This window comes from Magnolia sinica, chromosome 9, assembly GCF_029962835.1.
Source record: "Magnolia sinica isolate HGM2019 chromosome 9, MsV1, whole genome shotgun sequence".
Lineage (NCBI taxonomy): Eukaryota > Viridiplantae > Streptophyta > Magnoliopsida > Magnoliales > Magnoliaceae > Magnolia > Magnolia sinica.
The window spans coordinates 91511950-91640537 of NC_080581.1; the positions used below are offsets into that span (position 1 = coordinate 91511950).

The 128588-nt window shown below is 39.5% G+C and overlaps 2 protein-coding genes and 2 long non-coding RNA genes across 14 annotated transcripts; 2 read left to right on the plus strand and 2 right to left on the minus strand.

The window, feature by feature from the left end:
• Nucleotides 1-12492: 12492 nt before the first annotated feature.
• On the plus strand, nucleotides 12493-28874 carry LOC131256085 (uncharacterized). 3 transcript variants are annotated; one of them, XR_009176577.1, is made up of 10 exons: nucleotides 12494-12650; nucleotides 13141-13256; nucleotides 13542-13599; nucleotides 14053-14202; nucleotides 24764-24974; nucleotides 25631-25676; nucleotides 26421-26541; nucleotides 26716-26788; nucleotides 27288-27596; nucleotides 28838-28874. XR_009176577.1 is itself a non-coding variant. In XM_058257140.1 (9 exons), the coding sequence occupies exons 1-9, from the start codon at nucleotides 12563-12565 to the stop codon at nucleotides 27529-27531; spliced, it is 1104 nt and encodes a 367-aa protein (XP_058113123.1). In that variant the 5' UTR covers nucleotides 12493-12562; the 3' UTR covers nucleotides 27532-27719. The 3 variants fall into 3 exon arrangements, 2 of the variants coding, with proteins under 2 accessions (XP_058113123.1, XP_058113122.1); XM_058257140.1 differs by lacking the exon at nucleotides 28838-28874 and having other exon boundaries at nucleotides 12493-12650; nucleotides 26421-26545; nucleotides 26723-26788; nucleotides 27288-27719; XM_058257139.1 differs by lacking the exon at nucleotides 28838-28874 and having other exon boundaries at nucleotides 27288-27719.
• A 2306-nt stretch (nucleotides 28875-31180) lies between these two features.
• LOC131256086 (AUGMIN subunit 8-like) lies at nucleotides 31181-37082 on the minus strand. 2 transcript variants are annotated; one of them, XM_058257141.1, is made up of 6 exons: nucleotides 35629-37082; nucleotides 33420-33539; nucleotides 32584-32700; nucleotides 32299-32388; nucleotides 31644-31751; nucleotides 31181-31404 (listed from the first exon to the last, which is right to left on the minus strand). In XM_058257141.1, exons 1-6 carry the CDS (start codon nucleotides 36937-36939, stop codon nucleotides 31330-31332), a joined length of 1821 nt encoding a protein of 606 aa, XP_058113124.1. In that variant the 5' UTR covers nucleotides 36940-37082; the 3' UTR covers nucleotides 31181-31329. The 2 variants fall into 2 exon arrangements, 1 of the variants encoding a protein (XP_058113124.1); XR_009176578.1 differs by lacking the exon at nucleotides 31181-31404 and having other exon boundaries at nucleotides 31702-31751; nucleotides 32584-32642; nucleotides 35629-37081.
• Nucleotides 37083-40701: 3619 nt separating this feature from the next.
• LOC131256087 (uncharacterized) lies at nucleotides 40702-75640 on the minus strand. Of its 8 annotated transcripts, XR_009176580.1 has the most exons (10): nucleotides 75520-75640; nucleotides 75310-75400; nucleotides 48867-48946; nucleotides 48545-48787; nucleotides 48295-48435; nucleotides 43964-44035; nucleotides 43560-43755; nucleotides 42731-42853; nucleotides 42511-42632; nucleotides 40702-40901 (listed from the first exon to the last, which is right to left on the minus strand). It is a non-coding gene; the product is annotated as an uncharacterized LOC131256087 (long non-coding RNA). The 8 variants fall into 8 exon arrangements; XR_009176584.1 differs by lacking the exons at nucleotides 48295-48435; nucleotides 48545-48787 and having other exon boundaries at nucleotides 40712-40901; nucleotides 75310-75380; XR_009176585.1 differs by lacking the exons at nucleotides 48545-48787; nucleotides 48867-48946; nucleotides 75310-75400; nucleotides 75520-75640 and adding an exon at nucleotides 43226-43469 and having other exon boundaries at nucleotides 40706-40901; nucleotides 48295-48458.
• Nucleotides 43764-44186, plus strand: LOC131256089 (uncharacterized). Its single transcript, XR_009176587.1, has 2 exons — nucleotides 43764-43881; nucleotides 43967-44186. It is a non-coding gene; the product is annotated as an uncharacterized LOC131256089 (long non-coding RNA).
• Nucleotides 75641-128588: the final 52948 nt, after the last annotated feature.

The window sequence follows — 128588 nt, forward strand, 5'->3', positions numbered from 1 at the left end:
CATATAAATGCAGAAACACAATAATCCAAATTGTCATATGCCGCAAATATAATGCAATATGCGGTGCGAATGGAGTGACTATGCTAGAGTGTGAAGTCGGGATGATAGTACGTAGTATCGCAGGCTATGGGGCCCATCACAAGGGGCTTCTATCCAAACTAGTCTCATACCTAATTTGGATAGTCAGTCTCAATGTGGTAAACTCCTGATCTCGGGTTAGTTGCGCGCCCCAACCAAAATTCTTGTCATTACAAATATACACGTAACAAATAGTTGCGCACCACCAGCCCGAGTGGATAGTGAATGAATGAATGAATGAGTATGCAACTCCTACTCAATAAGTTCACGTATCAGTACAGTTCATCTCTGTGATCATCACCAGAGTTTAGTACACTCCAAATGGCACTGCCGCTCCCCTAGCCGCACAGTCCAAGTGAGCGTAAGAAACCTCATTATCCGCCTGGCCAATAGTCTGTCAATACCTATTCGGCACGTCGATAGCGGACTCATTCACGAGTTGGTCAAACTCAGCTTAGCAATTCCCCCTGCTCTCGGGCGGGTAAGGCCATACCCGCTCCCAACCGACCACGACACAGTGGGAGACGCGGCCTCCTGGTATTCAGCACTTGGGCGCTCATGTATCCACTCGGTCTCGACGTTGAGGCGTCTTCTGGTACCAAGAGGATTTAGGAATTTTCACCCAGCGCCATCTATGACAGCCCGATGCTAGAACAAATTTTCGGTGTCCCGTCTGACCATCCGCGATATGCCTGCGGAGGCTACGACCCTAATGTCGTTAAGGCGTACAGTAATCATAATGCAAGATGCATGAGTCATACAATCTAGTCATGCATCAATCCTGTGCATACCGTGCGCTCATGTGAGATAACCTCCGCTTATCAAGGAGTCTCATAACAATACGCTCAATGACATATGCAATGATCAACCACATCTCATAACAAACATGCAGATGATGCGTATGGGCATGTATCATGATGCTATGCTGTCACATACTCATAATCGGTATCAATAACTGACATCGACAATCGACCTCGACAATGTGGACATTTAACCAACATTTCCCTCGAGGAATGGCCCTTATAGATCCTAACATATATTGGACCCATGACCTCACACAAGGGCCAAATATACAACACCATGGGTTTCGCTAAAGAGCTTAATACACATCACAATGAACCTTTCACATGGGCCTAACATACATCACAATGGGCTCCATCGCTTGACCCTCAAATGCATCACAATGGGCCTCATCACATAGACCTCATATTCATTACATTAGCTTAAAACACAGGCCGAATATATATCACAATGGGCCTCAACTACAAGTCGCATATACACCATATAGGTCTCGACAATCGGCCTCGACAATCGAAATCGACACTCGGAGTCGGCCTCGATACTTGACCTCGATAATTGGGATGAATCGATAATTAGAATCGGCAAATCGATCACGTCAATCGAAATCGGTAATCGGCCACGACAAACTGAATCAATCGATAATCAGAGTCGATAAATCGGTCACGTCAATCGGAATCAGCGATCGGCCACGACAATTGGGATCGATCGATAATCAGAATCTGCAAATCGGTCATGATAATCGGATCGATCGATAATCAAAATCAACAAATCGGTCACGACAATCAGAGTCAGTAATCGGTCACAACAATCGAAATCGAGCGATAATTAGAATCGGCAAATTGGTCACGTCAATCGGAATCAGCAATCGGCCATGACAATCGGGATCGGTCGATAATCATAATCGGTAAATCGGTCACGGCAATCAGAATCGATTGATAATCAGAATTGGCAAATCGGTCACGACAATCGGACTCGGTAATCAGTCACGATAATTGGAATCGATCGATAATCAGAATCGGTAAATCGGTCACGTAAATCGGAGTCGGCAATCGGTCACGACAATCGGAATCAATTAATAATCAGAATAGCAAATCGGTCACAACAATTAGAATCGATCGATAATCAAAATCGGTAAATCGATCACGTCAATCGGAGTCGGCAATGGGTCTTGACAATCGAAATCGATCGATAATTAGAATCGGTAAATCGGTCACGTCAATCGGAGTCGGTAATCGGTCATGACAATCGAAATCGATCGATAATCAGAATCGGCAAATCGGTCACGGCAATCGAAGTTGGTAATCGGTCACGACAATCGGAACCGATCGATAATCAGAATCAGCAAATCGATCACGTCAATCGGAGTCGGCAATCGGTCACGACAATTGGAATCGGTAAATCGGTCACGTTAATCGGAGTCGGCAATCAATCACGACAATCGGAATCGATCGATAATCAGAATCGGTAAATCGGTCACGGTAATCAGAGTCGGTAATCGGTCATGACAATTGAAATCGATCGATAATCAGAATTGACAAATCGGTCACGTCAATTGGAGTCGGCAATCGGTCACGACAATCGGGATCGGTAAGAATGGGCCTAACAAGGCCTAATGCAAGGTCACAATGTGGACATTCAACCATCATTGCCCATCAATGTGGCTATTTTATCGACATTGCTCCTAAGGAGTGGCCCACGTAGAGTCAAACATATAGTGGGCCCATGGCCTCACACAAGGGCCTAATATACATCACAAAGGGTCACATCCATGGGCCTCTCATACATCAGGTGGGCCGCATCAATGGGCCACAGCAACGGGCCTCGTATATATCAAATGAGCCACAATACATGGGCCGAAAATACATCTCAATGGGCCTCTTCACATGGGTCGGAGATACATCGCAATGGGCCTCGCCCATGGGCCTCGAATACATCACAATGGGCCACAACTCATGGGTCTCAATTACATCACGATGGGCCTTACCAAATGGGCCATAGATACATCAAGGTGGGCCGCATATACGGACCGCACCAATGGGCCGCACCATCTACAAGTGGGCCGCATCAATGGGGCCACAAATACATCCGGGTGGGCCCCATGGATGGGTCATAAATACATCAGGGTAGGGCCCACCATATTCTCCATCCAATCTGGTCATAAGGTCACGGAGGCCTGGATTAAGAGGGAAAACAAGTTTCATATTAATCCAAATCTCCTGTAACCCCAAAAAAGGGTTTTCAATGGTGCACGTTCAATCTCCACTGTTTTCTGCAAGGTGGTCCACCTGATAGATCCGACTCATTTTTCTTCTCAAGCCTTATGACAAGCTTGCCAATTGGATGGATGGTTTGGATATAACACATATATCATGGTCTACCGTCCATGGACAGTGTAGATAAAACATATACATCATTGTGGGACCCACGGATCTTGCTAACGCGGTAAAGCAATGTGGGTCTCAGGTGGATGGTGTGTATGAACACACACAGCAAAGGTGGGTCCCATCGTTAATGGGCGGTATGGATCAGGACATCCATCAAAGGTGGGTCCCACGTGGACGGCCCTGGTGAAACCCATACATTGCAGTGGGGCCCACACTCTCATGATCTGAAAACGGACGGACGGTGTGGATTGAACCCATACATCACAACTGAGGTCCACGAGTCCAAAATGGACGGACAACGTGGATGATACACGTCATGGTGCGTAATACACAGCACCGTCCAGATGGACGGTGCAGAACATAAACAGCAAGGTGGGTCCCACGTGGGCCCACCATATATGCATATGATATATATATATATATATATAATATAATATTATATTATTATATTATATATTGTTTCTTCTTTTTTTGTGTTTGAAAAGGGAATCCAGCATCCTGGACAAGGACGCTGGACAGATGGCTGGATAGAATACATTCATATGGGTGGGCCCACCCCACACGTGTGGGTGGGTCCCATGAATGCCATAACATAATCTCTTCAATTGGCTGGACGGTATGGATTTAATACATTCATCATGCGTGGGTCCACGGGCGGCCTGGATAAAACTTATATCATGGTGGTCCCATGATTTTGACGGTGTGGATCACCACAAAGCACGGCAGGCCCCACACGTCCTATGCTGTTTTGAACGGCAGGGATAAATACATGCATCAAGGTGGCACCACGTGGGTGGGCCACCAGAAGTTGAATCAAGCTGATATTTTTGCCTTCCTTGGTGCAGTCGAGCAGCCTTTGCTGCTGGACGCTCCAAAGCTTGGATGGCCAGAGTGTTATTTGTCCATCAAGGTGGGGTCCACGTACACGTGGCCCACTAGCCACACATATCAAGGTGGGGTCCATCTCGTGGACGGCATGGATCAAGTGGGCCATACAATCATCATGATCATCAAGAACAAAAGAAAGAAAGAGAGATGTCGGATGGTAGAGGGACCCCGCCACTATGGACCTCTCTTTAAATAATGCATACATCAAGATGGGTCTCACCATATGTGGGCCCTCAAATCATCAAAAATCAACAAATAAGATCACCCACCTTTGGATCTCCTCTTCCTTCTTTCGCCAATGCATGTTAAAGCTCTAAGGAAGAATTTCAACGGTCGAGATGGACTTTGAATGGTGGAGATGAGAGTTAGGAAGGTGGGCCACACTAGCTTCTTCCCTTGGAAGCCATGGACGTGGGTTGCTTGGAGAGAGATGGAGTTTGAAAAAAATGAGAGGGAGAGAAATGAGAGAGAAAGAGGTGTAAGAGAAGTGATGGGAGAGAGGATGGTGAGGTGATGGGAAAGTTGACTTTTGAGATTGCTTTTGTACTTGGGAATGGGGAGAGTAATTGGTTGAGTGATGGATTCTCTCGGGATTTGTAACGCGCGGCGTTTTTCTCGAACTGAACGCGGGCACACATCTCCTAGCCAGGGTACCGCATCAGCATGCAAGATGCGGCATCGGAACCGCGGCGACGGCGCGGTCGCACTGGTACAAGTCTCAGGTCGCGCCGACTCTGATATACAGGACACGACTCAGGATCGCGGGCAAATGCCGACAACAGATCGCGAGTCGTCGGAATTCAACCTGAGGACCGCGGAAGCCTACGAAATGGTGCGGTCTAGGACACAAGCCTTACAACACTACCCAAGTATCAATGTTCTTTATGTTATTATATGTGCTGATGTTCAGATTTCATAGTTTACATTATTAATACCTATATACTATATAGCATGCACTCGTAAAATAGGTTGAGGTATCATCATTGGCCTTGGCCCGTCCTATCCTAAACATCGTGCATAGATTTCAAGCCTTACCCCAACCCTTCGATCGAGCTTAGTGGGCCGTGGCCTTTTATGGTTGGGCAACTTGGCCCATTGCTACCCCTACTTTCTAAGGCCATAATATTTTCTTCTTCTTATTCATCTTCTTTTTCAGTGAGAAATTTGTCATGTAGGGGTGACTCTTTCAGTACTACGCTAGACACAATACGTATGCACGGTGATATACACACGTGTCATAGGCTCATTTAAATTAAGCTGATTACATTGTAGAATACCCTGTAATGATGGTCTAAAAATTTGATTGGTGCACACCTAGTGTCTTGAAATAAGACTATTAGATATTTTTCATTCATCAATCGGACAGTAGGCATGTTAACAAAATAAGTTATTTATTTTTTATTTTCTGTTAGACGCACATCTGAGATCTGTATTTTAGACATTTTGGCTTGAATTGCTTGTATTTACTTTTGTAATTTCTAATTTCTAATTGCCTACGTATCATCTATCACACTTTGCCAGAGTATCTAGCCTTTTCTCCCTCCGAAATGGGGCACAGATTGTGTACTACCCCCATCAGGACAAGCTACATACGGACGGTTCGGTCAGGGATTCTGTTCAGCTCACCATGATGTATATTTTTATCCGCCGTCCATCCATTTTGACAGATCATTTTGGGCATTGAGTCCAAAAAGGATGCATATTGAAGGCTCAAATGGACCACATCACAAAAGGCAATGGAGATTGAAAGCTTACCATTGAAAACTTCTTGGAGACAAAGTTCCGGATCAAGCTAATATATATGTTTTCCCTTGATACAAGTCTATGTGAGCTTATGAATAGGTTGGATGGTAAATAAACATCATGGTGGGTCCTTGTGAGTTTTTAACGATAGGAATTCAATCCCCTCCTTTCTTATGGTGTGGTCCACTTGAACCTTCAATATGGCTCCTTTTTCAGATCATGCCTAAAATGATATGTTAAAACGGATGAACAGCGTGTATAAAGCATATACATCATGATGAGCCACACGAATCTTTGACAGGTAGGGCTGTACACGAACTGAGTTAGCTCGATAAGCTGGCTCTACTCAACTCGAAAAGCTTGATTTGACTCGGTTCGAAACTGAGTTCAAGTTGAGTCGAGTTGATTTTTTGAGCTCAAAAAAATTTTGAACTGCGTTCAAGCTTGCCCAAGCTCGACTCAACTTAGATAGAACCCAACTCGAATCAAACTCGGATCAAACCAGTTGGTAACTCGGTTACTTTGATATTGATGTTGCTCACCAAGTGTTTGATGAAATGACTCAACGAAGTGTGGCTGGTGGCAAGGAAGGTACATTTATGAAACAAATACCTTTTTTTTTTCTTGATTTTTATGTTGCTTACAGGGTGTTTGATGAAATACCGGTAAAACCCCGCTTTTGTTTTACATTAAGTGAGATTTTGAAGGTGTAGGCCATGTGTTTGTGAAAATGCTACACTAATGAACTTGGCTCGAACTAGCTGGAGCTGCTGATCGAACTGAGCCGATCTGGCTAGTCAGGCTTGAGGACTGAGCCGAGCCGAGTTCGAGCTGGGGTCAACAAGTGGCTGAGCCGAGTCGAGTTGTGCCAAGCTCCACTCGGTTTGACTGGTGTACACCTCTACTCGCATGTCGATAGTTAAATAATTACTTCATATTCATGGGCGCTCTCCCGGTATGATACTTTTATAGATGGTATCGAACTCCACGATAAGGGGTCATGAAGCCTGGTAAATGAGCGTAACCTACGTCAACAATGAAGTATTTTGCTATATAATTGCACGAATTATTCTTTCAATCTTTCAGCAACACAATTTTACGCAGCAAATGATGGTGAATATTCATTACCAGGTGGCACAATTAGAGGATTATCATTTCGCGTCAGAGCGTTATGTAAGACCCCTACATTCGACGCTGAACCTTCCTATCCGGCTAACACGTATAATATTGACATATCAAACAAATAAGCAACAAGTACATTCTGAGACAATATACCCTTTTGGTTGTAGAAGCTTGCGTGTCGTATTGCTTGTATATGTGTAGGAATATGTGTCCTGTTAATTGCACCAACACAATCCTATATGGGGGGAGTTTTCAAGCCCATAAGATTAGTATGAATGATGCAAATTTTAACTTTTAACTTCACGAAGGAACCCTTGGTCGATAATGGTACCTTAAAGTATGTGGCCCAATATGGATTTGATTACATCTCATTCGGGGTTTCTGCGTCGACCTGCTTAACATATTCAGAGTATGGGGAGACTATTACGTCTAGAACTCGGTGAAAGTGACGGCTTATAATTTCACTTGAACGACAGAACCTGTGTCCTATCACGCGATTACACACATTATGTCCGAGTGTATGTAGGAACACGACTAGTTGTTCCTCCAAACTAACATTTCGTGTATTGCGTAGGGTCGTCCGCTCATGTACTACTTGACATAGATGGAAAAATGCATCCTGCTTCATCTTGAGTTGAGTAATACAGTCCCTGTCACCTGTGCAAATAATAGAATTGATAAATCTTGCCCGCGCATCATTCCCTTGATGAGCCGATTCTTTCAACATGTAGTGCCGACAGTATTCCCCAACAGCTGCAACGCGTGCTAACATTGTAAGAACAACGATGGACCCGGCCATCTCTTCCTCATCCTGGACTTCCATCATCTATACATCACCTATGTATACAAGTAGAAGTATAAGACTTTAAAGCCGCTTTTATGCTTATTAAGGAGTATCTATGCCTAACTAGCGCATGCAGTGCATTCAATAAAGTATTCCTCTATTATATTATACTTTTATTATTCATATAAATAAAAGCCAAATGCAAATAATCTACCCTAGCCAACTGGTCAATCCATGTCGACCAGGGCCCCACCCGCTGCTAACCCTACTTGTAAGGGTTAGAATATTGCACGGTGCATTTCACGTGAACAAGAAAACAACTTGGGAAGTTAGGAGAGATGCTTGGGGGTAGATTGGGTACCACCTCCATCGTAATTTTATGTTTTTCCATGCTGTCAACCTACATTGACTGATTATTTAAGAGTATGATATAAAAAGAGCTAGGTGTGGATGGACAGGGAAGATGTGGTAGAGAAATAACTCTATCCGGCCAGGTTCAAATAAAATGAAAGCTATACTCATTACACATAACATACATAAGATAGATTGCAAAGCATATTATTGCGTATATGGTAAATGTAAACATGGAACATGCATTGACTGTTTGACACAGAAAGAAGCAAAGCACATCATGTATTCTATAGAAACATGTTATAATATTATGAACAACGTGTACTACATACATAGAAAAGTTTTGCAATGATACAATCATAAATTTTTGAAAAAAAATACATATTTTCTAAAATGGACATGCAATGTTTCTTTGAATGCATACTTCTTATAGTTTCGTATGCTAACTTTTAAAAAAAGATTAGAATCTTTGTAAATGATATAAGTGGTGGGACCGGGTCCAAGAACCCATGAGACAGAAGATCTTGACAGATCTGCCCTCAACAACACTGTAGCTTATATCTGTCAAACAAAATAGAAGTTTCCTGGATCGCAAACAATCGATGTGATATGCTTCCTCAAGATACCCTTATAGAAACCATATATGAATTAGATAGAATAGAAAGCAACAGAACCATACATCTCATCAGGTACGATGAATAGTGTGCGTGTTTATTTGACCTTAATAGACATCTCATCAGGTACGATGAATAGTGTGTGTGCATATGGAATATCTCCAACGATTAGAATGTGGAGGAACCTTTACTTTCCAACGGAAAAGAGCTCGATTGGTACAAGAAAGAAGGAAAAGGATAACTAGTGGCATTTGATTTAACATCGTTATAAAAAAGCAATTAAAATGAGGAATCATTACTAGTTTTGATTAGGCTTGACATATAACATAGCAACAGCTGGGACTAAACATAATGTCTTGTGATCTCAACATCTATCTGTGGTAGGATGTTATTTCCATATTAGATTATGTAGCACAATCATGGAAACCCACATCTTAAATATCACATAGAGAAGATTTCTTCCAACAAGGAACTAGATATTCCAACCTCCATACATAATTTTGCTTCACGTGGTTCCTCTAAGAAATTGACATATTTAGAACATACCTAGAAAGGACCTTCCAATATATGGAAGATCAGAATTCCGGTGGAGATTGTCTTTGAGGAATCTGCATAACCACAAAAATTAAAATATAAAAAAGAGAGAATAGGACATCTGGATCATTTGATCTAATTACCTGCATAACATCTTATTTGTAACAACATGCACCCATATTCCCTACTAATGTAGAGCTGACCTCAGTTTTTCAGCTGCTGGATATAACCATATATGAATTAGATAGAATAGAAAGCAACAGAACCATACATCTATAGGGCTCACAGTTGGTTAGTAATGCAAATAACCATTACAGAATAGTACACACACACATACACACTCACACACATACACACACACATTTCCAACAGCTGTAATACAAATATTCATTAGAAAAACTCTCACATATAAGGCTTGTTTTTAAGGCATACTCAGCAATCTACCACAAAAAATGGTAGTAGACCACCTAAAGGTTATAAAACAAAAACACTGTTTCATATCCCACAACGAGCACATCTATCATCTCCTACTTCCTATATGGTTGCACTAGCAATCTCTATGTTCTTGAGAATGCCTAGGAACATAACCCTAAACCTCAAATGAACAAGTAGCAGGAGCAACAGTTCTAGCCATTTTGGGTCTCTTTGTTGGAAAACAAGGAGACCCAAGAAACCCATTGGGCGAGAGGTGCTTAAAACAATGAGCTTGGACAGATTTCTAATACCAACAGAACTAGTTTTCATTCTCTTTTATCAGCCGTGAGTTATTTACTAATTTTCAATCTTCTCATTTACCAGCTATTGCATGTTGCTCATTGTCATGACATCTGTAAATAGAGCATTCATCGTCCTATTAACAATGCTTCTGGTAACCAAAGATTTTACAAAATAATCTTCACCATGTTGGGAGACCTTGCTACTTGTTGATACATCTCCATTAAATTCTAAATATTTTTAATTCAAATCATTCACATTTCTTGATGCAAATTAGGACGTTCAATTAAAAGGCCCTTGTCGCCATGATCATCAACAAAATGAATAGACAAAATAAGTGGTGTTTTTCGGATGGCCAGCAAGGGACCCACCAAAAAGGAAAGCGGTCGAATGAATGAGGGAAAAATGTTGGAAGTCGGCAATCATCTTAGTTTCAATACTATAACTGAAAACAAAATTAGTAATAATCTCATGCGGAGAGAAAATAACAATCGACAGTAGTAACAAAATACTTCATCAAATCCCAGCCACACATTGATCGAAAAGAAAAGAAACCGAGTTCTTAAAAAAAAACAGAATAGTAGAAAATGTCCATTTCCAAATTCTCATTATAACATGCCACTGATTTAAGGATTATGATGATGCCAAAACCCATAAAAGAAAAGTAAGAAGAACTTCAATATCACAAAACAAATCCAGCCAATTAACCACAGAGGCCCATGTGCTTTGATGAGTGCACCATAAGCTGCTACAGTCACTACGCACCTAATAAACTGGATCCATTGATTATTGTTACAACCACTTCTCACCTGAGGGGTGTTGGCTTCAAAACCACCATCATGAGAAATTGCACTTTCGCCATCCCATTTTAACCATCGAATCTACAACACTCTGTTAATCCGATGGTAAAAAAAGGATCCTAACATGGCAAATCAACTGCCAAGCTCTACATGCAGTAACGTTCAACCTGATGGTTGATAACCCCTGTTTCGATACCTCCAATAAGCTACCCTAACACTCAAATCCCCGTACCGGCAAAGTCCCATGAATCTCCAGGGAACCGGCACGGGGGTAACGATTGTGTCGTAGGGAGATCTACAAGTATAAGGAGAACCCAAAGATTTGGCAAAAATCATTGAATCAACACAGAAGGACGCACATACCTGGACTAGCTAATCACTCTGAATATGCAGCCGAACCCCTTACCTACTCCAGTACACAGACACACCCGCAAGAAGGAGATGTAGCCCAGGTCTATATAGGCGAGCATCCGCACATACCTGGAGACGATGCAACACCTGTAGACGACGGGACCAGACAAACTGCTTCTTCATCAGGTACGGATGGCGCCAACTGCGAGACCTAAACGACAGGATATGAGAATCGCCTCAAATCCATCGGCTGGATTGCAGGGATGGGCTCGAGGTTTGGGATGGAACGCAGTTCTCATCCCAGTCTCTCACCATTAAAACCCTCTTTTAACCCATGGGTTTTGACGGTTCGGCTATATCAGTCTATCTAAACGCGCCCGTGGGATTACTCGATGGGATCGCGTAATCCCGTCCCACCTACAACCACCCAATCCGTCCGTCCAAACAGGCCCTAAGGGTTTTAAAGAAAAATTAAATTATATCCGAAGCTCAAGTGGACCATACCATAGAAAACAGTGAGAATAATGACTTCTACCATTGAAACCTTACTGACCCCACAATGATGTTTATTTGTCATCCAACCTGTTTATAAGATAATACTAATGAAGGGAAAAAACAAATATCAGCTTGTCCAAAACTTCGTGGCCTCCAAGAATTTTTGGAAGTAGACAATCAATTCACACTGCTTCTCGTGGTGTGGTCCACCTGAGATTTTAATAGGCTTTATTTTTGGACTCAAACCCTAATATTATCTGGTACAATAGCTGGACCGAGTAGATAAAACACATAAATTACAGTGGCCCTACAGAGTTTACTTAGTACGCTTAGCATACTGAGTTGCTCATTACTCAACCCGCTGCTGATTGAATGGCGTGCGACACAACCAACCTCCGTGGTGGTGTGTTTACGTCACCAAGTTTTGTAGCCCATCATGATGTATGTGTTATATCCGCATCGTTCATCCATTTGACCAAAAATAAAGTAGATACAAATTTCGAATGGACCGACAGTGATTCCCACCATTGAAACCTTCCGCTGCCCCACTACGAAGTTTATTTGCCATCCAACTTCTGTGACCAAAGATTTCAATGGTAGATGTTCAATCCCTCATACATTCTATTGTGTGGTCCACTTGAGTGTCTTATCTGTCTCATTTTTTTCATTTAAACCCTTAAAACATAAAACAATCTCCCAAAATGGACGGACGGTTTGGATATAACACATACGTAATGATTTATGGGGTCCACAGAACTGGGTGACGTCGACACACCGCGGATGTCAGTGGTGCATGGCATACCACGCGATTCGCCTCCTTGAAATGTGCTGTGATGGCATTCTTGCAAACTAGTTGGCGCCAAGCTCAGTAGCAAAACCCTAACGAAGTGAGAGAGAGAGAGGATGTCGGGCGGTAGGTGGAGTTCCGATGGGATTGAATCTTCTCCAACATCTCATCTCGACACAAACAGTCCTTCACACAATTTCTTTGGTAATTTTAATATGCAGATATTCCCATCTTCATTCGCCAATCCCTATTCATCTACGGAAATCTGAGATGAGACGACGGAATTTGTTCTTTCTCTTTATCCATGAAATTGCTTACTGGTGTTTGAATATTCATACGAGAATGTCTACTCCATATATTCATACCTCAATTGCCTCTTTTTTTTTTCCCACTTTCTTTGACCTGATGATATATAAAATCTATAAGAGAAATTATACTAGTTTGAACAAATACAAAGTGTTTTTTTTTTAGTATATATATTTTATTTTGTATTTCCATCTCATCTCATAGCTTTCTACTCCATCGGTTTGGGCCTTTGACTAATTGAAAATCAAGTTGATGCATGTATTGTAGGATTTATTATTATTATTATTATTATTATTATTATTATTATTATTATTATTTTAAAGTATTTTGATTTGTTGGTAATACGGATGGTACATTGAATTTCTGATTCCCATTTCTCGTAATGCAGTTTGGAGGGAATTTGTATGGGGAGGCTTTGCCGGGGCTTTTGGGGAAGGCATAATGCACCCAATTGACACCATCAAGACCCGAATCCAGAGTCAAGCTGTGATTAGTGGATGCCAGGTATTGGGGTAGTGTCAGCTGGCATGCAGTGATACACAAGTTTAGTTGCTTTTGTCTTTTTTTTTTTGCTTTTTAATAAATTCATCATTCAACACACACACACAATGCTCTAAGATTGAGTTTGAAGGGAGAAAGTAAACCAAGCATGGAGTATCCATCGATTATTAGTTGAAGTCCCTACTCAACATCTCTGTGTTTAAATTATTTATTTCAAACTGCATTTCATCTTGATGTGTTATTGTGCCAACCTCAAGTGTAAATGAGATTGCTCCGTTATCTTATCAGAACCAGAAGAGCATACTTCAGATGGTCCGGACAATCTGGGTTGCTGATGGGCTAAGAGGTACTTCCTCTTTCTTTTGTTTCTTCCAGCAGATTTTTTATTGCACTCGTAAGTTATTTGAAGATGCGTTTTTCACATGCACTTGAAAACACGCTCTAGAAACATCAGTGATTAAGAAAAGTAAAAGGTCCAGATGCATTAGACGTGTTTCAAGCAATATAGGAAAACCCAGGATTGTCTCCCAAGCATCTCTAGTTCTGAGCATCCTTTTCCTTACATATTACCTATTCATAGACCTCACCTTTTTAGTTGCGTTTGAATCTTAACTGTCAACAGAATAAATGACATTCATACATGGACGTGATTGATCTCCTGGAAACATAATATGGATATTAAACCATTAGACCCAAATAGCACCTGGACTCAAACAGCTTTGTGCAGATGTGGCCATTTGGCATTCAAAGCATTAACTTACTCCATTATCTTGTTTTCTGAACTATATGGTTTTTGCAGGCTTTTATAGAGGAGTTGCACCAGGAGTAATTGGATCACTTGCAACAGGAGCGACATACTTTGGTGTGATTGAGTCTACAAAAAAGTGGGTCGAGGAGATGCATCCTAATCTTGGAGGTCATTGGGCTCACTTCATTGCTGGAGGAATAGGTTAGTGATCATCATTTTTTATCCTTGTGATTACTCAAATCATCATATACTAAACAAGTTCATGCGACCATGACTCCATTTTGATACTTTTTGGTCTCTGTGTATGCAGATACATCTTTAATGATCTAATAAAAAAGTTAGTACATTTTTTTTTTCTTTTTGCCTTGTCCAGTAGTGGGGCTGATGTTTTTTGGTATGTAAGGGGCTGTTGTTTTTTGTGCAGGGTTGCTTGGCCGTTTTGTGATTTTGTATTCTTTGTCACTTGCCGCTTTCTTAATAAAATTTCCCTAACTTCACAAAAAGAAGAAGAAGAAGAAAAGAAGATGTATGTATCTGATTATCATCTTGACCTTTCTCTGAACAATTTGGGTTTGGCTTTAAAATGGTAGACCAATCAGGTGTCTCTTTTACTGAGGCTTTTGCAACCAGCCAGGGCAGAGGCTCACATGTACGTGTGAATTAAATTATTGGTCATGGTCAAGCACTAATGCTTCATATCCATTGGAATTGCCTTACCATGCAGAAGTCAGCCTTTTAGCAGTAACAAAATAGATTGTCAATGATATGTCAAGGAAACCATAGATAATTTGCCGGCCCAGTATATTGATTGAAAGATTCCACTTCACGTGGAATATTTGCAGGTGGTTATAATCCAGTTTTCTACCATCACTAGGCTAGATCTAATGAACAGGGCGAGTGTTGTCAGCCAATTTAAGATGGAGTAAAGCAACACCATTTAAATGTATCAAGTCAATTGATGTCAGTGGGTTGGTCCTTTTAAATCAGCAGGCAGAACATTGTGGAGCATGCTCCCCATGCATTGATGGGGTATCTATTAAGGAACGGAATCATGTAACTTTTCACGACCTTTCTTGTTCATTGACTTGGGTAAAGGAGATGGAGCCTTTTCCTGTTGGGGACTAGTGCGGGGAGAGTTTGATGGATTTTGAACTTTAGATTTAGATAGATTTTGGAAATCAAGAATCCAAAGATTTTGGAATAGCATGGCCTGGTAGAAGTGCCCACCTTTGAGGTCTTGAAAATAAAAGTTGGAAGGCAGCTTCACGCGTAATATGAGATAATCTAGTTTTGACGAGGTGGAGATGACGAAGGGTAGGTGTGTCTGTGGTCCTATATGGGTTGCCAGTCTATTCATGTGGAAATTTTGGTTACCAAGGTCGGCATTGGACTATCTATAGATGGCTTCAATGTGCCCTTAAATATAGAGGTGATTCCAAAAGTGCAATTCATTGGACTTCCTTGGAGGCTATCATTTATAGTCAATGATATCAAGGCTTCAGCAACATTCTTTATTTTAATCTAGTGCGAATGGAGGTGAACCTACCTGCTGATTCCTTAGCCAAAATGCTCTAATTTAGTTTATGGTTGCCAAATTCCAAGAAGCCATTTAGAATGGAAAAGCCACCATATGATACTTAAATGTTTGTTGTCGTATATATTGTCTAAGTTGAAATCTCAAAGGACAAATGATGCAGGACAATTAACCACTTGCTCTAAAAGCTTGAACTGATAGAGCATGGAGAATCAATCCCTTTATCTCATAGCCTAGGTCCCACATCCCATGGGTTAGGAGCTCGGCTGAACCCCCCTCGTGGGCCCCACTTCACATAGATTCTGCTTCACATGGGCCGCCCACCCCGAGTGTGCCCCTGCATCGTACCATATCACTCGAGCTTGGTGTGAAAATGCCCCTACATTAATCACCTTCGGTGAGGAGTCTCAAACATGAGACCTCCCGTTCTGATACCACTTTGATGCAGGACAATTAACCACTTGCTCTAAAAGCTCAAACTGATAGAGCACGACGACTCAATCCCTTTATCTCATAGCCCAGGCCCTCCATCCCATGGGTTAGGAGCTTGGCCGAACCCCCCTCGTGGGCCCCACTTCACATGGATTTTGCTTCACATGAGCCACCCGCCTCACACGAGCCACTTGCCTCACACTGGCCGCCCACCCTGAGTGCGCCTCTGCATCCCACAGGCCACCCCACTCGAGCCCGGTGTGAAAATGCCCCTGCATTAACAAATATGTCGAAGATGGGAAGGTTAAGTTTCTCTTAAATATTTATTGAAAAATATGCATTTTTCTTTATTAATTAAAGTGGATTTTTTTTAAATTTTTATTTTTTATTTTTTTTATATTATTTTTTTAATATATTGATGAATGTTGGCCAATGGTATTGATTGGCTATAAATTTTATATATTTATTTTGTATTGATCTTTTTCGACCACACATGGTTTAAGCCCTTACAAAATTAAAACTTATTGTGTATAGTTTTTATTTTGCAATATTTTGATTCCTAAATGTGTAAACATGTGTCTTTTGACATCTCCTAAAGTTTCACAGATTTGTTTGATTTGTTGACCAAGCATATAGAAGTAAGCATTTTTAAAAATTTGGTGAGCAGCCTTAATTTAGAGAGATTTGAGTGTGCAAAATATAGCACAAACAAAAGGGTACTGTTCAGTCCCCAAGTATAGGGTTGTGAAGTAGTAATAAACCCGGTGAGACCGAGGTCGAATCCCAAGGGACTGAAACCTGTACATAATCTGAAATTAAGTAGAACTAGAACTAGACTAAGATGAAATCCAAATCAGGTAAAAGGAAGGGAATAATTGTGAATATATTAATTAAAAACTAATAAAAATAAAGGTGGGAACTAGGGTGCCAAGGATCCAGTTGTAGCAATTGGGAAGTTACCTAGCAATGATTCAAGGACACAACTGGAATCAGAGTCCTATCCTATCTAGTTGGTAAGAAGAGATTTGTCAGGTCTCTGAACTTCTCATGGATCTAATTATCAACAGATAAGATTGGTGAAGATTTGGAAGTGATTCCGTTACCTAACCATGCCTAGGAGACTATGGCAAACAACAACAATTTACCAATCTCACAACCAATCATAAGAGAATTGTGAAAGTTAGAAAGGATTCCGTCACCCAACCATGCCCAGGAGACAATGGTGAACAACAGGGCCTCCTAAGTTCACAATCTCATAATGAAAAGAACATACTCAAAGCTATTGCAGATCCATTGTAATTTAAGTCACAACAAACCATTAAAAACTAAAAGCATACCTTTATAGTCAAACTAGAATCCATAAGAGTTCAATAACATAAATCAAAGCAAAGCTAACACCCCAAACACGCTACAAGCTTCACCTCTTAGCCATAGCTAAGAGGTTTAACCCATCAGAGACATGATTAAGCTAAAATCTCTTAGGAAACATAAAAATAAATAAAAATTAAGAAGGGAAGGAGGAACTCTTGAAGATGCCATCCACTCTCTCTCTCTCTCTCTCTCTCTCTCTCTCTCTCTCTCTCCTCCTCTGCTTCTTTCCACGTCCAGGGGATTGCCTACACGGCTGTTCGATCTCCCTTTCACACGTTCACGGCTTTGCTTGGATCCCACGTCCAAGATTGGATGTACCCCCTGGCGTTCTCTCTCCTCTCTCCTTTTATAGACTCGAGGAGAGTCGATGGAGAAGCTCCTACGGAAGGCTGTGCGCAACACAACAGCGTGCGCATGAAGAAATGCAAAACCTCTTGCGTTTTGATCCTATTTTTGGCATACAGGAGATTTGATCGGGAGATTTGTCTCGTTCAGGCTCCTTAATGATGGTCGGCCGCCCCATAGGAAGATTTTGAACGGATGAGATTGTTGGTCCGATCCTAGCCAAGGTCGCCGAACAGCCCACACCTTCCGGACGTCTGAACGTGCGTAATTTCACAAGAAGCTGCACTAGATGCTCGGTGGGCCCCACAATGATGTTTTCTGAAAAATCCACCCCGTTCATTAGATTCCTGACGAAATTTCAGTTGGAAAGGAGTGGTTTTGGTCGAGTTTTGGTGCGGTCGAGTTTTAGTGCGGTCCACTGTATCAAACCAATTAGCCGTTCATCCTGCGTTTTTCGACGATCCACGTGAATACACGTGTATGGGGCCAAAAGGCCACCTAGGCGAGGGTTTTGCCCCCCTATGGATGCAATGGACGGTCTTGATCATCCAAATGGATGATGGGTGGGCCCTATTGCCCAAAAATGGTCGAACGCTATCCGTCTGCTAATGTAAAAGGAAGGAGCTTTGAGAAGAGTCGGGTCAATTCTCTGTTGACCGGATTCTTAGTTTGGTGGGTAGCGAGAGTGACCTCTCACGCCGTATGTGGGGTCCGTTGTGATGTATACGAGAAATCCGTTTAAGGGGTTGAGACCAAAATTGAAGCATATCCAGATATTAAGTGGGCTGCAGATCAAGGATTTAGTGGCTGATTTGTCAGTTGGGCCATTTCCAAAGGGATCAGATGGCTCAAATTTGACGTGTACGGTTCATTTATCGTCTTCAGGCCATGTATGAAGTTTCGAGCCAAACGGATGATGGGAACCTTGTGATCTTGAATTCTGGACGATTTTCAGGTCCCTTGAGCTTTAGTTTCTCGATTTTCTCCGATCTCTGGCGTGTAAATCCGTTGATCTTGGTCCCCTGGTGTCCGTCTCTTACCTTGGTAACTCATGAGCGTTAAATCCATACTTCTAGCATCCTATTTCAATCTAAGCTCGTAAATACACCCTGCATCACAAACACGATTAAATCGGGCTGTTAAACAGTACCATGTATGTAAATCCAGGCAATAACTGGGGTTTGATATGCAATATTTGACCCTCAACACAACCTCCAACCAACATCTTGCTAGTCCCGAGCAAAGTATGCGAAAAATAAGTTGAGAATTACAGGACAACTTCTATAAACTCGAGTGATTTTTGAAAAACAATCCAGATACTAGAATTCTAAGATTCATGAATGTTGGGCATTACTTTGTCTTGGACTCAAGCGCATGGTAAACTTCACAATTAAGTTCAAGTATTAATCCATCAATCAGAAAAAATTCTAAACATTGAGTTCCATGGGTGTATAGTGTAATCTCGGCTTATAATCATTAAGAGATCCAATCGTCAATTTCCATGATAACATTGACGATAAAAAAAAAAACATTCAGGACAATCAAAACCTAAACCAGAACTTGCCTTACAGTTCTTCTTTTTCATTCTTCCAGTTTTTGATTTTTCCATCGAGGGGGAGGGGAATTGAATCCGCACCTATAGGGAGCAAACCTATGGTGAAGATTGTACACCCAACCCTTTCTTGATGACAACTGTTTTTTTTTTTTTTAAAGCTGGGTATTCTTTTTCCGTTCTTTTCTCTCTCTTTTTTTTTTTCAAAAACTTCTTTTTTTCTTATTCTATATTCTTCTTATTGAACATGATGGACAAATTCCCCAGGTTGGTTCCTTCCATGCTTAATGATCACCAGGTTACAATTCAATATCGAACTGAAACCCTAATGTGCAAGCGAGATGTGTCCTGTGAAATCATGACTCAATCAATGTTTAAAACTTCTAATCATGGATTAACAATTCAAACTTAACTGCGAAATCTAATAGATACTGAATCCAAGAGTCATAAATTACCAACATTACGTATCTTGAAATTCTAAGTGCCCTAGATGGCCGTCAAAATCACTTCGAATTCACAAAAAATTCCAGAAAAATTTAAAATTTTTCACATTTTTTGCTTAAGACCAAGAATACACTGATTAGGTAACCTAATCTCCCACCCCCAACCTAAAATCTACATTGTCCTCAATGTAAAAGATATGAGCATGCAATGCACATGGGACAACGAAAGTGAAGGAAAAGTGATGGGAAGATAGTACCTAGATGAAGGAATCGAGAGGCTTTTCCATAGAGATCTCAGCATGAGAGCAGCTCGGCATAAGAGTGAAACTAACAAAATCGAACTATCCTAAAACAATGTAGGAAGCAACTAACCTAATGGCATAAAACCGTCTAACCTATAACAGCGTAAAGCAAACTACCCTAGTCCTATGAAAGTAGAGAAAAATTACTCAATCATGCGCAAGGTTCCTCTTCTGGCCAGTATCTTGATAAGTTGCTTAGTAAGTTCCTCAACAGGATCATCCAAAAGCCCTTTTTGCAATAGGCTTGGATGCCCTGGAGCATGACTTTTTAGAGAAACTTATGTACCTCATTAAAAATTTTTCGTTGAATCACTTGAGGTGTCCAAAGTATATACGATTCACCTGTGACAGAAGAGGTTTCAGTGTTATTATCCCATGATGAATCAGAGACTACAAGTAAATAAAGTTCAGAAAATTTCGCTAGTAAGTGATGTAGTCTCAACTCTTAACACATTCCGAAGTGTCAGACTTCGGTTCCATTGTCAGCTCTTCCTCCTTTAATGGTACATAGTGAGGACCTGGGGAGGGAGGGACTTCAGAGTAAGGGTTCTCTCGGTCCATGACAACTACCGAGATGTTGTCTTGCAAGGCATTCACTATGTCTCTTATTATAGGATCGTTTGAATCTGCAAAGTGTGCCAAGCAATCATCCAAAGAGTTGGTGAATTCAGCTGAGAGTGACTCATTCTTCACATTGAAATTTGTGATGTGCTGCCCAAGGAGTCCATTGTCTTTAAAAGTAAACGGAGGTATGCTTTCTTGCTCCAGCCCTACATAGACAGATTGAGGGTCAGTAGACGAAACATTGATGTGCGGACTCTGTTCATTGATACTACTCAGAAGAGGCAGTGAATCGTCAAAATTCAATAGTTCAGATGGTGGCCTCAACTGGGTGGTTTCAGATTCCAGAGTCGTATCGAGCAACTCATCCATCTCCCGAATCATATCATCATGCAATTCAGGGGAGTGGTCCAAACATGTCTCACAAGAGATAGAACGGTTGGTTGTAAGGAGCTCATCCACTTTTAAATCAGATATGTCAGGTGAGTGGAGTAGCTCATTATGACCGCTCACTTCGTGTACTTCTTGATCATTGACCTGGACCAAACTTGAGATTAATTCCAAGGGAACTGGGGCTGCACATTCATGATCGTCATCCCAATACTCATTATATTCTAGTTCAGTGCAGTGCACATTTGGGATGGGATCACTTTCCTCACATTCTATTTCCAGATTGGGTTGAGGTTCACATAAACTAACCTCTTCCTCATCATTGAAATCTAGTGTATCCTGTGAGTGAAGTATATCATCATCATTATATTTGAAAGACACTCATGTATCTCCACCATTCTTTTGAACAGTCATCGAGATCGACTCATCGGGAAATTGAACCGTATGCTCATTAATGAAATCCAACTCCTCATTCCAAATTTCAGATTTCTTCAAAAGCGAGTGAGGATCACTTTTCTCGCATTGTATTTCTGGATTGAGTTGTAGTTGGGATGAGCGAGCTTCCTCTATCCTATCGAGGCGCGAATTGAGTGCTTTCATTGCTTTTCTAATTTTCGCAAGACACTCCATGTTATGCTGAAATGAATTCTCTTGGATCGTTTCTGGTTGGTTCTCAAAGGTAGGGTATTCAAGAGAATAATCATTACAACATGTTGTTGGTGCATCTTCCCAATTTTGATGTTTCCACTGGTTATAGTCATACTGATCATACATGGGAGAATATGATGGTTGATAATAATCCTCATTCCCATAATTATGATCGTATACAGACCTATTAACTGATGAAGTATAACGTTCTAGTCGGTTCTCAATGTCGGTTCTTGATGGAGAAAAATCTTGAGGTATACGTTGAATTCCAAAACCCTTAGGCATTCCCCAAAACTGCTTATCCATCTCAGCATAGACATGTACCCAAGCTTCCATGGTGAACCCTAATTCTGATTCTAATCTTAGAAGAAAATAAAGGCAAAGTCCTACAGCAATACAGAAAGTGAGAAGAGAAGTTAGAAAGATGTTACCAAATTAGAAGTTCCTATGTTAAGATCCTGAAAAAGAATACAAAAGAAGTTAGTTTCTAGAAAATAGGACTTAATCTAAAGAATAGAGAAACTAAAAAAATTATGACGAAGTTACCACTTTAGAAGATCTATCAAAATCCTACAAAGCAGGAAAACAGTTTAGTTTCTAAAAATCAAATAGAACGAAAAACCTAAAACTAAAGTTAGTAAAAATCTTAAACTAATTCTAAAACCAATTAATTTTAGAAAATCGTAGCTGTCAGTCCCCGGCAACGGCGCCAAAAACTTGTTCACTCCCCAAGTATAGGGTTGTGAAGTAGTAATAAACTCGGTGAGACCGAGGTCGAATCCCAAGGGACCGAAACCTATACATAATCTGAAATTAAGTAGAACTAGAACTAGACTAAGATGAAATCTAAATTAGGTAAAAGGAAGGGAATAATTGTGAATAGATTAATTAAAAACTAATAAAAATAAAGGTGGGAACTAGGGTGCCAAGGATCCAGTTGTAGCAATTGGGAAATTACCTAGCAATGATTCAAGGACACGACTGGAATCAGAGTCCTATCCTATCTAGTTGGTAAGAAGATATTTATCAGGTCTCTGAACTTCTCATGGATCTAATCATCAACAGATAAAATTGGTGAAGATTTGGAAGTGATTCCGTCACCTAACCATGCCCAGGAGACTATGGCAAACAACAACAATTTACCAATCTCACAGCCAATTGTAGGAGAATTGTGAAAGTTAGGAAGGGTTCCGTCACCCAACCATGCCCAGGAGACAATGGTGAACAACAGGGCCTCCTAAGTTCACAATCTCATAATGAAAAGAACATACTCAAAGCTATTGCAGACCTATTGTAATTTAAGTCACAACAAACCATTAAAAACTAAAAGCATACCTTTATAGTCAAACTAGAATCCATAAGAGTTCAATAACATAAATCAAGTCAAAGCTAACACCCCAATCGCGCTACAAGCTTCACCTCTTAGCCATAGCTAAGAGGTTTAACCCATCAGAGACATGATTAAGCTAAAATCTCTTAGGAAACATAAAAATAAATAAAAATTAAGAAGGGAAGGAGGAACTCTTGAAGATGCCATCCACTCTCTCTCTCTCTCTCTCTCTCTCTCTCTCTCTCTCCTTCTCTGCTTCTTTCCACGTCCAGGGGATTGCCTCCACGACTGCCCGATCTCCCTTTCACACGTTCACGGCTTTGCTTGGATTCCATGTCTAAGATTGGATGTCCCCCTTGGCGTTCTCTCCTCTCTCCTTTTATAGACTCGAGGAGAGTCGGTGGAGAAGCTCCTACGGAAGGCTCTGCGCAGCACAACCGCGTGCGCATGAAGAAACGCAAAACCTCTTGCGTTTTGATCCTATATTTGGCATACAGGAGATCTGATCGGGAGATCTGTCCCGTTCAGGCTCCTTGATGATGGTCGGCCACCCCATAGGAAGATTTTGAACGGATGAGATCGTTGGTCCGATCCTAGCCAAGGTCACCGAATAGCCCGCACCGTCTGGATGTCCGAACGTGCGTAATTTCACAAGAAGCTACGCTAGATGCTCGGTGGGCCCCACAATGATGTTTTCTGGAAAATCCACCCCGTTCATTAGATTTCTGACAAAATTTCAGTTGAAAAGGAGTGATTTTGGTCGAGTTTTGGCACGGTCCACTGTATCAAACTAATTCACCGTTCATCCTGCGTTTTTCGACGATCCACGCGAATACACGTGTATGGGGCCAAAAGGCCACCTAGGCGAGGGTTTTGCCCCCCCTATGGACGCAATGGACGGTCCTGATCGTCCAAATGGATGATGGGTGGGCCCCATTGCCCAAAAATGGTCGAACGCTGTCCGTCCGCTGACGTAAAAGGAAGGAGCTTGGAGAAGAGTCGGGTCAACTCTCTGTCGAACGGATTCTTAGTTCGGTGTGTAGCGAGAATGCACTCTCACGCCGTATGTGGGGTTCGCTGTGATGTATACGAGAAATACGCTCTGTCCATCCGTTTTGACACCCAGTTTAAGGGGTTGAGGCCAAAATATATCCAGATATTAAGTGGGCCGCAGATCAAGGATTTAGTGGCTGATTTGTCAGTTGGGCCATTTCCAAAGGGATCCGATGGTTCAAATTTGACGTTTACGGTTCATTTATGGTCCTCAGGCCATGTATGAAGTTTCGAGCTGAACGGATGATGGGAACCTTGTGATCTTGCATTCTGGACGATTTTCAAGCTCCTTGAGCTTCAGTTTCTCGATTTTCTCCGATCCCTGTCGTGTAAATCCGTTGATCTTGGTCCCCTGGGGTCCGTCCCTTGCCTTGGTGACTCATGAGCGTTAAATCCATGCTTTTAACATCCTATTTCAATCCAAGCTCGTAAATACACCCTGCATCACAAACACGATTAAATCGGGCTGTTAAACAGTACCATGTACGTAAATCCAGGCAATAACTAGGGTCTGATATGCAATATTTGACCCTCAACAGGTACATCAGAAAATTTCCTTGTATATACATGGCTGCATCAGAAAATTTCCGTATATATCCTTTTTATTCTCCAATTAATTGGGACGAGGCTTAGATGATGATAAATTGTTTTTTATTGGCAACAAAAAATTTACGAAAAAGAGAAGAACTTGACAGATCACCTTGCAGCTTATTTGTGGAGTAGTTCTAGCACTCTTTAGTCTTAGTGAAGTAAATTGACTACTCGATTCCTGCTGACGTGCCTTTTCTGCATATTTTCCAGGTGATACCCTTGGATCATTTGTGTATGTACCATGTGAAGTGATGAAACAACGCATGCAGGTCCAAGGTACCAGAAAATCTTGGAGTTCAATTGTTCTGAAGGAAAATGTCAAGAAGAAATCAGGAGCACAGATGTATTGTTACTATTCTGGGATGTTTCAGGCAGGCCATTCAATTTGGAAGCAACATGGTCTAAAGGGATTGTATGCGGGGTATGTTTCAAAGTTCACTATTCAAGTCTAGTTTTCAAATGCTGGATGCATTATTTAGTTTGGGCTGTCAGTGGGCTCTGCTTGGACTGCCCAAACCCATCCCACTTATTTTCCAGGTCTGAAATTTAGGCCCAGCCCTGGCCCTGGTCCATGTTACCAATGAGTTAGCCTGCATTGGTGCTCGTTGCAAGCCCAAATAGAAAATGTTGTAAAACATGGGCCTGAGCCCTGATTGTCCATTCGTCAGGCCTAATCTGATCCTAGCCTGGCCCTCTGGCCTAAAAGTGAGCCTGAGCATGGCGCATGGCATGCCGAGCTGGAAGCCCCAGAACCCAGTTTGGCCCATTGATTCCCTGCATCTACTAACTAATGATCGTGGTACATTAAATGAAAGTGTTAATATTTTCCTAGGGCTGATTATCACTTACCTTTAGTTTTGCGGGGGAGTGTAGTGGAACCTCAGGTATCAATTGTCAAGTTGTCACATTGTAGACTTGTAGTGCTTGTTGTCTCTGTATAATTGTGTATATGTGTATGAGTTGTGCTTCCCTGGCCTACATTTACGGATAAAAAGGTGGTATAAACATGGTTAGAACTAGAACTTTATACATGTAATATCCTTTCCAGTACTGATGTCCTTTTGGATGCTTTGACAGATATTGGTCTACACTGGCAAGAGATGTGCCATTTGCCGGTCTAATGGTATTCCCCAGTGCAATTAATATTGATTTTAGTTTTTCTGTTTTTAGATATGCATTTAGTTCTAGATGGTGTACAAGTTACAGATCATGTCTGTTTAATTCATTATCATATGATCTTTTTTTCCTCTCACATTGAAATCACTTGGAACCCCCGCAGCTGTGTCACTGATTTAGGAGCACTGAGGTTTGCTTAGCCAACACGCAGCTGTGTCACTGATTTAGGACTGAGGTTTGCTTAGCCAACACGCTTGTGGAACCCTGCCCATCCACACACAGGCTATGCATGTCAACATGGCTCACATTCGTGAGATCTGAGAAAAAAATTAATTAACAGTTAAATTAGTGTTCTAGCTCGCCCAATTGTTCTGTATGCTATGGGTCACCTGAGGAGTTAAATGGCCTGGTTTTAAGACCAGAAGATCTAAACACTGTAGCCCATCCAATGGGAAGCTCAGATCAGACGTGTGTGCCATATTAGCATGTGTTTCTGCATGTGGATGGACAGTGTTGGCACAGACATGTTAGGTGAGCAAACCTCTAGGAGCACCAGTTATCATCATCACCATTATAATTTGATTTAAAATTTAATATCAAGATTTAATCAAATTTCCTTTGCTACTGCAGCAAACCTCTGCAATATTTCGTCTTGTCGAAAACAAGAACCACTCCCATTTAAGGTTTCAGTCTGAGTTTATGCTTTCATTGATGAGATCTTGATTCAAATGTGATATTCCCCTATCTATAGGTAACCTTTTATGAAGCCCTCAAGGATATGACAGAGTATGGGAAACGAAGATGGCTGCTCAATCCAGATAATCATGTTAATAGTTCTCTTGAGGGCCTGCTATTAGGAGGAGTTGCTGGGGGTATGTGTTTTGCTCTTTCTTCTTGATTGCATTTCGTGCTTCTCTATGATCCGATCATGTTTGAACCGTTTGGTTGGTACCAACTACTTGCCTACTTGTGTTTACTCTGTAAAGGGGAATTATGGGAAGATGGTGCATGAAATGACTGGCTACTCACTATGTTCATTTTCACAGGCTTTAGTGCATATCTCACAACTCCTTTGGATGTCATCAAGACTAGGCTTCAAGTACAAGGGTCAAGCATTAGGTATCATTTTCACGTCTCTTTGACCATCTTTCCTCTTTGCAGTTACTATGTTGAGATTTTTAGGCACTCTTCTACTTACATTTCCACCCATGAAATCTCAGAATTTCTCGGCCCTCTGGATTTTAGATTAGGTTACCTTTGACTTCTTTTTGCTGCACGTGCTCTCCTTTTCTCACTTCTTATGGCTTCTTGTTACTACCTCCTCTGGTAGCTAAGCTGTGAGAGTTCACATTCTATTTACTATTTTCTGGGCATGAAAAAATGACCATTACTTGTTGAAGAACAGTACAACACGGCCTTTTCTAAAATGATGTGGTACTTTTGTCGAACAACTGAAAGTAGCACTTCCACAGAACTGCATATATAAATGTGAAAATTTCCCTACTTTCAACATATGCAAAGATAATGTTCTTTTGTTGCCTTTAAAAAAATAGTGTTCTTTCTGGAAACTACGTGGAATTGTTGAATAGCCTCTAAATGCATTGTTTGCTTCCATTAGGTACAAGGGGTGGCTTGATGCCATCCAAAGGATTTGGACAGTGGAAGGCACAAAGGGTATGTTCAAAGGCAGTGTCCCCAGAATCATTTGGTATGTTCCGGCCTCTGCTTTCACATTTATGGCAGTGGAATTCCTCAGAGACCATTTCAATGAAAGGCTAGATCGCGATGTTCATGAAGTCGCAAGCTTGTCTATAGACACAGGGTCTCCCATACAAGAAGCGGCTCGAAAGACCTCTTTCTAATCATTCATTTGCCATCTGTATTATATCATTCTCTTCCCTTTCATATTTTAGTAGAACATGAAAGCCTTCATGGCATTTTGTTTCAGTCTCTCAGTTTGAAAAAGAAAAGTCTTTAATATCAGGTGTAAAGAATATAGTAGATAATCCCTGATTCCCACCAAAGCAATAGTAAGCAGAATTGAAGGGTAGATTGTTGAATGTCTCAAAATTTTGGGGGGAAATCACCTTCGGATACCAGGAGTCAAATACTTTGACCTTTTTGCTCAAATTATGTATTTTGTTTTGCAATTTGGCTCTGTGTTTTGAACCCTCAATATCTAAAAGAAAGGAGGGAAATTGTTGACAGTCTTTGGATGACACCAATAGGCTATTAGTTCAGGTCTTTTCTTCTTATTTTATCTTTAAAAGAAAGTGAAGAAAAACTAGGAAGATGCACAAAAGGAAAACAGAATGGTGACTTTATTTTAAACTACTCATAATAGATGGTAAACTTTTAGCAACTAGTGCAAATATGAGAACCCAAGTGCAGTTGCCTGTCGGGATGTGTATAAGTTGAGGGCAGTGAAAAGGCATTGAAGTGGGCTACTGTGTAAATTTGGAAGTTTTTGAGTGTCTACCCATTATTTTCTATGGTATGGCCCACTTGATGAGTGGATACTCTGATTGTTGGCGGTTTTTTTTTTAAAATTATTATTTTTATTTAATGGGTAGGAAACCATGCATATGCCACAGTGGACAGCTAGTAGTGGGTTTGAGACGCAACCTTCCTAATATTATTTACATAGATTTATCCATGATGTGCTGACGAATGAATTTTTAGATGCAACGTTTTCAGAGGGTGGAAGGCAACAACTAGAACTGTTGTTGATCTAGAGAAACAATTGCCATACTTTTTTGCAGCTTGATTCTATTGCTTCGGAGCTGAAGGTATTAATAACCACATGCACAAATCAAAGCATGTGATGTGGGCGGTGAGGAGTTGAGCATTGGGTCCATGATGAATTGAGGCTTCCGTGGACTGTAACCATTTATTTTGTTAGCTACACTAGTTTGTAAGCGGCTTATTGTTAGTTATTCAGCTGAATGGTAAAAAGTTGTCAGTCCAATGTTTGGCAACCTGAGAATCCAACAAATTAGGCAAGAAATCTTTCTGATCAAAGCCAGAACGAAACACTTTTAAAATGAAAAAAGGTTTGATAAGGGTTTCCAATGGGGAAAGGGTTACAAAAGAAATGTCTTAGTGCTGAAATTTAGCTAGTTTGTATGTGAACTTCTTAGAATCTCTACTGCAACCGTGCTGACCAGCTTAGTACATGGTTTGGATATTGTGGAAGTGTACCATAGCCCACCTCTTAAAATATTCCAAAGGACCAGCTTAGTACATGGTTTGGATATTGTGGAAGTGTACCATAGCCCACCTCTTAAAATATTCCAAAGGTATAATCTTTTTGGATTCTCATTCATGAATAAGACTGATAAGAGGCGCAGTAAGATAAAAGATTCATACACCTCCATATCTAAGAGTTGAAACACAAAATTAAATGGACCCATCCTAAGAATTTAAAGATCCATGCACTTGGAAATAATCCATGCATCCAAAATGACCCCTTGTAGCTTCTCTGTTTATTCCAAGATATCGAAACTCATTCAAGATAAGAATATTCAGTGAATTCTTCCCACGATATAAAAAAAATCTGTAATTGTCAATGAAGTTGTTTCTTTCTTTTCTTTTTCTTTTTCTTCTTCTTTATTATTATTATTATTATTATTATTTTTTTTTTAATTTGTAAATCTAAAAAAATATTTTATACACAGGCTGCCAATTTAGCATTGGATAAAAAAGTAGGGTGAGACACCCATCCCTAAGGAAATAATCCATGCATCCAAAATGAACCCTAGCAGCTTCTTTGTATATTCCAAGATATTGAAACTCATGCAAGATCGGAATATTTAGAGGATGCTTCCCACGAGGTTAAATTTTTTTGTAATTGTCAACAAAGTTGTTTCTCTGCTTTTCTTTTAATTTTTAAATCTAAAAAAAATATTTTATACGTAGGTTATTTTATACGTAGGTTGCCAATTTAGTATTGGATAAAAAAAAAACAGAGGGCCAGACACCCATTTTTTTCAGTAAATGGTTCAAATCATTCACCGATATGAGCGTTCTATATTGGATAAATTGGTAACTATTTATTTTAGAACCATTCTCTTTAGCATAGAGGAAAAATCAGAAATCTGGAGAGTGCCTCCCTTGGGTAGTGGCAATCATGCATGCCAAGCCATTCCTTCCTAAACAACCGCACCAGTCCATCCTAATCATCCATTTAGTAGGAAGATAAAAAGGAAAGCCATTCCATCCTAGTCATCTTTCTTTTTTTTTTTTTTTTTTTTTGTGTGTGTGTGACTTCATGGTGGATGAAAATCATGCTTAAGATTGTCTCGTCCGTGACTTTTGGGCTATGCTACATAGATCTATAATCCATGCAACATGCATAATGGTGGATGAGAAGCAAGGCTGTCAGCAAAAGATGTGGGAAATGTTTGCCCACACATGCTCTGATTGGTCCACATATGCATCTGCTCTCTCCTCTTAAATTTCTTATGGAATTTTGCATTTGTCGATAGGAAATATACAACTCTTAAGCCAATACAACCACCTTAGCCCCTCTAATGATGGAGACAGAGAGAGGAATTGTATAATACCCGACGGAGGACTTGGAGGGGTTTCCAATTCTGACAAGTTTACTATTTTAGACCAATGTTCTGTGGCAACCATGCATGGATAGACCCCACGCTTCAATCTCTTCTTGATAGGAAAGAACACAGCAATGGTCCACATTCAAATGTCACAATAAAATCTTGCATAAACTGTGGAAAGAGTCACCATTGTCTTGGATCCTAAATTATTATTATTATTATTATTTTTGTGTGTGAGGTCGACATGAATTGAGGAAATTGCTCTAGCTACTCCCGAGTGGTGGTCACTGACATGCACCCAATGGGAAACATGCAACAGAATACAAGTCAAACACGAAGTAAAAATAAAAATAAAAATACACACACACACACACACACACACACACACACACACACATACACACATAAAGCTACCATCACCAGTAATCATTCACTGCAACATCAGTACCTGATTAGAAAAATAAAAAATAAAAAATCGTAACAGAATCTCCTTATTAATCAATGTTTCAAGATAAACTTTGGCAGGATGTGATGATTGATATATGTGGCATACAAGTAACTCAAATTAACCTGTCCAACTTGTCAGCACCAACTTAGATGCATCATAATCCAAAAATTACCTTGATTTGATTACCAGATGGACAAGTATCAGAAGGTTAAAATTGAAAAAATAAAAATAAAATAAAAAATCCAACGGTTCAACAAATAAATTTCCACAAATCAAGGTTAAGATTGTTGAACCAATCTGATTTTCAGATTATAACCTCTACGTACAGTGGACCCCACAAATTGAATGGCATAATGAGATAATGCACGTCGCGTTTACAGATCTCTATCTTTAAGTGCCTGTTTATCATGCATCAAACACTACCAAAGTATGAAATAACTTCCCATGTCCCAAACAGGGATGAAACTATTCTTCCTAGTGATTCTTTAAGTTCCAGAATTAGTAGGAAAAAAAAATAGATGTGCTCTTCTTTATTATGATTATAAAAGAATGCTATCTTACAATATGGAGAAGAATATTTTCTACCCTGAGAAGAAGAAGATGTGCTCCATGTGCACAGAAGGGTAGCTTAGCTATCGTAAAATACTCAGAACTTATACTTCCTTTGGTTCTGTAGAGCTACTACGTTTGAGTTGAATCAATTGTCCTCGCAAGCTGCACTCTTCCACCTAAAGATCAAACCATAGTAATAGAAGCATTATAGCTGACGAATTATTAGTGAAAAGAGATTGGTGAATGTTATTTTTTACTGATTGACGGTGTGTTAACTTGGACGAAATGTGTCCTTATTACATAAATTATTGTAGTGTTTACAAGTAAAAAACCATACTGAGAGGTCATACCTAATCAATTTTTAAGGTGTGATTTATAGCTCATACAAGTAAAGACACGCACGAGGAAGACATACCTGCATTATATGCACCTTGGACAATAGATCTCCGCATTCTTCAATGAGCGCTCTTTCCCTGGCAACTACCCCGGCAAGTTCTGAAATTACATGATCCACTCCTTCTGCCTGTGTTCATAGAAACTCTTAGTTTGAAATAGATATCCAAGCCAACCCAAAATAGCTGGGACAAGGCTACGGCGATGGGTTCAAAATAGATCCCCAACTGCCCAAATAGAAAAAGGTACCCTTCTGCCTATACATTCACAATTACCCTTAAGCCAAAATATATACCCAAGCCAAATATATACCCAAGCCAACCTCATAATAGGATGGTGATGAGTCAAAATTGATAATCTGCTCAAACAGACAGTCATACGGTAGATTATGCATTCCTTTTTCAACTAGAATTATAGAAATTAGAGAACTTTCCCTGCCGTGAAGCTAATGAACAAATACATTAATGATAGACTAGCCAAATCATCTGCTCAAGCTATTAAATTTTCAATGCTTTACATTTGTCCAAAAAGACTTTGCACTGTATATTATTTTCTACGGAATTTGCACTTACTTTGCTTCCACATGTATTCCTTTACACAAACTTATACTTACAAATTTGATTAAAAAAAAGAGTAACAAATAAAATAAAATAAAATAGAGCCTGCATTTGTCTTACCTTTGGCAAGAAGCTTTGAACAAAGGGAAAAATTGCTTCCAACACATTTGTTGCTGAGTTAAAAGCATCATTGAGCTCTGTAGTATCAGCCTGTGAAATAAAAATATCCCAGGTTATTGTCATTATAATTGGCAACAAAATGCGAATCTTAAGATTATTCGGGAACATCATTTATACAGTTTATAGTCGGTACTATTTTCAATTTCCTCATGATTTGGAAACATTGGAGTTGCAAGCATCCAGGCAACCTACAAAACAACAGAATGCGATAGACAACTATCTTACCCTCACATTCCCAACAACTGGAAGTTGGAGCGAAGCATCCTGCAAAGCTTTGATTGCACCTGAAACAGAATTTGAATAATCTCCTTCCAGTACTGCCCATTCATCTAAATATGGCAACTGCACATAGCACCAACATCTCTACGTTAGGAACATAAGAGGCCCTAATGATACAGAAGAATGCAGAAGCATGGAGTTCGTCTATTATAAAACAAACCCATATTTTCAGTTTCACATTTGCATAATATCCAGCCATTCAACAATAGAATAAAGTAGGGCAAAAGACCATGTAATTTAACATGGAAACCAAAAATTTCAACATTTTAATAGTTTTTTTTTTTTTCCTTTCGCCAGGGATCTCATAACTTGCAAATACAAACCAAAAACAAGTATGCGATTGAACATGTGAAAATGCCCTTGCATTGCTAGCAATTTTCTACTCCACCTTTGAGTTATCTCCAAAGCCCAAACACTTGGAAGAGAACCCTGTATACCAACTATCTTAAGTTAAAAACATAGACACCATCTATTGGGAGACTCAAAAGATAGGAACTTATTTTCATCTACCATCTGGGACAAAGCTATGTTGATGGTAAACTTATTTTCATGTTTTATTTGACGAGACAAATGTTTAGTAGCTCATTACAACAAACTTCTAGATGTAGAAACATGAGTATAAACTCTGCAAATATAATGGATAGAACTAATGGCAGAAGAATAGGTATCACCAAATGTGGATGTTTAGATAATGTTTCCACTAGAAACTAAGGATATTTATTAAATATAACACTGAACTAAAGCAAAATGGCATCCCAAAAAAAAAGGAAAAAAGCCCTTACTTGTGCATCAAGAATAGTAGACAATCTTTCCATCTTTTTCAACTGCTCAAGTTCAATTCGCTTCGTCATCACAGACTTGCGCATTTCTGATATTTTAGCCACGATACTACAAAGAGATCTCTGGCATAAACATGAGCCAACCTTAGATTAATATGTATACAAATAGAGAGAAAACTAGAGAAACATGGATCAACAAGCAAAGAACAGAACACAATTGATGGTTCTTTTAAGCACTTCATACATAAAAACTTTGGAGAATGATTTCCCAAACTCATCACTAAAGAATGAGAAAAAATGTTCTCCACTGCAAATTTGATTGCATCCAAGTATAGCTAACTCTACCAAGCGCCAAAAATATAAAATAACTGATTTGAACTGCATCCCCAAATTAGGCCGAAGGAGGACCAAATTAGTGGACTGACACTCAATTCAGATTCACCAACAGTCTGATTTCTAGGATCTGAACACTCAGACAAGAGCCTGATTACTATATGTCCTTGAGATAGCATTATTATTGTCTCTATATGTTTTTGGCAATAGCAATTCAAAATATGAAAGATGCATAAAATTGAAACGTCTACACTAGCAAAATGATGGGGAGGAGATCGAAAGCATGTGGTTAGCATCTTGGCCACATGACACTATGGTAAGATGATGTTGATGTTTGGTCAACAGAGAATTGGCATCTTTCAGAGGGTCCGTTTGCTCCAAAAGATAGGAGGCCCTTTTGCTTCTACTTTCCTAAGGCGATTAATGAAAAGTGGCTAGATTCCTTTATTTCTTCTACTCTCCCAAGTCAAAGGGAAGATAGGGACTTCATGGTTGGCTGATCCTCTGATGATGTGGTTATGATAATGTCGTTGGTTGCTCCAAGTTGTGTCGTCACCTTCAGTGGGTTCATTTGGGTAAGAAGAGTAGAGTAAACAGTGGCTATAGAAGCCCTCTCTTTCCACTATTGTAAGTTCTTAATGTTGTGATCTACCACACCTTCTACTCTTCCGAGTCACTTAATGAGCTGAAGTCCATCAAGGGAAGATGGGGGTTTCCTCGAATCTTTTGGTGATGTGGTGGTTATGAGTGGTCAATGCAGAGGGTGTTGGCACCTTTCAGTGAATTCATTTGGCAGTAGAGTAAACAAAGTGTCCAGAACCCTTTCTTTCTTCTACTCTCATAAATCCCTCAACGATGTGATCTTATCACACTTTCAAGCGAAAATAGATAGTGGTTTCCAGGATGGTTGATCTTTGTGTTGACAAGTGATCATGAGATAAGGAGGCTATGAGTGGAAAATTTAGTGGATAAGAGTAACTCAATAGGGTTATGGTGATGTGGGAAGGGTTTTTTTGAGTAGGATTAGGCTATGTGGGACATGGACCCTCCCAATCTTATTATGCTAGGATCAAACATGGGCCATTCATGCAAAATTGAGAGTCCACTCTCTATAATGAAAGAGGAAAATAGAAAGCATAAATTAACATGTAAAAACATATGGAAAAACAACTAATCAACAAGGACGAGAATCATGAGTCCAAAAAATCACTATCGGCAACTCTAAATTTTTTAAAGCATTCTTTATACTACTATTAATCATATAATGCCATTCATAGATGATGTAATAACATCGTTCATCGCTGAGAACACTACAGAGGTGGTCCACAAAGAGGCCGAGTTTTGAAGCTTTGAATGAGGGTCGTAATATTCGACCCAGGTGGACAGAGAGTGACCTTATTCGTGGCCTCCATGGGCATCTCAACCAGACATACTGAGTACAACTACAAACCCCTTAATCCCTTGACCAGCTGGCCTCACTTTATCTTGGCCCATGCCATCAAAATGCTTGCGTAGCAATGGAGTTGCTGTCACATGGATTTTTAACAAGCTACCGAATAACATTGCCTGTCATAAAGCTCTGATCAACCACTCCACTTTTCGTAGAAAAAGGAGTGCCTACAGTTGTTCATGAACATGTTATTGCAGTTCGATTAAGCCACGAAACTGTAAGCCTGGTTCATAGGTTTCCCAATCACCCTTCAAAATCAATCTTTACAAGACATCTTAGGGTTTTCGGGTATGAAGGGCTCAACGAGACTCAAAAGCATGCAATGTAATCACAACCTAATTGGCGGAACTGTTTTGAAACACCACATGTAAAAAACTTCTACTCCTAGGAGCAATCTAATGGTTTATTAACAGAGATAAGCAGACAAACCTCAGCTTCAAATTGTTGCGCATTCATGGTGGCCTCTGCTTTTGCATTTGCTAATCTCCATTGCAGACAACGGTTGTGAAGCATACGCAGTGAATGAACATCTTCTTGATGGCTCGATGCTTTTCTTCCCTTCCTTGTCTCTATCCCTGGCTTCATATTGGATGGATTGGGTGGCAGACAAACTGTGCCTGGCTTTGTGGAGCCCGAATGCGATTTGGTGAAAACAGATGATTTACAGATAGACTTTGTGGGACTAAAGGATTGCTGGCAACTTGACAAGGCTGAATTAAGAGAGCGATAGCAAGGGGAGGCGGAGACCCTGCACAAATCTCCACTTCCAACAACCTCACTGGAATTCCCCTCTCCCAGCAATCTTGCCGACATGGTCGGTAACAGATCTGCCTCCGGCATGGAGGAGCGGAAATCAGAGATGGGCCGGATCTTGCTGGTTTGGGCTGGAATAGGAGGGCTATCACACACGCCTCCCTGGCCGCTGATCGTGCACATTTCTGAAGAAGAATCACTTGAAACTAAATTGTCAGCAGAGACATCTAGGGTTCCAACATCGTTGTCGGATGATTCAGCAGAGATGGGATTTCCATGAATTGAACTCATCTCCTGGATTGCGTTTCTTTTAGCCCCCATTCCGCTGGATTGGACCAGCTTTGCAGCTGCTGTGCTCGCTGCAGATGCAACCCGAGAGCTGGTTGACTTAGGAAGGTTTTGGCTCGTGAACATGGATCTGGGTGTAGGCCTGTCGAAGAATACTGTGGGCGTGTCTGTCCTCTTCCTGCTTCCGGCTGGGAACTTGGTGGCGATGGATCTCAGATGGGTGCTATTGGGGGGTGGCTTTGAGGAATCTAACAGAAGGGGATCGCCATTCTCCTTGAGGAGCAGCTTTGCAGACCGCCTGGGCAAGGCTTTGCTTGGATGAAATGCTGCTGAAGGGGTGTCGAAGACGGTGTTGGAATTGGAAGAGCACAAGGGTTCAGATTCAGAGTCGCTGTGGATTGGAGAAGAAGGAGAAGGGTGCCGCCTGTGCACGGACTGGGATCGCTGCTGCTGCTGCCCTCTGATATCGAGGGGATGATGAGGATGCTTAGGAAGGGGAGGAGGGCATTTGGAGGAGGAGGAAGAAAAAGAAGAAGAAGAAGGGAGATGGAGATCGCCGGAAGAAGAAGAGGAGACGACGGGGGACATGAAGCGAGAGCTGACCTCCCTCACCCTCGGTCTACGGGAGGAGGTGGATCTTGCTGCTGCTTCCATAGGTTTATCGGTGGTGGTGGTGGGTTCTTGGGAGGCTAGTTGCATGATTTTCCAGAGAAATTGGGAGAGAATGAGATGAGAAATGAGGGTAGAAGTGGGGGATTGGATTGGATTGGATTGGAATGGGTAGGTGGAATTCCTATGTTGATTGGAGACGGAGTTTCTATGGGAGATTGGATGAGAGAGAGAGAGAGAGAGAGAGAGAGAGAGATTTCTTTCTTGACGGGGGATGGGGGAGTTTTTATGAGAGAGAGAGAGAGAAACTAGCCGTTTGGAAGAGCTGAGAGCCGTTTAAAAAAAAAGGGTTTTAACCTTGGATAAGTGATTTGGTGGGTCCAGAGGGCCAAGGTCGTCTCACATCATGTGGGATGTCTAACATTCACTCCCTTCAAACCCTGCATTCTTCAATGATATTCCTGTAACCAAAAAACATTAGCCACGTCTATTATTCGAGTGGGCCACACCACATGAAGCCATGGTTGATTTACCATTAAAAACTTTCTTCAGCTTGCAATCGTTCTAGATATTTTTTTTTTTTGTGGAAGAAGGTCCCTTGTCTTTGTTACCTTATCAACAGGTTGGATGGCAAATAAACATTCCGCTGCCCCTCAAGAAGATTTTAATGGTGGGTATTCAATCACCATGGTTTCCGGTGGTGTGGTCCACCTTAGATTTAAATCTGGTTCATTTTTGGATTCATATCATAAAATGAGCTGGAGAAACGGATGGATATAAGACAAATACACCACGGTAGGCCACACAGTCGAGGGATCCACCCAAGCCACTTCCTGCTTTATATCTACTTTATATGTGCGGTGGACAGAGTGGATTTTACAGCAGATTCCGTGGATCCCAGTCCGGTCCGTGGATTTCTGACTGCAGGCGTATTATATCCATTGGTTTTTCAGATGATTTTAAGATCCAAATCTTAAGTAGACCACGGCATTGAAACAGTGGTGATTAAACGGCCACCATTAAAAATATCTTGAGACCCACTAAAATGTTTATTTTCCATCCAACCCTGTTGATAGAGACTTCCATGAAAACACCACACAAATATCAGCTTGATCCAAAACTTTTGTAGTCTCATGAAAGTTTTTAATGGTCAATTGCCACTATTTCCTATGGTGTGGTCCACTTTATTTTTAAGGTCATATCATAAAATGATCTGGCTAAGCAGATGGACAGCATGAATGTAAGACACGCACATCGCTGTGACGCCACAGTCAAAGGATCCACTAACCTCAATCCACCAAAGCGGTTAGGGCCAGAGCCATCTCTGTCCAAGCCCGGCTCACATTATTCAATATAATCTTAATCTTGAGCCTATCCCAAGTCTAATACAAAACAAAACTCTAATACCAACCTGATCCACCTAAGCAACACTCACGCTCAGACTCGAAATATGATCAACAAGCTAAAAAGGCAGTCCGTTTGCTTTCTTAGATGTATGTCGGTTAGAGATATTAAAATATTTTGTATATTACAAAATTGCTCATGTAAAGGTCGCCCGAACTGGTGCTGGGCTGATGGCTTATTGTACGAAATTCAACCCAATTAAATTTCGAAATGGGCTTAGATTTTAAGCTCCGGCCCAAGCGTTAGGCATGATACTCCAACCCTCCAAATTATTATTATTTCGTTCAAAACCATGCTTGTATCGGCAGATGAAGCTGGTGTTTTCGAATTACCGGTATATAACAACGTTTGACAAAAATCAAGGTAGCCTTGGGTTTTAATAAGTGGGGACCACCGTGATGGATGGGATAAATCCGCCCCATCCCGCTGATTTAAAAGGTTCCTTTAATACATTATAATAGGCTGGAATCACCATATGATTCTTCATGCAAAAATCAGTGGTAGTTACAAATTTATTGGACCTCACTTGTATCTTGCTATTTATCAATAGCAAGAGTTATGGTCCACACATTAGATAACTATTACTATTTATCAATAGTAATAGTTGTTTTTTTTAATTATTTTATTTATAAATGGTCTGGTCAACTGCATAATTAGATGGGGCAGATTTTCAATAGGTTATCCTGGCCAACCTATTTGGAAGGGTGGGATGTTGCATTACAGTAATAGGTTGAAAGTTATCGAATGTGTCGACCATAACTCTTGGTCCAACCAGTTGGACCTGTTAAAAACGCTTTAATCCCACCCTTGATTTCTTATGGGGCCTTCCAGGATGTGTGAGTGAGATCCACTCTGACAATTAGACATGTAATCTCATCACATTAGTCCCAAGTGCAAAAAATTAGGTTGACATGTGATTTAGGTGGGCTACACCAAAGGAGATAGTTGGAATAAAGACATCCCTTGACTTTTATAGGGCCCACCATGATGATTATATAAAAACCACTCCAACCATTAGATTCCAAACCAAAATTACATATATGAGTCAGGTGGGCCACACAAAAGGAAACAGTCTAGAGGATGTGCATTGCCTCGTACACTATTTCAAATTGTATGGTCCACTGAATCATGGATGGCTCCGATTTGTGTGCCCTAAGTCTAACATAGGTGATGCACCTGAATCAAAAGTCACACCAATTGGATAGGATTGTCCATCCTTAAAGATACAGTCCACCAAAGTTGTGCCCCACTTCGTATTGTATCTTCCAACAGAAGGTCATTGGTCGTTGACTCTAAGCCAATGATACGAGCTTAGGTGGGTTGGGTATTGTTTGGTATGTATGCACTATTCTCTAATTTAAAGAACTGAGGTACTCCACTCACATGTAAGAGAGCGTGTTTATGCACCACGCATGATGCGTGTGCAATCTAATCCATGTATTTGATGGGCCCAACCATCATAAATGCCTAATTTGTCTCCAACTCAAATCAAAACCTAGATCTAAAGATCTCATGGGTACCTGAAAGGTTTTGTATTGGTCAGGGGGCTCTTTCTCAAATTACTGTTTCCCCGTTTCATGTCTAACTTTAAGGTAACCTAATTGTAATTTAGAGTTTTATTTCTTCTATGTGAATGCTAAGGCAAATAAAATTACAATTTCATCATCATTTGTACTTTATTAAACTTGTCATTGCAATTCAAATGACCTAAATCCTCTACGTTCCACTTAGCTAATTCCCTTTCTACTATACACGTTCAACTAGCGCACCCTAGGGTTGATAATCCATAGCTCAAAAACCACAATACATACCTAATAGGTACTAAAACACGTTCAGATCTGAGATGAACCATGTAAATGGTCGTATTTTCCTTGAACCCAACTTGAAAACTAGATATGAAGACGAGGGTACCTAATGGGTACCCAAACTCAATGAGGCTGGGTCTAGGTCTTCATTATGTTGATATCTCTACTGATAAATTTTATAAATTTCCCTCTGACGAAACTAAACCCAGTTTATGTTCAACTCTTTAAAGTTACTTCAGATTTCCAAGGAACATGTAAAAAGAAATGTCACTACTGTTGTAGTACATTTCTTAACCAAGACCATAAAAATAAGATAACTAGCATCAATGCAAATTGCACCCAAAAAAAACACACCAGCAATATACCGTGCCCTAGATTTTATTTGAAAAATCAGCCGAAGTTTCAAACCTGTCAACTGATTTTCTAATATCATGGCATACCTACCAAATGGACCACATTTATCTCAGGGACGAAACTTCTATATGGTGAGGTGCACCTGAATTGATGGCTTGGATATTGCACCTTCCCACCATGCTGGCAAATGTGGAGACATGTGCATTAGCTAACTTGTATACATGTGTGGGGTCCTTACTCATGCCTTAGTGGTAGACTCACAAGAGCTTTAACACGAGGTTGGCTTGGGCTAGGATATTTGAAAATTTGATTTTGCAAGCCCAAGCTCAGCCCATTGACAACCTTAGACTTAGCAATGATTCTTGATGGAATATTGGCATAAGTAGTTGCTGACGAGTGACCGGATCAAGAGAGTTTTTGGGAATGCAAGCATGGCATGAGTGATCTTTTGGAACATGTGTGCAACCATTGCAGAAGATTCCTGGGTGTCTAGGATATTTAGACATAGTCACAAATATAGATACAAACTTCTTTGGGCTCCTGGATTATGTCCATGCATGGTCAGCCTTGTAGTGATGTACGATGCAGGCCATTTTGTCATGGATAGTTTTGTATATGCTATGTGGCCGGTGCAAATTGGATTCAGTTAATTGAAGGTTTTAACTAATAAAATCGAACAATGCTCCCATTTTATCCAAAAATAAAAATAAAAATAATAATCCAAGATGGAAGAAAATGAACTAAAACTATAACACACTTGCCACAATTGAACATGTGGCTGAAATCTCACCAATAGTCAGATGGATTTGTCTGTGAAGATGCCCTGGCCAATAAATAGTTAGACAGTCAGCGTCTTTTACCAGCGGTTGTGTTGGGTGCTGCTTCATGTAAGATTTACCGGCAGTTTATACACTTTTACCAGTGCTTTTCCGAGCCCCGAGAAGTTCCTGAAAAGTGCCGGCAAAGGTTTGCCGAAGCACTGGTATATGTGTGGGCCACTGTTTATATTTGATTGAAACTTCCATTTTTTTTTAAAAAAAATTTAATTTAATTTTAGTTTTACATATTTAAAACTTAAAAGATTATTATGGTACATCCTATGGGCCTGAAAAGTTGGTACACTCGAACCAGCATCGTCACAATTGTCAACTCCTGAAACTGCACCTGCAGAAAATATGTTAGCTTTGTATGTCCTTTGTGTCGCGTCCACTGTCAAAACTAACGATGGAAGGCAGTTGCTGTTGAGTCCATTGTCAAAACTAACGATGGAAGGCAGTTGCTGGCCATGCAGCCTTTTGTCTACTCATTAATTGCAGAAGTCAAGCATGGCAATGCCTCATGACCCATAATGGTCGTAAAATGGGCCTGTAATGAGGATTTGTGGGTTCGTCAAAGGAAAGATCCATCAAACCTGAGCTCGGCCATAGCCCATTTATTAGACAGCCCTATAAATGAATATTAAAATAATATTTACAATAATAAGTTAAATGGTTCCAAATACAAAAAAATAAAAAAAATAAAAAAAGAAAAGAAAAAATGAGAGAGAAATCCATCGATCCAGCTCCCATTCATCCCTGCCTAAAACTTGCGAAACAAAATAGCAAAAAGAAATTAATTACATCCCAGATAACCAATATGTGTGTGTGTGTGTGTGCAATTGAGATCAAGAACCATGCTGGTTACATTCAAGAAGTGGGTATAGAATGTGAAGCAAAGCAGCAACAAATTTGTGTGTGCGAGCAGGGTAGAGTCTCTTTCAAAATGCAAGAGAGTATAAATAGGTAGGTAGGCAGACAGAGAGCGAGAATCCGAAGCAGGGGTTCAAAGTGGGAGCAACACCTATTTAGAAGGATCCTGCAACTCAGTCTAACATGTTAAATGATCCCCAATACATGCCAAACATGGCACTACATCCACAACAATTTGCTTGCCAACAGTGAGAGAGGCAATTTAAATTATTGAGCTAGAGAACTTGACTAACAGTCAAGAAACATAAATGCGAGTCCTATGACACAGCTGACTGATCCCCAACTTGCTCAGTCAACTCTTCTATCCAACCTATGTCTGGAAATATGGAGGAAAGGATTAGAAACGGTACCTCTTAAGATTCTTATTTCTCAAGGCAATCATGCCTGCAGAGGCCCAGGAAAGTGCGTCTTTGAGACTTGATGCTATATCATCGTCGATGCTGAGCTTTGTCTTCAAATCATTTGGTAGTGCCTGCGCAGATAATCTATTGTATCAAGTTCAATTTATGATAGCAAATTGAAGCGGGAAACTAAATATTTAGCATAAGATGCTTTCAAAAGACAACCTACCATAACATCATTTACAAGCTTCTCAAGCTGAATCTGTTCAATATAAGTACGGGGAACATAAGAGCCCTCCAGACCCAATTCCTCTGCAATGAATTTTACGACTAGATGGTCTCTTCCTTACACCTTTCACCAAATCAGCAATTTTTAAATTATAGAACTTTGTAAAGACCATGTCATTAGATCTGGCAATAAAATTTACAGTACTAAATAGCTATACAACGTCAAGATACAAACATATACTGCAACTGTACAGAAGATTTATTTTCATGAAAAAGAAGCATGGTAAAAAGACCCAGTATTGATTTTGTTGAAAGTCTAACAAGTGGCTTATGGATTTCAGATGCCTAGTAAAACCACTTGGTGCTGATTCTGTTGGAAGAATAACAACTGGGTTGTGAATCCTGATGCCTAAATTCAGGTTTGCCTTTTATTTAACTAGTAACAGCAGGCACTAATTGCTGCATTTCAGTTTTGGCTTTTGATTTTCATTATCACCTTGATGAAAAAGTGTAGCAATCAGGTAACTTTGATATTGAGATCAATCCCACTGCCCTTTTAAAAACTTGCTCAGCCATGTAGCCCACAGATAGAATAGTCAGGATTGTTCTCTATCCATGAGATTTTTGGGGCATAGTCTATCCAAACTTAACAAACCAATGGCCTGGATTACCGAATCACGGGCCCCACTTGTTAGAAGTGAAAAACCAAGTAGCCCCAGCAAACTCATGGGAGGAGGGTCCTATACAGAATCCAAACAGGATAAAACTTAGTGATAGGAAGATACAGTTTGTACACATGAAAATTGACAAAGCACCCATCTGTTACATACCTTATTCACCAATTCAGAAAAAAAGAAAGAAGCCCCTCATCTAATTAAATGATTCTCCATCTGGGAGAACTAAGGGGCTTTTCATTCATATGAAGTTTAGACGATGTGGCAGCCAAAGCGGACTGTTCCAGGCAGTAGGCCATCAAAAGGTGCTTGTATGAGATCACTCCTCATCAAATTGAGAAACTCTTCTTTCCTACAATCAATCCCCACACAAACAGCTTAAATCCACATGAAAACAGCTACCACAGGCACCTGTTTACTAATGTACCAAAGCAACAGAGGCATGCAGAATGAGAACTCATACCTGATCACTTACAAGGTACTTTTTTGATATAGTGTAGACATATCATGCTCTTATACAAATAAAATTCTCCCAATTTCACTTAAGTTCTTTCACTTACAAGGTACTTTAGTTCTTCTTGTTCCTAATAAATGCCAATGATGGGGTCCCGTTTGTTATGTTGCTAATTTGCCTATATGATCATCAGTTAGTCAATTAAATGACAATAATAAAAGATAAATGTAGTTAAATTGGAAATGACCAAGCAATGTGAATACACAGATCGGTTAGGGTTACACATGGTTATAAACAATACAAAGCTATGTATCTTTAAAAGAGAGAGAGAGAGAGCAAAAAAAACTGAGCTACAATGAACAAGAGCCTGTGACATCCAGCCCCTTGAATAGGTTGGCCCAACCATGAGGATCGCCTAATTCACTAGGAAAATTCATTCCATTGCTTACCATCTGAAAGGAGTACTGGCTCCACACCAGACTGCATTTTTTCATAACATGCATTGTCAATCATTCTACGACCATCACATATTTCACTTCATTCCACATTAATAATTGGTTATATATGTGCAGTTTTCACCACCCATAACCAGTGTTCAAATTGTCGACGAAATGTCGATATTATCGGCGATAATATCGGTGTCGCTAGTCTAGCGATACCGAAACCCCAATTTTTCGTTTCTCCCTATTATCGGCGAAAAATCGGAGATATTGTCGATAATTTTGGATTATCGCCGAGAATATCGACCGTAGCCACCAACCACGCAGCCAACAGCCCATTTTTTCGATAAATAGGTAAAAATAAGGGGGAAAAAAAAATAAAAAAATCGCTTTGATTTCGCTGTTTTTGTAAATGCGTGAGAGTGATAGCGAACCTGGTTAATCGAAACTCACAGCTCCGAAGAATGCCTTCTGTCGATCTTCGAACATTGCAAAGAGGTAAGAAAAACCACAAAATCCCCTTTCTCTTTTCCATTTGAAGCTTGAAATTTCGGCGAAAAATCAGCGATTTTAGGAATTTCCTCGCGATTTGGGAATAATATAGGGTTTCGAAACCCTCGCTCAAAAACCCCCTTTCTTCGGCAAGAATCCCTCGCGAACGACATTTCAGGGTTTTCTTCGTCTTTTTTTTTTTTTTTTTCTTTATTTCGGGCTTGATATGAGGACGCGGGTTGGCTGGTGTACCTTACACCAGCAGTATCCCTGCTGTATTCACGTCAGCAAGTTAAGTGGGTCTGATGACGTGGTATGTGTTATCCAGACCGTTAATCCATTTGGCGAGCTCGTCGTAAAGAGGTAGAAGAAAAATAAGACAGATCTAACTATCAAGTGGACCACACTGCAAAAAGCAGTGGGAAATTGAACGTCTACCATTAAAACACGTTTTTGGGTCACGGAAGTTTTGGATCAATATGAAATTTGTTTTTCCTCTTCATTCATGTCTTTGTGACATTATGAACAGATTGGATGGATAATAAACGTTACGGTGGTCCCTATGAAGGTTTCAACGGTGTACATCAATCTTCCCGCAGTTTTGTGTGGTGGGGTCCACTAAAGCTTTGGATCTGCCTCATTCTCTACGTAATGCCTTAAAATAATATCTCCAAATGAATGGACGTTGTGGATACAACATGTACATCTTAGTAGGGTCCACGGAACTTGATGACGTGTAGCGAGTGTCCCTACGGCAGTATCTAATCCGCGTCCGGTTTTTACGCAGAAAGCACGTTGCGTACTGAGTTATACGCTCTAACCGAATAGAGTAAACTCTAGTAGGCCCACCGTGAATGCATCTAGTCCATCCACGCTGTCCATCCATTTTTTCATATTATTTTAGGGGTTGAGACCAAAATTTAAGCATACCCAAAGATCAAGTGGACCATACCATTGGAAACAGTTGGAATAATAACTTCCACCATCGAAACATTTCTTGGGCCCACAGTGATGTTTATTTGTCATCCAACCTGTTCATGAGATCACACAGACATGGATGAAGGGAAAACACAAATACAAGCTTGATCCAAAACTTCCGTGGCCCCTAAGAAATTTTCAACAGTAGATGTTCAATTCACACTATTTCCCATTATGTGTTCCACTTGAGGTTTGGATATAGTTCATTTCTAGGCTCAAGCCCAAAATTTATCTATTAAAATGGTTGGACGGAGTGGATAAAATACATAAATTATGGTGGACCCACAGAGTTTACATAGCACGCTTAACCTATTGAGTTACTCGGTATGCAATCGGCTCTTCCTTTTAACATAAGTGGTGTGTGGATGTCACCAAGTTCTGTGGACCCCACCATGATGTATGTGTTATATCCACATGGTCCATCCAATTAGCGAGACCATTTTAGGTAGTGAACCCAAAAATGAGGTAGATCCAAAGCTAGGGTGGACCACACTGGCAAGGCAATGGGGACAATGATTCCTACCGTTGAAACCTTCCTAGGCGCCATGGCCCACAGTGGTGCTTATTTGATATCCAAGTCGTTCATAAGATCACACGGGGATGGATGAAAGTAAGATACAAAAATGAAGTGGATCCAAAACTTTTGTGGCCCCTAATAATTTTTCAATGGTAGGCATGTTCAATTCACATTGCTTCCTGTGGTGTGGTCCATTAAAGCATTGGATATGCTTCATCTTTGGGATCAAGCCTTAAAATTATCTTGTAAAATGGATGGATGGGGTGGATAAAATACATAAATCACAATGGGCTCCACACAGTAATAAGCATACTGATTTATAGGGTGCGCGCGTGTCACTTGTTTGTATCCGTGGATTGATGGGTCAATGTTATGTGGGGCCATCATAATGATAAATATTTTATCAATGTTGTCCATTTATTTTGATAGATAATTTTAAGGCATGAGTCTAAAATGAGACAGATCTGCATGACTGCATCTCAGGTGGACCACACTAAAGGAAACAGTGGCGATTAAATGCTCACCATTAAAAACTTCATAGGCCATTGTAATGGTTTTTTTTTTTCTTGCCATCCAACCTCATGATTAGGTTACACAGATCTTGATGAAGCGAAAACACTGTTTAGATTATGTTAAACTTTGCCATATGTACCATTTTCAAATGTTAGGTATCAAGCGTCATACACAGCCAAAGTATCAAATACCACACTGATTGGATAATCTAATCCATCCTTGATTTGGCATCTTTGAGTTCATTTACTTTTACATGTCTTAATTATTGTATACCAGCTGCATTTGTATTATATAAACTAATTTTGGTTACTATTTAAGTGATTTCTTACGACAACGCATACTTTTTGGCCCCCATTAAATGAAAATTTCTAATTTAATGCATTCTTTTTGCAAAATTTTCATTCCTAAATATGTAAATATGTGTATTTAGGCATGTTCTGAAGTTTCACTGAAAAATTCCATTATTTTCCCCATATTTCCCCCTTTTTCCCTGCATTTCCGATTATCGGCGATATTATCAGCGATAACGATATTATATCTTTATCTCCGGCCAGCGAAACTTGTAGCGATACCGACAACTCGAACACTGCCCATAACAACAAAAAAGCATCCAAGACAGTTAAAGCCTGGTAAGTTTGATGTGGGTAAAATCCTCTGACAGGTTATTTTCATTTATGTTGATAAAAATAGTCATGGAATTGGTGAAAATGGAAGCAAGAAATACTGTCTACAGAAACTGTTTGCAAAATGAACACCACAATCACATAGGATGAAATAGCTACGATGTTTGGCACATCAGTGATGTGATGTAAAACATTGCATAGATCATCCCCAAAAAAAATTCTAAAATTTGATTTTCTCCAATTGATTGTGAGTTGTGACATATCCTTCCATCTAATCATACAGTTGCCAGGAATAAAATAAGAGAGCTAAGGAAAAAAAAACTCAAAAGCGAGTTTAGAAGGAATTATGTATAAAAATGCAAAAACCTTTGGTTTTTTTTTTTTTGGACTGCTAACAATTCCAAAAACAGATGCATCGAATCAGCAAAATAATTTCACAAAAAATATAAATCTGAATTTTTCATATGACCTAAAATCTGCCCAATTTGTTCACCTCCTCATATTCACATTCCACAGGGAGCACTGCAGCACTGCAACTTAACAGTGGGCCGCATATTGGATGGCATATAAAACACAATGGAATAATCTAAATAAATCCAAGACATAACAACCACCAAACTAAGATAGAAGCAACAGAAAAAATTATAGAAACAAAAAAAAAAAAAAATCACTTCATTTCAAACAGATCCAAAAAAAAAAAAACTCAGCAAAACAACAAGAAGGTTAACTTCATTAACAATCATATTAAAGTCAATTAAAATAAAACCTCATTACCAGTTAAGAAACTCATTTTGTCCAAGACATAACAACCACCAAACTAAGGTAAAGATAGGCATGCCTCAGGGAATGGCTATTGATGAAAATTTCTCTGCACCATTTGCTCAAGCATTTCCCAATTGTCTTTTTTTACTGTTAGCCGTCTTGCTAGTCTCCAAGCACTCTACAGATGCCTGATATACATTAACCAATGTGATGTGGTCTCCCTCTAGGCTGGAAAAAACGCTTCCTCCCAGCTCTTGCTTGATCTCAAGGGAAAGTGGTTATCACCATTAAAAACTATCTAGTTGTAGTAAACTCAAAAGCTATAACAGCTTCAGAAAATGGAAGAAAAGGACACGACTCACCCTGAAGCCCTTCTCCCTCCTCCTTTACCAGGGCTTGGTACCGGCAATCCAAGAAGTTGCAATGGCAGAGTTAAAAAATGGCTTACGCTCCATTTGGTTTGAGAAAAAAATATATTCATAAAGATTGATGTGATGACCAAATGGAGCCTAAGACTACACTGCAAATATGAAGCAAGAGAGACGAATTTACTAAAAGGTATGACAGGAACTCTTACACTACAAATATGATGACCAAGTGACCACCTGTAGAAAGAAAAGAAACGGAATGATTTTACAAAGTGTGTTGGTGCCAAAAGGATGGAGAACATAAATAAATACTCACCAATCACATTCCATTCCACAACTCGTCTTCAGCAAAACCTCTGAAGCAATAAAATCAGGGGCACCGACAGTAGAGTATGCCTGCACATTTCAAACAATGACAATTATAGGAGAAATTTTCCAGAAGAAATCCTATTGAAGCTCCTCATGGACAATTCAAATCGAATTACCATTAAAAGTCAAGTAATAGCCCAATTGTGATTTCCTTCCTTGGCATTCATATTTACGGTTCCTCTGCTCTGAATGGCAATTATGTTACTTCCAAGTTGGACTCAAAAGCAACACGCTGCAATTTCAATGCAACTTCATCATTATGAATGACCTGGAAGCACCCATTAACTTTTTTATTAAACTGAATGTTCTGTTTTTTTTTTTTTTGAAATGCATGGATGTTCACTACTTAATTCACTCCAACATTGACCAATGAGTATCCGTGTTTTTCTTTCCTGTTATAGATGGTCCCAGCAGCTATCTATGAGAAAGCAAATGAAATGTAAAATTACAACACCCTAGTAATGCAACTTATCAAAATAGATATAGTATGCACGAACTATTAGTGGTATGTAACACCCTTCAGCCATAGCAGCATCTATTTGAAATGCAAAATTTAATTTAAAATGTACTAAGCATGATTCACTTAACATATGATATCCGAAGTAGTATATTTCAATAGAATCCGATCAACCAGCCAAAAAGTGTATAATGGGGCTGGCTATCAATAGATTCTAACCACAGAAAGAAAATTTACGGTTCTTTTTGCTTTGGCTGTTTGTTCGTGCTTTTTTGGCGCTCTTAATAAATTATTGTGTTAGTTTTCAAAAAAAAAAAATCAATAGGTTCTAACCAGGTTACTCAAGTCACCTAGCAACACCCTAATGAACTGCCAATCAAAAAACAAGCAACATACATTAATGTACACCATTAAAGCTAAGTTAGAAGACCCCAAAGACGACCATTAAAGCTAGTAGCTTTTTCATCTACAGCTCTCACTTTCTCTGAAAAGATAACCATTAAAGCTAGTAGCTTTTTCGATCATTTCCGATCATTGTCAAGGTATTCAAAATCGGTTATGTAACGGCCGTTACAGAAAAATGTGCCGTAATGGTCCAGTAACAACATTTTTCAAAAAATAAAAAACAGCCGTAATGGCCGATACAAGGGTTGTAACGGCCGTTATGGCCCATATCATAACGGTAACGGTGGTGGCCGTTACAGCCACCGTTACCGTTTTGGAACACCTTGATCAGTGTACATGTTGAACCACTTTCCATGTTCCCAGCATGCTATCGCCGGACGCATTACCCTCAACACAATCCTCAACCTGACAAAGGCACCAGATAGTGGGTCCTGAGAACCTTCCACTCTCCAGAATTCCCTGTCAGACCAACTAATCAAGTGGAATCTCCCATGGAGGTTCAACCAGCTAGGACTTTCAACCACTGCAGATTGGGTGTTTTCCATGATGCAGCTGAGAGATTCACTCCCTCCCAAGTCGCAGAAGGACACACCCTAGCTGCTCGACAGATTGTCCCACTGGAAAATGGCCCTCACCCAGGGGAATCAGTCGACCTTTTGAATGAAATTGCAACGACTCTTGAGCCACATCCAAGGGACTCTAGACAGACCCTACATAGTGCACCGGTTGGCAATATACGACCGACCCACCCTTGTTTTTTCTCCGCCTCGCAGAAGGACACACCCCAGCTGCTAGACAGATTGTCCCACTGGAAAATGTCCCTCACCCAAGGGATGAGTCTCACCCAGGGGAATCAGTCGACCTTTCGAATGAAATTGCGACGACTCTTAAGCCACATCCAAGGGACTCTAGACAGACCCTCTATGGTGCACCGGTTGGCAATATACGACCGACCCACCCTCATTTTTTCTCCGCCCCCTCCTGTCAGCACCGCACCTCAATGCTTTACATCAGCCCCCCTTCTAGATCAAACCAACGAACACCCTATTCAACCTCAATCTCTACCAGCCCCATCTTTTGTCCAAGGTACTACGCCTAGCTCTCCTACCTTGACACCTCGACAAGAGGCCTTGTCCATCAGGGGTGCCATGGTTCATCCAGATTCCTCTCATGCCTTATCAGAAAATGTCGTTGCCCAAATATTTACCACTAGAGATAACCGCAGCCACACCCCTGCCAAATGGAGCTGGCTAGATGATGCTTTCTCTTGCTGTTGGGACCTTCATCCTCCTCAGTCTGTCTCAATCCCAGATTTATTGGTGTCTGATCTGGCCCCTGACCTCTCCTCTCCAACTACTATCATCTGTCCAGCAAGGGTAGGCTTAGATCCATGGGATGTGGGAACTCAGGAATGAGATAGCAACCTGTCCCCTTCCTTTGCTGATTTGAGGCCTCGCTCTCAGGATATTCTAGTGTATTGTCGATTGAGAAGGAAACTTTACTCAGGAGGAGCCTCCGCCAAGCGAGACCTAAGAAAAGGGCTCCTATTGAAGGACGGGAAACTGAGATACCTGAAAAGCTTGGTGAGGAAAAAGAAGGTAGCTATTCTCATTCTCCGAGAACCGATGATTAGACAATCTGGAAAGCTATATGTGGCAGCCAAGTTGGGATTTCAATTCACAGTTGAAGAAGTATCAGCAGAAGGCAAGATCTGGATTTTATTCAATTAGTCATTCCACATTTCGACTATCGCAACCTCCAAACAATGTTTCACTCTCTAGGTCTCAGATGAAACTAACTCTCAACTGTGCATCATCTCTGCGGTGTATGCTTCATGCAACAAATATGATAGAGCCCTGCTATGGGACGAAATTCGCAACATTTCCAGATTATCCTTGGGATCGTGGCTGGTATGTGGGGACTTCAACACCACCATTAACGCAGAAGAGAGAATTCATAGCTCGATAGCAGATAGTAGAAGCATGGAAGACTTCCGCAATGCCATCCATGACTCTGGTTTGATTGATGCAGGTTTCTCTGACTCTATGTTCACTTGGTGAAACAACAGAGCAGGCAGCAGCCGTCAAGGTGTCCTGTATTGGTATCGGTTGGCGTAACGGTGACCTCCAAAACCGATACGGATATGGGGGAGTAACAGCGATACGGGGGCGTAATGGCCCGTAACGGCGTAAATTTTTTTTTGCCAAAAAAAATGAAAAAATATGGATTAAATCCGGAATATTCTAAGCATTCCAAATATGCATTCATTTATAAATTGGAACATGTTTATGGTGGTGTAACGGTCCACTCTTTGGTGAGAAGCTGTATCGGATTGTCTGATTAATTTTTGAACCAGGTAACCTGAATTTGACTACAAAATTTATGTATTTAATTTTCTAAATATCTAATTTATATACTTAACAATTTAATATCTTTCTCCTAATAGTTCTTTAAAAAAATAAAATTAAATTCAGGTAAATGGCGTTGCCAATTTCGGGCTGACTTGGAGGACCAATCTATGCCCCAAATTAGCCTCAAATTCATGCAATTTATTGTCATTATCCCACTTATGTATTGGTGGACATTTATTGGATAGTGCATCATGAAAAAAATCAAAAGGCCCTATTTTAAAAAATAAAAGTACACAAAATAACAATTAAAACCATTCAAATAATTTGATTTTGGCATTGTGAGTTAGCAATTGTAGTTTATAATTTAATTGGTAAATTTTAAGTTAATATATGTCTCGTGTACAATTTTTTAGGGGCCCAAATTAGGCGGGACTCGAATTGTGAAGTGTAGCACACATGTCAAAGTTTTTTGGGCCCCACCCATGATGAATGTGTTATATCTAAACCGTCCATTCATTTGACGAGATCGTCTTAAGGCTTGACACGAAAAATAATACAGATCTAATTATCAAGTGGACCACACTGCAAAAAGCAACGGGGGATTGAAAGTCTACCATTGAAAACTTTTTTGGGATCATAGAACTTTTAGATCAATATGAAATTTGTTTTTCCTCTTCATTCAGGTCTTTTTGACCTTATGAACAGATCTGATGGAAAATAAATGTTACGGTGGGCCTACGAATTGTTTAACGGTGAAAATCATCATCTCCGCTGCTATTTTTGGTGTGGTCCAGACGATCTTTGGATACGATTCATTTTTTAGGTAATGCTCTAAAATAATATTTAAAAATAGATGAACGGTGTAGATATAATAAATACATCACTGTGGAGCCCATATAACTTTGATCTCCTTTGAACCGTTCGTACAACTCGGAGCTCGAGGAGTGTCAGCGCTCGTCTCAGCGTGACACGTACCTACAGCAGCTTACGCCTTCAAACAAAAAAGGAGAGAGAGGAAAACCGAAAAGAAAAAAGAGAGAACGATGAGAAAAGAAAAAAGAAGGAAAGAGGGAAAGAACAGAGAGAGAGAGAGAGAGAGAGAGAGAGAGAGAGAGAGAGAGAGAGAGAGAGAAGAAGAAGAAGAAGGAGGAGGAGGAGGAGGAGGAGGAGGCTACAGCCGCAGCCGCAGCAGGGCCGCAGCAGGCCGAGAAGAGGAAGAAGAAGAAGAAGAAAGAGAAGAAGAAGAGGAAAAGAAAGGAAAAAGGCAAGGTTATTTTATTTTATTTTATTTCCAAGGCCCATAACAGCCGTTACGGGTCAGTAACGGCCGTTACGTGTACAAAAACGGGACTCGGCCGATACGGCCCCGTATCGCGTAACGGGTACCACCGTTACCGTTACGGCCGATACGTAACCGTTTTGGGACACCCTGGCAGCCGTCGCTGGGCTAGACTGGACAAAATGTTGCTCAACATGAACTGGATCCAATCCCTCCCCCGTAGTAAAGCCAACCACTTGCCCCGGTTACACTTAGACCACTCCCCACTCTCCTCTGTTTCGAGGAAGAAACAGCTAAAGCTCCAAGATCTTTTAAATTTCACCGTATGTGGACTTCTCCCGACTTTCTCGACGTTGTTAGGGCCCAATGGGAGCTCCCCACGCAGGCTACTCCTATGCTGAACCTGCTTATAAAAATGCAGAATCTAAAGTCAGCGTTGAAGACTTGTAATGCAGGGGCATTTTCATACTGGGCTCGAGTGGGGTCACCTGTGGGATGCAGAGGCACACTCGGGGTGGGTGACCCATGTGATTTGGGGCCCACGGGGGAGGTCTCGTGTTCGAGACTCCTCACCGGGGGTGATTAATGTGCATTTCACACCGGGCTCGAGTGGTGTAGCCCGTGGGATGCGAGGACACACTTGGGGTGGGTGGCCCATGTGATTTGGGGCCTAAGAAGGGTTCGACCGAGGTCCTAAACCCATGAGATGTGGGGCCTGGGCTATGAGATAAAAGAATTAATTTGTCATACTCTAACAGTTCGATTTTTTAGAGCAAGTGGTTAATTGTCCTGCATCAAATTGGTATCAGAGCGAGACGTCTCGTGTTCGAGACTCCTCGCCGGGGGTGATTAATGCAGGGGCATTTTCACATTGGGCTCGAGTGGGGTCACCTGTGGGATGTAGGGACACACTCGGGGTGGGTGACCCATGTGATAAAGGGATTAATTTTCCATACTCTAACAGTTCGAGCTTTTAGAGCAAGTGGTTAATTGTCCTGCATCAACTTGGAATTCAGCAGTGTTTGGCAATGTTTTCCATAATGTTCAGAGGGCTGAAGATGTAGTCATCAAGGCTGAACATACCCTTCTCAGCTTTAGGTTGGAGGAGGACAAAGAGAGGCTAAACATAGTAGTAGCTGAGCTGAAGAACGCCCATCTTCAGGAAGAAATTTTCTGGAAGCAGAAATCCAGAGTTTCATGGTTGCAGGAGGGAGATTGCAACACTCAGTTCTTTCACGACTCGGTTATGATCAAGAGGAGAACCTCAACCATCAGGTCGATTAAACTCCAATCGGGGGATTCCCTCCATTCTCCTGAAGACATGGAAGAGGAAGCAGTCAAATTTTTCAAAGACGTCTTCACATCGGAGCCCATCCAAGATAATGACAGTCTACTGGATTGCATTCCTAGCCTTATCTCGACTTCTATGAATTTAGATGTTGCTAGACCTTCGACCTTGGAAGAAGTCAAGGCAGCCGCAGTCTTCGCGATCCCGGCCGATAGTGCTCTTGTGCCGGATGGATTTTCTAGGGCTTTCTTTTCCTCCTGCTAGGAAATTATCAGGTCTTTAGAGCAGTTTGTGAATTCTTTGAGGGTGGAATCATTCCGAGGGCTTTCCGATGTACTCTAATATACCTCGTTCCAAAGAAGAAAAATCTGGAATCCTTTAGGGACTTCAGGTCGATCAGTTTGTGTAACTGCATCCACAAAATCTTCTCAAAAATCGTAGCAAATAGGCTATCTTGGATCCTCCCCAATATCATCTCGGAAGAACAAGGTGCCTTCGTGAGAGAGAGATCGATAGCAGAAAGTGTGTCCATTGCCAGTGAGACGGCTTTTGAAATTGACAGGAAGGTCCATGGAGGCAACATCATCCTCAAGCTAGACATGGAGAAGGCATATGACCGCTTGGAATGGAGTTTCATTTCCTGGGCTCTTTTAAGGTTTGGTTTTGATCCGAAATGGATTCTTATGGCTCAACAATGTTGGCAAGCCTGCTGGTTCTCGATCCTTTTTAATGGAAGACCGTATGGCTTCTTTAAATCTTCACGCGGATTACGTTAAGGAGATTTGCTAGCCCCGTCAATCTTTGTTATTGCAACAGAGGTCCTCAGTAGAGGCCTAAAGCACCTATTTCTTTTTGGATCATGTCAGCCCTACAAACTTCCCAGGAATTGCCCCGTCATATCTCACCTTTTGTTTGCTAACAATATTATAATCTTTCCGAATAGCAGGGTCTCTTCAATTCACTCAGTGCTATCATTCATCAAATCCTATGAAGCTATCGCGGGCCAAAAAACTAATGCATCTAAAAGCTACTTCCTGATGCCTACGAAATCCTCTGCGGCCAGAGCTCATCGAATTGGCCAAATTACAGGCTTTCAACATGCATCATTTCCATTTATCTACTTGGGCATACCAATATCCCAGGGCAAAATCCGCACTCCTCAGCTCCAACCCCTTATCCAGAAAATTGAAAATAGAGTCACGGGCTGGAAGGGGAAGCTTCTTAACCAGGTAGGGAAGCTAGTCCTCATTAATCACGTTCTATCCAGCTTCCCCCTTCACCTGCTTTCTGCTATTAACATTCCAAATAAAGCTTGTCATCAGAGTAATAAACTTGCGTTTGGTGGCGACGCATTGGATTGTTGTGTTGTGGGCGGCTCAAGTGAGGTGCCAGAGATGAGTTGCGTCTGTGTGGCTCATTTAGGATCCGGATGAGGCCGGTCCATCAGGCAGTTCCAGTCAGCCATCAGGTGGTACATGTACACAAAACAATAGGCCACCAAACGCAAGTGACCCAAGTTCGGCTACAGCAACACATCTGAACATAGCTGATGAATGCCGGTATGGGTAAGTGTCAGCATTTGTAGGGCTGGTGTGACGTGGGCCTAGACAATGGGGAAAAGCGATACCAGGTTGATTCACCAGCTCTAGTGGGCCTATATCAGCTAATAGCAGTGATTAAATCAGCACCATTGGAAGGAATATTGGGGCCCATAGTGATGTCTATTTGGCATCCCACCTAGGTACAAGATCACGTTGTCCTGGATGAAAGGAAACCACAAATTTCAGCTTGTTCCCCAGCTAGTGGCCCACTAAACAGTGGGGTCCACATTGACATATGGGTTTTATCTACATCGTCTGGTAAAGGACCTCACCATAATGAAACAGCAGGGATTGAACGAGTACCATTGTAAATGGTTGAGGCCCACTGTTGCAGCTCATGTGGGGGGCTCCACCGTGATGTCATTTGCTATCCAACCTGTACATGAGGTCACGCACTAACCTGGTGAGTAGGGAATACACATATGAATTTGGATTGTTATAAAAAGAAACCTGATTGTTTGAATTGTTTATAGAACAGAAGATGGTCCTACAAAATTAACGATGTGGATCACTAATAACCAACCTCAAATATTATGAATAGATGGATCAACTTAACATATCCATTGGGATGGGTCATGGAAAGAGGTTTCAATCATATGATGAGTTTACATCACTACCATCAACACGAATCATATGACACATTTGGATCACTGAATGGGCCGAATCATTTACGAAATTCAAATTTATTGAAATGGCCCAAGCACGTTAAAGGTTTGGATCATTTGTATAGCTGAAGAGGGTCTTACATAATTTAGGACATGGATCAACTTAACATATTCATTAACATGGATCATGAAAAGCAGCTTCAATCATATGATGAGTTTAGATCTTGTAAAACAGCTTTAATCGTATGATGTGTCACGCCCCAAACTCGGGAACCAGGGTCATAAAATTTCCGGCCACCGAATCCGGAGTTTACATCACTACCATCAACACGAATCATATGACACATTTGGATCGCTGAATAGGCCGAATCATATACGAAGTTCAAATTCGTTGAAATGGCCCAAGCACGTCAAAGGTTTGGATCATTTGTATAGCTGAAGAGGGTCTTACATAATTTAGGACATGGATCAACTTAACATATCCATTAACATGGATCATGAAAAGCAGCTTCAATCATATGATGAGTTTAGATCTTATAAAACAGCTTTAATTGTATGATATGTCACGCCCCAAACTCGGGAACCGGGCTCATAAAATTTTCAGCCATCGAATCCGGTGCCGACAGCCTCCGTAGTACCCCATTCTCGGCTCCCAGCTCCCATGCGCCAGGTTCCGATCCTGGGATCCTACATGGAGGATTTTTAGGGTGATTTTTTTTTTTTTGTAAAGGAGCATAATCATTAGTGTACTCAAGTCACCAAAACATCATCACATATCCACTAATATAATATTTGAATACAATGCTGAAAGGGAAATACATCATATAACAAAATTCTAAAAGATCGGGCACATGCTCCTGCCTCAATGCTACTGCGGTGTAGCATAACCTGCACGTAATGAACGTGCATAAGCTTACTACGAAGCTTAGAGAGTGTGTGTATGTGTGCGCAATGCATGTGCCAAGCATACAAATGTCAGAATAAGCGCAAATGATGGAAGGCTAAACTGGCAAGTCCATAAATGATGTTAGCCATACCAAGGCTATGCAATGCAAAGCCTATATGGCTGAATGTCATATGCTAGAGACGCAATGCAAGCATGTCAATCCTCAATTAGTCCACATATCAGTACGATTCGTCACTGGAAATATCACCGGGGTCTAGTACACTCCAACACTGGCTGCCGCCCCATCGCATCCATGACTAAGTGAGTGGAAGAGACCTCACTATCTGCCTTGCCAGTGGTATGTCAATGCCCACTCGGCTCGTTGATAGCGGACCCATTTACGAGCTGGTCAAACTCAACCTAGCTTATGCTAATGCCCACCCGGCTCGTCGATAGCGGACCCATTTACGAGCTGGTCAAACTCAACCTAGTTTAAAGCCCTCTACCCTCGGACGGATAAGGTCACACCCCTTGTCAACCGACCAGGACACTGGTATTCGACATTCGGGCACTCATGTTATCCACTCGGTCTCGACGTTGAAGCATCCTATTGGTACCACAAGGGAGTAGAGAATGATTTGATGATGATAATGTGAAGAAGAGAGGAAAATATTGAGAGAGAAGAAGAAGAAGGAGAGTTTGGGAGAGATGTTGTGTTAGGCTTACTTGCCCTAACACATAATATTTTATTATAATAAAGCATATAGTACACCGCAGGAGAAGAGGGAAGTGCGCACATACACTTACACTAAAAGGGGCCACTAACCACCACTAACCACATACACAATACACTAGCATTTTCTATACTCCCCCTCAAGTTCGAGCATAGATGTTGATCATACCCAACTTGTCACGAACACGATGAAGAGCATCTCGACTCAAGGACTTTGTAAGAACATCAGCAAGTTGATCGCCAGATCGAACAAAATGAGTGACGATTTCCTTAGAAGCGACTTTCTCCCGAAAAAAGTGATAGTCGACCTCAATACGGGGGGGGGGGGGGGGGTTTCATGGGGTGCTTCTTCATGTGGACCGTTCAAATTTTGGAATCACATCACATATGATAAGTTCTCAAAAAATTCGCACGAGTTCCATGCAAACTGGTGCGCAGCTAAGCATTCGACATATAAGGGCACGCTCACCTACACACATGGGCATCTAATGCGAACGGTCCATGTGGTGCGGAATCCCAAGAAAGCCAAAGGGAAAAATTTTCACCCTTATATAAATTTTTGGTGGGCCATAGCAAAGAGAAACGCAAATCAATGGGAGGAAACTATTTTCATTTTTCATGGCCCACCAAAGTTTTGGATCAAAGTAAAATTTGGGCCCGGGAGTTTCATGAGGTGCTGCTTCACGTGGACCGTTCTAATTTTGGAGTCACAACACTTACGATGAGTTCTCAAAAAAGTTTGCATGAGTTCCGTGCAGATTGGTGCACAGATGAGCATTCATCATATTGAGTCCATGTGATGCGAAATCCCATGAAAACTCAAGGGAAAAATTTTCACCATGATCTAAAATTCTAGTGGGCCATAGCAAAGAGAAATGGAAATCGAGGGAGGAAACTGTTTTCATTTTTCATTGCCCAGAAAAGTTTTGAATCAAAGTAAAAATTTGGCCCATCGGGTATCATGAGGTTCTGCTTCACGTGGACCATTTAGATTTTGGAGTCACATCACGCATGATGAGTTCTCAAAAAAGTTCGCATGAGTTCCGTGCGAACTTGTTCGTAGCTGAGCATTCGGTATATAGAGTCATACTCACCTACACACGTGCGCACCTTTGCACACATGTCATGGGCATCTAATCCGAACGGTCCATGCGATGCGGTATCCGCTGAAACTCCTAGGGAAAAACTTTCACCTGATCGTAAATTCTGTTGGGCCATAACAAAGAGAAATGTAAATTAAGGGAGGAAACGGTTTTCACTTTTCATGGCGCACCATAGTTTTGGATCAAAGTAAAAATTGGGCCTAGGGAGTTTCATAAGGTGGTGGACCGTTCAGATTTTTGAGTCACATCACGTATAATGAATTCTCAAGCAGCTGAGCATTCAGCATATAAAGTCATGCTCACCTACGCACGTTTGCACCTTTTCACACGTGTCATGGGCGTCTCATCTGAACTGTCCATGTGATGCGGAATCCCATAAAACCTGTAGGGAAAAATTTGCACCGCGATCTAAAATGCTGGTGGGCCATAACAAAGAGAAATGTAAATCAAGGGAGGAAACTGTTTTCATTTTTCATGGTGCACCATAGTTTTGGATCAAAGTAAAAATTGGGCCCAGGGAGTTTCATGAGGTGGTGCTTCACGTGGACCGTTCAAATTTTGGAGTCACATCACCTATGATGAGTTCTTAAAAAAGTTCGCACATGCGAACTGGTGCCTAACTGAGCATTCAACATATAGAGTCATGCTCACCTACGCACGTTTGCACCTTTTCACACGTGTCATGGGCGTCTCATTCGAACCGTCCATGTGATGTGGAATCCCATGAAACCCCTGGGGAAAAGTTTCCACCTCGATCTAAAATTCTGGTGGGCCATAGCAAAGAGAAATGCAAATCAAGGGAGGAAACTGTTTTCATTTATCATTGCCCACCAAAGTTTTAGATCAAAGTATAAATTGGGCCCGGGGGGTTTCATGCGGTGCTTCTTCATGTGGACTGTACAAATTTTTGAGTCACATCACGTAAGATGAGTTCTCAAAAAAGTTCGCACGAGTTCCGTGCTAACCGGTGCCTAGCTGAGCATTCGGCATATATAGTCATCTTCACGTGCGCACCTTTGCACACGTGGCATGGGCGTCTAATCCGAACAGTCCATGTGATGCGAAAACCCATGAAACCCCAAATGAAAAAATTTGACCCTGATGTAATATTCTGATGGGCCATAGTAAAGGGAAATGAAAATTGAGGGAGGAAACTACTTCCATTTTTCATTGGCCACCAAAAGTTTTGGATCAAAGTAAAAATTGGGCTCATGGGGTTTCATGAGGTGCTGCTTCAAGTGGACCGTTCGGATTTTGGAGTTACATCACGTATGATGAGTTTTCAAATAAGTTCTCACGACTTCCATCCAAACTGGTTCGCAGCTGTGCATTCGACATATAGAGTGATGCTCACCAACGCACGTGTGCACCTTTTTTTTTTTGGGGGGGGGGGAGGAGGTGGTTAGCTTGTTAGTACATGTCCATGTCAGTACACACACTCCATGTTAGCCATCGATACAAAGACCTCAAGTGTTGAAACGAGGTATCTCCACTCAGTCTGCCAATTGAGCTATGGATTTGGGTGTTCACGTGTGCACCTTTGCGCACGTGTCATTAACGTCTAATCCGAACGGTCCATGTGATGCGGTATCCCATGAAACCCCAAGGGAAAATTTTCACCTTGATCTTAAATTCTGATGGGCCATAACAAAGAGAAATGCAAATCAAGTGAGGAATCTGTTTTCATTTTTCATGTCCCACCATAGTTTTGGATCAAAGTAAAAATTGGGCCCAAGGTGTTTCGTGAGGTGCTGCTTCACGTGGACCGTTCAGATTTTCTAGTCACATCAGGTATGATGAGTTCTAAAAAAAGCTCACACATGCGAACTGGTGCGCAACTGAGCATTCAACATATAGAGTCATGCTCACTTATGCGCCTACACCCATGCACACCTTTTCACACATGTAATGGGAGTCTCATTGGAACTGTCCATGTGATGCGGAAACCCATGAAACGCCAAGGGAAAAATTTCCACCCAGATCTAAAATTCTGGTTGCCATAGCAAAGAGAAATGCAAATCAAGGGACGAAACTGTTTTCATTTTTCATTGCCCACGAAAGTTTTGGATCAAAGTAAATTGGGCCTGGGGGGTTTCATGGGGTGCTTCTTCACGTGGACCGTTCAAATTTTGGAATCACATCACGTATAATAAGTTCTAATAAAAATTCGCACGAGTTTTGTGCAAACTAGTTCACAGCTGAGCACTCGACATATAGAGTCATGCTCACCTACACACATGTGCACCTTTGCACATGTGTCATGGGCATCGAATCTGAACGGTCCATGTGATGCGGAATCCCAAGAAAGTCAAATAGAAAAATTGTCACCCTGATATAAAATTCTAGTGGGCCATAGTAAAGAGAAATGCAAATCAATGGGAGGAAAATATTTTCATTTTTCATCGCCCACCAAAGTTTTGGATCAAAGTAAAATTTGGGCCCGAGGGTTTCATGAGGTGTTGCTTCATGTGGACCGTTCTGATTTTGTAGTCACAACATGTACGATGAGTTCTCAAAAAAGTTTGCATGAGTTCCGTGCGGATTGGTGCACAGATGAGCATTCAACATATTGAGTCATGCTCACCAGTGCACACCTTTGTACACTTATCATGGGCTTCTAATCCGAACAGTCCATGTGATGCGAAATCCCATGAAACCTCAAGAGAAAAATTTTCACCGTGATAAAAAATTCTAGTGGGCCATAACAAAGAGAAATGGAAATCGAGGGAGGAAACTGTTTTCATTTTTCATCGCCCACCAAGGTTTTGGATCAAAGTAAAAATTTGGCCCATTGGGTTTAATGAGGTGCTGCTTCACATGGATCGTTCAGATTTTGGAGTCACATCATGTATGACGAATACTCAAAAAAGTTCGCACGAATTCCGTGCGAACTTGTTCGTTGCTGAGCATTCGGCATATAGAGTCATGCTCACCTACGCATGTGCACACCTTTGCACACGTGTCATGGGCATTTAATCCGAACGGTCATGGGCATTTACCTGATCTTAAATTCTGGTGGGCCAAAACAAAGAGAAATGTAAATCAAGGGAGGAAACTGTTTTCATTTTTCATGGTGCACATTAGTTTTGGATCAAAGTAAAAATTCGGCCCAGGGAGTTTCATGAGGTGGTGCTTCACGTGGACCGTTCATATTTTTGAGTCACATCGCGTAGGAGTTCTCAAAAAAGTTCGCACATGCAAACTGGTGCCCAGCTGAGCATTCGGCATATAGAGTCATGCTCACCTACGCACGTTCGCACCTTTTTATACGTGTCATGGGCGTCTCATCTGAACCATCCATGTGATGCGGAATCCCATGAAACCACTAGGGAAAAATTTCCACATCGATCAAAAATTCTAGTGGGCCATAGCAAAGAGAAATGCAAATCAAGGGAGGAAACTGTTTTCATTTTTCATGGCGCACCATAGTTTTGGATCAAAGTAAAAATTGGGCCTAGGGAGTTTCATGAGGTGCTGCTTCACGTGGACCGTTTAAATTTTGGAGTCACATCACGTATGATGAGTTCTCAAAAAAGTTTGCACATACGAATGTGCATTCGGCATATAGAGTCATGCTCACCTATACACGTTCGCACCTTTTCACACGTCATGGGCGTCTCATCCGAACCGTCCATGTGATGCGGAATCCCATGAAACCCCTAGGGAAAAATTTCCACCTCGATCTAAAATTTTGGTGGGCCATGGCAAAGAGAAATGCAAATCAAAGGAGGAAATTGTTTTCATTTTTCATGGCACACCATAGTTTTGGATCAAAGAAAAAATTGGGCCTAGGAAGTTTCATGAGGTGGTGCTTCACATGGACCGTTTAAATTTTGGAGTCACATCACGTATGATGAGTTCTCAAAAAAGTTCGCACATGCGAACTGGTGCGCATTCAGCATATAGAGTCATGCTCACCTATGCACGTTCGCACCTTTTCATACGTGTCATGGGCATCTCATCCGAACCGTCCATGTGATGCGGAATCCCATGAAACCCCTAGGGAAAAATTTCCACCTCAATTTAAAATTCTGGTGGGCCATAGCAAAGAGACGCAAATCAAGGGAGGAAACTGTTTTCATTTATCATTGCCCCCCAAAGTTTTGGATCAAAGTATAAATTGGGCCCAGGGGGTTTCATGCGGTGCTTCTTCATGTAGACCGTACAAATTTTTGAGTCACATCACGTATGATGAGTTTTCAAAAAAGTTCGCACAAGTTCAGTGCGAACTGGTGCCTAGCTGAGCATTCAACATATAGAGTCATGCTCACATGCGCACCTTTGCACACGTGGTAGCATGGGCATCTAATCCGAATCGTCCATGTGATGCGAAAACCCATGAAACCACAAGGGAAAATTTTTAACCCTGATCTAATATTCTGGTGGGCCATAGCAAAGAGAAATGCAAATCAAGGGAGGAAACTACTTTCATTTTTCATTGGCCACCAAAGTTTTGGATCAAAGTAAAAATTGGGCTCATGGGGTTTCATGAGGTGCTGCTTCAAGTGGACCGTTCAGATTTTGGCGTCACATCACGTATGATGAGTTTTCAAAAAAGTTTGCACGAATTTTGTGCGAACTGGTTCGCAGCTGTGCATTCAGCATATAGAGTCATGCTCACCAATGCACGTGCGCACCTTTGTGCACATGTCATTAGCGTCTCATCCGAACGGTCCATGTGATGCGGTATCCCATGAAATCCCAAGGGAAAAATTTTCACCCTAATCTTAAATTCTGGTGGGCCATAACAAAGAGAAATGCAAATCAAGGGAAGAAACTGTTTTCATTTTTCATGTCCCACCATAGTTTTGGATCAAAGTAAAAATTGGGCCCAGGGTGTTTCATGAGGTGGTGCTTCACATGGACTGTTTAGATTTTCGAGTCACATCAAGGATGATGAGTTCTCAAAAATGTTCGCACCTGCGAACTAGTGCGCAGTTAAGAGCATTCGACATTTAGAGTCATGCTCACCTGCGCACCTACGTACGAGCGCGTGCCTATGTACTTGCGCGCACCTTTTCACATGTGTCATGGGTGTCTCATCCGAACCGTCCATGTGATGTGGAATCCCATGAGACACCAAGGGAAAAATTTACATCTTGTTTTTAAATTTTAGTAGGCCATAGCAAAGAGAAATGCAAATCAAGGTAGGAAACTGTTTCCATTTATCATTGCCCACCAAAGTTTTGGATTAAAGTATAAATTAGGCCCGAGGGGTTTCATGGGGTGCTGCATCACGTGGACCGTTTAGATTTTCGAGTCACATCACGTATCATGAGTTTTCAAAAAAGTTCGCACGAGTTCCGTGTGAACTGGTGCACCGCTGAGCATTCGGCATGCTCAACTACGCACATGCGCACCTTTGCACATGTGTCAAGCATCTAATCCGAACAATTCATGTGATGCGAAATCCCAAGAAATTTAAAGGGACAAATTTTCACCTTGATATAAAATTCTGGTGGGCCAAAGCAAAGAGAAATGTAAATCATGGGAGGAAACTGTTTTTATTTTTCATGACCCACCAAAGTTTTGAATCGAAGTAAAAATTGGGCCTAGGGGTTTCATGCGGTGCTGGTTAACGTGGACCGTTCATATTTTTGAGTCACATCATGTATGATGAGTTCTCAAAAAAGTTCACACGAGTTCCGTGCGAACTGGTGTGCAGCTAAGCATTCGGCATATAGAGTCATGCTCACCCACACATATGCACGTGCGAACCTTTACCCGTATAATGGGCGTGTAATCTGAACAGTCAATGTGATGTGGAAACCCATGAAACCCCAAGGGAAAGATTTTCACACTGATTAAAAATTTTGGTGGGCCATAGCAAAGAGAAATGCAAATCAAGGGAGGAAATTGTTTTCATTTTTCATGGCCCACCAAAGTTTTAGATCAAAGTAAAAATTGGGCCCAGGGGATTTCATGAAGTGCTGCTTCATGTGCACCGTTTAGATTTTGGTGTCACATCACGTATGATGAGATCTCGAAGAGGTTCGCATGAGTTCCGTGCGAATTGGTTCGCAGCTGAGCATTGGGCATATAGAGTCATGCTCACCTACGCACGTGCACACTTTTGCACACGTGTCATGGGTGTTAAATTAGAACGGTTCATGTGATGTGGAAACCCACAAAACCCCAAAGGAAAAATTTTCACCTTGATGTAAAATTTTGGTGGGCCATAACAAAGAGAAATGCAAATTAAGGGCGGAAATTGTTTTCATTTTTCATGGCCCACCAAAGTTTTAGATCAAAGTAAAAATTGGGCCCATGGTGTTTCATGCAGTGCTGCTTATGTGGACTTTTCAGATTTTGGAGTCACATCATGTATGATGACTTGTCAAAAAAGTTCGCAGGAGTTCCATGCGAACTAATGTACAGCTGAGCATTCGGCATATAGAGTCATGCTCACCTACGCACATGTTCACCTTTGCACACATGTCATGAGCGTCTAATCTGAACCGTCCATGTTATGCGGAATCCCATGAAACCTGAAGGGAAAAATTTTCACTTTGATCTAAAATTTTGGTGGGCCATAGGAAACTGTTTTCATTTTTCATTGCCCACCAAAGTTTTGGATCAAAGTTAAAATTGGGCCTATGGGATTTCATGTGGTGCTGCTTCACGTGGACCGTTTAGATTTTGGAGTCACATCACGTATGATGAGTTCTTAAAAACTCTGGGCCCAATTTTTACTTTGATTCAAAACTCTGGTAAGCAATGCAAAATGAAAATAGTTTCCTCCGTTGATTTGCATTTCTCTTTCCTATGGCCCACCAGAATTTTATATCAAGGTGAAAAATTTTCCTTTTGGCTTTCTTGGGATTTCGCATCACATGGACCATAAGGATTAGACGCCCACAACACATGTGCAAAGGTGAGCATGACTCTATATGTCGAATGCTCAGCTATGCACCAGTTTGGACGGAACTCGTGCAAACTTTTTTGAAAACTCATTATACGTGATGTGACTCCAAAATTTGAACGGTCCACGTGAAGTAGCACCTAGGCCCAATTTTTACTTTGAACCAAAACTTTGGTGGGAAATGAAAAATGAAAATAGTTTCCTCTCTTGATTTGCATTTCTCTTTGATATGGCTCACTAGAATTTTAGATAAGGGTGAATTTTTTTTCCTTGGGGATTCATGGGATTCCACATCACATGGACCATTCGGATTAGACGCCCATGACACGTGTGCAAAGGTGCGCTCGTGCATTGGTGAGCATGACTCAATATGCCGAATGCCCAGCTGCGCACTAGTTCGCACGGAACTCCTGCGAACGTTTTTAACAAAACATCATACGTGATGTCACTCCAGAATCTGAATGGTCCTCGTGAAGCAGCAACTCATGAAACCCCCTTGGGCCATTTTTACTTTGATCAAAAACTTTGGGGGGCCATGAAAAATGAAAACAGTTTCCTCCTTGATTTGCATTTCTCTTTGCTGTGGCCCACCAGAATTTTACATCAGGGTGAAAATTTTTCACTTTGGGTTTCGTGGGATTCCGCAACAATGGACCGTTCGGATTAGACGCCCATGACACGTGTCCTCCAAAGGTGCGCAGGTGAGCATGACTCCATATGCTAAATTCTCAGCTGCGTAGCACCTCATGAAACCCCCTGGGCCTAAACAGTCCTACGTGATGTCACTCCAGAATCTGAACGGTCCTCGAGAAGCAGCAACTCATGAAACCCGTTGGGGCCATTTTTACTTTGATCGAAAACTTTGGTGGGCCATGAAAAATGAAAACAGTTTCCTCCCTGATTTGTAGTTCTCTTTGCTATGGCCCACCAGAATTTTACGTCAGGGTGAAAATTTTTCACTTTGGGTTTCATGGGATTCCGCAACAATGGACCGTTTGGATTAGACGCCCATGACACGTGTCCAAAGGTGTGCAAGTGCGTTGGTGCGCAGGTGAGCATGACTCCATATGCCGAATTCTCAGCTGCGTAGCACCTCATGAAACCCCATGGGCCTAAACAGTTTGAACAAAACTTGTGCGAACTTTTTTGAGAATTCATCATTCGTGATGTAACCTCAAAATCTGAACGGTCCACGTGAAGCAGCACCTCATGACAATGGATTGTTCGGATTAGATGCCCATGACACGTGTCTAAAGGTGCGCAAGTGCGTTGGTGCACAGGTGAGCATGACTCTATATGCCGAATTCTCAGCTATGCAGCACCTCATGAAACCCCTTGGGCCTAAACAGTTTGAACAAAACTCGTGTGAACTTTCTTGAGAACTCATCATACGTGATGTAACCTCAAAATCTAAACGGTCCACGTGAAACAGCACCTCATGAAACCCCCTGGTCCTAATTTTTTATTTTGATCCAAAACTTTGGTGGGCTATGAAAAATGAAAACAGTTTCCTCCCTTGTTTTGCATTTTCTCTTTGCTATGGCCCATCAGAATTTTAGATCAGGGTGAAAATCTTTCCCTTGGGGTTTCGTAGGTTCTGCATCACATGGACCATAAGGATTAGACGCCAACAACACATGTGCAAAGGTGCGCAGGTGAGCATGACTCTATATGTCAAATGCTCAGCTACGCACTAGTTCGGACGGAACTCGTGCGAACAATTTTGAGAACTCATTATACGTGATATGACTCCACAATCTGAACGGTCCACGTGAAGCAACACCTCATGAAACCCCCCAGGGTCCAATTTTTACTTAGATCCAAAACATTGGTGGGCCATGAAAAATGAAAATGGTTTCCTCTCTTGATTTGTATTTCACTTTGCTATGGCCCACCAGAATTTTATATCAGGGTGAAAATTTTTCCCATGGGCTTTTCATAGGATTCCACATTACATGGACCGTTCAGATTAGACGCCCATGACGCATGTGTAAAGGTGCGTGCATAGGTGACATGACTCCATATGCTGAATACTCAGATGTGCACCAGTTCGCACAGAACTCAGGCGAACTTTTTTGAGGAAAACATCATACGTGATGTGACTCCAGAATCTGAATAGTCCATGTGAAGCATCACCTCAGGAAACTAGCTGGGCCCAATTTTTACTTTGATCCAAAACTTTCGCGGGCCATGAAAAATTAAAATAGTTTCCTCTCTTGATTTGCATTTCTCTTTGCTATAGGCCACCAGAATTTTAGATCAGTGTGAAAAATTTTCCCTTGGGGATTCAAGGGATTTCACATCACATGGACCGTTCGAATTAAACGCCCATGACACGTGTGCAAAGGTGCGCTCGTACGTAGGTGAGCATGACTCAATACGCCGAATGCTCAGCTGCGCACTAGTTGGCACAGAACTTGTGCAATCTTTTTTGAGAAAACATCAAACGTGATGTGACTTTAGAATTTGAATAGTCCTCGTGAAGTAGCGACTCATAAAACCCCTTGGGCCCAATTTTTACTTTGATTCAAAACTTTGGTGGGCCATGAAAAATGAAAACAGTTTCCTCACCTAATTTGCATTTCTCTTTGCTATGGGCCACCACAATTTTAGATCAAGGTGAAAATATTTTCCTTGGGGATTCATGGGATTCCGCATCACATGGTCCGTTCGGATTAGACACCCATGACACATGTGTAAAGGTGCGCTCGTGCGTAGGTGAGCATGACTCAATATGCCGAATGCTCAGCTGCGCACCAGTTCAGATGGAACTCGTGCGAACTTTTTTGAGAAAACATCATACGTGGTGTGACTCCAGAATCTGAACGGTCCTCGTTAAGCAGCGACTCATAAAACCCCTTGGGCCCAATTTTTTCTTTAATCCAAAACTTTGGTGGGCCATGAAAAATGAAAACAATTTCCTCCCCTGATTTGCATTATTTTTGTTATGGCCCACTAGAATTTTAGATCAGGGTGAAATTTTTTCCCATGGGATTTCATGGGATTCCGCCTCACATGGACCATTCGGATAAGATGCCCAAGACATGTGTACAAAGGTGCGCAAGTGCGTAGGTGCACAGGCAAGCAAGACTCTATATGCCGAATGCTCAACTGTGCACCAGTTCACACGGAACTCGTGCGAACTTTTTTAAGAACTCGTCATCATACATGATGTGACTCCAAAATCTAAACGGTACACGTAAAGCAGCACCTAATGAAACCCCCTGGGCCCAATTTTTACTTTGATTCAAAACTCTGGTAAGCAATGCAAAATGAAAACAATTTCCTCTCTTGATTTGCATTTCTCTTTACTATGACCCACCAGAATTTTATGTCAAGGTGAAAATTTTTCCCTTTGGCTTTCTTGGGATTTCGCACCACATGGACCGCAAGGATTAGACGCCCACAACACATGTGCAAAGGTGCGCAGGTGAGCATGACTCTATATGTCGAATGCTCAGCTACGACCAGTTCGGATGGAACTTGTGCGAACTTTTTTGAAAACTCATTATATGTGATGTGGCTCCAAAATTTGAACGGTCCACGTGAAGCAACACCTGGGCCCAATTTTTACTTTGAACCAAAACTTTGGCAGGCCATGAAAAATGAAAATAGTTTCCTCCCTTGATTTGCATTTCTCTTTGCTATGGGCCACCAGAATTTTAGATAAGGGTGAAATTTTTTTCCTCGGGGATTCATGGGATTCCGCATCACATGGACCGTTCGGATTAGACGCCCATGACACGTGTGCAAAGGTGCGCTCATGTGTAGGTGAGCATGACTCAATATGCAGAATGCCCAGCTGCGCACTAGTTCACACGGAACTCGTGCGAACGTTTTTGACAAAACATCATACGTGATGTCACTCCAGAATCTAAACGGTCCTCGTGACGCAGCAACTCATGAAACCCCCTAGGGCCATTTTTACTTTGATTGAAAACTTTGGTGGGCCATGTAAAATGAAAACAATTTCCTCCCTGATTTGCATTTCTCTTTGTTGTGGCCCACCAGAATTTTACATCAGGGTGAAAATTTTTCACTTTGAGTTTCGTGGGATTCCACATCACATGGACTGTCCGGATTAGATGCCCAGGACACGTGTCCAAAGGTGCGCAAGTGCATTGGTGCGCAGGTGAGCATGACTTTATATGCCAAATTCTCAGCTGCGCAGCACCTCAAGAAACCCCCTAGGCCTAAACAGTTCGAACAAAACTCGTGCGAACTTTTTTCAGAACTCATCATACGTGATGTAACCTCAAAAATCTAAACGGTCCACGTGAAGCAGCACGTCACGTGAGAACGTTTTTGACCAGCTGCTCATGCCTAGGTGAGCATGACTCTATGCCGAATGCCCAGCTGCGCACTAGTTCACATGGAACTCGTGCGAACGTTTTTGACAAAACATTATACGTGATGTCACTCCAGAATCTAAATGGTCCTCGTGACGCAGCAACTCATGAAACCCCCTGGGGCCACGTGAAGCAGCACGTCACGTGAGAACGTTTTTGACCAGCTGCTCATGCCTAGGTGAGCATGACTCTATGCCGAATGCCCAGCTGCGCACTAGTTCACATGGAACTCGTGCGAACGTTTTTGACAAAACATTATACGTGATGTCACTCCAGAATCTAAATGGTCCTCGTGACGCAGCAACTCATGAAACCCCCTGGGGCCATTTTTACTTTGATCGAAAACTTTGGTGGGCCATGAAAAATGAAAACAGTTTCCTCCCTGATTTGCATTTCTCTTTGCTGTGGCCCACCAGAATTTTACATCAGGGTGAAAATTTTTCACTTTGAGTTTCGTGGGATTCCACATCACATGGACCGTTCGGATTAGACGCCCAGGACACGTGTCCAAAGGTGCGCAAGTGCGTTGGTGCGCAGGTGAGCATGACTTTATATGCCGAATTCTCCGCTACGTAGCACCTCAAGAAACCCCCTAGGCCTAAACAGTTCGAACAAAACTCGTGCGAACTTTTTTGAGAACTCATCATACGTGATGTAACCTCAAAAATCTAAACGGTCCACGTGAAGCAGCACGTCACGTGCGAACGTTTTTGACCAGCTGCTCATGCGTAGGTGAGCATGACTCAATATGCCGAATGCCCAGCTACGCACTAGTTCACACAGAACTCATGCGAACGTTTTTGACAAAACATCATACGTGATGTCACTCCAGAATCTAAACGGTCCTCGTGACGCAGCAACTCACGAAACCCCCTGGGGCCATTTTTACTTTGATTGAAAACTTTGGTGGGCCATGAAAAATGAAAACAGTTTCCTCCTTGATTTGCATTTCTCTTTGCTGTGGCCCACCAGAATTTTACATCAGGGTGAAAGTTTTTCACTTTGAGTTTCGTGGGATTCCACATCACATGGACCGTTCGGATTAGACGCCCAGGACACGTGTCCAAAGGTGCGCAAGTGCGTTGGTGCGCAGGTGAGCATGACTTTATATGCGGAATTCTCAGCTGCGCAGCACCTCAAGAAACCCCCTAGGCCTAAACAGTTCGAACAAAACTCGTGCGAACTTTTTTAAGAACTCATCATACATGATGTAACCTCAAAAATCTAAACGGTCCACGTGAAGCAGCACGTCATGAAACCCCCTAGTCCCAATTTTTTATTTTGATCCAAAACTTTGGTGGGCTATGAAAAATGAAAACAGTTTCCTCCCTTGTTTTGCATTTCTCTTTGTTATGACCCACCAAAATTTTAGATCACGGTGAAAATCTTTCCCTTGGGGTTTCATAGGCATTTGCATCACATGGCACATAAGGATTAGATGCCCACAACACATGTGCAAAGGTGCGCAGGTGAGCATGACTTCATATGTTGAATGCTTAGCCACGCACCAGTTTGGACGGAACTCGTGCGACCAATTTTGAGAACTCATTATACGTGATATGACTCCACAATCTGAACGGTCCACGTGAAGCAACACCTCATGAAACCCCCCAGGGTCCAATTTTTACTTAGATCCAAAACATTGGTGGGCCATGAAAAATAAAAACAGTTTCCTCTCTTGATTTGTATTTCACTTTGCTATGGCCCACCAGAATTTTATATCAGGGTGAAAATTTTTCCCTGGGCTTTTCATAGGATTGCACATTACATGGACCGTTGGGATTAGACGCCCATGACGTGTGTGTAAAGGTGCGTACGTGCATAGGTGACATGACTCCATATGCCGAATACTCAGATGTGCACCAGTTCGCACGGAACTCGAGCGAACTTTTTTGAGGAAAACATCATACGTGATGTAACTCCAGAATCTGAACAGTCCATGTGAAGCATCACCTCAAGAAACTAGCTGGGCCCAATTTTTTACTTTGATCCAAAACTTTCGTGGGCCATGAAAAATTAAAACAATTTCCTCTCTTGATTTGCATTTCTCTTTGCTATGGGCCACCAGAATTTTAGATTAGTGTGAAAAATTAACCGCTGGGGATTTAAGGGATTCCACATCCCATGGACTGTTCGGATTAGATGCCCATGACACGTGTGCAAAGGTGCGCTCGTACGTAGGTGAGCATGACTCAATACGCCGAATGCTCAGCTGTGCACTAGTTGGCACAGAACTCATGCAATCTTTTTTGAGAAAACATCATACGTGATGTGACTTTAGAATCTGAATGGTCCTCGTGAAGTAGCGACTCATAAAACCCCCTGGGCCCAATTTTTACTTTGATTCAAAACTTTGGTGGGCCATGAAAAATGAAAACAGTTTCCTCCCCTAATTTGCATTTCTCTTTGCTATGGCCCACCAGAATTTTAGATCAAGGTGAAAATTTTTCCCTTGGGGATTCATGGGATTCTACATCACATGGTCCATTCGGATTAGACGCCCATGACACGTGTGCAAAGGTGCGCTCGTGCGTAGGTGAGCATGACTCAATATGCCGAATGCTTAGCTGTGCACTAGTTTGGATGGAACTCGTGCAAACTTTTTTGAGAAAACATTATATGTGGTGTGACTCTAGAATCTGAACGGTCCTTGTGAAGCAGTGACTTATAAAACCCCTTGGGCCCAATTTTTACTTTGATCCAAAACTTTGGTGGGCTATGAAAAATGAAAACAGTTTCCTCCCCTGATTTGCATTCTCTTTGTTATGGGCCACTAGAATTTTAGATTTGGGTGAAATTTTTTCCCTAGGGGTTTCATGGGATTCCACATCACATGGACCATTTGGATTAGATGCCCATGACATGTGTACAAAGGTGCACAAGTGCGTAGGCAAACATGACTCTATATGTCAAATGCTCAGCTGCGCACCAATTTGCGCGGAACTCGTGCGAACTTTTTTAAGAACTCGTCATCATGCATGATGAGACTCCAAAATCTGAACGGTCAACATGAAACAACACCTCATGAAACCCCCCGGTCCCAATTTTTACTTTGATCTAAAAATCTGGTATGCAATGCAAAATGAAGACATTTTCCTCCCTTGATTTGCATTTCTTTTTGCTATGGCCCACCAGAATTTTAGATCATGGTGACAATTCTACCCTTGGGGATTAATGGGATTCCGCATCATATGGACAACTCAGATTAGACACCCATGACACGTGTGCAAAGGTGCGTACGTGTGCAGGTGAGCATGACTCTATATGCTGAATGCTCCACTACGCACCAGTTTGCACGGAACTCTTGTGAACATTTTTGAGAACTCATCATACGTGATGTGACTCCACAATCCGAATGGTCCATGTGAAGCAGCACCTCATGAAACCCCCAGGGCCCAATATTTACTTTGATCCAAAACATTGGTGGGCCACGAAAAATGAAAACAGTTTCCTCCCTTAATTTGCATTTCATGGGCTAGATGTGGTTCACAAATCTCGCCCATCTGTTGTATGTGTCCCACTTGGATGAGGGGTCAGACCAAGTGTCAGCCGCATTAAAAACTCAGGTGGGCCCCACAAAGTGCTTTTATATGTTTTAAGCATGTCTTCACATGGTTTTAGATGGTATGGCCCACCTAAGTTCCTTTATACGGTTGATTTTTTTATATATCCCATAACCTAAAGTGGACCCATGAAATGCATGGTATTGAGATAGGTTGGGTTGGGTCAGGTTGGTTCTAGGGGCGCCTCGTACCTGATCCATTTAAGAATTTAGTAAGAATCTAGTTAGAGTTTTGGACTTAAGACCCAACCATTAAAATTCAGGACCGCTTTAGGTCATGCTGAAATCAAAATCAACCAACCCATTAATTTAATGGGTCGATATTGGCCCCCTGATCCAAATCTAACCCATTTATCACACGGGTCGCATTAAGGTCAGTAGGAATGTCAATGGGTACTCGAAGCGATTGGTACCATATGAACTCGACCCATGTACCCAACCCAATTTTAATGAGTTTAGGTTCAATACATTAGACTCAAGAACTTGTGTTGAGTTCAAGTCTAGATATTTTGTTTTGGGTTGAGTAAACTCGAGTCATCTAGCTCAACCCATTAATCACCTAACCTATGCAAGTAGGTAAGGTTCAACACAAGCCTGACCCATTTACTTAAATGGACATATTTCTAGCTTGAACCTGACCCAGTATCCAATTAGTTTAGTCGAAAACCACCTCAAAAGTAGGTTGAGTTAGCTAAACTGTAGACTGACCCAACCTACGCTTAAGTCCACCCATTTTAAATTAGGGCTATGCCCGTGAATGGGTCTATATTAGGCTCAAGTCCAACCCATTCAAGTCAGGTGTCGAACCCACAGGCCAATCTGGCCTGTTTGTTGCCTAATGTAAAGTACAATTCTTGTAAGGTAAATACGTAGCAGGAAAAGTTCAAAAGTGAGATGGTGTTCTCTTACCATGACCATCGAGTGATGAAAAGACCTATTAAGAAGAATGTCACATGTTGATTTAATGCAACTGCTTGGACCTGTAATAAGATCAAGAGAACTACAAAGATGTAAAATCAATTATTAAATTCTTTCTATAAATTTATGCTGCATTGGAATAAAGAAGCATGACTAAAGTTTATAGGTATTAGCTCTGAACAAAATAGTGATGAGAAAGACCTTAGTGAGATTCAGGCTAGCCACACGTATTGGCTAATTCCAGCGCTTCCTTTAAAACAGGCTTTCCATGTCTTCTAAAATAGAACTTTGGTTCAAGCCTTTGCCAGGAACCTCAATACCATCCCCTTTAAGTATGCCATCCTCTTCTGCTCTAGTAATAGGTGTGGCTTGAAGCTATCACTTTTATCCATCGAAATGGCCCATGTCAAAAGGTTTGGATCACTAGAAATGGGCCAAATCATATGAATTTGGATCGTTCTATAAAGAAACATAATTGTTTGAATTCTTTATCAAACTGAAGAGGGTCCTACAAAATTAAAGATGTGGATCACAGAGAACCAACCTCAAATATTACGAATTGATTAATCAACTTAACATATCCATTGGGATGGGTCATGGAAAGAGGCTTCGCTTCAATCATATGATGAGTTTAGATCACTACAAGTAGCACGAATCATATGATGCATTTGAATCGTTGAATGGGACGAATCATATAAGAAGTTCAAATCCACCGAAATGGCCCATCCAAGAAAAGCAACTTCAATCATATGATCAGTTTGGATCGTCGAATGAGTCGAATCATATGAACAATTTGGATCCACCGAATGGTCCAAGCAGCCCAAGCACGTCAATGTTTTTTTCTCCATCTAAATGGCCCATGTCAAAGGTTTAGATCACTAGAAATGGCCCAAATCATATGAATTTGGATTGTTGTAAAAAGAAACCTGACTATTTGAATTGTGTATCAAACTGAGGAGAGTCCTACAAAATTAATGATGTCCATCACTGAGAACCAACCTCAAATAGATGGATCAACTTAACATATCGATTGGGATGGGTCATGGAAAGAGTCTTCAATTATATGATAAGTTTAGATCACTAACAGCGGCACAAATCATATGATGCATTTGGATGGCCAAATGGGCCAAATCATATAAGAAGTTCAAATCCGCTAAATGAAAGGTTTTGATCCATTGAAGTGGCCCAAGCATGTCAAAGGTTAGGATGAGTAGAGATGGGCCAAATCATATGATGCATTTGGATGGCCGAATGGGCCAAATCATATAAGAAGTTCAAATCCGCTAAATAAAAGGTTTTGATCCATTGAAGTGGCCCAAGCATGTCAAAGGTTAGGATGAGTAGAGATGGGCCAAATCATATGAACAGTTTGAATCATTTGTAAAGTTGAAGGAAGAGGGTCCTACAGAATTTTGGGCATGGATCAACTTAGCAGATCCATTGCCAAGGATCAAGAAAAGCAGCTTCAATCATATGATGAGTTTGGATTTTGAAAAGCAGCTTCAATCGTATGATGAGTTGGAATTGTCAAATAAGCCGAGTTATATGAACAATTTGGGTCCACTGAATGGCCCAAGCATGCCAATCACCTTTATCCATCGAAATGGCCCATGTCAAAGTATTGGATCAATAGAAACGGGCCAAATCATATGAATTTGGATCGTAGTAAAAAGAAACTTTATTATTTGAATTGTTTATAGAACTGAAGAGGGTTCTACAAAATTAACGATGTGGATCACTGAGAACCAACCTCAAATATTATGAATAGATGGATCAAATTAACATATCCATTGGGATGGGGTCATGGAAAGAGTCTTCAATCAAATGATGAGTATAAATCACTAACAGCAGCACGAATCATATCATGCATTTGGATCACTGAAGGGGCCGAATTATATAATAAGTCAAATCTGCTAAATTGGCCAAAGCACGTCAAAGGTTTTGATCCATTGAAATGACCCAAGCATGTCAAAGGTTTGAATCACTAGAAATAGGCCAAATTAGATGAAAAGTTTGGATCATTGGTAAAGCAGAAGAGGGTCCTACAAAATTTAGGGCATGGATCAACTTAGCATATCCATTGCCATGGATCATGAAAAGGAGCTTTAATCATATGATGAGTTTGGATCATGAAAAGAAGCTTCAATCGTATGATGAGTTTGGATCGCCGAATGAGCCGAATCAAATGAACGATTTGGATCCACGGAATGACCTTGAATGTCAATGTTTTTTATCCATCAAAATGGCCCATGTCAAAGGTTTGGATCACTATAAATGGGCCAAATCATATGAATTTGCATCGTTCTAAAAAGAAACTTGATTCTTTGAACTGTGTATAAAACTAAAGAGGATCCTACAAAATTACGAAGTGGATCACTGAGAACCAACCTCAAATAATACGAATAGATGGTTCAACTTAACATATCCATTGAGATGGGTCGTGGAAAGAGGCTTCAATCATATGACGAGTTTAGATCACTAACAATAGTACGAATGATATGATACATTTGGATGACTGAATGGGCTGAATCATATAAGAAGTTCAGATCCGCTAAAGGGCCCAACACATGAAAGGTTTTGATCCATTGAAGTGGCCCAAGCATGTCAAAGGTTAGGATCAATAGAGATGGGCCAAATCATATGAATAGTTTGAATCATTTGTAAAGCTGAAGAGGGTCCTACAGAATTTTGGGCATGGATCAACTTAGCAGATCCATTGCCAAGGATCTTGAAAAGCAGCTTCAATCATATGATGAGTTTGGATCTTGAAAAGTAGCTTCAACCGTATGATGAGTTGGAATTGCCAAATACGCCAAATTATATGAACGATTTGGATCCACTAAATGGCCCAAGCATGTCAATGTTTGTTTTCCATCAAAATGGCCCATGTCAAAGGTTTGGATCAATAGAAACGGGCCAAATCATATGAATTTGGTTTGCTGCAAAAAGAAACCTTATCATTTGAATTGTTTATAGAACTGAAGAGGGTTCTACAAAATTAACGATGTGGATCACTGAGAACCAACCTCAAATATTATGAATAGATGGATCAACTTAACATATCCATTGGGATGGGGTCATGGAAAGAGTCTTCAATCAAATGATGAGTTTAAATCACTAACAGCAACACGAATCATATCATGCATTTGGATCACTGAAGGGGCCAAATTATATAATAAGTCAAATCTGCTAAATTGGCCAAAGCACGTCAAAGGTTTTGATCCATTGAAATGACCCAAGCATGTCAAAGGTTTGGATCACTAGAAATAGGCCAGATTAGATGAACAGTTTGGATGATTGGTAAAGCAGAAGAGGGTCCTACAAAATTTAGGGCATGGATCATGAAAAGGAGCTTTAATCATATGATGAGTTTGGATCATGAAAAGAAGCTTCAATCGTATGATGAGTTTGGATTGCCGAATGAGCCGAATCAAATGAACAATTTGGATCCACGGAATGACCTTGAATGTCAATGTTTTTTATCCATCAAAATGGCCCATGCCAAAGGTTTGGATCACTATAAATGGGCCAAATCATATGAATTTGCATCATTCTAAAAAGAAACTTGATTCTTTGAACTGTGTATAAAACTAAAGAGGATCCTACAAAATTACGAAGTGGATCAGAGAGAACCAAAATCAAATAATACGAATAGATGGTTCAACTTAACATATCCATTGAGATGGGTCGTGGAAAGAGGCTTCAATCATATGACGAGTTTAGATCACTAACAACAATACGAATGATATGATACATTTGGATGGCTGAATGGGCTGAATTATATAAGAAGTTCAGATCCGCTAAATGGCCCAACACATTAAAGGTTTTGATCCATTGACGTGGCCCAAGCATGTCAAAGGTTAGGATCAATAGAGATGGGCCAAATCATATGAATAGTTTGAATCATTTGTAAAGCTGAAGGAAGAGGGAGTGATAGAATTTTGGGCATGGATCAACATAGCAGATCCATTGCCAAGGATCTTGAAAAACAGTTCAATCATATGATGAGTTTCGATCTTGAAAAGCAGCTTCAGTCTTATGATGAGTTGGAATTGCCAAATACGCCGAATTATATGAACGATTTGGATCCATTGAATGGCCCAAGCATGTCAATGTTTGTTTTCCATCAAAATGGCCTATGTTAAAGGTTTGGATCAATAGAAACGGGCCAAATCATATGAATTTGGATCGCTGTAAAAAGAAACCTTATTATTTGAATTGTTTATAGAACTGAATAGGGTTGTACAAAATTAACGATGTGGATCATTGAGAGCCAACCTCAAATATTATGAATAGATGGATTAAATTAACATATCCATTGGGATGGGTCATGGAAAGAGTCTTCAATCATATGATAAGTTTAGATCACTAACAGCGGCATAAATCATATGATGCATTTGGATCGCTGAAGGGGCTGAATGATATAAGAAGTCAAATCCGCTAAATTGGCCAAAGCATGTCAAAGGTTTTGATCCATTGAAATGGCCCAAGCATGTGAAAGGTTTGGATCACTAGAAATAGGCCAGATCAGATGAACAGATTAGATCGTTGGTAAAGGAGAAGAGCAGCCTACAAAATTTAGGGCATGGATCAACTTAGCAAATCCATTGCCATGGATCATGAAAAGCATCTTCAATCATATGATGAGTTTGGATCAAGAAAAGAAGCTTCAATCGTATGATGAATTTGGATTGTCGAATGAGCCGAATCATATGAACAATTTGGATCCACTGAATAATCTTGAATGTCAATATTTTTTATCTATCAAAATGGACCATGTCAAAGGTTTGGATCACTATAAATGGGCTAAATCATATGAATTTAGATCGTTCAAAAAAGAAACTTGATTCTTTGAATTGTGTATAAAACTACAGAGGATCCTACAAAATTACGAAGTGGATCAGTGAGAACTAACCTCAAATATTACGAACAGATGGTTCAACTTAACATATCCATTGGGATGGGTCGTGGAAAGAGGCTTCAAAATGGACCATGTTAAAATGGACAATGTCAAAGGTTTGGATCACTATAAATGGGCCAAATCATATGAATTTAGATCATTCAAAAAAGGAACTTGATTCTTTGAATTGTGTATAAAACTACAGAGGATCCTACAAAATTACAAAGTGGATTAGTGAGAACCAACCTCAAATATTACGAATAGATGGTTCAACTTAACATATCCATTGGGATGGGTCATGGAAAGAGGCTTCAATCATATGACAAGTTTAGATCACTAACAGCAGTACGAATCATATGATGCATTTGGATGGCTGAATGGGCCAAATCATATAAGAAGTTCAAATCCGCTAAATGGCCCAACACATGAAAGGTTTTGATCCATTGAAGTGGCCCAAGCATGTCAAAGGTTAAGATCAACAGAGATGGGCCAAATCATATGAATAGTTTGAATCGTTTATAAAGCGGAAGAGGGTCCTACTTTTAATATGATGAGTTTGGATCATTAAAAGTAGCTTCAATCATATGATGAGTTTGGATCACAAAAAGCAGCTTCAATCATATGATGAGTTTGGATCACAAAAAGCAGCTTCAATCGTATGATGAGTTGGAATTGCCGAATAAACCAAGTTACATGAACAATTTGGATCCACTAAATGGCCCAAGCATGTCAATGTTTTTTATACATCGAAATGGCCCATGTCAAAGGTTTGGATCAATAGAAACGGGCCAAATCAAATGAATTTGGATCGCTGTAAAAAGAAACCTTATTATTTGAATTGTTTATAGAACTGAAGAGGGTTCTACAAAATTAACGATGTGGATCACTGAAAACCAACCTCAAATATTATGAATAGATGGATTAACTTAACATATCCATTGGGATGGGTCATGGAAAGAGTCTTCAATCATATGATGAGTTTAAATCACTAACAGCAGCACGAATCATATCATGCATTTGGATCGCTGAAGGGGCCGAATTATATAAGAAGTCAAATCCGCTAAATTGGCCAAAGCACGTCAAAGGTTTTGATCCATTGAAATGGCCCAAGCATGTCAAAGGTTTGGATTACTAGAAATAGGCTAGATCACATGAACAGTTTGAATCATTGGTAAAGGAGAAGAGGGTCCTACAAAATTTAGGGCATGGATCAACTTAGCATATCCATTGCCATGGATCATGAAAAGCAGCTTCAATCATATGATGAGTTTGGATCATGAAAAGAAGCTTCAATCGTATGATGAGTTTGGATCGCCGAATGAGCCGAATCATATGAACAATTTGGATCCACTGAATGACCCTAAATGTCAATGTTTTTTATCCATCAAAATTGCCCATGTCAAAGGTTTGGATCACTATAAATGGGCCAAATCATATGAATTTGGATCGTTCTAAAAAGAAACTTGATTCTTTGAATTGTGTATAAAACTAAAGAGGATCCTACAAAATTACGAAGTGGATCAGTGAGAACCAACCTCAAATATTACGAATAGATGGTTCGACTTAACATATCCATTGGGATGGGTCATGGAAAGAGGCTTCAATCATATGACGAGTTTAGATCACTAACAGTAATACGAATCATATGATGCATTTGGATGGCTGAATGGGCCAAATCATATAAGAAGTTCAAATCTGCTAAATGGCCCAACACATGAAAGGTTTTGATCCATTGAAGTGGCCCAAGCATGTCAAAGGTTAGGATCAATAGAGATAGGCCAAATCATTTGAATAGTTTGAATCATTTGTAAAGCTAAAGAGGGTCCTACAGAATTTTGGACATGGATCGACATAGCAGATCCATTGCCAAGGATCATGAAAAGCAACTTCAATCGTATGATGAGTTGGAATTGCCGAATAAGCTGAGTTATATGAACAATTGCAATCCATTGAATGGCCCAAGCATGTCAATGTTTTTTATCCATCGAAATGGCCCATGTCAAAGGTTTGGATCAATAGAAACGGGCCAAATGATATGAATTTGGATTGTTGTAAAAAGAAGCCTTATTATTTGAATTGTTTGTAGAACTGAAGAGGGTTCTAAAAAATTAACGATGTGGATCATTGAGAACCAACCTCAAATATTATGAATAGATTGATCAACTTAGCATATCCATTGGGATGGGTCATGGAAAGAGGCTTCAATCATATGACGAGTTTAGATCACTAATAGCTTTACGAATCATATAATGCGTTTGGATGCCTGAATGGGCCGAATCATATAAGAAGTTCAAATCCGCTAAATGGCCCAACACAGGAAAGGTTTTGATCCATTGAAATGGCCTCCTAAGCATGTCAAAGGTTAGGATTAGAAGAGAAGGGCCAAATCATATGAACAGTTTGAATCATTTGTAAAGCTGAAGAGGGTCCTACAAATTTAGGGCATGGATCAACTTAGCATATCCCTTGCCATGGATCATGAAAACAAGCTTCAATTATATGATGAGTTTGGATCATGAAAAGCAGCTTCAATCGTATGATGAGTTGGAATTGCCGAATAAGCTGAGTTATATGATCAATTTGGATCCACTGAATGGCCCAAGCATGCCAATGATTTTTATCCATCGAAATGGCTAATGTCAAAGGTTTGGATCACTAGAAATGGGCCAAATGATTGTAATTTGGGTTGTTGTAAAAAGAAACCTGATTGTTTGAATTGTGTATAAAACAGAAGAGGTTTTAGGGCATGGATCAACTTAGCATATCCATTGCCATGGATCATAAAAAGCAGCTTCAACCATACGATGAGTTTGGAACATGAAAAGCAGCTTCAATCATATGTCGAGTTTGGATCATGAAAAGCAGCGTCAATCGTATGATGAGTTTGGATCGCTGAATGAGCCTAATCATATGAACAATTTGGATCCGCTGAATAACACAAGCATGTCAATGATTTTTATCCATCGAAATGGTAAATGTCAAAGGTTTAGATCACTAGAGATGGGTCAAATCATATTAATTTGGATCGTCGTAAAAAGAGACCTGATTGATTGAATTGTGTATAGAAGAGGGTTTAGGGCATGAATCAACTGAGCATATCCATTGCCATGGATCATGAAAAGCAACTTCAATCGCATGATGAGTTTGGATCATGGAAAGCAGCTTCAATCGTATGATGAGTTTGGAATGCCGAAAGAGCCTAATCATAGGAACAATTTGGATCCACTAAATGGCTCAAGCATGTCAATGATTTTTATCCATTGAAATGGCCAATGTCAAAGGTTTTTGATCACTAGAAATGAGTCAAATCGTTTAATTTGGATCGTTGTAAAAGGAAATCTGATTGAATGAATTGTGTATAGAACTGAAGAGGGGTTAGGGCATGGATCAACTTAGCATTTCCATTGCCATGTATCATGAAAAGCATCTTCAACCATATGATGATTTCGGATCATGAAAAGCAGCTTCAATCGTATTATGAATTTGGATCGCCGAATAAGCCTTATCATATGAACAATTTGGATCCAGTGAATGGCTCAAGCATGTCAATGATTTTTATCCATCGAAATGGCCAATGTCAAAGGTTTGGATGACTAGAAATGGGCCAAATCATATTAATTTGGATTGTTGTAAAACGAAACTTGATTGTTTGAAATATGTATAGAACAGAAGAGGGTTTAGGGCATGGATCAACTTAGCGTGTGCATTGCCATACATCATGAAAAGCAGCTTCAACCATATGATGAGTTTGGTTCATGAAAAACCGCTTCAATCATATGTTGAGTTTGGATCATGAAAAGCAGCTTCAATCGTATCACGAGTTTGGATTGCCGAATGAGACTAATCATATGAACAATTTGGATCCACTGAATGGCTCAAGCAGGTCAATGATTTTTATCCATCGAAATGGCCAATGTCAAAGGTTCAAATCATTTGAAATGGGCCAAATGATAATAATTTGGGTCGTTGTAAATAGAAACCCGATTGTTTGAATCGTGTATAGAACATAATAGGGTTTTAGGGCATGGATCAACATAGAATATCCATTGCGATGGATCATGAAAAGCAGCTTGAACCATACGATGAGTTTGGATCATGAAATACAACAATCATATGTTGAGTTTGGATCATGAAAAGCAGCTTCAATCGCATGTTGAGTTTGGATCATGAAAAGCAGCTTCAAACGTATGATGAGTTTGGATCGCCGAATGAGCCTAATCATTTGAACAATTTGGATCCACTGAATGGCTCGAGCATGTCAATGATTTTTATCCATCGAAATGACCAATGTCAAAGGTTTGGATCACTAGAAATGAGCCGAATCATATTAATTTGGATCATTGTAAAAAGAAACTTGATTGATTGAATTGTGTATAGAACAGAAGAGGGTTTAAGGCATGGATTAACTTAGCAAATCAATTGCCATGGATCATGAAAAGAAGCTTGAACCATACGATGAGTTTGGATCATGAAAAGCAGCTTCAATCATATGTTGAGTTTGGATCATGAAAAGCAGCTTCAATCGTATTATGAGTTTGGATCGCCAAATGAGCCTAATCATATGAACAATTTGGATCCATTGAATGGCTAAAGCATGTTAATGATTTTTATCCATCGTAATGGCCAATGTCAAAGGTTTGGATCACTAGAAATGGGCCAAATGATAGTAATTTGGGTCGTTGTAAAAAGAAACCTGATTGTTTGAATTGTGTATAGAACAGAAGAGGTTCTAGGGCATGGATCAACTTAGCATATCCATTACTATGGATCACAAAAAGCAGCTTCAACCATACGATGTGTTTGGAACATGAAAAGTAGCTTGAATCATATGTTGAGTTTGGATCATAAAAAGAAGCTTCGATCGTATGATGAATTTAAATCGACAAATGAGCCTAATCATATGAACAATTTGGATCCACTCAATGGTACAAGCATGTCAATGATTTTTAGACATCAAAATGACCAATGTCAAAGGTTTGGATCACTAGAAATGGGCCAAATCATATTAATTCGGATCGTTGTAAAAAGACATCTGATTGATTGAACTGTATATAGAACAGAAGAGGGTCTAGGGCATAGATCAACTTTGCATATCCATTGCTATGGATCATGAAAAGCAGCTTCAATCATATGTTGAGTTTGGATCATAAAAAGCAGCTTCAATCATATGATGAGTTTGGATGCCGAAAGAGCCTAATCATATGAACAATTTGGATCCACTTATTGGCTCAAGCATGTCAACGATTTTTAACCATCGAAATGGCCAATAACAACGGTTTCAATCACTAGAAATGGGCTGAATCGTTTAATTTGGATTGTTGTAAAAAGAAACCCGATTGATTGAATTGTGTATAGAACAGAAGAGGGTTTAGGGCATGGATCAATGTAGCATATTCATTGTCATGGATCATGAAAAGCAGCTTCAACCATATGAAGAGTTTAGATCATGAAAAGAAGCTGCAATCATATGTTGAGTTTGGATCATGAAAAGCAGCTTTAATCGTATGATGAGCTTGGATCGCCGAATAAGCCTAATCATATGAACAATTTGGATCTAGTGAATGGCTCAAGCACGCCAATGATTTTTATCCATCGAAATGGCGAATGCCAAAGGTTTGGATCAGTAGAAATGGGCCAAATCATATTAATTTGGATCTTTGTAAAAAGACACCTGCTTGATTGAATTGTGTATAGAACATAAGAGGGTTTAGGGCATGGATCAACTTAGCATATCTATTGCCATGGATCATGAAAAGCAGCTTCAAGCATACGATGAATTTGGATCATGAAAAGCAACTTCAATCATATGATGAGTTTGGATCACCGAATGAGCACAATGATATGAACAATTTGGATCCACAAAATGGTCCAAGCATATTAATGATTTTTATCCATCGCAATGGCTAATGTCAAAGCTTTGGATCACCAAAAATGGGCCAAATCATATTAATTTGGATCGTTGTAAAAAGAAACCTGATTGATTGAATTGTGTATAGAACAAAAGATGATTTTAGGGCATGGATCAACTTAACATATCCATTGCCATAAATCATCAAAAGCAGCTTCAACCATAGGATGTGTTTGGATCATGAAAAGCAGCTTCAATCATATGTTGAGTTTGGATCATGAAAAGCAACTTCAATCGTATGATGAGTTTAGATCATGAAAAGCAACTTCAATCGTATGATGAGTTTGGATCGCCGAATGAGCCTAATCATATGAAAATTTTGGATCCACGGAATAGCTCTTGATTTTAATCCATCGAAATGGCCAATGTCAAAGGTTTAGATCACAAGAAATGGGCCAAATCATATTAATTTGGATCATTGTAAAAGGAAACCTAATCGATTGATTTGTGTATAGAACAGAAGAGGGTTTAGGGCATGGATCAACTTAGCATATCCTATGCCATGGATCGTGAAAAGCAGCTTCAACCATACGATGAATTTGGATCATGAAAAGCAACTTCAATCATATGTTGAGTTTGAATCATGAAGAGAAGCATCAATCGTATGATGAGTTTGGATCACCGAATGAGCCTAATCATATGAACAATTTGGATCCACTGAATGGTACAAACATGTCAATGATTTTTATCCATCAAAATGGCAAATGTCAAAGGTTTGGATCAGTAAAAATGGGCCAAATCATATTAATTTGGATCGTTGCAAAAAGACACCTAATTGATTGAAATGTGTATAGAACAGAAGACGGTCTAGGGCAGTGATCAACTTAGCATATCCATTGCCATGGATCATGAAAAGAAGCTACAACAATATGATGAGTTTGGATCATAAAAAGCAGCTTCAATCATATGCCGAGTTTGGATCGTGAAAAGAAGCTTCAATCGTATAATGAGTTTGGATCACTGAATGAGCCTAATCATATGAACAATTTGGATCCACTAATTGGCTCAAGCATGTCAACGATTTTTATCCATCGAAATGGCTAATGTCAAAAGGTTTGGATCACTAGAAATGGGACGAATCGTTTAATTTGGATCGTTGTAAAAAGAAACCCGATTGGTTGAATTGTGTATAGAACAAAAGAGGGTTTAGTGCATGCATCAACTTAGCATATCCATTGCCATGGAACATGAAAAGCGGCTTCAACCATATGATGAGTTTGGATCATGAAAAGAAGCTGCAATCATATGTTTGAGTTTGGATCATGAAAAGCAACTTCAATCGTATGATGAGTTTTAATCGCCGAATAAGCCTAATCATATGAACAATTTAGATGCAGTGAAGGGCTCAAGCATGTCAATGATTTTTATCCATCGAAATGGCGAATGCCAAAGGTTTGGATCACTATAAATGGGCCAAATCATATTAATTTGGATCGTTGTAAAAAGACACCTGATTGATTGAATTGTGTATAGAATAGAAGAGGGTTTAGGGCATGGATCAACTTAGCATATCCATTGCCATGGATCATGAAAAGCAGCTTCAACCATATAATGAGTTTGGATCATGAAAAGCAGCTTCAATCATATGATGAGTTTGGATCATGTAAAGCAGCTTCAATCGTATGATGAGTTTGGATCGCCGAATGAGCCTAAATCATATGAACAATTTGGATCCACTAAATGGCCCAAGCATGTCAATGATTTTTATCCATCGAAATGGCCAATGACAAAGGTTTGGATCACTAGAAATGGGCCAAATCATATTAATTTGGATCGTTGTAAAAAAAACCTGATTGTTTCAATTGTGTATAGAATAGAAGAGGGTTTTAGGGCACGGATCAACTCCAAATGGCCAATGACAAAGGTTTGGATCACTAGGAAGTAGGCCAAATCATATTAATTTGGATTGTTGTAAAAAGAAACCTGATTGTTTGAATTGTGTATAGAACAGAAGAGGGTTTCAGGGGACGGATCAACTTGGCATATCCATTGCATGGATTATGAAAAGCAGCTGCAATCATATGATGAGTTTGGAACATGAAAAGTAGTTTCAATCGTATGATGAGTTTGGATCGCTGAATGAGCCTAATCATATGAACAATTTGGATCCACTAAATGGCTAAAGCATGTCAATGATTTTTATCCATCGAAAGGGCCAATGTCAAAGGTTTGGATCACTAGAAATGAGCCAAATCATATAAATTTGGATCGTTGTAAAAAGAAACCTGATTGTTTGAATTGTGTATGAACAGAAGAGGTTTTAGGGCATGGATCAACATAGCATATCCATTGCCATGGATCATGAAAGGAAGCTTCAACCATCTGATGAGTTTGGAACATGAAAAGCAGCTTCAATCGTATGATGAGTTTGGATCGTCGAATGAGCCTAATCATATGAACAATTTGGATCCACTGAATGGCTCGAGCATGTCAATGACTTTTATCAATCGAAATGGCCAATGTCAAAGGTTTGGATTACTAGAAATGAGTAGAATCATATTAATTTGGATCGTTGTAAAAAGAAACTTTATTGATTGAATTGTGCATACAACAGAAGAGGGTTTAGGGCATGGATCAACTTAGCATATCAATTGCCATCGATCATGAAAAGCAGCTTCAACCATATGATGAGTTGGGATCATGAACAGCAGCTTCAATCATATGCTGATTTTGGATCACGAAAAGCGGCTTCAATCGTATTATGAGTTTGGATCGCCAAATGAGCCTAATCATATGAACAATTTGGATCCACTGAATGGTTCAAGCATGTCAATGGTTTTTATCCATCGAAATGGCCAATATCAAAGGTTTGGATTACTAAAAATGGGCCGAATCATATTAATTTGGATCGTTGTAAAAAGAAACCTGCTTGATTGAATTGTGTATAGAACAGAAGAGGGTTTTAGGGCATGGATCAACTTAGCATATCCATTGCCATGGATCATGAAAAGCAACTTCAACCATATGATGAGTATGGATCATGAAAAGCAACTTCAATCATATGATGAGTTTGGTTCATGAAAAGCAACTTCAATCGTATGATGAGTTTGGATCGCCAAATGAGACTAATCATATGAAAAATTTGGATCCACAGAATGGCCAATGTCAACGTTTTGGATCACTAGAAATGGGCCAAATGTAATTAATTTGGATCGTTGTAAAAGGAAACTTAATCGATTGATTTGTGTATAGAATAGAAGAGGGTTCAAGGCATGGATCAACTTAGCATATCCATTGTCATGGATCATGAAAAGCAGCTTCAACCATACTATGAGTTTGGAACATGAAAAGCACCTTCAATCATATGATGAGTTTGGATCATGAAAAATAGCATCAATTGTATGATGAGTTTGGATCGCCCATGTCAATGTTTTTTATCCATTGAAATGGTCCATGTCAAAGGTTTGGATCAATATAAACGGTTCAAATCATATGAATTTGGATCGTTGTAAAACAAAACATGATTGTTTGAAATTTGTATAGAACTAAAGAGTCCTACAAAATTTACGATGTGGATCACTAAGAACCAACCTCAAATATTATGAATAGATAGATCAACTTAACATATTCATTGGGATGGGTCATGGAAAGCGGCTTCAATCATATGATGAGTTTAGATCACTAATAGCAGCACGAATCATATCATGCATTTGGATCGCTTAAGGTGCCGAATGATATAAGAAGTCAAAATCCATTGAATTGGCCCAAGCACTTCAAAGGTTTTGATCCATTGAAATGGCCCAAGCTTGTCAAAGGTTTGGATCACTAGAAATGGCCGGATCATATGAAATGTTTGGACCATTGGTAAAGAAGAGGAGAGTCCTACAAAATTTAGGGCATGGATCAACTTGGCATATCCATTGCCATGGATTATGAAAAGCAGCTGCAATCATATGATGAGTTTGGATCATGAAAAGCAGCTTCAATCGTATGATGAGTTTGGATCGCCGAATGAGCCGAATCATATGAGCGATCCACTGAATGGCCCAGCAAGTCAATGTTTTTAATCCATCGAAATGGCCCATGTCAAAGGTTTGGATCACTATATGTTAAGTGATCCACTTCGTTAATTTTGGATCATGAAAAGAGGCTTCTTCAATCATATGATGAATAGATGGTTCAACTTAACATATCCATTGGGATGGGTCACGGAAAGAGGCTTCTTCAATCATATGATGAGTTTAGATCACTAACAACAACATGGGTCAACTTAGCGTATCCATTGCCAAGGATCGTGAAAAGCAGCTATAGCCATACGATGAGTTTGGATCATGAAAAGCAGCTTTAATCATATGATGAGTTTGGATCATGAAAAGCAGCTCCAATCCTATGATGAGTTTGGAACGCTGAATGAGCTGAATCATATGAACAATTTGGATTCACTGAATGCCCCAAGCAAGTCAATGTTTTTTACCCATCGAAATGGCTCATGTCAAAGGTTAGGATCACTATAAATGGGCCAAATTTTATGAATTTGGATCATAGTAAAAAGAAACTTGATTGTTTGAATTGTGTTTAGAACTGAAGAGGGTCCTACAAAATCAACGAAGTGGATAACTGAGAACCAGCCTCAAATATTACGAATAGATGGTTTAACTTAACATATCCATTGGGATGGGTCATGGAAAGAGGCTTCAATTTTAGGATGAGTTTAGATCACTCACAACAACACAAATCACATGATGCATTTGGATCGCTAAATGGGCCGAATCACATAAGAAGTTCAAATCCGCTAAATGGCCAAACACGTTAAAGGTTTTGATCCATTGAAATGGCCCAAGCATGTCAAAGGTTTGGATCACTAGAAATGGGCCAAATCATATGAACAATTTGGTTCATTTGTAAAGCTGAAGAGGGTCCTACAAAATTTTGGGCATCGATCAAATTAGCATATCCATTGTCAAGGATCATGAAAAGCAGCTTTAATCATATGATGAGTTTGTATCAAGAAAGGCAGCTTCAATCATATGAGTTTGGATCATGAAAACCAGCTTCAATCCTATGATGAGTTTGGATCGCTGAATGAGCTGAATCATATGAACAATTTGGATCCACTGAATGCCCCAAGCATGTCAATGTTTTTTATCCATCGAAATGACCCATGTCAAAGGTTTGGATCAATATTAATGGGCCAAATCATATGAATTTGGATCATTGTAAAAAGAAACTTGATAGTTTGAATTGTGTATAGAACTGAAGAGGGTCCTACAAAATTAACTAAGTGGATCACTGAGAACTAGCCTCAAATATTACGAATATATGGTTCAACTTAACATATCCAATGGGATGGGTCATGGAAAGAGGCTTCAATCGTATGATTAGTTTAGATCACTAGCTGCAGCACAAATCATATGATGCATTTGGATTGCCGAATGGGCCGAAGCATATAAGAAGTTCAAATTCGCTAAATTGCCTAAGCATGTTAAAGGTTTTGATCCATTGAAATAGCCCAAGCATGACAAAAGGTTTGGATCACTAGAAATGGGCCATCATAAGAACAGTTTTGATCATTAGTAAAGTCGAAGAGGGTCCTATAAAATTTTGGGCATGGATCAACTTAGCATATCCATTGCCAAGGATAGTGAAAAGCAACTTTAATCGTATGATGAGTTTGGATCATGAGAAAAGTAGCTTCAATCATATGATTTGTCTGGATCATGAAAAGTAGCTGCAATTGTAGGAGGAGTTTCGATAGCCAAATGAGCCGAATTATATGAACAATTTGTATCCACTGAATGGCCCAAGCATGTCAATGTTTTTTATCCATCCAAATGGCCCATGTCAAAGGTTTGGATCACTAGAAATGGGCCAAATCATAAGAATTTGGATCGTTGTAAAAAGAAACGTATTCTTTGAATTGTGTACAGAACTGAAGTGGATCATTGAGAACCAGCCTCAAATATTACGAATGGATGGTTCAACTTAACCTAACCATTGGGATGGGTCATGGAAAGAGGCTTCAATCATATAATGAGTTTAAATCACTAATAGTAGCACGAATCATATGATGCGTTTGGATCGCTGAATGGGCTGAATCATATAAGAAGTTCAAAACCGCTAAATGGCCCAAGCACGTTAAAGGTTTTGATCCATTGAAATGGCCCAAGCATGTCAAAGCTTTGGATCACTAGAAGAAGGCCAAACCATATGAACAATTAGGATCATTTGTAAAGCTGAAGAGTGTCCTACAAAAGTTTGGGCATGGATCAACTAAGCATATCCATTGCCAAGGATCATGAAAAGCAACTTCAATAATTTAGATCGTTGAATGGGCCGAAGCATATAAGAAGTACATATTCGCTAAATTGCCTAAGCACGTTAAAGGTTTTAATCCATTGAAATGGCCCAAGCATGTCAAAGGTTTGGATCACTGGAAATGGGCCAGATCATATGAACAGTTTCGATCATTAGTAAAGTTGAAGAGGGTCCAATAAAATTTTGGGCATGGATCAACTTAGCATATCCATTACCAAGGATAATGAAAACCATCTAATCATATGATGAGTTTGGATCATGAAAAGTAGGTTCAATCATATAAAGAGTTTGGATAGCTGAATGAGCCGAATTATATGAACAATTTGTATCCACTGAATGGCCCAAGCATATCCATTGCCAAGGATAATGAAAAACAATTTTAATCATAAGATGAGTTTGGATAGCTAATGATCGAAACTTAGCATATCCATTGCCAAGGATAATGAAAAGCGGCTTTAATCATATGATGAGTTTGGATCATGAAAAGCGGCTTTAATCATATGATGAGTTTGGATCATGAAAAGCAGCTTTAATCATATGATGAGTTTGGAACGCTGAATGAGCTGAATCATATGAACAATTTGGATTCACTGAATGCCCCAAGCATGTCAATGTTTTTTATCAATCGAAATGGCCCATGTCAAAGGTTTTTGGATCACTATAAATGGGCCAAATCATATGATTTTGGATCGTTGTAAAAAGAAACTTGATTCTTTGAATTGTGTCTAGAACTGAAGAGGGTCCTACGAAATTAACGAAGTGGATCACAGCCTCAAATATTACGAATAGATAGTTTAACTTAACATATCCATTGGGATGGGTCATGGAAAGAGGCTTCAATTTTATGACGAGTTTAGATCACTCACAACTGCACAAATCATATGATGCATTTGGATCGCTGAATATTACGAATAGATATAAGAAGTTCATATCCGCTAAATGGCCAAACACGTTAAAGGAGTTTTGATAACTGAGAACTAGCCTCAAATATTACGAATAGATGGTTCAACTTAACAAATCCATTGGGATGGGTCAAGGAAAGAGGCTTCAATTTTATGACGAGTTTAGATCACTCACAACAACACAAATCATATGATGCATTTGGAACGCTGAATGGGCCGAATCATATAAGAAGTTCAAATCCGCTAAATGGCCCAAGCATGTCAAAGGTTTGGATCACTAGAAATGGGCCAAATCATATGAACAATTTGGTTCATTTGTAAAGCTGAAGAGGGTCATACAAAATTTTGGGCATCGATCAAATTAGCATATCCATTACCAAGGATCATGAAAAGCAGCTTTAATCATATGATGAGTTTGTATCAAGAAAGGCAACTTCAATCATAGGAGTTTGGATCATGAAAACCAGCTTCAATCCTATGATGAGTTTGGATCGCTGAATGAGCTGAATCATATGAACAATTTGGATCCACTGAATGCCCCAAGCATGTCAATGTTTTTTATCCATCGAAATGACCCATGTCAAAGGTTTGGATCACTATTAATGGGCCAAATCATATGAATTTGGATCATTGTAAAAGGAAACTTGATTGTTTGAATTGTGTATAGAACTGAAGAGGGTCCTACAAAATTAACTAAGTGGATCACTGAGAACTAGCCTCAAATATTACGAATATATGGTTCAACTTAACATATCCAATGGGATGGGTCATGGAAAGAGGCTTCAATCGTATGATTAGTTTAGATCACTAGCTGCAGCACGAATCATATGATGCATTTGGATTGCCGAATGGGCCGAAGCATATAAAAAGTTCAAATTCGCTAAATTGCCTAAGCATGTTAAAGGTTTTGATCCATTGAAATGGCCCAAGCATGACAAAAGGTTTGGATCACTAGAAATGGGCCATCATATGAACAGTTCCAATCATTAGTAAAGTCGAAGAGGGTCCTATAAAATTTTGGGCATGGATCAACTTAGCATATCCATTGCCTAAGGATAACGAAAAGCAGCTTTAATCATATGATGAGTTTGGATCATGAGAAAAGTAGCTTCAATCATATGATTTGTTTGGATCATGAAAAGCAGCTTCAATCGTAGGATGAGTTTGGATAGCCGAATGAGCCGAATTATATGAACAATTTGTATCCACTGAATGGCCCAAGCATGTCAATGTTTTTATCCATCCAAATGGCCCATGTCAAAGGTTTGGATCACTAGAAATGGGCCAAATCATAAGAATTTGGATCGTTGTAAAAAGAAACGTATTCTTTGAATTGCGTACAGAACTGAAGTGGATCACTGAGAACCAGCCTCAAATATTACGAATGGATGGTTCAACTTAACCTAACCATTGGGATGGGTCATGGAAAGAGGCTTCAATCATATAATGAGTTTAGATCACTAATAGCAGCACGAATCATATGATGCGTTTGGATCGCTGAATGGGCTGAATCATATAAGAAGTTCAAAACCGCTAAATGGCACAAGCACGTTAAAGGTTTTGATCCATTGAAATGGCCCAAGCATGTCAAAGGTTTGGATCACTAGAAGTGGGCCAAATCATATGAACAATTAGGATCATTTGTAAAGCTGAAGAGGGTCCTACAAAAGTTTGGGCATGGATCGATTAAGCATATCCATTGCCAAGGATCATGAAAAGCAACTTTAATAATTTGGATCGTTGAATGGGCCGAAGCATATAAGAAGTACATATTCGCTAAATCGCCTAAGCACGTTAAAGGTTTTAATCCATTGAAATGGCCCAAGCATGTCAAAGGTTTGGATCACTAGAAATGGGCCAGATCATATGAACAATTTGGTTCATTTGTAAAGCTGAAGAGGGTCCTACAAAATTTTGGGCATCGATCAAATTTGCAAATCCATTGCCAAGGATCATGAAAAGCAGCTTTAATCATATGATGAGTTTGTATTAAGAAAGGCAGCTTCAATCATATGAGTTTGGATCATGAAAACCAGCTTCAATCCTATGATGAGTTTGGATCGCTGAATGAGCTGAATCATATGAACAGTTTGGATCCACTGAATGCCCCAAGCATGTCAATGTTTTTTATCCATCGAAATGACCCATGTCAAAGGTTTGGATCACTATTAATGGGCCAAATCATATGAATTTGGATCATTGTAAAAAGAAACTTGATTGTTTGAATTGTGTATAGAACTGAAGAGGGTCCTACAAAATTAAGTAAGTGGATCACTAAGAACTAGCCTCAAATATTACGAATATATGGTTCAACTTAACATATCCAATGGGATGGGTCATGGAAAGAGGCTTCAATCGTATGATTAGTTTAGATCACTAGCTGCAGCACGAATCATATGATGCATTTGGATTGCCGAATGGGCCGAAGCATATAAAAAGTTCAAATTCGCTAATTTGCCTAAGCATGTTAAAGGTTTTGATCCATTGAAATGGCCCAAGCATGACAAAGTGTTTGGATCACTAGAAATGGGCCATCATATGAACAGTTCCAATCATTAGTAAAGTCGAAGAGGGTCCTATAAAATTTTGGGCATGGATCAACTTAGCATATCCATTGCCTAAGGATAACGAAAAGCAGCTTTAATCATATGATGAGTTTGGATCATGAGAAAAGTAGCTTCAATCATATGATTTGTTTGGATCATGAAAAGCAGCTTCAATCGTAGGATGAGTTTGGATAGCCGAATGAGCCGAATTATATGAACAATTTGTATCCACTGAATGGCCCAAGCATGTCAATGTCTTTTATCCATCCAAATGGCCCATGTCAAAGGTTTGGATCACTAGAAATGGGCCAAATCATAAGAATTTGGATCGTTGTAAAAAGAAACGTATTCTTTGAATTGCGTACAGAACTGAAGTGGATCACTGAGAACCAGCCTCAAATATTACGAATGGATGGTTCAACTTAACCTAACCATTGGGATGGGTCATGGAAAGAGGCTTCAATCATATAATGAGTTTAGATCACTAATAGCAGCACGAATCATATGATGCGTTTGGATCGCTGAATGGGCTGAATCATATAAGAAGTTCAAAACCGCTAAATGGCACAAGCACGTTAAAGGTTTTGATCCATTGAAATGGCCCAAGCATGTCAAAGGTTTGGATCACTAGAAGTGGGCCAAATCATATGAACAATTAGGATCATTTGTAAAGCTGAAGAGTGTCCTACAAAAGTTTGGGCATGGATCGATTAAGCATATCCATTGCCAAGGATCATGAAAAGCAACTTTAATAATTTGGATCGTTGAATGGGCCGAAGCATATAAGAAGTACATATTCGCTAAATCGCCTAAAAGCACGTTAAAGGTTTTAATCCATTGAAATGGCCCAAGCATGTCAAAGGTTTGGATCACTAGAAATGGGCCAGATCATATGAACAATTTGGTTCATTTGTAAAGCTAAAGAGGGTCCTACAAAATTTTGGGCATCGATCAAATTTGCAAATCCATTGCCAAGGATCTTGAAAAGCAGCTTTAATCATATGATGAGTTTGTATTAAGAAAGGCAGCTTCAATCATATGAGTTTGGATCATGAAAACCAGCTTCAATCCTATGATGAGTTTGGATCGCTGAATGAGCTGAATCATATGAACAGTTTGGATCCACTGAATGCCCCAAGCATGTCAATGTTTTTTATCCATCGAAATGACCCATGTCAAAGGTTTGGATCACTATTAATGGGCCAAATCATATGAATTTGGATCATTGTAAAAAGAAACTTGATAGCTTGAATTGTGTATAGGACTGAAGAGGGTCCTACAAAATTAACTAAGTGGATCACTGAGAACTAGCCTCAAATATTACGAATATATGGTTCAACTTAACATATCCAATGGGATGGGTCATGGAAAGAGGCTTCAATCGTATGATTAGTTTAGATCACTAGCTGCAGCACGAATCATATGATGCATTTGGATTGCCGAATGGGCCGAAGCATATAAAAAGTTCAAATTCGCTAAATTGCCTAAGCATGTTAAAGGTTTTGATCCATTGAAATGGCCCAAGCATGTCAAAGGTTTGGATCACTAGAAATGGGCCAGATCATATGAACAATTTGGTTCATTTGTAAAGCTGAAGAGGGTCCTTCAAAATTTTGGGCATCGATCAAATTTGCAAAGCCATTGCCAAGGATCTTGAAAAGCAGCTTTAATCATATGATGAGTTTGGATCATGAGAAAAGTAGCTTCAATCATATGATTTGTTTGGATCATCAAAAGCAACTTCAATCGTAGGATGAGTTTGGATAGCCGAATGAGCCGAATTATATGAACAATTTGTATCCACTGAATGGCCCAAGCATGTCAATGTTTTTTATCCATCCAAATGGCCCATGTCAAAGGTTTGGATCACTAGAAATGGGCCAAATCATAAGAATTTGGATCGTTGTAAAAAGAAACGTATTCTTTGAATTGCGTACAGAACTGAAGTGGATCACTGAGAACCAGCCTCAAATATTACGAATGGATGGTTCAACTTAACCTAACCATTGGGATGGGTCATGGAAAGAGGCTTCAATCATATAATGAGTTTAGATCACTAATAGCAGCACGAATCATATGATGCGTTTGGATCGCTGAATGGGCTGAATCATATAAGAAGTTCAAAACCGCTAAATGGCACAAGCACGTTAAAGGTTTTGATCCATTGAAATGGCCCAAGCATGTCAAAGGTTTGGATCACTAGAAGTGGGCCAAATCATATGAACAATTAGGATCATTTGTAAAGCTGAAGAGGGTCCTACAAAAGTTTGGGCATGGATCGATTAAGCATATCCATTGCCAAGGATCATGAAAAGCAACTTTAATAATTTGGATCGTTGAATGGGCCGAAGCATATAAGAAGTACATATTCGCTAAATCGCCTAAAAGCACGTTAAAGGTTTTAATCCATTGAAATGGCCCAAGCATGTCAAAGGTTTGGATCACTAGAAATGGGCCAGATCATATGAACAATTTGGTTCATTTGTAAAGCGGAAGAGGGTCCTTCAAAATTTTGGGCATCGATCAAATTTGCATATCCATTGCCAAGGATCATGAAACGCAGCTTTAATCATATGATGAGTTTGTATTAAGAAAGCAGCTCCAATCATATGAGTTTGGATCATGAAAACCAGCTTCAATCCTATGATGAGTTTGGATCGCTGAATGAGCTGAATCATATGAACAGTTTGGATCCACTGAATGCCCCAAGCATGTCAATGTTTTTTATCCATCGAAATGACCCATGTCAAAGGTTTGGATCACTATTGTTGGGCCAAATCATAAGAATTTGGATCGTTGCAAAAAGAAACGTATTCTTTGAATTGCGTACAGTACTGAAGAGGGTCCTACAAAATTAACTAAGTGGAAAAACTGAGAAGTAGCCTCAAATATTACGAATATATGGTTCAACTTAACATATCCAATGGGATGGGTCATGGAAAGAGGCTTCAATCGTATGATTAGTTTAGATCACTAGTTGCAGCACGAATCATATGATGCATTTGGATTGCCGAATGGGCCGAAGCATATAAAAAGTTCAAATTCGCTAAATTGCCAAAGCATGTTAAAGGTTTTGATCCATTGAAATGGCCCAAGCATGACAAAAGGTTTGGATCACTAGAAATGGGCCATCATATGAACAGTTCCGATCATTAGTAAAGTCGAAGAGGGTCCGATAAAATTTTGGGCATGGATCAACTTAGCATATCCATTGCCAAGGATAACGAAAAGCAGCTTTAATCATATGATGAGTTTGGATCATGAGAAAAGTAGCTTCAATCATATGATTTGTGTGGATCATGAAAAGCAGCTTCAATCATAGGATGAGTTTGGATAGCCGAATGAGCCGAATTATATGAACAATTTGTATCCACTGAATGGCCCAAGCATGTCAGTGTTTTTTATCCATCCAAATGGCCCATGTCAAAGGTTTGGATCACTAGAAAGGGGCCAAATCATATGAATTTGGATCGTTGTAAAAAGAAACGTATTCTTTGAATTGTGTGCAGAACTGAAGTGGATCACTGAGAACCGGCCTCAAATATTACGAATGGATGGTTCAACTTAACCTAACCATTGGGATGGGTCATGGAAAGAGGCTTCAATCATATAATGAGTTTAGATCACGAATAGCAGCACGAATCATATGATGCGTTTGGATCGCTGAATGGGCTAAATCATATAAGAAGTTCAAAACCGCTAAATGGCCCAAGCACGTTAAAGGTTTTGATCCATTGAAATGGCCCAAGCATGTCAAAGGTTTGGATCACTAGAAGTGGGCCAAATCATATGAACAATTAGGATCATTTGTAAAGCTGAAGAGGGTCCTACAAAAGTTTGGGCATGGATCGATTAAGCATATCCATTGCCAAGGATCATGAAAAGCAACTTTAATAATTTGGATCGTTGAATGGGCCGAAGCATATAAGAAGTACATATTCGCTAAATCGCCTAAGCACGTTAAAGGTTTTAATCCATTGAAATGGCCCAAGCATGTCAAAGGTTTGGATCACTAGAAATGGGCCAGATCATATGAACAATTTGGTTCATTTGTAAAGCTGAAGAGGGTCCTTCAAAATTTTGGGCATCGATCAAATTTGCAAATCCATTGCCAAGGATCTTGAAAAGCAGCTTTAATCATATGATGAGTTTGTATTAAGAAAGGCAGCTGCAATCATATGAGTTTGGATCATGAAAACCAGCTTCAATCCTATGATGAGTTTGGATCGCTGAATGAGCTGAATCATATGAACAGTTTGGATCCACTGAATGCCCCAAGCATGTCAATGTTTTTTATCCATCGAAATGACCCATGTCAAAGGTTTGGATCACTATTAATGGGCCAAATCATATGAATTTGGATCATTGTAAAAAGAAACTTGATTGTTTGAATTGTGTATAGAACTGAAGAGGGTCCTATAAAATTAACTAAGTGGATCACTGAGAACTAGCCTCAAATATTACGAATATATGGTTCAACTAAACATATCCAATGGGATGGGTCATGGAAAGAGGCTTCAATCGTATGATTAGTTTAGATCACTAGCTGCAGCACGAATCATATGATGCATTTGGATTGCTGAATGGGCCGAAGCATATAAAAAGTTCAAATTCGCTAAATTGCCAAAGCATGTTAAAGGTTTTGATCCATTGAAATGGCCCAAGCATGACAAAAGGTTTGGATCACTAGAAATGGGCCCTCATATGAACAGTTCCGATCATTAGTAAAGTTGAAGAGGGTCCTATAAAATTTTGGGCATGGATCAACTTAGCATATCCATTGCCAAGGATAATGAAAAGCAGCTTTAATCATATGATGAGTTTGGATCATGAGAAAAGTAGCTTCAATCATATGATTTGTTTGGATCATCAAAAGCAACTTCAATCGTAGGATGAGTTTGGATAGCCGAATGAGCCGAATTATATGAACAATTTGTATCCACTGAATGGCCCAAGCATGTCAATGTTTTTTATCCATCCAAATGGCCCATGTCAAAGGTTTGGATCACTAGAAATGGGCTAAATCATATGAATTTGGATCGTTGTAAAAAGAAACATATTCTTTGAATTGTGTACAACACTGAAGTGGATCACTGAGAACTAGCCTCAAATATTACGAATGGATGGTTCAACTTAACCTAACCATTGGGATGGGTCATGGAAAGAGGCTTCAATCATATAATGAGTTTAGATCACTAATAACAGCACGAATCATATGATGCGTTTAGATCGCTGAATGAGTTGAATCATATAAGAAGTTCAAAACCGCTAAATGGCCCAAGCACGTTAAAGGTTTTGATCCATTGAAATGGCCCAAGCATGACAAAAGGTTTGGATCACTAGAAATGGGCCCTCATATGAACAGTTCCGATCATTAGTAAAGTTGAAGAGGGTCCTATAAAATTTTGGGCATGGATCAACTTAGCATATCCATTGCCAAGGATAATGAAAAGCACAAATCATATGATGCATTTGAATCGCTGAATGGGCCGAATCACATAAGAAGTTCAAATCCGCTAAATGGCCAAACACGTGGAAGGTTTTGATCCATTGAAATGGCCCAAGCATGTCAAAGGTTTGGATCAGTAGAAATGGGCCAAATCATATGAACAATTTGGTTCATTTGTAAAGCTGAAGATGGTCCTACAAAATTTTGGGCATCGATCAAATTAGCATATCCATTGCCAAGGATCATGAAAAGCAACTTTAATCATATGATGAGTTTGTATCAAGAAAGGCAGCTTCAATCATATGAGTTTGGATCATGAAAACCAGCTCCAATCCTATGATGAGTTTGGATCGCTGAATGAGCTGAATCATATGAACAATTTGGATCGACTGAATGCCCCAAGCATGTCAATGTTTTTTATCCATCGAAATGACCCATGTCAAAGGTTTGGATCACTACTAATGGGCCAAATCATATGAATTTGGATCATTGTAAAAAGAAACTTGATTGTTTGAATTGTGTATAGAACTGAAGAGGGTCCTACAAAATTAAGTAAGTGGATCACTAAGAACTAGCCTCAAATATTACGAATATATGGTTCAACTAAACATGTCCAATGGGATGGGTCATGGAAAGAGGTTTCAATCGTATGATTAGTTTAGATCACTAGCTGCAGCACGAATCATATGATGCATTTGGATTGCCGAATGGGCCGAAGCATATAAAAAGTTCAAATTCGCTAATTTGCCTAAGCATGTTAAAGGTTTTGATCCATTGAAATGGCCCAAGCATGACAAAAGGTTTGGATCACTAGAAATGGGCCATCATATGAACAGTTCCGATCATTAGTAAAGTTGAAGAGGGTCCTATAAAATTTTGGGCATGGATCAACTTAGCATATCCATTGCCAAGGATAATGAAAAGCAGCTTTAATCATATGATGAGTTTGGATCATGAGAAAAGTAGCTTCAATCATATGATTTGTTTAGATCATCAAAAGCAACTTCAATCGTAGGATGAGTTTGGATAGCCGAATGAGCCGAATTATATGAACAATTTGTATCCACTGAATGGCCCAAGCATGTCAATGTTTTTTATCCATCCAAATGGCCCATGTCAAAGGTTTGGATCACTAGAAATGGGCCAAATCATATGAATTTGGATCGTTGTAAAAAGAAACGTATTCTTTGAATTGTGTACAGAACTGAAGTGGATCACTGAGAACCAGCCTCAAATATTACGAATGGATGGTTCAACTTAACCTAACCATTGGGATGGGTCATGGAAAGAGGCTTCAATCATATAATGAGTTTAAATCACTAATAGCAGCACGAATCAAATGATGCGTTTGGATCGCTAAATGGGCTGAATCATATAAGAAGTTCAAAACCGCTAAATGGCCCAAGCACATTAAAGGTTTTGATCCATTGAAATGGCCCAAGCATGTCAAAGGTTTGGATCACTAGAAGTAGGCCAAACCATATGAACAATTAGGATCATTTGTAAAGCTGAAGAGGGTCCTACAAAAGTTTGGGCATGGATCAACTAAGCATATCCATTGCCAAGGATCACGAAAAGCAACTTTAATAATTTGGATCGTTGAATGGACCGAAGCATATAAGAAGTACATATTCGCTAAATTGCCTAAGCACGTTAAAGGGTTTAATCCATTGAAATGGCCCAAGCATGTCAAAGGTTTGGATCACTGGAAATGGGCCAGATCATATGAACAGTTTCAATCATTAGTAAAGTTGAAGAGGTTCCTAAAAAATTTTGGGCATGGATCAACTTAGCATATCCATTACCAAGGATAATGAAAACCAGCTTTAATCATATGATGAGTTTGGATCTTGAAAAGTAGGTTCAATCATATGATGAGTTTGGATAGCTGAATGAGCCGAATTATATGAACAATTTGTATCCACTGAAAGACCCAAGCATATCCATTGCCAAGGATAATGAAAAGCAACTTTAATCATATGATGAGTTTGGATAGCTAATGATCGAAACTTAGCATATCCATCGCCGAGGATAATGAAAAGCGGCTTTAATCATATGATGAGTTTGGATCATGAAAAGCGGCTTTAATCATATGATGAGTTTGGATCATGAAAAGCAGCTTTAATCATATGATTAGTTTGGATCATGAAAAGCAGCTCCAATCCTATGATGAGCTTGGGACGCTGAATGAGCTGAATCATATGAACAATTTGGATTCACTGAATGCCCCAAAAGCATGTCAATATTTTTTATCCATTGAAATGGTTCATGTCAAAGGTTAGGATCACTATAAATGGGCAAATTTTATGAATTTGGATCATAGTAAAAAGAAACTTGGTTGTTTGAATTGTGTTTATAACTGAAGAGGGTCCTACAAAATTAATGAAGTGGATAACTGAGAACCAGCCTCAAATATTACGAATAGATGGTTTAACTTAACATATCCATTGGGATGGGTCATGGAACGAGGCTTCAATTTTATGACGAGTTTAGATCACTCACAACAGCACCAATCATATGATGCATTTGGATCGCTAAATGGGCCGAATCATATAAGAAGTGCAAATCCGCTAAATGGCCAAACACGTTAAAGCTTTTGATCCATTGAAATGGCCCAAGCATGTCAAAGGTTTGGATCAGTAGAAATGGGCCAAATCATATGAACAAATTGGTTCATTTGTAAAGCTGAAGAGGGTCCTACAAAATTTTGGGCATCGATCAAATTAGCATATCCATTGCCAAGGATCATGAAAAGAAGCTTTAATCATATGATGAGTTTGTATCAAGAAAGGCAGCTTCAATCATATGAGTTTGGATCATGAAAACCAGCTTCAATCCTATGATGAGTTTGGATAGCTGAATGAGCTGAATCATATGAACAATTTGGATCCACTGAATGCCCCAAGCATGTCAATGTTTTTTATCCATCGAAATGACCCATGTCAAAGGTTTGGATCACTATTAATGGGGCAAATCATATGAATTTGGATCATTGTAAAAAGAAACTTGATAGTTTGAATTGTGTATAGAACTGAAGAGGGTCCTACAAAATTAACTAAGTGGATCACTGAGAACTGGCCTCAAATATTACGAATATATGGTTTAACTTAACATATCCAATGGGACGGGTCATGGAAAGACGTTTCAATCGTATGATTAGTTTAGATCACTAGTTGCAGCACGAATCATATGATGCATTTGGATTGCCGAATGGGCCGAAGCAAATAAAAAGTTCAAATTCACTAAATTCCCTAAGCATGTTAAAGGTTTTGATCCATTGAAATGGCCCAAACATGACAAAAGGTTTGGATCACTAGAAATGGGCCATCATATGAACAGTTTCGATCATTAGTAAAGTCGAAGAGGGTCCTATAAAATTTTGGGCATGGATCAACTTAGCATATCCATTGCCAAGGATAATGAAAAGCAGCTTTAATCATATGATGAGTTTGGATCATGAAAAGTATGTACAATCATATGATGAGTTTGGATAGCTGAATGAGCCGAATTATATGAACAATTTGAATCCACTGAATGACCCAAGCATATCCATTGCCAAGGATAATGAAAAGAAGCTTTAATCATATGATGAGTTCGGATAGCTAAGGATCAAAACTTAGCATATCCATTGCCGAGGATAATAAAAAGCGGCTTTAATCATATGATGAGTTTGGATCATGAAAAGCGGCTTTAATCATATGATGAGTTTGGATCATGAAAGCAACTTTAATCATATGATGAATTTGGATCATGAAAAGCAGCTCCAATCCTATGATGAGTTTGGAACGCTGAATGAGCTGAATCATATGAACAATTTGGATTCACTGAATGCCCCAAGCATGTCAATGTTTTTTATCCATCGAAATGGCTCATGTCAAAGGTTAGGATCACTATAAATGGGCCAAATTTTATGAATTTCGATAATAGTAAAAAGAAACTTGATTGTTTGAATTGTGTTTAGAACTGAAGAGGGTCCTACAAAATTAACGAAGTGGATAACTGAGAACCAGCCTCAAATATTACGAATAGATGGTTTAACCTAACATATCCATTGGGATGGGTCATGGAAAGAGGCTTCAATTTTATGATGAGTTTAGATCACTCACAACTGCACAAATCATATGATGCATTTGAATCGCTGAATGGGACGTTAAAATCACCCAAGCACGTTAAAGATTTTGATCCATTGAAATGGCCCAAGCATGTCAAAGGTTTGGATCAGTAGAAATGGGCCAAATCATATGAACAATTTGGTTCATTTGTAAAGCTGAAGAGGGTCATACAAAATTTTGGGCATCGATCAAATTAGCATATCCATTGCCAAGGATCATGAAAAGCAACTTTAATCATATGATGAGTTTGTTTCAAGAAAGGCAGCTTCAATCATATGAGTTTGGATCATGAAAACCAGCTTCAATCCTATGATGAGTTTGGATCGCTGAATGAGCTGAATCATATGAACAATTTGGATCCACTGAATGCCCCAAGCATGTCAATGTTTTTTATCCATCGAAATGACCCATGTCAAAGGTTTGGATCACTATTAATGGGCCAAATCATATGAATTTGGATCATTGTAAAAAGAAACTTGATTGTTTGAATTGTGTATAGAACTGAAGAGGGTCCTACAAAATTAAGTAAGTGGATCACTAAGAACTAGCCTCAAATATTACGAATATATGGTTCAACTTAACATATCCAATGGGATGGGTCATGGAAAGAGGCTTCAATCGTATGATTAGTTTAGATCACTAGCTGCAGCACGAATCATATGATGCATTTGGATTGCCGAATGGGCCGAAGCATATAAAAAGTTCAAATTCGCTAATTTGCCTAAGCATGTTAAAGGTTTTGATCCATTGAAATGGCCCAAGCATGACAAAAGGTATGGATCACTAGAAATGGGCCATCATATGAATAGTTTCGATCATTAGTAAAGTTGAAGAGGGTCCTATAAAATTTTGGGCATGGATCAACTTAGCATATCCATTGCCAAGGATAATGAAAAGCAGCTTTAATCATATGATGAGTTTGGATCATGAGAAAAGTAGGTTCAATCATATGATTTGTCTGGATCATGAAAAGCAGCTTCAATCGTAGGATGAGTTTCGATAGCCGAATGAGCCGAATTATATGAACAATTTGTATCCACTGAATGGCCCAAGCATGTCAATGTTGGCCCATGTCGAAGGTTTGGATCACTAGAAATGGGCCAAATCATATGCATTTGGATCATTGTAAAAAGATACGTATTCTTTGAATTGTGCATAGGACTGAAGTGGATCACTGAGAACCAGCCTCAAATATTTTGAATGGATGGGTTCAACTTAACCTAACCATTAGGATGGGTCTTGGAAAGAGGCTTCAATCATGTAATGAGTTTAGATCACTAATAGCAGCACGAATCATATGATGCATTTGGAACGCTGAATGGGCTGAATCATATAAGAAGTTCAAAACCGCTAAATGGCCCAAGTACGTTAAAGGATTTGATCCATTGAAATGGCCCAAGCATGTCAAAGGTTTGGATAACTAGAAGTGGGCCAAATCATAAGAACAATTAGGATCATTTGTAAAGTTGAAGAGGGTCCTACAAAAGTTTGGGCATGGATCAACTAAGCATATCCATTGCCAAGGATCATGAAAAGCAACTTTAATAATTTGGATCGTTGAATGGGTCGAAGCATATAAGAAGTACATATTCGCTAAATTGCCTAAGCACGTTAAAGGTTTTAATCCATTGAAATGGCCCAAGCATGTCAAAGGTTTGGATCACTGGAAATGGGCCAGATCATATGAACAGTTTCAATCATTCGTAAAGTTGAAGAGGTTCCTAAAAAATTTTGGGCATGAATCAACTTAGCATATCCATTACCAAGGATAATGAAAACCAGCTTTAATCATATGATGAGTTTGGATCATGAAAAGTAGGTTAAATCATATGATGAGTTTGGATAGCTGAATGAGCCGAATTATATGAACAATTTGAATCCACTGAATGGCCCAAGCATATCCATTGCCAAGGATATTGAAAAGCAACTTTAATCATATGATGAGTTTGGATAGCTAATGATCGAAACTTAGCATATCCATTGCCGAGGATAATGAAAAGCGGCTTTAATCATATGATGAGTTTGGATCATGAAAAGCGGCTTTAATCATATGATGAGTTTGGATCATGAAAAGCGGCTTTAATCATATGATGAGTTTGGATCATGAAAAGCAGCTTTAATCATATGATGAGTTTGGATCATGAAAAGCAGCTCCAATCCTATGATGAGTTTGGAACGCTGAATGCCCCAAGCATGTCAATGTTTTTTATCCATCGAAATGGCTCATGTCAAAGGTTAGGATCACTATAAATGGGCCAAATTTTATGAATTTCGATAATAGTAAAAAGAAACTTGATTGTTTGAATTGTGTTTAGAACTGAAGAGGGTCCTACAAAATTAACGAAGTGGATAACTGAGAACCAGCCTCAAATATTACGAATAGATGGTTTAACCTAACATATCCATTGGGATGGGTCATGGAAAGAGGCTTCAATTTTATGATGAGTTTAGATCACTCACAACTGCACAAATCATATGATCCATTTGAATTGCTGAATGGGCCGAATCACATAAGAAGTTCAAATCCGCTAAATGGCCAAACACGTGGAAGGTTTTGATCCATTGAAATGGCCCAAGCATGTCAAAGGTTTGGATCACTAGAAATGGGCCAAATCATATGAACAATTTGGTTCATTTGTAAAGCTGAAGATGGTCCTACAAAATTTTGGGCATCGATCAAATTAGCATATCCATTGCCAAGGATCATGAAAAGCAACTTTAATCATATGATGAGTTTGTATCAAGAAAGGCAGCTTCAATCATATGAGTTTGGATCATGAAAAATAGCTTCAATCCTATGATGAGTTTGGATCGCTGAATGAGCTGAATCATATGAACAATTTGGATCCACTGAATGCCCCAAGCATGTCAATGTTTTTTATCCATCGAAATGACCCATGTCAAAGGTTTGGATCACTATTAATGGGCCAAATCATATGAATTTGGATCATTGTAAAAAGAAACTTGATAGCTTGAATTGTGTATAGGACTGAAGAGGGTCCTACAAAATTAACTAAGTGGAAAAACTGAGAAGTAGCCTCAAATATTACGAATATATGGTTCAACTTAACATATCCAATGGGATGGGTCATGGAAAGAGGCTTCAATCGTATGATTAGTTTAGATCACTAGCTGCAGCACGAATCATATGATGCATTTGGATTGCCGAATGGGCCGAAGCATATAAAAAGTTCAAATTCGCTAATTTGCCTAAGCATGTTAAAGGTTTTGATCCATTGAAATGGCCCAAGCATGACAAAGGGTTTGGATCACTAGAAATGGGCCATCATATGAATAGTTTCGATCATTAGTAAAGTTGAAGAGGGTCCTATAAAATTTTGGGCATGGATCAACTTAGCATATCCATTGTCAAGGATAATGAAAAGCAGCTTTAATCATATGATGAGTTTGGATCATGAGAAAAGTAGCTTCAATCATATGATTTGTCTGGATCATGAAAAGCAGCTTCAATCGTAGGATGAGTTTCGATAGCCGAATGAGCCGAATTATATGAACAATTTGTATCCACTGAATGGCCCAAGCATGTCAATGTTTTTTATCCATCCAAATGGCCCATGTCGAAGGTTTGGATCACTAGAAATGGGCCAAATCATATGCATTTGGATCGTTGTAAAAAGAAACGTATTCTTTGAATTGTGCATAGGACTGAAGTGGATCACTGAGAACCAGCCTCAAATATTACGAATGGATGGTTCAACTTAACCTAACCATTAGGATGGGTCATGGAAAGAGGCTTCAATCATGTAATGAGTTTAGATCACTAATAGCAGCACGAATCATATGATGCGTTTGGAACGCTGAATGGGCTGAATCATATAAGAAGTTCCAAACCGTTAAATGGCCCAAGCACGTTAAAGGTTTTGATCCATTGAAATGGCCCAAGCATGTCAAAGGTTTGGATCACTAGAAGTGGGCCAAATCATAAGAACAATTAGGATCATTTGTAAAGTTGAAGAGGGTCCTACAAAAGTTTGGGCATGGATCAACTAAGCATATCCATTGCCAAGGATCATGAAAAGCAACTATAATAATTTGGATCGTTGAATGGGTCGAAGCATATAAGAAGTACATATTCGCTAAATTGCCTAAGCACGTTAAAGGTTTTAATCCATTGAAATGGCCCAAGCATGTCAAAGGTTTGGATCACTGGAAATGGGCCAGACAATATGAACAGTTTCAATCATTAGTAAAGTTGAAGAGGTTCCTAAAAAATTTTGGGCATGGATCAACTTAGCATATCCATTACCAAGGATAATGAAAACCAGCTTTAATCATATGATGAGTTTGGATCATGAAAAGTAGGTTCAATCATATGATGAGTTTGGATAGCTGAATGAGCCGAATTATATGAACAATTTGAATCCACTGAATGGCCCAAGCAAATCCATTGCCTAGGATATTGAAAAGCAACTTTAATCATATGATGAGTTTGGATAGCTAATGATCGAAACTTAGCATATCCATTGCCGAGGATAATGAAAAGCGGCTTTAATCATATGATGAGTTTGGATCATGAAAAGCAGCTTTAATCATATGATGAGTTTGGATCATGAAAAACAGCTCCAATCCTATCATGAGTTTGGAACGCTGAATGAGCTGAATCATATGAACAATTTGGATTCACTGAATGTCCCAAGCATGTCAATGTTTTTTATCAATCGAAATGGCTCATGTCAAAGGTTAGGATCACTATAAATGGGCCAATTTTTATGAATTTGGATCATAGAAAAAAGAAACTTGATTGTTTGAATTGTGTTTATAACTGAAGAGGGTCCTACAAAATTAACGAAGTGGATGACTGAGAACCAGCCTCAAATATTACGAATAGATGGTTTAACCTAACATATCCATTGGGATGGGTCATGGAAAGAGGCTTCAATTTTATGATGAGTTTAGATCACTCACAACTGCACAAATCACATAAGAAGTTCAAATCTGCTAAATGGCCAAACACGTGGAAGGTTTTGATCCATTGAAATGGCCCAAGCATGTCAAAGGTTTGGATCACTAGAAATGGGCCAAATCATATGAACAATTTGGTTCATTTGTAAAGCTGAAGATGGTCCTAGAAAATTTTGGGCATCGATCAAATTAGCATATCCATTGCCAAGGTTGATGAAAAGCAACTTTAATCATATGATGAGTTTGTATCAACAAAGGCAGCTTCAATCATATGAGTTTGGATCATGAAAACCAGCTTCAATCCTATGGTGAGCTTGGATTGCTGAATGAGCTGAATCAAATGAACAATTTGGATCCACTGAATGCCTCAAGCATGTCAATGTTTTTTATCCATCGAAATGACCCATGTCAAAGGTTTGGATCACTATTAATGGGCCAAATCATATGAATTTGGATCATTGTAAAAAGAAACTTGATTGTTTGAATTGTGTATAGAACTGAAGAGGGTCCTACAAAATTAAGTAAGTGGATCACTAAGAACTAGCCTCAAATATTACGAATATATGGTTCAACTAAACATATCCAATGGGATGGGTCATGGAAAGAATCTTCAATCGTATGATTAGTTTAGATCACTAGCTGCAGCACGAATCATATGATGCATTTGGATTGCCGAATGGGCCGAAGCATATAAAAAGTTCAAATTCGCTAAATTGCCAAAGCATGTTAAAGGTTTTGATCCATTGAAATGGCCCAAGCATGACAAAAGGTTTGGATCACTAGAAATGGGCCATCATAAGAACAGTGTCGATCATTAGTAAAGTTGAAGAGGGTCCTTTAAAATTTGGATCGTTGTAAAAAGAAACGTATTCTTTGAATTGTGTACAGAACTGAAGTGGATCACTGAGAACCAGCCTCAAATATTACGAATGGATGGTTCAACTTAACCTAACCATTGGGATGGGTCATGGAAAGAGGCTTCAATCATATAATGAGTTTAGATCACTAATAGCAGCACGAATCATATGATGCGTTTGGATCGCTAAATGGGCTGAATCATATAAGAAGTTCAAAACCGCTAAATGGCCCAAGCACATTAAAGGTTTTGATCCATTGAAATGGCCCAAGCATGTCAAAGGTTTGGATCACTAGAAGTAGGCCAAACCATATGAACAATTAGGATCATTTGTAAAGCTGAAGAGGGTCCTACAAAAGTTTGGGCATGGATCAACTAAGCATATCCATTGCCAAGGATCATGAAAAGCAACTTTAATAATTTGGATCGTTGAATGGACCGAAGCATATAAGAAGTACATATTCGTTAAATTGCCTAAGCACGTTAAAGGGTTTAATCCATTGAAATGGCCCAAGCATGTCAAAGGTTTGGATCACTGGAAATGGGCCATATCATATGAAAAGTTTCAATCATTAGTAAAGTTGAAGAGGTTCCCAAAAAATTTTGGGCATGGATCAACTTAGCATATCCATTACCAAGCATAATGAAAACCAGCTTTAATCATATGATGAGTTTGGATCTTGAAAAGTAGGTTCAATCATATAATGAGTTTGGATAGCTGAAAGAGCCGAATTATTTGAACAATTTGTATCCACTGAAAGACCCAAGCATATCCATTGCCAAGGATAACGAAAAGCAACTTTAATCATATGATGAGTTTGGATAGCTAATGATCGAAACTTAGCATATCCATCGCCGAGGATAATGAAAAGCGGCTTTAATCATGTGATGAGTTTGGATCATGAAAAGCGGCTTTAATCATATGATGAGTTTGGATCATGAAAAGCAGCTTTAATCATATGATTAGTTTGGATCATGAAAAGCAGCTCCAATCCTATGATGAGCTTGGGACGCTGAATGAGCTGAATCATATGAACAATTTGGATTCACTGAATGCCCCAAGCATGTCAATATTTTTTATCCATTGAAATGGTTCATGTCAAAGGTTAGGATCACTATAAATGGGCAAATTTTATGAATTTGGATCATAGTAAAAAGAAACTTGAATGTTTGAATTGTGTTTAGAACTGAAGAGGGTCCTACGAAATTAACGAAGTGGATAAGTAAGAACCAGCCTCAAATATTACGAATAGATGGTTTAACCTAACATATCCATTGGGATGGGTCATGGAAAGAGGCTTCAATTTTATGATGAGTTTAGATCACTCACAACAGCACGAATCATATGAAGCATTTGGATCGCTGAATGGGCCGAATCATATAAGAAGTTCAAATCCGCTAAATGGCCAAAGACGTTAATGGTTTTGATCCATTGAAATGGCCTAAGCATGTCAAAGGTTTGGATCAGTAGAAATGGGCCAAATCATATGAACAATTTGGTTCATTTGTAAAGCTGAAGAGGGTCCTACAAAATTTTGGGCATTGATCAAATTAGCATATCCATTGCCAAGGATCATGAAAAGCAGCTTTAATCATATGATGAGTTTGTTTCAAGAAAGGCAGCTTCAATCATATGAGTTTGGATCATGAAAACCAGCTTCAATCCTATGATGAGTTTGGATCGCTGAATGAGCTGAATCATATGAACAATTTGGATCCACTGAATGCCCCAGGCATTTCAATGTTTTTTATCCATCGAAATAACCCATGTCAAAGGTTTGGATCACTATTAATGGGCCAAATCATATGAATTTGGATCATTGTAAAAAGAAACTTGATAGTTTGAATTGTGTATAGAACTGAAGACGGTCCTACAAAATTAAGTAAGTGGATCACTGAGAACTAGCCTCAAATATTACGAATATATGGTTCAACTTAACATATCCAATGGGATGGGTCATGGAAAGAGGCTTCAATCGCATGATTAGTTTAGATCACTAGCTGCAGCACGAATCATATGATGCATTTGGATTGCCGAATGGGCCGACGCATATAAGAAGTTCAAATCCGCTAAATTGCCAAAGCATGTCAAAGGTTTTGATCCATTGAAATGGCCCAAGCATGACAAAAGGTTTGGATCACTAGAAATGGGCCATCATATGAATAGTTTCGATCATTAGTAAAGTTGACGAGGGTCCTATAAAATTTTGGGCATGGATCAACTTAGCATATCCATTGCCAAGGAAACTGAAAAGCAGCTTTAATCATATGATGAGTTTGGATCATGAGAAAAATAGCTTCAATCATATGATTTGTTTGGATCATGAAAAGCAGCTTCAATCGTAAGATGAGTTTCGATAGCCGAATGAGCCGAATTATATGAACAATTTGTATCCACTGAATGGCCCAAGCATGTCAATGTTTTTTATCCATCCAAATGACCCATGTCAAAGGTTTGGATCGCTAGAAATGGGCCAAATCATATGAATTTGGATCGTTGTAAAAAGAAACGTATTCTTTGAATTGTGCATAGAACTGAAGTATATCACTGAGAACCAGCATCAAATATTACGAATGGATGGTTCAACTTAACTTAACCATTGGGATGGGTCATGGAAAGAGGCTTCAATCATATAATGAGTTTAAATCACTAATAGCAGCACGAACCATATGATGCGTTTGGATCGCTGAATGGGCTGAATCATATAAGAAGTTCAAAACCGCTAAATGGCCCAAGCACGTTAAAGGTTTTGATCCATTGAAATGGCCCAAGCATGTCAAAGGTTTGGATCACTAGAATTGGGCCAAATCATATGAACAATTAGGATCATTTGTAAAGCTGAAGAGGGTCCTACAAAAGTTTGGGCATGGATCAACTAAGCATATCCATTGCCAAGGATCATGAAAGGCAACTTTAATAATTTGGATCGTTGAATGGGTTGAAGCATATAAGAAGTACATATCCGCTAAATTGCCTAAGCACGTTAAAGGTTTTAATCCATTGAAATGGCCCAAGCATGTCAAAGGTTTGGATCACTGGAAATGGGCCAGATCATATGAACAATTTCAATTATTAGTAAAGTTGAAGAGGTTCCTAAAAATTTTTGGGCATGGATCAACTTAGCATATCCATTACCAAGGATAATGAAAACCAGCTTTAATCATATGATGAGTTTGGATCATGAAAAGTAGGTTCAATCATATGATGAGTTTGGATAGCTGAATGAGCTGAATTATATGAACAATTTGTATCCACTGAATGGGCCAAGCATATCCATTGCCAAGGATAATGAAAAGCAGCTTTAATCATATGATGAGTTTGGATAGCTAATGATCGAAACTTAGCATATCCATTGCCAATGATAATGAAAAGCGGCTTTAATCATATGATGAGTTTGGATCATGAAAAGTAACTTTAATCATATGATGAATTTGGATGATGAAAAGCAGCTCCAATCCTATGATGAGTTTGGAACGCTGAATGAGCTGAATCATATGAACAATTTAGATTCACTTAATGCCCCAAGCATGTCAATGTTTTTTATCCATCGAAATGGCTCATGTCAAAGGTTAGGATCATTATAAATGGGCCAAATTTTATGAATTTGGAGCATAGTAAAAAGAAACTTGATTGTTTGAATTGTGTTTAGAACTGAAGAGGGTCCTACAATATTAACGAAGTGGATAATTGAGAACCAGCCTCAAATATTATGAATAGCTGGTTTAACTAAACATATCCATTGCGATGGGTCATGGAAAGAGGCTTCAATTTTATGATGAGTTTAGATCACTCACAACAGCACCAATCATATGATGCATTTGGATCGCTGAATGGGCCGAATCATATAAGAAGTTCAAATCCGCTAAATGACCAAACACGTTAAAGGTTTTGATCCATTGAAATGGCCCAAGCATGTCAAAGGTTTGGATTACTAGAAATGGGCCAAATCATATGAACAAATTGGTTCATTTGTAAAGCTGAAGAGGGTCCTACAAACTTTTGTGCATCGATCAAATTAGCATATCCATTGCCAAGGATCATGAAAAGCAGCTTTAATCATATGATGTATTTGTATCAAGAAAGGCAGCTTCAATCATATGAGTTTGGATTATGAAAACCAGCTTCAATCCTATGATGAGTTTGGATCGCTGAATGGGCTGAATCATATGAACAGTTTGGATCCACTGAATGCCCCAAGCATGTCAATGTTTTTTATCCATCGAAATGACCCATGTCAAAGGTTTGGATCACTAGTAATGGGCCAAATCATATGAATTTGGATCATTGATCCTATAATGAGTTTGGATCGCTGAATGGGCTGAATCATATGAACAGTTTGGATCCACTGAATGCCCCAAGCATGTCAATGTTTTTTATCCATCGAAATGACCCATGTCAAAGGTTTGGATCACTAGTAATGGGCCAAATCATATGAATTTGGATCATTGCAAAAAGAAACTTGATTGTTTGAATTGTGTATAGAACCGAAGAAGGTTCTATAAAATTAACTAAGCGGACCACTGAGAACTAGCATCAAATATTACGAATATAGGGTTCAACTAAACATGTCCAATAAGATGGGTCATGGAAAGAGGCTTCAATCGTATGATTAGTTTAGATCACTAGCTGCAGCACGAATCATATGATGCATTTGGATTGCTGAATGGGCCAAAGCATATAAAAAGTTCAAATTCATTAAATTGCCAAAGCATGTTAAAGGTTTTGATCCATTGAAATGGCCCAAGCATGACAAAAGGTTTGGATCACTAGAAATGGGCCATCATATGAACAGTTCCGATCATTAGTAAAGTTGAAGAGGGTCCTATAAAATTTTGGGCATGGATGAACTTAGCATATCCATTGCCAAGTATAATGAAAAGCAGCTTTAATCATATGATGAGTTTGGATCATGAGAAAAGTAGCTTCAATCATATGATTTGTTTAGATCATCAAAAGCAACTTCAATCGTAGGATGAGTTTGGATAGCCGAATGAGCCGAATTATATGAACAATTTGTATCCACTGAATGGCCCAAGCATGTCAATGTTTTTTATCCATCCAAATGGCCCATGTCAAAGGTTTGGATCATGAAAAGTAGGTTCAATCATATGATGAGTTTGGATAGCCGAATGAGCTGAATTATATGAACAATTTGTATCCACTGAATGGGCCAAGCAAATCCATTGCCAAGGATATTGAAAAGCAACTTTAATCATATGATGAGTTTGGATAGCTAATGATCGAAACTTAGCATATCCATTGCCGAGGATAACGAAAAGCGGCTTTAATCATATGATGAGTTTGGATCATGAAAAGCAGCTTTAATCATATGATGAGTTAGGATCATGAAAAGCAGCTTTAATCATATGATGAGTTTGGATCATGAAAAGCAGCTCCAATCCTATGATGAGCTTGGGACGCTGAATGAGCTGAATCATATGAACAATTTGGATTCACTGAATGCCCCAAGCATGTCAATGTTTTTTATCCATCGAAATGGCTCATGTCAAAGGTTAGGATCACTATAAATGGGCCAAATTTTATGAATTTCGATAATAGTGAAAAGAAACTTGATTGTTTGAATTGTGTTTAGAACTGAAGAGGGTCCTACAAAATTAACGAAGTGGATAACTGAGAACCAGCCTCAAATATTACGAATAGATGGTTTAACCTAACATATCCATTGGGATGGGTCATGGAAAGAGGCTTCAATTTTATGATGAGTTTAGATCACTCACAACAGCACAAATCATATGATGCATTTGGATCGCTGAATGGGCCGAATCATATAAGAAGTTCAAATCCGCTAAATGGCCAAACACGTTAAAGGTTTTGATCCATTGAAATGGCCCAAGCATGTCAAAGGTTTGGATCAGTAGAAATGGGCCAAATCATATGAACAATTTGGTTCATTTGTAAAGCTGAAGAGGGTCCTACAAAATTTTGGGCATCGATCAAATTAGCATATCCATTGCCAAGGATCATGAAAAGCAGCTTTAATCATATGATGAGTTTGTATCAAGAAAGGCAGCTTCAATCATATGAGTTTGGATCATGAAAAATAGCTTCAATCCTATGATGAGTTTGGATCGCTGAATGAGCTGAATCATATGAACAATTTGGATCCACTGAATGCCCCAAGCATGTCAATGTTTTTTATCCATCGAAATGACCCATGTCAAAGGTTTGGATCACTATTAATGGGCCAAATCATATGAATTTGGATCATTGTAAAAAGAAACTTGATTGTTTGAATTGTGTATAGAACTGAAGAGGGTCCTACAAAATTAAGTAAGTGGATCACTAAGAACTAGCCTCAAATATTACGAATATATGGTTCAACTAAACATATCCAATGGGATGGGTCATGGAAAGAGGCTTCAATCGTATGATTAGTTTAGATCACTAGCTGCAGCATGGCCGAATGGGCCGAAGCATATAAAAAGTTCAAATTCGCTAAATTGCCTAAGCATGTTAAAGGTTTTGATCCATTGAAATGGCCCAAGCATGACAAAAGGTTTGGATCACTAGAAATGGGCCATCATATGAACAGTTCCGATCATTAGTAAAGTTGAAGAGGGTCCTATAAAATTTTGGGCATGGATCAACTTAGCATATCCATTGCCAAGGATAATGAAAAGCAGCTTTAATCATATGATGAGTTTGGATCATGAGAAAAGTAGCTTCAATCATATGATTTGTTTAGATCATCAAAAGCAACTTCAATCGTAGGATGAGTTTGGATAGCCGAATGAGCCGAATTATATGAACAATTTGTATCCACTGAATGGCCCAAGCATGTCAATGTTTTTTATCCATCCAAATGGCCCATGTCAAAGGTTTGGATCACTAGAAATAGGCTAAATCATATGAATTTGGATCGTTGTAAAAAGAATCGTATTCTTTGAATTGTGTATAGAACTGAAGTGGATCACTGAGAACCAGCCTCAAATATTACGAATGGATGGTTCAACTTAACCTAACCATTGGGATGGGTCATGGAAAGAGGCTTCAATCATATAATGAGTTTAGATCACTAATAGCAGCACGAATCATATGATGCGTTTGGATCGCTAAATGGGCTGAATCATATAAGAAGTTCAAAACCGCTAAATGGCCCAAGCACATTAAAGGTTTTGATCCATTGAAATGGCCCAAGCATGTCAAAGGTTTGGATCACTAGAAGTAGGCCAAACCATATGAACAATTAGGATCATTTGTAAAGCTGAAGAGGGTCCTACAAAAGTTTGGGCATGGATCAACTAATCATATCCATTGCCAAGGATCACGAAAAGCAACTTTAATAATTTGGATCGTTGAATGGACCGAAGCATATAAGAAGTACATATTCGTTAAATTGCCTAAGCACGTTAAAGGGTTTAATCCATTGAAATGGCCCAAGCATGTCAAAGGTTTGGATCACTGGAAATGGGCCATATCATATGAAAAGTTTCAATCATTAGTAAAGTTGAAGAGGTTCCCAAAAAATTTTGGGCATGGATCAACTTAGCATATCCATTACCAAGCATAATGAAAACCTGCTTTAATCATATGATGAGTTTGGATCTTGAAAAGTAGGTTCAATCATATAATGAGTTTGGATAGCTGAAAGAGCCGAATTATATGAACAATTTGTATCCACTGAATGACCCAAGCATATCCATTGCCAAGGATAATGAAAAGCAGCTTTAATCATATGATGAGTTTGGATAGCTAATGATCGAAACTTAGCATATCCATTGCCGAGGATAATGAAAAGCGGCTTTAATCATATGATGAGTTTGGATCATGAAAAGCGGCTTTAATCATATGATGAGTTTGGATCATGAAAAGCAGCTTTAATCATATGATTAGTTTGGATCATGAAAAGCAGCTCCAATCCTATGATGAGCTTGGGACGCTGAATGAGCTGAATCATATGAACAATTTGGGTTCACTGAATGCCCCAAGCATGTCAATATTTTTTATCCATCGAAATGGTTCATGTCAAAGGTTAGGATCACTATAAATGGGCAAATTTTATGAATTTGGATCATAGTAAAAAGAAACTTGATTGTTTGAATTGTGTTTATAACTGAAGAGGGTCCTACAAAATTAACGAAGTGGATAACTGAGAACCAGCCTCAAATATTACGAATAGATGGTTTAACTTAACATATCCATTGGGATGGGTCATGGAAAGAGGCTTCAATTTTATGATGAGTTTAGATCACTCACAACAGCACGAATCATATGATGCATTTGGATCGCTGAATGGGCCGAATCATATAAGAAGTGCAAATCCGCTAAATGGCCAAACACGTTAAAGATTTTGATCCATTGAAATGGCCCAAGCATGTCAAAGGTTTGGATCAGTAGAAATGGGCCAAATCATATGAACAAATTGGTTCATTTGTAAAGCTGAAGAGGGTCCTACAAACTTTTGGGCATCGATGAAATTAGCATATCCATTGCCAAGGATCATGAAAAGCAGCTTTAATCATATGATGAGTTTGTATCAAGAAAGGCAGCTTCAATCATATGAGTTTGGATCATGAAAACCAGCTTCAATCCTATGATGAGTTTGGATCGCTGAATGAGCTGAATCATATGAACAATTTGGATCCACTGAATGCCCCAAGCATGTCAATGTTTTTTATCCATCGAAATGACCCATGTCAAAGGTTTGGATCACTATTAATGGGCCAAATCATATGAATTTGGATCATTGTAAAAAGAAACTTGATTGTTTGAATTGTGTATAGAACTGAAGAGGGTCCTACAAAATTAACTAAGCGGACCACAGAGAACTGGCCTCAAATATTACGAATATATGGTTTAACTTAACATATCCAATGGGACGGGTCATGGAAAGACGTTTCAATCGTATGATTAGTTTAGATCACTAGTTGCAGCACGAATCATATGATGCATTTGGATTGCCGAATGGGCCGAAGCAAATAAAAAGTTCAAATTCACTAAATTCCCTAAGCATGTTAAAGGTTTTGATCCATTGAAATGGCCCAAACATGACAAAAGGTTTGGATCACTAGAAATGGGCCATCATATGAACAGTTTCGATCATTAGTAAAGTCGAAGAGGGTCCTATAAAATTTTGGGCATGGATCAACTTAGCATATCCATTGCCAAGGATAATGAAAAGCAGCTTTAATCATATGATGAGTTTGGATCATGAAAAGTATGTACAATCATATGATGAGTTTGGATAGCTGAATGAGCCGAATTATATGAACAATTTGAATCCACTGAATGACCCAAGCATATCCATTGCCAAGGATAATGAAAAGAAGCTTTAATCATATGATGAGTTCGGATAGCTAAGGATCAAAACTTAGCATATCCATTGCCGAGGATAATAAAAAGCGGCTTTAATCATAAGATGAGTTTGGATCATGAAAAGCGGCTTTAATCATATGATGAGTTTGGATCATGAAAAGCAGCTTTAATCATATGATGAGTTTGGATCATGAAAAGCAGCTCCAATCCTATGATGAGATTGGAACGCTGAATGAGCTGAATCATATGAACAACTTGGATTCACTGAATGCCCCAAGCATGTCAATGTTTTTTATCCATCGAAATGGCTCATGTCAAAGGTTAGGATCACTATAAATGGGCCAAATTTTATGAATTTCGATAATAGCAAAAAGAAACTTGATTGTTTGAATTGTGTTTAGAACTGAAGAGGGTCCTACAAAATTAACGAAGTGGATAACTAAGAACCAGCCTCAAATATTACGAATAGATGGTTTAACCTAACATATCCATTGGGATGGGTCATGGAAAGAGGCTTCAATTTTATGATGAGTTTAGATCACTCACAACAGCACAAATCATATGATGCATTTGGATCGCTGAATGGGCCGAATCATATAAGAAGTTCAAATCGGCTAAATGGCCAAACACGTTAAAGGATTTGATCCATTGAAATGGCCCAAGCATGTCAAAGGTTTGGATCAGTAGAAATGGGCCAAATCATATGAACAATTTGGTTCATTTGTAAAGCTGAAGAGGGTCATACAAAATTTTGGGCATCGATCAAATTAGCATATCCATTGCCAAGGATCATGAAAAGCAGCTTTAATCATATGATGAGTTTGTTTCAAGAAAGGCAGCTTCAATCATATGAGTTTGGATCATGAAAACCAGCTTCAATCCTATGATGAGTTTGGATCGCTGAATGAGCTGAATCATATGAACAATTTGGATCCACTGAATGCCCCAGGCATTACAATGTTTTTTATCCATTGAAATGACCCATGTCAAAGGTTTAGATCACTATTAATGGGCCAAATCATATGAATTTGGATCATTGTAAAAAGAAACTTGATAGTTTGAATCGTTTATAGAACTGAAGAGGGTCCTACAAAATTAACTAAGTGGATCACTGAGAACTAGCCTCAAATATTACGAATATATGGTTCAACTTAACATATCCAATGGGATGGGTCATGGAAAGAGGCTTCAATCGTATGATTAGTTTAGATCACTAGCTGCAGCACGAATCATATGATGCATTTGGATTGCCGAATGGGCCGAAGCATATAAAAAGTTCAAATTCGCTAATTTGCCTAAGCATGTTAAAGGTTTTGATCCATTGAAATGGCCCAAGCATGACAAAAGGTTTGGATCACTAGAAATGGGCCATCATATGAACAGTTTCGATCATTAGTAAAGTTGAAGAGGGTCCTATAAAATTTTGGGCATGGATCAACTTAGCATATCCATTGCCAAGGATAATGAAAAGCAGCTTTAATCATATGATGAGTTTGGATCATGAGAAAAGTAGCTTCAATCATATGATTTGTCTGGATCATGAAAAGCAGCTTCAATCGTAGGATGAGTTTCGATAGCCGAATGAGCCGAATTATATGAACAATTTGTATCCACTGAATGGCCCAAGCATGTCAATGTTGGCCCATGTCGAAGGTTTGGATCACTAGAAATGGGCCAAATCATATGCATTTGGATCGTTGTAAAAAGAAACGTATTCTTTGAATTGTGCATAGGACTGAAGTGGATCACTGAGAACCAGCCTCAAATATTACGAATGGATGGTTCAACTTAACCTAACCATTAGGATGGGTCATGGAAAGAGGCTTCAATCATGTAATGAGTTTAGATCACTAATAGCAGCACGAATCATATGATGCGTTTGGAACGCTGAATGGGCTGAATCATATAAGAAGTTCAAAACCGCTAAATGGCCCAAGTACGTTAAAGGTTTTGATCCATTGAAATGGCCCAAGCATGTCAAAGGTTTGGATCACTAGAAGTGGGCCAAATCATAAGAACAATTAGGATCATTTGTAAAGTTGAAGAGGGTCCTACAAAAGTTTGGGCATGGATCAACTAAGCATATCCATTGCCAAGGATCATGAAAAGCAACTTTAATAATTTGGATCGTTGAATGGGTCGAAGCATATAAGAAGTACATATTCGCTAAATTGCCTAAGCACGTTAAAGGTTTTAATCCATTGAAATGGCCCAAGCATGTCAAAGGTTTGGATCACTGGAAATGGGCCAGATCATATGAACAGTTTCAATCATTAGTAAAGTTGAAGAGGTTCCTAAAAAATTTTGGGCATGGATCAACTTAGCATATCCATTACCAAGGATAATGAAAACCAGCTTTAATCATATGATGAGTTTGGATCATGAAAAGTAGGTTGAATCATATGATGAGTTTGGATAGCTGAATGAGCCGAATTATATGAACAATTTGAATCCACTGAATGGCCCAAGCATATCCATTGCCAAGGATATTGAAAAGCAACTTTAATCATATGATGAGCTTGGATAGCTAATGATCGAAACTTAGCATATCCATTGCCGAGGATAACGAAAAGCGGCTTTAATCATATGATGAGTTTGGATCATGAAAAGCAGCTTTAATCATATGATGAGTTAGGATCATGAAAAGCAGCTTTAATCATATGATGAGTTTGGATCATGAAAAGCAGCTTTAATCATATGATTAGTTTGGATCATGAAAAGCAGCTCCAATCCTATGATGAGCTTGGGACGCTGAATGAGCTGAATCATATGAACAATTTGGATTCACTGAATGCCCCAAGCATGTCAATGTTTTTTATCCATCGAAATGGCTCATGTCAAAGGTTAGGATCACTAGAAATGGGCCAAATTTTATGAATTTCGATAATAGTGAAAAGAAACTTGATTGTTTGAATTGTGTTTAGAACTGAAGAGGGTCCTACAAAATTAACGAAGTGGATAAGTAAGAACCAGCCTCAAATATTACGAATAGATGGTTTAACCTAACATATCCATTGGGATGGGTCATGGAAAGAGGCTTCAATTTTATGATGAGTTTAGATCACTCACAACTGCACAAATCATATGATCCATTTGAATTGCTGAATGGGCCGAATCACATAAGAAGTTCAAATCCGCTAAATGGCCAAACACGTGGAAGGTTTTGATCCATTGAAATGGCCCAAGCATGTCAAAGGTTTGGATCAGTAGAAATGGGCCAAATCATATGAACAATTTGGTTCATTTGTAAAGCTGAAGAGGGTCCTACAAAATTTTGGGCATCGATCAAATTAGCATATCCATTGCCAAGGATCATGAAAAGCAGCTTTAATCATATGATGAGCTTGTATCAAGAAAGGCAGCTTCAATCATATGAGTTTGGATCATGAAAAATAGCTTCAATCCTATGATGAGTTTGGATCGCTGAATGAGCTGAATCAAATGAACAATTTGGATCCACTGAATGCCCCAAACATGTCAATGTTTTTTATCCATCGAAATGACCCATGTCAAAGGTTTGGAGCACTATTAATGGGCCAAATCATATGAATTTGGATCATTGTAAAAAGAAACTTGATAGTTTGAATCGTGTATAGAACTGAAGAGGGTCCTACAAAATTAAGTAAGTGGATCACTGAGAACTAGCCTCAAATATTACGAATATATGGTTCAACTTAACATATCCAATGGGATGGGTCATGGAAAGAGGCTTCAATCGTATGATTAGTTTAGATCACTAGCTGCAGCACGAATCATTTGATGCATTTGGATTGCCGAATGGGCCGAAGCATATAAGAAGTTCAAATCCGCTAAATTGCCTAAGCACATTAAAGGTTTTGATCCATTGAAATGGCCCAAGCATGACAAAAGGTTTGGATCACTAGAAATGGGCCATCATATGAATAGTTTCGATCATTAGTAAAGTTGAAGAGGGTCCTATAAAATTTTGGGCATGGATCAACTTAGCATATCCATTGTCAAGGATAATGAAAAGCAGCTTTAATCATATGATGAGTTTGGATCATGAGAAAAGTAGGTTCAATCATATGATTTGTCTGGATCATGAAAAGCAGCTTCAATCGTAGGATGAGTTTCGATAGCCGAATGAGCCGAATTATATGAACAATTTGTATCCACTGAATGGCCCAAGCATGTCAATGTTGGCCCATGTCGAAGGTTTGGATCACTAGAATTGGGCCAAATCATATGCATTTGGATCGTTGTAAAAAGAAACGTATTCTTTGAATTGTGCATAGGACTGAAGTGGATCACTGAGAACCAGCCTCAAATATTACGAATGGATTGTTCAACTTAACCTAACCATTAGGATGGGTCATGGAAAGAGGCTTCAATCATGTAATGAGTTTAGATCACTTATAGCAGCACGAATCATATGATGCGTTTGGATCGCTGAATGGGCTGAATCATATAAGAAGTTCCAAACCGTTAAATGGCCCAAGCACGTTAAAGGTTTTGATCCATTGAAATGGCCCAAGCATGTCAAAGGTTTGGATCACTAGAAGTGGGCCAAATCATAAGAACAATTAGGATCATTTGTAAAGTTGAAGAGGGTCCTACAAAAGTTTGGGCATGGATCAACTAAGCATATCCATTGCCAAGGATCATGAAAAGCAACTATAATAATTTGGATCGTTGAATGGGTCGAAGCATATAAGAAGTACATATTCGCTAAATTGCCTAAGCACGTTAAAGGTTTTAATCCATTGAAATGGCCCAAGCATGTCAAAGGTTTGGATCACTGGAAATGGGCCAGACAATATGAACAGTTTCAATCATTAGTAAAGTTGAAGAGGTTCCTAAAAAATTTTGGGCATGGATCAACTTAGCATATCCATTACCAAGGATAATGAAAACCAGCTTTAATCATATGATGAGTTTGGATCATGAAAAGTAGGTTCAATCATATGATGAGTTTGGATAGCTGAATGAGCCGAATTATATGAACAATTTGAATCCACTGAATGGCCCAAGCATATCCATTGCCAAGGATATTGAAAAGCAACTTTAATCATATGATGAGTTTGGATAGCTAATGATCGAAACTTAGCATATCCATTGCCAAGGATAATGAAAAGCGGCTTTAATCATATGATGAGTTTGGATCATGAAAAGCAGCTTTAATCATATGATGAGTTTGGATCATGAAAAGCAACTCCAATCCTATGATGAGTTTGGAACGCTGAATGAGCTGAATCATATGAACAATTTGGATTCACTGAATGCCCCAAGCATGTCAATGTTTTTTATCCATCGAAATGGCTCATGTCAAAGGTTAGGATCACTATAAATGGGCCAAATTTTATGAATTTGGATCATAGTAAAAAGAAACTTGATTGTTTGAATTGTGTTTATAACTGAAGAGGGTCCTACAAAATTAACGAAGTGGATAACTGAGAACCAGCCTCAAATATTACGAATAGATGGTTTAACTTAACATATCCATTGGGATGGGTCATGGAAAGAGGCTTCAATTTTATGATGAGTTTAGATCACTCACAACAGCACGAATCATATGATGCAAATCCCCTAAATGGCCAAACACGTTAAAGATTTTGATCCATTGAAATGGCCCAAGCATGTCAAAGGTTTGGATCACTAGAAATGGGCCAAATCATATGAACAATTTGGTTCATTTGTAAAGCTGAAGATGGTCCTAGAAAATTTTGGGCATCGATCAAATTAGCATATCCATTGCCAAGGATCATGAAAAGCAACTTTAATCATATGATGAGTTTGTATCAAGAAAGGCAGCTTCAATCATATGAGTTTGGATCATGAAAACCAGCTTCAATCCTATGATGAGCTTGGATTGCTGAATGAGCTGAATCAAATGAACAATTTGGATCCACTGAATGCCTCAAGCATGTCAATGTTTTTTATCCATCGAAATGACCCATGTCAAAGGTTTGGATCACTATTAATGGGCCAAATCATATGAATTTGGATCATTGTAAAAAGAAACTTGATTGTTTGAATTGTGTATAGAACTGAAGAGGGTCCTACAAAATTAAGTAAGTGGATCACTAAGAACTAGCCTCAAATATTACGAATATATGGTTCAACTAAACATATCCAATGGGATGGGTCATGGAAAGAATCTTCAATCGTATGATTAGTTTAGATCACTAGCTGCAGCACGAATCATATGATGCATTTGGATTGCCGAATGGGCCGAAGCATATAAAAAGTTCAAATTCGCTAAATTGCCAAAGCATGTTAAAGGTTTTTGATCCATTGAAATGGCCCAAGCATGACAAAAGGTTTGGATCACTAGAAATGGGCCATCATATGAACAGTTTCGATCATTAGTAAAGTTGAAGAGGGTCCTATAAAATTTTGGATCGTTGTAAAAAGAAACATATTCTTTGAATTGTGTACAGAACTGAAGTGGATCACTGAGAACCAGCCTCAAATATTACGAATGGATGGTTCAACTTAACTTAACCATTGGGATGGGTCATGGAAAGAGGCTTCAATCATATAATGAGAGTTTAAATCACTAATAGCAGCACGAATCATATGATGCGTTTGGATCGCTAAATGGGCTGAATCATATAAGAAGTTCAAAACCGCTAAATGGCCCAAGCACATTAAAGGTTTTGATCCATTGAAATGGCCCAAGCATGTCAAAGGTTTGGATCACTAGAAGTAGGCCAAACCATATGAACAATTAGGATCATTTGTAAAGCTGAAGAGGGTCCTACAAAAGTTTGGGCATGGATCAACTAATCATATCCATTGCCAAGGATCACGAAAAGCAACTTTAATAATTTGGATCGTTGAATGGACCGAAGCATATAAGAAGTACATATTCGTTAAATTGCCTAAGCACGTTAAAGGGTTTAATCCATTGAAATGGCCCAAGCATGTCAAAGGTTTGGATCACTGGAAATGGGCCATATCATATGAAAAGTTTCAATCATTAGTAAAGTTGAAGAGGTTCCCAAAAAATTTTGGGCATGGATCAACTTAGCATATCCATTACCAAGCATAATGAAAACCTGCTTTAATCATATGATGAGTTTGGATCTTGAAAAGTAGGTTCAATCATATAATGAGTTTGGATAGCTGAAAGAGCCGAATTATTTGAACAATTTGTATCCACTGAAAGACCCAAGCATATCCATTGCCAAGGATAACGAAAAGCAACTTTAATCATATGATGAGTTTGGATAGCTAATGATCGAAACTTAGCATATCCATCGCCGAGGATAATGAAAAGCGGCTTTAATCATGTGATGAGTTTGGATCATGAAAAGCGGCTTTAATCATATGATGAGTTTGGATCATGAAAAGCAGCTTTAATCATATGATTAGTTTGGATCATGAAAAGCAGCTCCAATCCTATGATGAGCTTGGGACGCTGAATGAGCTGAATCATATGAATGCCCCAAGCATGTCAATATTTTTTATCCATCGAAATGGTTCATGTCAAAGGTTAGGATCACTATAAATGGGCCAAATTTTATGAATTTGGATCATAATAAAAAGAAACTTGATTGTTTGAATTGTGTTTATAACTGAAGAGGGTCCTACAAAATTAATGAAGTGGATAACTGAGTACCAACCTCAAATATTACGAATAGATGGTTTAACTTAACATATCCATTGGGATGGGTCATGGAACGAGGCTTCAATTTTATGATGAGTTTAGATCACTCACAACAGCACGAATCATATGATGCATTTGGATCGTTAAAGGGGCTGAATGATATAAGAAGTCAATTATGCTTTATTGGCCCAAGCACGTAAAATGTTTTGATCCATTAAATGGCCCAAGCATGTCAAAGGTTTGAATCACTTGAAATGGGCCAGATCGTATGAACAGTTTGGATCATTGGTAAAGCAGAAGAGGGTCCTACAAAATTTAGGGCATGGATCAACATAGCATATCAATGGATCATGATAAGCAACTTCAATCATATGATGAGTTTGGATCACGAAAAGCAGCTGCAATCATATGATGAGTTTGGATCATGAAAAGCAGCTTCAATCGTATGATGAGTGTCAATTGCCGAATGAGCAGAATCATATGAACAATTTGGATCCACTGAATGGCCCAAGCATGTCAATGTTTTTTATCCATCGAAATGACCCATGTCAAAGGTTTGGATCACTATT

What these genes read in the sequence shown, in the direction of transcription:
- LOC131256085 (XM_058257139.1), top strand. Translation starts at nt 12,563, where the DNA reads ATGTCGGGCGGTAGGTGGAGTTCCGATGGGATTGAATCTTCTCCAACA. An exon ending in TGCCATTTGCCGGTCTAATG is followed by an intron (nt 25,677 to 26,420) that starts GTATTCCCCAGT and finishes CCCTATCTATAG; the next exon opens with GTAACCTTTTATGAAGCCCT. An exon ending in ATTAGGAGGAGTTGCTGGGG is followed by an intron (nt 26,542 to 26,715) that starts GTATGTGTTTTG and finishes TCATTTTCACAG; the next exon opens with GCTTTAGTGCATATCTCACA.
- LOC131256086 (XM_058257141.1), bottom strand. Translation starts at nt 36,939, where the DNA reads ATGCAACTAGCCTCCCAAGAACCCACCACCACCACCGATAAACCTATG. An exon ending in CTACTATTCTTGATGCACAA is followed by an intron (nt 32,701 to 33,419) that starts GTAAGGGCTTTT and finishes TGCTATGTGCAG; the next exon opens with TTGCCATATTTAGATGAATG. An exon ending in CCAAGGTGCATATAATGCAG is followed by an intron (nt 31,405 to 31,643) that starts GTATGTCTTCCT and finishes TTTGATCTTTAG; the next exon opens with GTGGAAGAGTGCAGCTTGCG.